This window comes from Brachyhypopomus gauderio, chromosome 1, assembly GCF_052324685.1.
Source record: "Brachyhypopomus gauderio isolate BG-103 chromosome 1, BGAUD_0.2, whole genome shotgun sequence".
In the NCBI taxonomy this organism is placed as follows: Eukaryota; Metazoa; Chordata; class Actinopteri; order Gymnotiformes; family Hypopomidae; genus Brachyhypopomus; species Brachyhypopomus gauderio.
In genome coordinates, this window is record NC_135211.1 from 7,907,852 (window position 1) to 8,052,030 (window position 144,179).

The 144,179-nt window shown below is 41.4% G+C and overlaps 8 protein-coding genes across 15 annotated transcripts in view; 1 reads left to right on the forward strand and 7 right to left on the reverse strand.

The window, feature by feature from the left end:
• The window catches only part of tp53rk (TP53 regulating kinase), a 7,848-nt gene extending 4,176 nt beyond the window's left edge, over positions 1-3,672 (reverse strand). Inside the window, exon 1 of the mRNA XM_076975876.1 lies at positions 3,392-3,672. Coding sequence (XP_076831991.1) covers positions 3,392-3,650 — 259 coding nt within the window. The 5' untranslated portion in view covers positions 3,651-3,672. The remainder of the gene's footprint in view (positions 1-3,391) is intronic.
• Positions 3,673-5,541: 1,869 nt separating this feature from the next.
• Positions 5,542-17,267, forward strand: slc2a10 (solute carrier family 2 member 10). 4 transcript variants are annotated; one of them, XR_013121557.1, is made up of 7 exons: positions 5,549-5,830; positions 6,437-6,514; positions 8,897-10,090; positions 10,182-10,304; positions 10,541-10,676; positions 11,646-13,121; positions 16,988-17,267. XR_013121557.1 is itself a non-coding variant. In XM_076975978.1 (6 exons), exons 2-6 carry the CDS (start codon positions 6,511-6,513, stop codon positions 11,737-11,739), a joined length of 1,551 nt encoding a protein of 516 aa, XP_076832093.1. In that variant the 5' UTR covers positions 5,549-5,830; positions 6,437-6,510; the 3' UTR covers positions 11,740-13,407. The 4 variants fall into 4 exon arrangements, 2 of the variants coding, with proteins under 2 accessions (XP_076832235.1, XP_076832093.1); XR_013121563.1 differs by lacking the exon at positions 16,988-17,267 and adding an exon at positions 15,895-16,075; XM_076975978.1 differs by lacking the exon at positions 16,988-17,267 and having other exon boundaries at positions 11,646-13,407.
• csnk2a4 (casein kinase 2, alpha 4 polypeptide) lies at positions 13,539-24,476 on the reverse strand. Of its 3 annotated transcripts, none has more exons than XM_076976384.1 (14): positions 24,320-24,471; positions 21,730-21,781; positions 20,543-20,745; positions 20,255-20,366; positions 20,070-20,171; positions 19,820-19,870; positions 17,454-17,513; positions 17,265-17,348; positions 17,050-17,160; positions 16,776-16,877; positions 16,548-16,648; positions 16,292-16,440; positions 15,481-15,570; positions 13,539-15,333 (listed from the first exon to the last, which is right to left on the reverse strand). In XM_076976384.1, the coding sequence occupies exons 3-14, from the start codon at positions 20,641-20,643 to the stop codon at positions 15,218-15,220; spliced, it is 1,179 nt and encodes a 392-aa protein (XP_076832499.1). In that variant the 5' UTR covers positions 20,644-20,745; positions 21,730-21,781; positions 24,320-24,471; the 3' UTR covers positions 13,539-15,217. The 3 variants fall into 3 exon arrangements, with proteins under 3 accessions (XP_076832499.1, XP_076832428.1, XP_076832350.1); XM_076976313.1 differs by lacking the exon at positions 24,320-24,471 and adding an exon at positions 21,865-24,295; XM_076976235.1 differs by lacking the exon at positions 21,730-21,781 and having other exon boundaries at positions 24,320-24,476.
• Positions 24,477-25,690: 1,214 nt separating this feature from the next.
• Positions 25,691-29,461, reverse strand: ube2v1 (ubiquitin-conjugating enzyme E2 variant 1). 2 transcript variants are annotated; one of them, XM_076976490.1, is made up of 4 exons: positions 29,305-29,461; positions 27,900-28,048; positions 27,017-27,142; positions 25,691-26,260 (listed from the first exon to the last, which is right to left on the reverse strand). In XM_076976490.1, the coding sequence occupies exons 1-4, from the start codon at positions 29,324-29,326 to the stop codon at positions 26,114-26,116; spliced, it is 444 nt and encodes a 147-aa protein (XP_076832605.1). In that variant the 5' UTR covers positions 29,327-29,461; the 3' UTR covers positions 25,691-26,113. The 2 variants fall into 2 exon arrangements, with proteins under 2 accessions (XP_076832605.1, XP_076832678.1); XM_076976563.1 differs by lacking the exon at positions 29,305-29,461 and adding an exon at positions 28,778-28,896.
• Positions 29,462-34,075: 4,614 nt separating this feature from the next.
• LOC143477811 (proto-oncogene tyrosine-protein kinase Src-like) lies at positions 34,076-50,976 on the reverse strand. Of its 2 annotated transcripts, XM_076976656.1 has the most exons (13): positions 50,471-50,976; positions 44,828-45,088; positions 44,221-44,320; positions 42,036-42,053; positions 40,101-40,199; positions 39,679-39,782; positions 39,138-39,287; positions 38,835-38,990; positions 38,427-38,606; positions 38,194-38,270; positions 37,595-37,748; positions 36,729-36,860; positions 34,076-34,543 (listed from the first exon to the last, which is right to left on the reverse strand). In XM_076976656.1, exons 2-13 carry the CDS (start codon positions 45,078-45,080, stop codon positions 34,335-34,337), a joined length of 1,632 nt encoding a protein of 543 aa, XP_076832771.1. In that variant the 5' UTR covers positions 45,081-45,088; positions 50,471-50,976; the 3' UTR covers positions 34,076-34,334. The 2 variants fall into 2 exon arrangements, with proteins under 2 accessions (XP_076832771.1, XP_076832844.1); XM_076976729.1 differs by lacking the exon at positions 42,036-42,053 and having other exon boundaries at positions 50,471-50,974.
• Positions 50,977-52,046: 1,070 nt separating this feature from the next.
• Positions 52,047-54,011, reverse strand: LOC143478005 (G-protein coupled receptor 182-like). Its single transcript, XM_076976956.1, has 2 exons — positions 53,956-54,011; positions 52,047-53,210 (listed from the first exon to the last, which is right to left on the reverse strand). The coding sequence occupies exon 2, from the start codon at positions 53,204-53,206 to the stop codon at positions 52,151-52,153; it is 1,056 nt and encodes a 351-aa protein (XP_076833071.1). The 5' UTR covers positions 53,207-53,210; positions 53,956-54,011; the 3' UTR covers positions 52,047-52,150.
• A 130-nt stretch (positions 54,012-54,141) lies between these two features.
• pip4k2cb (phosphatidylinositol-5-phosphate 4-kinase, type II, gamma b) lies at positions 54,142-69,815 on the reverse strand. The gene is made up of 10 exons (XM_076976847.1): positions 69,660-69,815; positions 69,327-69,424; positions 68,366-68,462; positions 59,461-59,610; positions 58,749-58,895; positions 58,039-58,084; positions 56,277-56,383; positions 55,269-55,539; positions 54,909-55,003; positions 54,142-54,721 (listed from the first exon to the last, which is right to left on the reverse strand). Exons 1-10 carry the CDS (start codon positions 69,813-69,815, stop codon positions 54,638-54,640), a joined length of 1,251 nt encoding a protein of 416 aa, XP_076832962.1. The 3' UTR covers positions 54,142-54,637.
• A 667-nt stretch (positions 69,816-70,482) lies between these two features.
• Positions 70,483-72,778, reverse strand: igfbp6a (insulin-like growth factor binding protein 6a). Its single transcript, XM_077021106.1, has 4 exons — positions 72,276-72,778; positions 71,694-71,728; positions 71,487-71,606; positions 70,483-71,237 (listed from the first exon to the last, which is right to left on the reverse strand). Exons 1-4 carry the CDS (start codon positions 72,613-72,615, stop codon positions 71,124-71,126), a joined length of 609 nt encoding a protein of 202 aa, XP_076877221.1. The 5' UTR covers positions 72,616-72,778; the 3' UTR covers positions 70,483-71,123.
• Between the last annotated feature and the right edge of the window lie 71,401 nt (positions 72,779-144,179).

Here is a 144,179-nt window from a genome sequence, read left to right on the forward strand (position 1 = left end):
CCAAACATTGTATGTGACAACAAATGTTTGCCTTAACATTAGGAAAATAAATCTTTTTTGAATTAATGAATGTTCAATTTATATAGCGCTTTTCAAGATAGCCAAGGTCGCTTTACAATTTTAACACAGGTACAAGTCTTACACAACCAATGACACACCAACTGGAAGCGGCAGCCAATTGCACACAGTGTACACTCTACCAGACGCCACAGCCCCCTTGAGGACTGAATGAGGTGCAGGAAGTGGAGAGAGGACAGACCCTAGTGGCAGAGCACCATCCACCACTGGGCATACAAGCACACAAACATTCATGCACAGACACCTGCTTTTCTATTGAACAGAGACACACAGTTACACACTTAGGGAGAATTAGTCAGGGAATGCCAATTTACCTAACTTCCATGTTTTTGGACTGTGGGAGGAAACCAGAGACACCTGAGGAAACCCACGCAGACACGGGGAGAAAATGGAAATTCCACTCAGATAGGGACATGAACCCAAGACCCCAGTGCTAACCACCAAGCCACAGTGTTGCCCAAACAAGTAGAATACACAAAAAATACAAAAATGAATAAAAATTCTCTTCACTAGATATCTTTTCTATTCTTTTCTTGAAGTTAAATTGTTCATAATATTTTTTCTAGTCCACCTCTCATATCTTTCAAACCTTATGTAATTTTGTTGCACTATGTGCACTTGCCTGTGGCTTTAATTCTATAAAATTCCCTGTTGTGGGATAATTAAAGCTTAATCTAATGTTATCTTAGATAACACTTTTACAAATGTACTAGGTTATTATCTCAATGTCTTAATTATATATATTATATAATATATATACAGCGATTCCTCGCCACTTCACGCTTCAGCTTGTGCGGCTTTACTCTTTCGCAGATTTTTATAAGATATTAATTTGAAAAATAATTTGTGGATCTTCGCTTTTTCGCCGTTTTTTTGCGTCATTCGATCGGTGGAAAAAAATATATTTTATGAATTTGTACGTGAAAAAAATCCCAAAATGTATACAAATATATTACAAATATTAATTCTAACAATAAAGGAATGTTATAAATAACTAGACTTGCATTTCCTGAAGGAAATACTACGAATTACAGTAAATATTGCATAAACGACGGATTTCTGTAGGCTACTTTTCTTCCTCTCGGACATTTCAAAACTTCTGTGGCGTCTCTCTCCTTAAGCCTGGTTTATACTTGACGCGCCGCGAGCGGCGCGAGGGTCCGCGCGGCGAAAATGACGTAATCGCTGTGTCTCCGCCCGTGCGCGAGGGCCTCGCGCGCTGTCACGGCGCGAGGTCGTGCACCTCTCGAATTTTGTAACTTCGCGCGCGCGCCGCGCTTCAGCGCGATGGACAAAGTCATGTTTGCCGGGTTCATACACCTTTACAAGGTGGAATTAAAGCACTTGTACGTCACTTAAAGGTCCATTTCAATATTTCCCAGCACGTTAAACTTAATTAAGTTAAATGTTTATACATATACTCCAAATTAATCGAAATAATTCGCTTTTTTATCACATTATTTAATGGTTGTTTATTTTCAAAATGCCCAATCTTAACTTCTTCACGTTCTCTCATGTTTCGTCCTGGAATTACAAGAGGCTCGTATTTGTTAACGTATCGTTTCGGACAACACTGCAAAGCCATATTTACGTTTGATGCCTGATGTGTATATATACGGTCTCTGGTCAGGTAAAAATGTTCTTTCACCGGTTTTACAGAGGTTTTTTATTCTCCACTGCTACCTATCGCCACCTATCGTTTCGGAGAAAACTGCAGCGACGCTCGCGACGTTCGCGAAAGTATAAACGCCTACACCGCTCGCGCACAGTCGCGCGAGGTGGGCGGAGCCGCGCGCTACGGTCGCTCGCGAAAGTATAAACCAGGCTTTACTGTGAGTGTTTACTCCAGGAGAGCGCCGATTGGGTGGGCCAAGCTGAGTGGGCGGGACCAGGCTGAGCCTACCTGCATGGCTGTTTGGCTGGCGCCGCTGAGCCACGTGACAGTGCAACAACAAAAGAGAAGACGGGGGCGGGTCGCTGCTCCGTGCTGTGTGACGCAGCGCTGCTCTTACAGACAGAGGAGACTTTGATGAATCCGCGTGCATAGCAGTCAGTGCGTGCGGGAGAGAAAAAAACTAGAGTATCGATCTTTTTACACGAGTATTGTTCAATATCAATACCAGCGTTGGTATCGATATTATCGATAGTTTGGATCGATCCGCCACTTCTCACTGAAAAGACTAATTATTTACAAAACGAAAGTAACGGTAGCGCGCGGCGCAAATCCGACTGTAACGGAGTAAAGGCCCATTCACACCCTACGGTAATTACGGATACGGAGCCTTTCGTCCGGTTCCGGAGGTCGTTTCATCCGTCAGTGGGTCCGTTGCCAGAGCGCTTACGAATCCGTAGCAACGGAGCAATATAAACGAGAAATCAGGGGGCAGTAGAGAGTCAGAAGCATCGGACGTACACCAATTCGGGAAAATCAATGAAGAAGAGTACTGGACTTTAAAAAATGACGCTCGAGTTAGAAGAGAAACTTTGCGAGTTGGTTAGAGGCTACATTCTGCTACGGTGCCAGGTCATCGCGATAAACAGCGATGCAAAAACAGCTGGGAGGAGATTGCTGGTGCGCCGGTGCCGGAAATTTGACTATACTGCCCTCTAGAGGATGTATTTAAAAAAATCATAACAACGTTGGAACCGGAAAGAGGTATAGTGGCCCGCTACGGAGGCTACGTTTGGTACGGACGGACGAAATTCGTCCGTGTCCGGAGGTATAAAGCCTGCTTAAAAGTCGTGTTTTTCTCAGCACATATTTACTCAAGTAAAAGTAGAAGTCATTCATATTAAAACTACTCTTACAAGTACATTTTTGTCCATGTAAATGTAACGCGTTCCTACCCACCTCTGCATTCATCCACTACTTTTTAATGTAATTGTAACGTATTTTGTCAATTGTGATTTTTACACCGCAATCGAAATTTGTCCTCCGCTTTTAACCCATCTGTGCAGTTAGAACACACACACACACACACACACACACGTGATTACTAGGGGGCTGTGGATCACACGTGCCCAGAGCGGTGGGCAGCCCGGGGAGCAGTTGTGGTTAGGCAGGGTTGCCAACTCTCACGCATTGAGCGCGAGACACACGCATTTGACTGTTTTCACACGCTCTCACGCCACACTTCCGATATCTCACGCCGAAAAAAAAAATCCAGTTTATTTACCTCTAGGACATGTCCGGGGAAAAGAGGACGTCTGGTCACCCTAATATGTGTAATGACGCTGTCATGGTTTCGAGCAAAGCACGTTGATGCCATTTTAGCAAAAGTAGCTTGTTAAGACATTAAGACACTCCACTGACCTGCTTTTCTGCAGCGTAGTATTGAACGAACCTCCTGCGTCGTTCGGCGGCGCGTTAGTTTCTCATCTACCAAAGGGTGCCTGTACAACTTAGGAAACCTTTCCTTGATAATAACAGACTTGCCTAAAAACGTACCGCGATATACACGCGCTTCCGCACCCTGCTTAATCATCAAAGCTTTATGTAAATATGGGGGAATATATCTGTTATTGAAAGAGTCCATTTGTGCCATGGCTTTTCCTTTTTGTAGTTGAAACATGGTGAAGGCAACCGCAGTAACTGCAGTGAATATTTTCAATATAAAAGTCTTACTTTAAAGAAGGAATGTGTGAACATCCCCGTAAGAAATGCGATTGCGCTTTGGTTATATTCAGAGCCGGCCCTGACCAATGTGGTGCCCTAGACGAGATTTTGGTTGGCGCCCCCTGTATCATCAATCATCGGGTTGATTGTGTCACTATTAAAGAAACAAATAAAAAGCAAATGACTTAAATATTACCATATAACAAGCAATAAATATAAAGGTGTTGCACAAAAAATATTTTAAAACTATTTTACATAACGTAGTGCAGAGAACAACTTTTAAATATTAAAAATAAATTAAAGAATAAAAACAACTACCACCAGTGCAAATCAGGGCAATTTGCCTACTGCAACATTATTATTTCAAAAGTGCATCCACAATATTAGTATATATTTATTTTAAGCTAAGCTAATCATAGCACCTACTATGATTGGGCAGTATGATGACAGTGGCGGTTTTCACTAAGATCATACAGAGGGGAAAAAGCCACAATGACGATTGAGTGTTAGTTGTGAGTCAAGCGAGCTGGTTTCAAAGAAAAACACAACAGCTACAGATTGGCAACATTTTGGATTTGTTTCAAATAAAAATGAGAGACCATTGGAGCACGCCCCCACGATTCTAATTCGATAATATGATTGGTTGATAAAACTGCCAATCTATAATAAAAGCTCTCAATGTAAAAGGGCCTTTCTCTCTTTTACCTAGAAACAACGGTGTGAAATATTCTGATTGGTTGATTTTTTATTTCACCGCTGAGGTTTTTTTCAAGCACAAGTACGAAAAGTGGATTTGAAAGCCGATTTATAGGAAAAATACAAATTATTGGTGAAGCGTTATTAACATATATTACATATAATAGATAAAGCATCCTTTTTAAGATCAATTAACCTTCAGAGAAGGCGTTGAAGTCTCTGACGGTTCGCCAATGGTTTAGTGTTAATTCACCACATATTACCATTATATTACCTGTTTTTTGCCGCCTTTCTTCCTCCACTTTTCTCATTTTTCTACCCTGGGCACCAGAGGACTTCTGCCTTTTTGACGTCTTTACAGGGAGATGTCACTCACTCTGTGGTGTACAGAGAAACAGTAACGAGGTGCGCAGAGCGCGCGGGTGATAGGTGTCGTTTGTTGTTATTATAAGAATTATTAATTTGTCTAATATTATTAAACAATGAAATTATGAGTATGTGGACTTTGCTTGTTTTCACATTTATTAATTGTTCATTTGTTAAAAAAAAAAAAAAAAAAAAAAAACCGCATGCACGCGAGCGCCCCCCTGGACAGCCGGCGCCCCTAGCATTTGCCTATATCGCCGTAATGGAAGGGCCGGCCCTGGTTATATTCATAGCATTATGATATATAGCAGATAAATAAAAAATAATAATAAAAACCTTTTTATTCATTTATTATTTTTATTCCATAACTGTTAGTATAAATGTGAAGGCTCTGCTGTACGAGTTTTTTTTCTCAGTTAAAACTGAAAATTACCTAATAAAATACTTACTAATACTTTTCACGGGCTACTTTATAGATAGATATCTATAGAAAGATATGTGTAGTGAATCATTTTCCAAAACGTGGTTATCAAGGTGCATGCTTAAACTCGGTAATCCAATTAATTTTGACGATTCTTGAACCAAAGCTAACTGAATACAGTTTTAAAACTAATATTTACCTACCCAATGTAGAGACCAAAGCCTATTTTTAATCAAAATTTTATACATAAACAAATTGAAAAGATGAGTGCATTGTAGATTTTGTATTTTAGCGCGTTAACATGACGCATGCAAAGCTGAGACAGCATTACTGTCCAAAAAATCCTGTTGACAGAAAATGATATTTAATTTGTTGCATTGTCATTCATGCGCTTATGTCGGCTCCTTTGTGATAGTAAAGTAGTCTCTTAATTTTCTTGTAATCCAAGTAGGGCTATTGCTTATTCATGAGGAACTCTGTATTTTTAGAATATTCTGCCACGTCGATTGTAACTTCCTTGTCCTGAATTAAGATCCCGGTGTGAAAGTTCCGATTCGCACAATGAGGGACGTCTAAAATTACGAAAAGAAAATACCGATGGAGGAGGACATTTTTATAAAGAACTCGGCTGTTGTGTTGAGATTATTCAAATGGTAAGAGTATAGCTTTAGGAGTTTTCTTGGCTGGAGTCAATATTTTGCTTCGTCATACGTTTTTTTTCCTACAGTTAATCAAGAATCAAAACATCCTTTCCTATTCCTGTCGCGACAATTTGGGTTTTACTTTATGGTGATCTAAAAGAATATGCTAACATGATCCGTGTACGTCTTACGGTCGACAAAGATGTTAAAACTCTCGAACGAAACTGCCCGATTTTCAATTAGCTATAGGCTACTTGACAGACCTAACAGCTAATATGGCAATTATTTCGCACCACACTTTTGAAATAAGATTACTGTGACAAACCTGCAAAGTTTAATGTGCATATACAATTGGCGGTGTTGCTACGATAGATTTGGAGGCGCATTACAACCTAGAAGCTGAATCTGATTGTTTATTTATACTTAAGTAGGCAACCTCAAGTGGAATTATCTAAAACCATGAGTATCAACAAGGTAGTTGTCATAGTGACATGGTTGCATCAATGATCCTCTGGGCGGACGGTCAGACAAGGCTTTAAAAACAGTTTTAGGATCCGTGCAAACATTATCAGTAAAGAGGGGAAAGCCTGATGCAACTTCGTTTGTTGCTTTTTGCAGGACTCCTTTTCTCAGGCGAGAAAACCCTGTTGCCTGTATGATCCAGCTTTGAAGTTACATAAAATTAAAAAAAAATGGGTAAGTCTTTTCAGCTTGATCTTCAGTTGCATTATGATTGTTACTGTCATAGTCAAATTCCTTTTGCATTTCTCCTATATAAAATAAAATTTACTTTAATTGTAATTCCAACCAGTTTAATTAAAAGGCTAACTGCACGGTTATACATTTCCAGAAACAGTGCTGGATGGCCCTGCTTTTTCAGTTGTGCTCAAAATAATAGCAGTGTCTTTAAAACAATGAGTAAATGTCAAAAGTCTTCTAACAAATTGTAATTTAATAAACACAAATGCATTGGGGACACAGCACATTTATTCCAAAGCAGGACAATTGGGAAAAGTAATTAAAACTCAAATAATAATAATGATATTTCACAGAAAGTCAGAAACGTAATGTTTAAAAAAATAGCAGCATTGACATCTTTTCTTGGAAACTCAAAAATGTACTGCACAAAGAGATTCTTGATAAGCCAACTTGGCGGAGTATCCTAAACTAATATTTTGTTGTAAAACCACGGTTTCTGATAACTGCTTCACATCTGTGGTGCATGGAGTCATCCAATTTCTGGCAACGGTCAACAGGTATTGCAGCCCAGGTCAATTGTACTATATTCCACAATTACCCTGCATTTCTTGGTTTTGCCTCATGCACTGCATTATGTCAGCCCATAAGTCCGGGGATTGTGCTGGCCACTCCATCAGTTGAATCATGTTCGTCTGGAACCATGCTTTTGCTCGCTTGCTGGTATGTTTTGGGTCATTATGAATGAATGAATGTTCAACTTATATAGCGCCTTTCTATATACCCAAGGTCGCTTTACAATTTTAACACAGGTACAACCAATCACACTCCGGTGAGAAGCGGCAGCCAATTACACACAGCGTACTCTCCACAGCCCCCTGGGGGACTGAATAGGGTGCAGGAAGGGGAGAGAGGACAGACCCTAGTGGCAGAGCACCATCCACCATATACAAGCACACACTCAGACAACTGCTTTTTATTGGACATCAAATCAAATATATTTGTATAGGACATGAAGGGACAAAGACATACACTCAGGGAGAATTTGTCAGGGAATCAGGGACTGCCAATTTACTTAATCTCCATGTCTTTGGACTGTGGGAGCAAACCAGAGACCCCAGATACTCAGATAGAGACTTGAACCCAAGACCCCAGTGCTGAGAGGCAAACATGCTATCCACCAAGCCACCATGTTGCCCATGTGATTATCTTGTTGAAAGGCCCACCTCAAAGGCATTTCCTCTTCAGCATATGGCAGCATGATTTCTTCCAATATCCTGATGTACTCAAATTGATCCATGATCCCTGGTATGCGATAAATAGGACCAACACCATAGTAGGAGAAACATCCCCATATCATGATGCTTCCACCACCATGCTTAACCATCTTCACTCACTGGGTACTGTGGCTTGTATTCTATGTTTGCAGGACATCTGATGTACAGTCTGTGACCCTTGGACCCAAAAAGAAGAACCTTGCTTTCATCAGTCCACAAAATGTTACGCCATTTCTTCTCAGGCAAATTCTAACTGCTTCTGCACATGTCTTTTATTTAACAGTGGGACTTTGCGGGGGCTTCTTGCTGGTAGGTTGATTTCAACAAGACGTCTTCTGATTGTACCAGTACTCACAATCAACTGAAGATCTTCCTTGATCCTCTTGGAGCCTATCATTGGCTGAGCCTTTACCAGTTTGGCTATTCTCCTATCCATTCAAGGAGTTATTTTTCTTCTTCCCATTTCAAACGCTCATATTTAGAAGTGTCTTGAACGACCCATTTTTCTTGTTTATTCAGGACAAATGCACAGCCAGCATGTCAGTTGCCTTGCTTCTTAAATAAGGATCATGTTAACACCCTTTTTCCCCCAGAATGCCCTCCCTAAGTGACAGGCTCCCTAATTGAACTCACCACTGCTATTTATTTGAACACACACTTTTCAGTTAATCATTAAATTTCACAGAATCTGCAATATGCATGGGTGGCCTGTTGGGTTTGTTGGTTTTCTATACCCTTATTATACCCTCCAAAAACTTACTTGTGGTGTAGAGGTTGAAATTTTAACAAAAACATTGATTTATCTTGCTGCTGTTGGGGCACTGCTATTATTTTGAGCACTACTGTATATAAGCTAAATTCTAGAGAGGTTTCATTTTCAGTATTTACTGTTTGAGAAGACTGATGACTAGAGTGAACTAATTGGCTAGTGTTCTTCTTGTTGCAGTAACATGCAATGCTATTCCGTGTAGACTAAATGTGTGCACTTTATGTTGTGAAGTTATATTAACGGTCAGTAACAACAAAGTTATAACATCTGAGTGGATCTGCAAAGAAGTACATGCAAGGCAATACCAAACAACTGATGAATTCCTTTTTCCTGTAGGCCCTGTTCTGGTGCTTGCTACAGCTGTGTCCACACTTGGTGGTCTAGTCTTTGGCTACGAACTTGGAATTATCTCTGGTGCCCTGTTACTGCTCCAAGCCCAGTTCCACTTGAACTGTGTCCAGCAGGAGACTGTGGTCAGTGCTCTTCTCATTGGGGCCATTTGTTCCTCTGTGATTGGTGGCTGGCTGATTGACCACCATGGTAGGAAGGCATCCATCTTGCTTAGCAACCTTCTCATCCTTGGAGGCAGCCTGGTTCTTAGCGTGGGCAACTCCTTTGCAATGTTGGCTACTGGCCGGATTGTGGTGGGATTTGCCATATGTTTGTCTTCAATGTCCTGCTGCATCTTTGTCTCAGAGATGGTGGAGCCGAGACGCAGAGGTCTGATGGTTACACTGTATGAAGCTGGTGTTACTGCTGGGATTCTGCTGGCTTATGCAGTCAACTATGTCTTTTCAGCTACTCAAGAAGGATGGAGATACATGTTTGGGTTAGCCAGTATCCCTTCTCTCGCTCAGCTGTTTTCTGTTTGGGTCTTGCCATCTCACCACGGGACTGTAGTTAGACTTATAACAGAAACTCAAAGCCCAAGTGATCAAAGTGACAGTGTTGAAGAAGGGACTTTGAACCAAGCTCAAGTAGGCAAAAAGCAGTATTCTGTCTTACAGCTATTTCACCACAAAGACAACATGTGCACTAGGACCATAATTGGCATTGGATTAGTGCTCTTCCAACAGTTCACAGGTCAGCCAAATGTCCTCTTCTACGCCTCAACCATCTTTCAGTCAGTGGGCTTTAAAAGCAATGCATCAGCTGTATTGGCCTCAGTCGGTCTTGGGATAGTTAAAGTCATTGCGACCATGGTGGCGATGATCTGTGCAGATAAGGTTGGCCGCAGGCCACTTCTCATTAGTGGTTGCCTAGTGATGTCTATCGGTTTAATACTTATTGGATTCCTAAACAGACACACTGTGTTTGATGCAGCAAGACAGTGTAGCTCTTCTGAGCTTCACCCAAATGGCACCATACTACCTGCAAAATCCATGGATCTACAGAAGATTATTAACAGTACCACAGATGCTGGGTATTTAGATACTTCTACAGCTTTTCATGCTGTGGAGACATTTAATTGGCTTGTTTTGATCAGCATGATGTCAGTTGTCAGTGCTTTCTCTGTGGGGTTTGGACCAAGTAAGTAGAATTTTGCTTGTACCAAACCCTTAAATATTCACAAGGTTGTTATTTCTCTAACACTGAGCAAAACTCGCATGGTGACTTACAGTGACCTGGCTTGTGCTTAGTGAAATCTTCCCAGCAGAGGTGCGAGGACGAGCATTTGCATTCACCAGCTGCTTCAACTGGATGGCCAACCTGATAGTAACCTTCTCTTTCCTGAATGTAATAGGTATGTATGAAAAGTTATATTGCATCCAGACTTCAAAAGTCAAAGTCATTGTTTTTTTATTGTTAATACTGCAGCATGTACAGAACATACAGAGGTTTGAAATTGTATTTCCCTCCTACACAGGTGCATCAGTAAACAAGTAGTTGTAATACACCAGGCATGAATATGTATTTATTTAGTTGTTTTTTTTTTTGTAGTTTATGAGACTAATGCTTGATTAATTTGTCCTCACTCAGATGTGATAGGCCTTTCTGGAACATTCTTTGTCAATGGCGTGATTGCACTGGCAGCTGTTGTTTTCATATACCTCCTGCTACCAGAGACCAAGGGCAAATCTCTTCAGGATATTGACAATGAGCTCTGTGAAAGACGGTTAGTTGAGATTAGCATTTTTGAACATGCGATGTATAAAAAAAATAATAGTACAGCATTTCCTTTCAAAATATCTAATATACAGTACTGCACAAAAGTCTAGGCCACCATTACATTTGTCGCGAGCAATTGTATACTAACCATATAGTTATTTCTCTCTATTAGAATACAACCAGAAAATACAGGAAACCTGTCTCATTATATATATATATATATATATATGCATACATACACACACACACAAAATTGTATACTAACCATATAGTTATTTCTCTCTATTAGAATACAACCGAAACCTGTCTCATTATATATATATACATTACATATATACATACATACATTCATACACACACACACACACACACACACACAACCAGTCAAACGTTTGGACTCATCTGACCAAATGCATTTTCTTAATATAAAAAAAGCATTTTAAACTAAGGGGTTATGCAAAATCTTTTTTAGAAGACAAAAATAATTTGGGAAAGGTGTTCTTATATTTTAATTAATTGTCAACACAGATACCCTATTTTAAATGCACACCTGAGGGACTTTAGTTCCTCTCTGCACTGTCCAAGTGCTCTGCATAAGTGAGTGTCATAATAATGGACGGGATATATATATATATATATATATGTATTTTGTATGCATCTGAATAGTCTGAAAAATAATGATGTATGGTTATTATACCACATTATAACATCTAATTGTGGCCCAACACTTTCGCACATTACTGCATATATAAAACCCACCGCTGTTGATATATAAAAAACACCTCTACTATTGTCACATCAATAAGAGAAAACCCATGTTGGATCAGTGAATACATGTAAGACAACAAAGTTACCACTAGAGGGAGAAATTGTCATGTTTGGATAAAATATGTTGTCTCCTGTATTGCAGATTGCATATTAAATATCAGAGGTACAAAAATACATTACATTTATTACATTACATTTTTTTTTCTAGATTTCCTTATAGAGAAGAATTGTGCAGCATGTTCCAGAGAAGACATTTCTCAGCAGGATATCAAAGAGTCTCTTTGAGAAATTCATCAATGTGACATTTAAAAACATCACTGTGGCAAACTAGTCATTAGAAAATACCTGATTGTTTTTACAGCAATAGCAATCATTTTACTATGATGTATATTCGATGTATAAATAGTATTAGACTTCTGAATTTGAGTTCTAGATGCCATGCACTCATTGTTTAAATGTATGGAAGGTCCTTCCAACCTAAAGCTAAATGTTACCAAACTAAATAGTTAGTATGAGGAATCCAGTGCAATAATTTAAGGACGGACTACTTTAGACATGTTGAACCCTTTTCTGGATTTACAACCTATACAAAATATTTAGTTGTTTTGTATACAACCTATACAAAATATTTAAATGAACTTCATTAGCCAGGTAGTACCAGATGATGATCTGCATCTAAGCATCAAATTATAGCACAAATGCTCAATTTACATCTGAACCCTAAATATTCAAAATATCCATCCTATCCATGATTTTTGCATTCAAACCTTATTAGCATTCAATAACCTTGGTAGGATATGTGCGTGCTGATCACATCTGACATGATGTGTTGTTTATATGCATCAGGGAGATTCAGGCAGTGTTACGAATGGAAAAACAAATTCCTCTTCAAAATAATTAAATATTCAGAAGGACACATTGAGAAATTTACACATGCGATAAATAAAACACGTTTATTTACACAAATATCCTGAAATACTACTAATCTATTTTAGAACATACACATATGTACAATGACGTTTGAGAGTGAAATTCTAATTTTCAGGTCTTGTGTATTTCTATTAGGCTATTCATAATAGAGATGTACATTGGTATTGGAATAAACAAATATCCATTATCCATATTCTCTATTCCAATTCCAAAAATATTCAGCTTTCATAAATCTGCATATGATGCTGCACCATTAAGTATGGAGGGTTAAAATAAGTCACATGGAGCGTACTTCTAATGTCAACAAAAAAAGTCACAATATGACAAGGCAAGATAAAGACACCCCCCACCCCCTAGATTGCATCAGATACTGCTCGATATTCACCAGAGGCATGCGTGGTCTCTTAAGATGAACACAATGCAACAGAGGCAGCTCCCAGGCCGCAGTCTTACCCCTCTTTTCTGGTTCAGCCTTCCAGCCTTCCAAACTTCACTAAGGTTTTCAGAATACTGACTGCTGTGGGAAATCCAGTGGTGATGGGTTAGAGGCACGTCACCCCCACCCCCAACTATGAAGCCTACATATGCAGCCTTGAGCAGCAGTCATGCAGGAGTTCCTCAATGCAAGGCACCGTGCAGAAGCCTGAATGGCTGCTTCGTGGCTTAGCAGTGGGACAGAGACCCTTCTTGCCCAATGAGAATGCAGCCAGTTCCCTAGGCCTCCCAACTATGGATACGAAGAATCACTTCACTGGTAAGCAGCACTTGTACTGTGTGGCGATCCATAGGTGCATCTGTAAGCACAATACTCAAACTGACAATTGTGGAAAGAGTACCGACAAAACTACCCAGTATATAATGCGGTGGCTTCAAAGCATAACTGAAGAGAACTACACTCATCCAAGGGTCGTCTTATCTTGATGACCAACATCAAGATAAGATGCACTAACCTATGCAAAAGTGAAATTAAATACACAGTGAAAGAAAACAGCATATATCTATAATTGTACTAAAAGTGGTGGAGTAAAAAAATTATAGGGGGGGGGCAAAAACTGTTCAACTGAAATAATCAGTTACTTTCCACCACTTGTCAGTAGAGATAAGAAAATACTTTTGTGCTCACTGAATATTTTCTCCCATTTTGCTCTAAAATCACCTGAAATACATAAAATATTATGAATGAGAATGTTTATTTACAGTTAACCATTTTTATTCTTGGAGTCAGATTGAGACACTAAAGCAGCCATATGCAAAAAATATATATATATTTGTATATAGCTGGGTTGTTCTTGGTATGTATGTATGTATGTATGTATGTATGTATGTATGTATCTGAATACTGTTCACAAAAATGTGGAAGCTTGAAATGCAAAATAATTTTACATACACATCCTTAATTTATGCATAAACATTTTGATATGACACTACAGATCATGGCATAACTGGCATTCCTGAATACTCAGATAAAAAAGTGAACATCTTAGGGATTCAGTGTGGATCAACTATGCTGAAGTATAATTAGTAGTACTTTCTTTCTTTTGAAGTTTAACATTAGACACAAATAGTGCAGTGCATGTAAAGGTGAATCTTGTGTGCCAGACAGTTTACACCCTACGACAATACACTACCAATGAATTCTTATACTTGCGATATCTTTAATACTACATGAGCCATAACGTTCTAGAACAATGTTTCTCGACCCAGTTCTGTTGGCCCATAAGCAGGGCAACAATTTTGCTCTTTTTTGCTCTAAACCAAGCCCTTAAGAACACTGAATACCTGCTATACCCAACACCACCTATAGGTGTACTAGGAGCAATGTTAAAGCAAAAACATAGACTACGGTGAGAAACCCTTCTAGAATAATAATAATAATTCTTCAGTGGTTTTCAATTTACGGAGACCTTCACCAGTACAGAAGCTCAGAATCTACCACAAAAAAATCTGAACCACAACCAAGCAAAATTTCAAAACTATAAATATAATTGTTTAAAGAAAAGCAAAAAAAAAAAAAAAAAAAAAAAAAAAAAAACCACTCACAGATTCACCTTTCCAGCACTCCAAATGAGAAGGATGTTCTGATGGCAGCATCAAAATGTATTTGTTTTACACTTAAAATACTGCTCCATAAGGTCATGAGTACAAATTGAGTGTTGTAACAACAAAAACTGCAGCGATACAGCACCAGTACTTTTAAAACTCTATGGCCACAGTTGTTAAAAGGTGGTTTGAATTTCACACTAAAGTGGAGCGTGAATGCTGACCTAGGATCAGTGTCTGTCCTTGTCTTGCCTAATGAATATAATTATAACTATTGAAGGGAGCCAATCCTAAATCAGCACTTGTACTCAAGAGACAGTTTATTCTTGTGGGCCCAGGTCACATTATTAGTGTGCTCCTCTGTTTGGTCCACAGCGTTCCATCCCTTTTAAAAGTAAAATCTAAGCTTGTTCATGTTTTGTGGTCTGTAGATCAGGGTGGGAAAATGTGCTTAACATCATTGTCACTCATGCGTATCTAACGCTTTTTGAACAACGAGCAAACTCACACTTGCACTCCAGAACTCACCTGCCACAAGAACTGAATACCTGTCGGCAACACACGCACGCTCACAGACACTATCACACAAAGTAGTCCATACAGTCCATGTTTTCAGGTAAACTGATCAACAAGTAAAGAGTTTAAGTTGAGGTGAAGATCAGGGGAGCCAGGGTGGTGTGGGGGTTGTTGTCACGGAGGCTTCCCACAGGCTGAACCGAGAAGTGGCAGGTGTGCCCTGGCAAACTGGCAAGTACCTCATCACCTGAAGGCAGGGGCCATGGTGAGTAGAGGAAGCAGGCACGAGCGGTGTTACTGGGGGGCGCCTGCTGCCGCCGGCACAGGGGTGCTTAGGTTGTTGGCAGCTGTGAGGATAGGCGAGCCAGCCAGTGGGCCGAGGGCCGTGGAGGCCGGCAGGGCAGCTATTCCTGTGTGGACGAGAGGTGTGAGGGTTACAGAAAGAGCACTCGACCAGCCCACTCACCAGCTGTTCATGGGAGGAGGGGGGCATTTGGGAATGGGGTGCCTGGAGGGAGACGTGGAGAAAGGACAGCGTCCGGGCCATGGCACCTCACCTGTGATCATGTTTGCTGTGCTCACTGCACTGTTCGCTGCTGGCACGTTAGTGGAGCCCACCATCCGAGACTGGTCCTTCACAACATTGTCTGCAAAGATAGCAGGAGTAGGATGAGCTGCTGTTCTGAAATATGCTTTCTAGTGCAGAGGTGGTTTGTATGTTGGTAGATATAAAACAAAAAGGCCTGATATCATAGCACATCAAATGCAAGTCCAAAATTTTATGAGCTAGATGAAAAAAGGGACTTCAGAATAAATTCTGAGAATTTAGATGATCCAGAAAGTAATACTGTCAATAATAAATGTGCTTTTACCTGAGGCATCATCATTTATGACACTACACAACTGTCAAAATATCAGCCTTGCTGTACTCCTCACTCACATCGCTTGTGACCCGTTTTGTTGACATATAGGTGTTCACACTACAGGAACCTCATGCACTTCTAGATCCCTCAGGAGATCCCCCATGAAAAGTGCCTGATCTCCTGAATGAAAATACAACTGAGAACTGTAGCTCATGTCAAATGAAGATGGAGCCTAAACCACAGGCCATAGAGCCCCCATACTCAAATAGCGGCCCGCTATTTCTGGCCCGCGAGCTGTTTTGAAAAGTGTTTTTTTTTTTTTTCTTACAATCACGCTATCCGCTCTTATTTTGAAATTGTGCACCGCAATCTCAAGATGAGGCTGGGGATTGCCTCCATGGCAACAATAAACAGATAGCAGCAGCAACACGTTTACCGACCGGAGCAATAATGACATGCCCGAAATTTGAGACTACACAGCTACCATAGAATGAACTGTACTCACAGAAGTAGGGGTGTTCCATGGCTTCTCGTGCAGTCAGCCTGGCCTGATGGTCGTACCGCAGCAGCTTGTCCAGGAAGTCCAGGGCCTCGGAACTCACCAGGTGCTGGTTCTCGCTGTGGACAAAGCGCTCCCATCGCTTGCGAGAATGCCTAGAGCGAAAGACCGGGACAAGGAATGCTGAAAGGTTCTTCAAACATGTCAAAACTCAAAAAAACGGTTCTCTTCCTTCCTTGTGAAATTTCAGAGGAGCACCAACCTTCCTAGGATGTCGTTGAAGCGGGGTTCAAGTTCTATGTTGTATTTGTCAATGTAATCATAGAGGTCTTCTGTTCCGAGGACTTTGGCTATTCTCACCAGCTATAAGAGATAAGAACCAGGTGGCATTATATCAGCCATTTACTGAGCACATATTCATGGCTTGACACCAATAGCTGTACCATGCTCCATGTGGTACTATGACTTTTAAGATCTACCAAATTCTTACCTGATCATAGTTATCATGTCCATGAAAGAAGGGTTCCTTCCTAAAGATCATGCTGGCCAGCATGCAACCAAGACTCCACATGTCCAGACTGTAGTCATACATCTGAAGTACATAAACAATGCATTTCAAAGGGAGTCAACAAATATCATGACGACAATCTTCATATATTCTGTATATTTATATATATAACATATATAACGTTTATGTCCCAGATTCAATTTCTTTGTTGGTGGTGTGGATGGCAATGTACACGGGAACCATTCAGAAGGCTGACCTGATAGTCCACAAGAAGCTCTGGTCCCTTGAAGTAGCGAGAAGCGACTCTAACGTTGTATTCCTGCCCTGGGTGGTAGAACTCAGCTAGACCCCAGTCAATGAGACGCAACTGGGAATGAAGAACATATGAGAAACATGTACCGTGAAAGACGCATGTTGCAAATTTACAAATGTATGTAACGAGAAACATGTTTTATTAAAATCCATGATTACCTTCCTGTGTTCATGATCAATCATGACATTGTGTGGTTTCACGTCCCTGTGCATAATGCCCATACTATGGCAGTAATCGAGAGCCTAGAGACAGATATGAAAAAGCAATGATGTCTACGTGACTAAATTATGTGGAACTAGGGTGTACTCTGTAAAACGATCATCAAAATGAGAATCATTCATTTTCACCTTTAGGATCTCATACATGTAGAACCGGATATCGTAGTCTGTCAACGTCTGATACAATTGCTGAGGAAAGGAGACAAATAATTGTGCCATTCAATACCATGGGAGGGTAAGGACTGTTACATAACAGTGGCACAGCAATAGGATTTCTCTAAAGCAATTTATTATTTACTTTCCTTATTTTGGTCCAATTAGAGCACTTAACATTCTCATATGCTGCACTGCAGGACCACAGGATAACAATATGGTCAGAGAGCAATGACCAGCACACGTGCGTCTACAGTCCCTTACACAAGTTCTGTCGCTTATCCATGTTGTGAAAACAAAAGCTTATAACCTGACTAAATTCATCGATTGGTTTTAGAAATGACTCATATGAAAGCTGAAACCCTCCCAAATGAGATTTAATTTACGAAAATAAATTTGCTTTACTGCAGAAATATTGATCATTTAATGAACATAGAAAGGTCAGATTTTGGCAAGACAAAAGTTGTCACCCACAGAAAGTAAGGTGAAAATCAAACAAATAATTCACTTCATATACAAATATATGTTTCATAACACTGGTGAATGACGTTGTGGTGCTATTAGAGCCATATTTAATATTTTGTGTGACTTCCACGAGTTTGAAGGACCGCATCCATGCGGTTCGACAATGATTCATATAATTTATTGATGAAGTCATAAGGAATAGCAAAGAATGCAATCAAAATTCTTAGGTTTTGTCTTCCAAGCTTCCTCTTTCATCCTACCCCAAACATGCTCAATGATGTTCATGTCTGGTGAGTGGGCTGGCCAGTCCTGGAGCACCTTGATCTTCTTCGCCTTCAGGAACTTTGATGTAGAGATGGAGCACCATCCTGCTGCAAAATTTGACCCCTTTTATGATTGAGAATGTAGGATGTAGCTAATACTTGTTGATATTTTAGGCTATTGATAATGCCTTCCACCTTGCAAATGTTTCGTACAACCATATACTGAATGTAACCCCAGACCATGATCTTTCCACCACCAAACTTGACTGTTTTCTGGGTGAATCTTTGATCCATACAGGCTCCAGTAGGTCTCCTGCAGTATTTGCGGCGGCTGTGGTGTAATTCAAATGAAGATTCATCTGAGAAATCCACCTTCTGCCACTTTTCCAGCGTCCTTCCGTTTAGCAGGCTGTGGGCCTTTTGTTTAGTGCTGGCTTCTGGGCACTGATTAGACCATGGGGGCCATTTCGAGACAGAATCCTACAAACTGTTCTAGTTGACACAGGGACTTAAGGTGATCAGGCCTGGTGGAGCTCTGCTGCAGTGGAAGAGGGACTGGCTTTGGACTTTCTAACCAACAAACATTCCTCCCGAGCAGGTGTCTTGTGGGGTCTGCTGGACCTGGGCTTGTCAAAAAATCTCCAGTCTCTTCAAATCTTTTTTAAATTCTTTGTACTGGACGCTGAGACACATTAAAGGTGCCAGCCACCTCTGCAGTGGATTAATTGGTCTTCAGTGTCTTGATAATCAAGGCTTTGGTCGCAGGATGGATGTTTGGCATGTTGTCAGAGGTCAAGTTGCAGTGCAAGTGAAGGTCTGGGGTGCAGGAGTTCTTTTTATACACACCCACTAATTAACCAATCAGTTAGTGAGCACAGGTGAGGCTGTAAACTAGGATTGGGTGCATTATATGACAAGGCGACAAAACTTTTGTCTTGCCAAAATCTGACCTTTCTGTGTTCATTAAATGATCAATATTTCTGCAGTAAAGCAAATTTATTTTCGTAAATTAAATCTCATTTGGGAGGGTTTCAGCTTTCATATGAGTTATGAAATGAAAAATGAAATGAAAATGTGCCATATTTTGTCAATTGGGATTTTTACACCCCAATCGAAATTTGTCCTCCGCTTTTAACCCATCTGTGCAGTCAGAACACACACACACACACACACACACACTAGTGATTACTAGGGGGCTGTGGATCACACGTGCCCAGAGCGGTGGGCAGCCCTAGCCCGGCGCCCGGGGAGCAGTTGGGGTGCCTTGCTCAAGGTCACCTCAGTCATGGCCTGTCTGGGAATCGAACCCACGACCCTCCGGTCACAAGACCAGTTCCCTAACCGCCAGGCCATGACTGCCCCAATTTCTAAAACCAATCGATGAATTTAAAGTCAGGTTATAAGCTTTTGTTTCCACAACATGGATAAGCGACAGAACTTATGTCAGGGACTGTATGCAAGCACATCTAATCAGAATTACTGGCTATCCAGCATTGTGAAGAACCCAATTACACAAGAAAAATGGCACAACAAAAACCTGAAACCCATCTTCTGTACTGTTCAACACCATCTAAGAGATGTCAGTAGAAATTAAAACATGCTTTGTGAGCTTACCTTAAAGTCTGTGTTGTTTACATGTTCAAAAACCAAGGCAGGTGTTCGGGACTGCAGAACATGACAGAACTTGTTATTTGTAATCAATAAGAGTTAGTTGTTTCATTCATATGATGAGTTTTTTTTTTGACTGGCTGTCTATGGTAATTTCTAATCCACACTTAATAGCGCTAAACATCTACTGATGTGTAACTAATATGCTTCCATTTACCAGAGGCTTTCTTGCTGCATAAATAATAGCCATACTCACCACTGGATCTTTGACAATATCTATAAGGGAGATGATGTTAGGGCCCCCACGCAGGTTCTCAAGGATCTTTATCTCACGCTTTATTTTCTTCTTCTTCACAGGCTGATTTAGAGAATTCACAACATTCACAAACTCCCACTTCAGTTTTTTTCATATTATTACAAACTGTATCATACTGGGCATACCTTGAGTATTTTTACCACCACTTTCTCATTGTTTGTGATGTTGATAGCCTCAAACACCTCACTGTACTTTCCCCGCCCCAGTTTCCGGACCAGTTGGAAATCGTCTTGGTTTCTATAAAACAAAGTTTACTGCTGGCCTCAAATAACTAAATTTTATTTTATTTTTACAAAATCCCAAACTGTAAGCATTTTCTGAAAAGCTTAAGAGTGAAACTTGAGACAAACACATCCCCAACAGCCATCTTGTAAATGGAACTACTGTGGCCTTAACATATTTAGGTGACGTACCCCCACTCAACAACATGGGACTCGTAATCCCAGTACTCCCGGGGCCGATGCGTGTTCACTTCTGTATAAACGCGAGCTCGACTCGGCACAGGTCCTGACATGTCCGACAGCTTGGCCGAGGTGTGGATGGTTAATCACCACGAAGAGGAAACAATGCAGAATGCCGGCAGTGGGCCACAGATGGTGGTGGTGCCTCTAAACAGCTGTAGGAATGGAAATAGCAGTTCTACTCAGTTTACTGTTAACAGTGCTCTGAAGAAACAAAGGGAAACCACATAAATCTCAAGCCTTTATGGGACACTGGATGTAGAAGGATTTTTTTAACACTGCTGCAGATAGAAAGCTATAAGATTACATATTTAAGACTTGCTTTATTTAATCAATTACATATAAGCTTTAGAAATCATATACGTAATAATGAGCATCAAATGTGGTAAAACTAGTAATTCCTAAACTGCCTTTTCAAACGTCTTAATGCTAACCATACACTAAAAGACTCTTAAAAGTCTAAGGTCTGACAATCTCTCACATCTAAAGTATCATTAATTACTGTGATTTTGCAAAGATTGGGAATCTTGTAGTATCATAATTTGCAAGACTGGTACTAGATTCATTTTAGGGATTATTTCCCTAATTTCCATGCTACGGTTGGAATTTTACGACAAAAGAAACTGTTGAACAATAGAGCAAAAACAGGAACAGCTTTTGGCCACAACTGCCCTTGTGTGTGTGCCACGATTTGTTCAGACCTCCCTAGAGTCTACTTCATGTCTTATATCTCATCTCTGCATCAGAGATGTTCCTGCACCCGATTTAATGCTTCTTATTTGGTACTGGAGAGCTCACCGATTGGTACTTCACTATGTCAATGTCACAATGTGCATAAGCCAAGACTAGAAACTCTTTACAATATTAAACATTGTTTTTTTTTTTTTGGAACATCAAAACAAGAAGGCAGGTATCCTAACCACCTTACACCAAACAATCCAGATGATGGGAGCATCCATAACTCCAGTATATGATACGTATTATCCTCATAAAATAATTTTTAAACTTAAGAGCGAGCCTTTCTTGTTGGCCAAGAAAGCACAAACACGCCTATACTTCCTACGCAAACTGAGGAGTGCACAAGTCCCGCCCCCCATCATGTCCTCATTCTACAGGGGTACAATTGAGAGCGTACTTACTGGCTGCATCTCTGCTTGGTTGGGAGGCTGCAGTGCGTCCTGCCGGAAAACACTACAAAGCATTGTAAATACTGCCAGTAAGATCATCGGTACCCCTCAGCCCTCCATCAGAGACATCTACCACTCCCGCCTCACCTGTAGAGCCATCAGCATCGCTGGAGACCCCTCCCACCCCTTGCACTCATCCTTCAGTCTTTTGCCCTCAGGGAAACGGTACCGAAGCCTTCGGGCCCGCAACACAAGACTGCTGAACAGCTTCGTCCATCAGGCTGTCAGGAAGCTGAACTCTATCCACCATCTACCTCATACTCTGAACTTTAATGCAATAAACAGACTGGCTCTACACATATCCACATAAGAACCTTTTTGCACACCAGAACTCTACCTCAATCATGCTGCTACTGACTAAATTGCACTACCACTATTCCCATCCCTTATAATAATACTTGCACTACTGCTATTTTGCACAGTGAACACTGTAGTACCTCAGCACTACTATTACTGTTACTATTATCATCTTTATTTATGAATACTATTTACTTTACTTTTTATTCTTTAAATTAAATGTTGTGTGTTACGTGTTAAGTGTTAGGTGAGAGAGAAACAGTATCTCGATTATATTGTGTGTCATGGACATGCAGTGTAATTGACAAATAAACCTCCTTGAATCCTTGAATTTTGTCTTCATTTCTAATTTCCGTCTGGATTATATGCCCATTATCCAGTGTGTTTGGTAATATTCATTTAACATAACAGGATCATCTATAAAAATGCATCAAAAAGCCTACAGATATCTGATCTTAAGGCTGTTAAGTCAATCCAAACCTTAAAAACCTCAAATCTCTACACCACACACAATGTATGCACACCCACCCTTGACTGATCCAGCTAAGGAAAACCTAGAAGAAATGACTTGCTATATTATGTCTCAAACTGCAAAACCAAAATCTTGTATGCAGTCATCCTTTAAGTAACCCAACACCCCATGGTCCATTTGCTATGTAGTATCTTATAAAACGAAGTTCTTCCTGAATTTAACTGAACAACATTTAAACTGGTTCCACAACAGCAAATAATAAGTTTAGCATTACGAACTGGTAAGTATTCTACCCATTGTGGTATATACAAGAACTTTACTATGATGTTGCAGTACCAGCATTTGAATGACACGCTTCCAACCAGTAAGATAGGCTTATAGAATCTGTTATTTAACCTTTAAAATCGACAGTATTTGATAGGAATGATTAGAGGATTCTGGTCATGGATGGTTAAAGTTACCACGTGACAAATCTTAAGTAAAATAAATTAATTTCTTGTAGCCAAATTATTTTATCCATCACGCTCATGCTATGACTTGAGGACAATATCGGTCATTGTAACATTTCACATGTGCCCTGCGTGCCAATGTGAAGTCAAAGGGTCAGAATCCGATTTAAATAATTTCGGCTGTATCGACGTTGTCTACCTTATACACAGGTATATATGTGTATATGAACAATTTAACGTGTGTTACATGTGGATGGCTCAGAATTAGCTGTAGTCTACATTTTGGTCAAATCAGAACAAACTAGTGCATTACACCATGCCTCTACAAATATGTTCAAGACATTCAGTAAATAGCTAACTAGCCATTTTTAAAAGAAAATCGTGTTCCTGTATATTCCAAACTATCAGAGCAGCTAGCTATATGTTGGCCAAGTACGGTACACGAAAAATAAAATGAAATAAAAACATAAGCATAGGAAATATTGGTAGGTTAGGCCATGCAAAACGGCAACTTAGTCCGCTAACCCAGCTAACGCTAGCTGACTATCTAAACGTCGCAATCCGAGTAGCATGTTATGCCAAAATATACCAAGCTAACTTATTATGTTTGAAGCTACATGTCTTACAACCCCGTTTCAGATTTCTGTAATAATTTGTACGAAAGTCACGGGCAGCCTCAAGAGTGCTGTGGGCTCTGCCAACACCAGCATGCTAAGTGCTAAGCTAGCTAGCAGTTTTGTGGAGAAGTTAGCCGGCGTCTTGTTGCTAGATATGGGAGACCGATTAAAATCCTGGCCGACATTGTTTAACTGTTTTAACCGTTTTAAACCAGAGTGCAGCGTATGTTGTCTAAATGTCTGGCTGGTTTATTAGCTAGCGAGCTATTACATAAATGGATTGTACAGCAGCTATATAGTTCGCTAGTCAAAGCTAGACTATTGGCTGTGGGTACTCGCGTTAGTTAATTAACATCACCTAAGTTACCTAGCGAATACTGAAAGAAAATCACTTGTTGACTGTTTAAAACGGCAATTACATGGTAACACCGTTTCCCATCCATGCTATGCAGACGCCGATGAATTGCCAAGTAACGTGTTCTGCATTCACAGATATCTAGATGTTAGATTGCAAGCCAACAACCTCTGGCTTGGCTTAGTTTAGCTAGCCGCGCTACTTCACCGACGCTGTCCAACTCTGCCTCTTATAGCTCGGGAGCTAGTTAGTTAGCCAGATAGCTTAGCAGTAGTGCTGTCTCCTCTTTAAGTTTCTTCGAAGACGCCGAATTAACTATCGATAGCCTTGTTGTGTTTAGAAATGCTTTTACCTTTTTGGTTAAACTGGCTGTTGGGAAATATTCTTCGCAGGCGTAGCGTCAGTTTCGTTCTTTTCTAATGTATGATAACGAGTATTTTGCTGTCTCAGAGACAATATGGCACACTGAGCAGTCTGTGCTCAGCTGATGAGATTCTGTACGTAGAGTGCAAAATTGTACAAGGTAAAGTCTGCGCATGTGCGGGAAATAAAAACGTCGAACTGCACGTCTTCACGTTTGATTCAAACACAATTCTTCACTTTAGTCTTTTTAAAATGCAATTCCCATAAAATGTTTCGACTTGAAGCATGTTTTATTATCACTATCACTGTACAGTTAGACATGTACACAAGCATTAAAATCCCTACATTTAATTGGTATCTGCATTGAATATGGAGCATATAGCCAAAGTACTGCTGTATTAACGCGTGATAGAACCTGCTGCGCTCCACCGTAAGCCTGTTCGCTTCTTAAAGACGTGAGACCTTCAGCATTTAGTCACTCATTAAGCAATAATTGGGAAACACCATAATTCAAATGTTAATGAACTAGAATCTTTGTTCTTTTGCTGTTCACGTGTGGGGCATGCTGTTACTGTTTTCAAAAACTACATCTTATATGAATCAAACAAGACTTGTGATGAAATTTGAATATCAATGAGACGCACTTTTTGAAAGTCTTATCTATAGGCCTGGCAACTGCAAACTGATGTAATGGGAAGGGCTGAGTACTAGTATATATATATATATATATCAGATTTTACAATAACTTGCTAAAACAAAGTAAAATACCCAAAATGTGCAGTATAAGGAACACTGCAAGTTTTAGTCATAACAAGAGCAGTTACCACTGAAAGAAGTCATAAAACGTTGCACAAATATCACACAAAAAGCTTTTTCTTATGCAATTCTAATGCTGGAATCCCTTCCTACGACTGTCAAAGAAAAGTAAACGAGAGAAGACAACTAATAAACCTGCTTGAACAGTCCAGTTAATCTCAAAAGTACAATATACTGATTTTGATAGTCAGCAAAAATAGCAAATGATACAGATGATGTATTTCATAAAGAAGCTTCTGTGTTCCTGTTTAACAACTGTAACTAAATATAACTAGCAAACTAATCTCAATCAAAAATGAGAATACTGCAAAGAGTTACTAAATGTCTGGCCCCCATCCTTTCAAACATGACCATTACTATATGAGCATAAACGCAAACATTTCAAAATTGAATGGCTTTGAATACAACAAATAAAGGTCTGTGACCAACTCCAATTAGACACAGAGAGCCTTTCTGGACATGTCAATACTTTTGACTTTGATGATGGTTCTGAAGGAAAACATTAAATCAGAATAAGCAGCGGCAACATACAGTACACCCAACGTATTCCCTAATTTTTTAATTGGAAGTGAGAGTTGGTGGCACTGATCATTTGAATAACAGCACACAGAGACTTACACTTAAGATCATTTATGTTATTTTTACAATCTGCATGTATAACAAATAAAGACTTAAAAAAGAAGCTTAGTAAGATGTACAGTATTTTGTATCGTAATGTCTGGTCTGCATGGTGGCCTGGGCACACCGGTGCATCCACACTTTCTGTGCAATGGGAGCTTCCGGCCTTGGAGTGCTCATTGGCTGCTGCAGTGAAGGGGGAGGGACATGGCGTTTAAGAGAAAGGGCTGATAAGGACTTGAAAAGTCTTGAAAAAGAACAGGAATATTCTGCAAATGTATGTGTGCGGATGTATATTTTGGATGGAGAATTTAGAGGTGAGAGGGAGATGAAGGAGTGGCCTCTGCACTCAGTTGCTGTAGATCTGTCCCTCGGGAGGCTGGGGCAGCTTCATGTTCTCCTTGCACATCATGAGTCGCCGGAGCTCCTGCAGGACCACGCGGATGCTGTAGGAATTCTGCCACTTGGCCAGGGAGGACACCGCCCGCATGTCAACCTGAGAGAATCCAAGAGTAACCAGGAGTGAGTGTTGTTCTGAGTGATAACAATGAAGACACCTCAAACTATATTAAGTGATTACTGTGAAACAAGTCATAATGTTTTAAATATATTGCGTCTACAGTGAAGGGAATGTTCTGCAGGACCACACCCTCCATTAACATGTCACCACTGGACATTGAATGATTTGCTCAGTATGAAAGCAATGTCATGCATCATTATCCTCTCCAATACATTTGAGGCCAACCAAAAGCAAAATGGGAGATTCATGGGGTAATTCAAACTGGTCTATGAGATGGTACCTTCTATATTCATTAACAAAACATGGAATAGCATAAACAAATTTCCAAATCTCTACCAGACATGACTGAACAAAAACATTTTTCCACAAGACATCCTATCTCTTTTCAGTGAAGTCCCAACTTGAGCAGATATCTATGCATTGTGATAAGAGATAAAAATTGACTATTGCATGTCTCATTACATACAAAGTCTCATGTTTCAAATGTGAAAGTGAATGCCATAGTTGGGCTTCTGATATTAAAAGGTGCATATCACTGTAGAGCCTGCCATGTCTGTAGGGTTGAAACTTAAAAGAAAATTACAATGTTTTGCAGAACACATTTACTTCAGTTTTAACACAATGTATCTTGTATAGATGTCCACAGAGAAGTAGATGGCAAAAAAGTACAGCAAGAACAAAAAAGGGGGTTTTATAAACTGCTTGATGTTTTAATATTGATGCAATACTTACCACACCATTTGAGTTATGCACACCATTCAAGTTGATCTTGGTCACAAATCGGACAAAAGGAGGAGTCTCTGGGTACCTGGGACCACATTCCACCCTCAGGCTGTACATCCTGTTCTCATAGATTGTCTGGATATGTATGCAAAATAAGGTTAATGAAATTTAAGTGAAAAGAAAACTCAAATGTCCTTTGAAAATAAAACACGGCAGACAGAATAATAGTGGACATCTTCACCCACACTTAAAATTAGACATTATAAAGCTCTTAAATATGGTTAAAAAGTTCAAGTCATAAATCCATAGGTATTGGCTTAATTCTATTATATTTAGATGTGAACATTTGTTAGCTGAAATGAAATATTTCAGCAGTTACAATTTCATGAAAGAGTGTCATCTTGCAGCCTTATGGACAATCAGCTTAGTGTTTTATGATTCTCGAGACAATCCTCAAAACTCTTATTTAAAAAAAAAAAAAAAAAAACCGAGGGTCAAAGTGCTGATTCAGGGTACTGCCAACAGTCACAACTGGCATGTGGACTGTTACATGATACAGTGGAATGCTTTGCATTCTCCTTCCAGGGTGCCAGTGTGCGTGCGTGTGTGTGTGTGTGTGTGGGGGGGGGGGGGGGCTTCAGAAAAAGGCCTTACTTGTCTATCCAGACTGGTAGCACTGTAAATTATACAGATAACCAATGAAATTGACATGTTGTAGTCAGACAGATGGAGGGAAATGAATAAAATGATCCTCAAGAAAAAATATATATATTTGAGACAATTTTACAAATGAAAGTAAATGTCCTAATATCACAGCAATCTGCAATGTTATCTCAAGGTCTAAAAGGAAGCAAGAAAGGAAGATTATTGGCAGGGAACCAGTAAAACTCACCCTTGGAGGTCCAATTATCATGCCTCTCCAACGTGTGAGCGTCATGTCCTCATCGTCTTCTAGACCCCAACTCACTGTTCCATCACCAACACCTTTCTGGCCCTCCTCCAGCTCTTCCAACAGCCGGAAGTTGCGAGGGACTTTGACGCCTAAAACAAATGCATTACAACCGATTGTGAAATGCACAAATGACAATTCAAATGATCCGCATACCTTTCTAATGACAAAGACAACTGACTGTGAAACTGCAAATCTTTGGAGCTTCTGACGGTAGATGTAAAGGAAATACGACATTTATTATGTGGTCACAGTTCCTCTGATTGGTACAATTTGTATCCATTACTAATTTTCCAATCTACTATGATACTTAAGTATTATGTGGTAAGTCAAGTGGCAACAGGTCACTAAGATTTCCCCGCATTCGCTTAAGAGATTTTCCAGATAACTGCTGCAATCCTGGCCAGTTGAATTAATAGGATATAACAATACGTAGATGAACTACGGGTGAAAATGAGCTGCACGACTCTGCACCATGGATTGCATATTGAGAGATTTATTTTTTTATTTTACCATATTAGGCCAAAAACTGCCACGTTACTGTGATGCATTTCCGTCAGAAGTTGCAATTCTCAACTGCAGATTAGATTACACAGGTAGCCAGTAGCGCACACCCTGTCTACCGTTAGTAAGTAGCGTCAATCTAAACATACAAAACGGATAGCTACATAGCTAGCATATGAATCTAGCTAGCTAGCGCTGCTTACTAGACAACCCGCTAAAGTTCAAAGTAACATTATCCTTTCGATTCAAAATGCATTTTATTACAACAAGTTGGTTTCGATTAGTCACATAATAGGAACAAAGTACGAGCAATTTACCCTGAATAATTAGTAGGAGCCCCCAAAGCTAACGGAAAGCATACATGCAGCTAGCTAGCTAGCGATATTGTTGTTTCCAAGAATGTCCCAGCTCGTCTTGCAGGTTGAGTCGGTGTCTCCGTATCATGACGCTGCAATTGAATAAGTTAGCTAGCGAGCTAGCACGTTAGCCAGTTGACCAGGGAGGCGCCAAGAAGGGAAATATAATGCTTACTTCACCTACAATCAATGGGCGTAGGTTTCAATCAAAGCGGTCGCAAAAGTTAGCTAACAAGAATAGTTTAGACTTGTTAACTAACTAGCTGCCTAGCTATTGCTAATAAACATACCCGGCAGAATAAGCTCAAGCTCAAAATGCTAGTTAGCTAACTAATATGAAACACCCACGATTCTGTGGAACTTGAAAGGGCATCTAGTCGCATCTTATAAAACGAGTTCATTAAATATGTGCATTGGATGTCAGCGTTGTATTCAAAGATAAGGTTAAGCGAACATTACACGAGGGACAGATTTGGAAATTAATTTACCTGATCCGGCGGCCGCCGCCATCTTGTCGTTAAGCAGCGGGAACGCGCACGTTCTCTACAATTCGTATACTGACGCCAGCGGTCGTACCACAGGAGATGCAGCTGAATCCTTTCCGTGCTTGCTTTTAGTATTTGTGGACATCCTTCTATCGTCTGAAGAGGATGGCATGGAACAGTCACCGGAGATTATTCACATAGTTCTTAACCACTACCGTTAGAACAACAGCCCACATAACTTTGCTTAACCTGGCCTTATAACCTAGTCTTATAAGTGCATGATGTGCTATGCGTACATGCAAATTGTAGAACATGCATTTATATTAATCCTGCTTTATTTCTCTACTACTCTTACCAAACACGTTCTTTAGTATTTCAACGTTTCAAAATTTCAAACTTTTATAATTTTTGTTGTGTTGCCTAGACAGGTTTCCCGTGTTGTCTCCAGTCAGTTTCTTCGTAAGACCAGCCATGGCTTTATTATTTGGTGTCTGGATTTTGATTCCTGTAAATGTACAATGTCTGTAACATGTGCAATGTTGAATTAAATCTAAATCTAAAAAACTAAAAGTATCAAATTAAATTTAGAATAAGTGAACAAATGTAGCATGATTTATGGCTTTGCTTTTGAAGAAACTCATTTTAAATGGGAGGTGGAGATAGTAATTACATAAATATATCAATACAGCATGATAACTGATATAGGAGAATCCAAGACCAAGGGACTGGAAATTATTTTCTTTTGCTTCCATTGGGGTGGTTTCTCCTTGTGTTAAAAATGTACTGAATAGAGTTGAATCCTCTTTCAAATACTGTATGTTAATATGTGCATAAATAGAATGTTTTTGCAGTTAAAAAATTTTCATTAAATAAATTGTCCATGCTGTTTTGATGAAGTTATTAAAGGATGTTGTACAAATGGCTCACGTAAGTCTATTCACATGAGTCTGTCCAACATGTTCACAGTCCCAGTAATGCTTAATTGGACAACCATTGTGAGCCAAGCAAGATTCTGTATTGGATTGGGGAAGTGTGTCACTGTTGCACTCACATAGGCATGGGCAAGGTTTCCATGGTAAAGTAGCTGCAGTTTGAATAAGTCATTATGACTGTCACTTAAACATATTTTAATCTTTTAATTACAGTGTCCACATAATCTCATCTATAACTGCCATTGTTTAAAAATCCTTTCAAATACATAATATCCATTAAAAACATAAAAACTGTTGAGACACATGAGACCACACAAATATCTATATTACAAAACAGCCTCAAATTATGATTTATTGCACATCCACTGATAATTATGACATACAATTGAACAGACCCATTTTGAACAAACAGAGTTGGAAAAAATTACAAAACTTGTTTTGCTTCTTATTTTCTTCTTTGTTTTACCACTGACAGGTTAATAATAAAAAGTCAGGCATAGCAGGCCAGTATGCATAGGCTTTGAGAAACATTCTCATATTTACCATCTTGCCAAACATGAATTCAGCATCTCAAAAATAACTTGTGAAGTAGTTTTTAAGTAACTGCACAGATACAATGACACAGCTAAATGCTTCTTACAGATCTGGAGCAGAAAACACCTCAGATAGCTGATAAAAAGGTATAAAACAAACAATTTCAGCCAAAAACATTTGATGCAAACATTAATTTGCAGTCCCTCACTGATCACAGATTTTACAGAAAGTGGAAATTGACAATTAAAGATCTTTACACATACAACATTTTCCATCACCAAATATGGAAAAGAAGAGGTACTATGTTATTCATGTTGGCATCCTGTAATAAACAAGAAAAACAACAACATACTGCATGGTGAATAACAAAAAATGATTTCCCTTCAAAACAAGGTGAATAATAAAATGATTTAATTTAGATGATGATACCTGAGAACCATAAACCAAGTAAATAAATTAATGCATGGCATGGATGAATAAAAAGTATTTTTGCACTTCTACAGAAAAGATTTGGAGTGGGGTTCAACATTGTGAATGTGTAGTTTTCATTTAGGGGTTCTAAACAAGACCTTGACAGCTTAAATTTATGGTCATATGTCTCTCTGGTTAAGTTGAAATACCTTGTGTCATTATTGCTATAGGTTCATTAATTGAAGCTGTTAGTTAATCAGACACAAAGCAAGCATGCTGACAGGATTGGAAAATGTGGATGAATTAAACATGTCTATGAAACTTCTGCTTACATATATATCAAGATAATTTAAACCAAGATATTTAGTTTAGTTAGCTAGGGTTAATTACAGCTAACCCAAATTAGCAATTATAAAAATGATCTCAGCTTTCACCAAAGAGTTAAGGACAGAAATAAACAAACGGTGTAGCCAACAAAAAATATGAATGCATTAATGCTCCTTCCTAAATTCCACATTGCATAACTAATCAATTATGATTTCAGGATGACATAATATTTACAAAGTAGTTGTATGTTAGTTATTAGATTAGTACAATGTCCATAACATGCACAATCCTAAATTTAGATAACTTAAATTGATGAATCAAAACCCTTACACCATTCCATGATTCAACATTTTTCATATGAAAAAACCGTCACTAAACAAATAGAAAACAAGAAACCTAAAGAAAAGCTGATGCAGTCAATTATGATTAAAACAATCAAATCTTTTTGAATGCTCACAAATTATTCACAGATAATAAACTGCTTTATTAATAATTTTCAAAATGATGAATAACAAATAACATTATAATACAAACTTAAAACAGCAGTTAAAGTGTGTACATGGCTTTCTTTAGCAATGTGATTTAGCATGATTAAGTTCAACATACACAAGGGTTATCAGTAGTTTAACTATCAGTTTATGTCAATGTGAAAAAAGTCAATCAGCAGTAATAAGACATTCTGAAACATACTGCATTTATTCTTGAAGTTTAAGGGTTAGGCTAGGGTTATAAAAAGCTCAAACATGAATCAGTTGATTAGTCAGAACACATTCTGAAAGGACCTCATAATACACTTGCTAGTTAAGTATCCAGAATGTATAGTTTATGCTAATTTAACATACAACATTGTGGTAAAAATGGGCACACAGAGGGAATAAAGGTTAGACAAAAATGGCTTTAATCAGCATTTCTTGTTCAGCACACAGATGGAATAAAGGTTAGACAAAAATGGCTTTAATCAGCATTTCTTGTTCAGCTGACAACAGTACCCTCACACAATGACCAAAATAATAGATTAAACAAATCTATCCAAATAAATAAATAAATAAATAAATGCATTGTTTTGCTGGGTATTTTCATCCAGTTGTCCCCTCATTGTATCATTACATTATTTGTAGAAAAAAATCTTCTGGACTTAGACTTCAAGTTATAAGGAAAAGAAACCCAATCAGGCTGCCTTGCATTTTCAAAACATGTGACATTTGCAGAGGTGAATCCATTTTAAGACTTCACAGTCTACAAATTCCAGGCAACATCTTTTAATGTTACATGTTTTACCGCACTGTTCAAGACTAACAAATAATCTGACAAAAAAAAGTCAGTTAGTTCAAAGGACTTCCATCAGTATCCCACAAAACATGTATGAAGCCACAGGTGGAAATAGGCTGCATTTATTGAATGAAAAAGCACTTCTGAAATTCATACTTGACATTCCAGTCTGCTTTATATTCCTACTTCAATATTAGTACTTCAATTCCTTTCCTATGACAAAAATACCAAAAAGTCATTTTCAAAAGGGACAATGTTTAGACTATTCTAGCTAGAGTAACTTGCTGTCCTATTTAAACACTTTAAAAAAGTATTTAGTACAATAAAGCTGATTGTCCGGTCTACTCTTTAATGTAACAAGTGTGGTAAGGCATGTTAAGCATAGTATTAAATAATAATAATATGCATTTTTTAACACTAATTAGCCACTGAACTGAGCAATTGCCTTATGTAAACATCAACAAAGTTGAGAGTTTGAGTTTCATTACAGAGCCTCCTGACTGGCATAACAACATTAGATCAGGTGATGCATAATATCCCAAATTTGGATTAGGAACTAAAATATCTGTTTTGGTTCAAAATGTACAAATCTTCAGAAAACTTGATTATCCCCCCCACCCCCCAATTCTAAGTAAACAATTGACAAAGCTGCAAAGATACACACCACCCCAAACTTTGCTGTAACAAAGAGAAAAGATTATAGGCTTATACGATTATTTGCAACAACAAGTTTATGTTATATTAAAATTAATTCTTTATTACATGGGACAAAACAGAACCACTTCTTTAAGACCTCTGATTTTTTTTAAAAGAGTGCAACCTAGTACATTTCATTTTGTTCATTCTACATGGCATCAATAAACCATAGCCTATTTTCTGTGGCTCAGGCACACATGCTAGTGTCATTGATGGTACTGCATCTTAAATTAAAAAAATAAAACAGAGAAGAAGAACAGAAAAGAAGAAAAAACTGTATCCTATTGAGTTTTGTGTTTCCTAAAAAGAAAACTGACCTGTTTTATAATAATGAGTACATCAGCCCTTTAATTTTAAAATACAATGAAAAGATTTAGGAAGAATGCAAAATGTGATCACTCCAAGTCAGAAGGCAAATATAGCTGTTGGCTGATGTTTGGTAGAAATTAGGACTGGGTGATGGAAAAAAATAAAGAAAGGAAAGAGACACAGACAAATGGGTCGATCCTTTGGTACCTTTGGGCACGTGGCAGTACTGTGCTGGGTAAAAAAAAAAACTCATACCGTTTGCCCCCCCCCCCCCCCCCCCCCCCCCCCCCCCCCAAAACCACACACACACACACACACACACACACACACACGCACACACTTTGTACATGAGGGAGAAAGTGTTGTCTCCCCCTTCTCCCAAATGCACACAAACGTCTGCACAGTGGCACGTACCCACACATCTGGAGTTCAGTCTCCCTCAAAACACACACACACTCCTCATACATGATGGGGAGAGATTTTCACCCAAAATATAAAAACTCGCAGACGCACGTACCCACAGCTTGGATCCCCATCTACCAACACCAAAAATCTTTAGAGGTTCTCCCCAGGCTGGTACTGGGGTTCAGTAGAGGTGAAGTAGTCCTCCAGGAAGCCCTGTAGGTACTCAAAAGTGGGGCGCTCCTCCGCATCCTTTCGCCAGCAGCTCAGCATGAGTTCATGCATGGAGCTTGGGCACTCTGCTGGGCACGGCATGCGGTACCCTCGCTCCACCTGGTCAAGGACTTCCCTATTCACCATTCCTGGAGGGATTCAAAACATGCATGTGATTACACCTGCAAATTCATTTTCAAACAGTGCATTATTACAGCAGGTTTTTATGGAGTATTTTACTCCAAAATACAATGTGGAAATATTCCACTTAAAAAAACAAGAATGAGGCATTGACGTAATGGATAGAACATTTTTCTGAAATGTTAGAAAATATATGAAGAATACATAAAAATAAAACCAGTTTTTAACCGATTTTTTATAATATACTTTTTGCAAGAAATAGCAATTTATAGCAATATACAGTTGTGATCAAATTTATTCAACCCCCAATGCTGCGAAGGGTTTTATGGAATTCAGTGCACATTTGTAATTGTGTTCATAATGAAATCTTACAAGGACTTGTTAAAGAACTAAATGCAACTAAGATAGCATCAATTTTTTTTGTCATAAAGTATTAAATGGCCTTTTTGTGATTTCTTCATTGACACAATTATTCAACCCCTTTACGACTACCACTCCTAAGAACAGAGGTTCATTCCAGTGTTTTCCATCTGTGGATGTCAACGAGCAGCAATCAAGCATGATAAGCACCAATTAGGCAGATTTAAAAGGACTGTGATACTCAGCTCCTTCTAGACATCTACTGGTGTGTTTCCAAGCATGGTGAAGGCAAGAGAATGGTCCCAGAAGACAAGAGAAGAGGTTATTGCTCTTCACAAGAATGGCAATGGATATAAAAAGATTGCGAAGTTGTTAAATATTCCAAGAGACACTATCGGAAGTATCATTCGCAAGTTCAAGTTAAAGGGCACAGTGGAAACGTTACCTGGTCGTGGCAGAAAGAAGATCCTGACCGCGACTGCTGTGCGCTACCTGAAGCGTAATGTGGAGAAAAATCCCCGCGTGACTGCTAAGGAACTGAAAAAAGACCTGTCAGATGTGGGCACTGAAGTTTCAGCTCAGACAATAAGGCGCGCACTGCATAACGAAGACCTCCATGCCAGAACGCCCAGACGCACCCCCTTGCTGACTCCAAAGAACAAGAAAAGTCGACTGCAGTATGCCAAAAGTCATGTGGACAAGCCACAAAGGTTTTGGAACAGTGTACTGTGGTCAGATGAAACTAAATTAGAACTGTTTGGGACAATGGACCAGCGCTATGTTTGGAGAAGGAAGAACCAGGCTTATGAACAAAAGAACACCTTGCCTACTGTGAAGCATGGCGGGGGGTCAATTATGCTTTGGGGCTGTTTTGCTTCTAATGGTACAGGAAAGCTTCAACGTGTGCAGGGTACCATGAATTCCCTTCAGTACCAGGAGATCTTGGAGGAAAATGTGATGGAGTCAGTCACAAACCTGCGGCTTGGGAGATGTTGGACCTTCCAACAGGACAATGATCCGAAGCACACATCCAAGTCCACTAGAGCATGGTTGAACATGAAAGGCTGGAACATTCTAGAGTGGCCATCGCAATCACCAGACTTAAATCCAATTGAGAACCTCTGGTGGGACCTAAAGAAGGCAGTTGCAGTGCGCAAGCCTAAGAATGTGACTGAACTGGAGGCTTTGCCCATGAAGAATGGGCTAAGATACCCATAGGTCGCTGCAAGACACTTGTGTCAAGCTATGCTTCACGCTTGAAAGCTGTCATAACTGGAAAAGGATGTTGTACTAAGTACTAAAAAATAATGTCACTAGGGGGTTGAATAAAACTGATAATGATGTGAGCACAGTAAAGACATTTGTGGTTATTCCATCATAAATATTATGTTATGTTTGTCTAATTTATAAGTGCCTCTTTGATATAATTGTAAATAAGATGACTGAAATGATCAAAATCAATGTCAAACTGGCCAAAACACTTTATTTCAGTGGGGGTTGAATAAATTTGATCACAACTGTAGCAATTTATAGTCACATTCTGAAGACTATCCATACTTACAAAAAATAAGCAAAAAACAGTGACTATAACTATTATTTTTACACAATCCATTTAAATTGTCACACAATATTCCATTATTATGCAAGAAATATCTTGAACATGCCATGATAGACGTCACCTGGTGCAAGTATTCAGTGTCACCCTCAGCCATGCTTCAATCTTTTATATAAAGTAATTTCATATAATAATCTAATTCATATAATAACTTAATTCAAACTTTTTCTGTGCTTCTTTATCTACACATTGTTAGGTAAAACCAGACTTTATTTGACCTGGGTATGGAACTCGCCCCTTGGTAGCCAGTTCAGTGAGTAAGACGCCGAAAGACCAGACGTCCGATTTGATGGTGAAGCGGCCATAAAGGGCTGCCTCAGGGGCTGTCCATTTTATGGGAAACTTGGCACCTTGGAGAACAAAAACAGAAACACAGCAAAACTAGTCATGTTAAACTTGAATACATACAAGCTGGTATAAAACACTATGTTGAAGGGGCCGGAATCCAGCATACAATGGCGATCCCCCTGCTCCCACATACTTAATTCAGATGATAATCAGTTTTAGCAGGTGTGAAAGAACAAGGAAATTACCAAAGTGTTCTGGACTCTAGACTCTAAAGCAGGGGTGCCCAATACGTCGATCGCGATCTACCGGTCAATCGTGATCTACCGGTCGATCGCAATTTACCGGTCGATCGCAAAGGAAGTGTGGGTAGATCGCATGACATTAAAAAGTAGTGGATTGCACTGACGGTTGTATTTTGATTGACATAAATGGTAACCAATCTGACATCTAGGGTTTGACACACGCCACCCACCCACCCCACGCCGCTAAAAAATTAATTTGTTTTGCATTATTATAGTAGGATAGTAGGTAGATCATTTTGACTTGGTCATTTTATTATAAGTAGCTCGCAAGCTGAAACGTTGTGGGCACCCCTGCTCTAGAGCATGGCTCAGGTTTCAATGTTTAACATCTAACTTTGGTAAAATTATTTCTCTCTATACAACTAATTGTTGACAGTGACACAGCAAACTGGGAATTTTAGGTTTTTCAACATGTAATAATAAAATAACTTAAACAGCTATTATCAGAAAGAGATAACTAGAACCAAGAAATGACAGAGTTTTGACACCCTCACCCTGCCTGGCAGTGTACTCATTGTCTTCAATTAGTCGCGCCAGTCCAAAGTCAGCCACTTTGCACACCAGGTTGTCACCCACAAGAATGTTAGCTGCTCTTAGGTCTCTGTGCACATAGTTCATCCTCTCCACATATGCCATACCAGCAGCGATCTGAGAGAAAGTGAGTATGAGAGTGAGTGAGAGAGATAGACCCCATGACAAAATCCAGAAGCACATCCTTAACCTTGCTGATCTAAGGCCAAATGTTTTTTGTTCCTTCAAATAGGATAGTAATTATATGTATGGTACTTTTTTGTGGTGGGAGTAGGGTCTCACTGTTTTTTCAATTCTGCCATATTAAGAACTGCTCTGCCAGTGAAAGTGATGGTTCTATGATGGACTTTAATCCGATGCAGACAAATTGTGAAGCTCTCTTAACTGACCAGCTGTATTGCTTCACCGACACTGCATGACATCAATCATAATGACTTATGATAAAATACGGCTTACAGAATAAACCCACAAGTGATCTTTTAAAAACAGAATTGCAAAATACTGGAAATCAATTAAACAGCAAAAAAAAAAAACACACACTTTCAGTGTGATTGTACTGTACCTGAGAAGCCATATCAACCAACTGTGGAAGTCGCAAATACTTTCCTTTCACCCCTTTAAGGTAGTCCAGCAGGCTACCTGTAGTGGAATATTGGGTATAGATTGGGTACAGAGTGTAGAGTCCTTACTGGATCAAATACATACAGTAATACATACAAATAAACAATTTGATAAACACTTGAATAAGTCATGACAGGCATCAGGAGCACATATAGAATATGCTAATCATCAGACCTTGACTCATGTATTCTGTAACAATATAGATGGGCTCCTGTGAGACAACGGCATAGAGCTGGACCAGCTTCTCATGCCGGAGCTTCTTCATGACCTGGGCCTCCTGAAGGAAGGCTTCGGGGGACATGGTCCCTGGCTTTAGTGTCTTGATGGCCACTCGCGTGGTCCCATTCCAGGTGCCTGAGGAAGCGGAGGAAGAGATTTTCAGAGAAGATTTTTCTCACTGGTGCTTTTAAGGATATGGTTGAAATTAATTTCTTTGCTGACACTATATACCCTGCTTGTGTTTGCATGTTAGTATTTATAGTATTTATATAGTATTATATATATATATATATATATATATATATATATATATATATATATATATATATATATATATATATATATATATAGTAAGCAACATACCCATCCACACTTCGCCAAAGCAGCCCTGACCCAGCTTGACGTCCAGTCGGAGCGACTCACGGGGGATCTCCCAGGCGTCACGTGCCAGGCCCTGTGTCTGAGGCTTCAGCACGGGACAGATGTCAGTCAGAGCTTGACACAATCCATCTGCATGCGCTGAGAAAAAATGTTTTATTGAATATAGCGGTCCAAACTGACACTTCTGAATGGAAACTGTAAAACTGTAAAAAACTGTAAACTGTAAATTGCGAGTATTTGCCGTCACGTTACACAGTGCTGGAGCCGATTTGGCTCAGGACTCACTGCGATAGTGAAGCACAAGCTGCTGTAAGCTGGTGAACTGGGTGCGTGATGTGATGTAAAAACCGCCACTGTCCAGCTTCCTGATTTTATAGTGCTTAACATTCAGCCCCTTCATGTTGTCGTAGTCCAACACAGACAGACAATACGCTCCTAAGTGACAACAAAATACAAAATTATCCAGAAGTGCATGCATATGTGAATATTATACATTTATTTGGTCAAAGCAAACCCAACTCACACACAGGCAAAAAAGTCCTTCATAAAAATTACAACACTGATGATATTATTAATGCGGATGACCCTGACAATCTATATATCACTGATTAAAAATAAACAGAAAAATATATATTTTTTAAATAAACATTTTTTAAAAAGCTAAAGCTTACTAACAAATGGGCAGCAGTAGGCGAGGATTATGGGCCATGTTTATCATCACCATAGTATTTTTTTTCCCCCCGAGCATACTGCAAGTATTGCTTTACTTCAAGATCAAACTTGCAGTATAATGAATTTGATCAAGGACATATAAATACGCACTGACCTTTTGTTGTCTCACTTTCTCTTACAAGAAAAGTGCCTCTTCGGTTTTCAATGTTCAAAAGAAGTCGCTCAGAGTCACGACGTGTTATCTTACCGAAAAACCAACTGCATGATAAAAAAAAAAGGATATATGGAAGATAATGAAAATATTCTCTATACTCTTAAAGCAACTTCTAGCTAGGATTTAATACATCTAAGTATTATTCAGAATAATTTTCTTCAATCCTAATCTAAACAAGATACCTGACTAGACACTCCTACTGAGTGTGGGCACGTACAGCAAATGATCCAAATTATGAGACTTGGACTCAATCTGGAGTTCCACCTTGCAGTTGCTAAGCAGTATCTTAACAAGGTGGAACCTCATGGGTCACTGAGACAACACAATTTTACAAGAATCAGCAAAAAAGGGATAAAGCTCACTCTTCAGCTTGGATGGAGTTAGAGGGCGCTACATAATTGCTAGGGATATATCCACTCTCTCCTGTGGTCAGAGAACGAGCCAACCACCAGTCTCCTTCCCTGAAACATGCAAAACAATTATCACAATAACGTTTTATTATATGCACTTAAAAGATTATGGCTTTATCCCACTGTGTGAAGTAACTTGCATGACGTTTGTGCACCAGTTGCACTGTGTGTGGGGCATAAGGAAGAGCTTTCGAGCACTCAGTTTACAGAATTACAAGTTAGAAATATGGACATTTCAAGTTTATGGATTTCACACCTGGACTGAATATTATAACCAAACATGTCAAAATGTTAAAAACATCAAAACACTTTATATCTCTAAATACCTCTGAGCGTTGCAGGGTTTTACATGCTGACACGGTTGGTGGTCTTTTAATGAGACACTTAACCGAGTTTTACTGCTGACAACAGATGGAGTCCAAGGTGTGAGTGTTTGTGAGCATGCCTGCTCTCACACTCAAACACTGCATGGAAGCTGGCAGCTTTATGCAGCATATCTGAACTGTGCCACATTAATAGTCCATCATGTCTTCAGAATACCACAACTGTACCGAGACTGTGGTGCACTTATCCTCATTCACTGGCAATTTGCTACTAGAGTGCTCTGGACAGCTTGCAATGTTACAACTCACATTCTTACATGGCTGACAATATAGACTGAATACTCTTGGAGACATGTAGACTATTATTCACATTATGGATGCACAGATTCCGATATTAATATCTGTATCGGTCCCGATATTGGAAAAAATTCTAGATCGGGTATCGGTGACTGTGACCGATCCATAAAAACAGATCTATTCAGTCTAATTCTATGCTTGTAACGCTTTTCGGAGTTAGTTCAACTTTAAATATCCACTCTGTCCCGGATAGAAGTGAACTTGGACAGTTAACAGGCAAGTGAAACACGAAGCACACAGAGAAGACGTGAATCACTGACTCGTACTCGCACTGGTGCTATTCCACTTAGTCCGTTTATTTGCTGGTTGACCAAAATAAACCTGGGCTCCAGCACTACTTTACTGTTCATACTTGAACTGGTGAGTTGTCCAAAGCTCATTGAATGCGTTACTTACAGAAATAAAATAAAGATAAAATAAAGAGCAGTGGTCTGAGTCGGTCTACGGCAGAAAGCTAAAAAAACAACAATATTCCATACGCGCACTCAACTCGCTCCCTTAAAGAGACAGTACACATATTTCTGGCCGTTACATGCTTTGTGCTCTGCGTGATGTGTGCGCTAGCAAACTAGCCGCATAGGTATTGCTGTTTCTCTTATTTCATCTCCTTATTTATTTTAAATTATATTTAGAATTCTTGAACCATTTCAAAGGTTTCTTGGTCATGTTTGACCAAAGTTGTGAACCTATTGTTTTTGTCAGTTTCAGGTTTTTTGTCAGTTTTCAGTTCTTTGGTATTATTTATTTTACATTCAATGTTATATTCATAATTGCACTGACTGAACAAATGCAAGTTGTGTTGTTTTTACATGTTTTATGTGTGTTTAAGTGTGCTATACTGGTGCAGAGTTTTCAATGAACTTGTAATTCAGTATGTCTGTGTTAAAATGTGTGTGTGTCGATTCAGCACTGTTTTACTCTATCAGATCAGTATCGGATCGGTATCGGCCGATACTAAGCCTCAGATATCTGAATCGGTATCGGAAGTGAAAAACGTGAATCGGTGCATACCTAATTCACATATAACAATATGGTGTGCAGAGCTTCAAGTCGTTTCAAGATGTGAAGTCCTTGAAAATGATGTAAGACACCCACATACTGTACATGTTTGACCCTAGTTTTCTGACAAATTTCCCTGAGGACTTACCCATGTTGAGAAAATAACTAAAAGAAGATAATCTTTGTATAAAAGAATAGTGTTACTGACCTGTAGTTGTACTTTCTTCTAATTTAAACCATGAGGCATAGGAAAAAGAAATCACAAACAGCAGAGATAAAATGGACCATCCACCATTTGAAGAAGACAACATTCCCAAGTCCCTCATGACTACAAGCTTAACTTAAAAAGTAAAGTCCTCTAAAATTTGCCAAATAGCAGTTTAGATGTCAAAGCATTAAAATGTTTTTGCAAGAGAAATGCATAATTTAGTTTTAAAAGGGGGGGCATGTTTTCTAGAAAGCATTCAAGATGAACAAGGTGACAAGTATTATAAATGACCAAGAAATTGTGTACAGTGAAAACAGTGAAATATCCAATAGCGATTGGAAACAGTAGGCTTCCCTAACAGAGGTATACGATGGAAAAAATCTGGCTTTACTTTTCTGATAACTGCTGCAGCAAAAAGTACAAGCAATACTTATTTGAAAAGTTTCAAATAAGTAATACTTGACTAGCAGGATAGCTTCAGATATTTTTTCACAAAATTTAAATGAAATGTGCTTTCAAAGCCATTTAAATCTTTGCTACAAAGACCATTTTCCTGATCTTGTTATGCAACATCTTGATTTGGCAAGTACTGAGTGGGTGCGACACGAAATATTCTCAAGATCACTGGGAGAAGCAGCATGGAGACATCATGGTGTCCGTTACCAAATCAAGTGCAGCCTGATGAATGATGGACATGGGTAATCAGTGAAGATAGCTGCTCAAAGGTGAGACAGGGCAAAGCTCTTGTGAACCAAGATGAATTACTCTGAATAAGTTTTATATTTTTAATCAGGAGGTGATGATTCATAGAAATGTGCAATTGCTTAGACTATCTGTGGCTAACTCAGCGTTTCTCAAAGTGTGGGCATGGGTATTGCAGGTGGGGCGCAAGCAATTGGAAAAAATGAACCTTTCTAAAGCCTGGTTTATACTTTCGCGAGTGACCGTAGCGCGTGACTCCGCCCACCTCACGCGACCCTGCGCATTTTGAAATTAAACAACCATTAAATAATGTGATAAAAAAGCGAATTATTTAGAATCATTTCGAGTATATGTATAAATATTTAACTTATTTAAGTTTAACGTGCTGGGAAATATTGAAATGGACCTTGAAAATGACGTACACGTGCTTTAATTCCACATTATAAAGGTGTATGAACCCTGCAAACACGACTTTGTTCATTGCGCTGAGGCGCGACGCGCGCGAAGTTACAAAATTCGAGAGGTGAATGACCTCGCGAATCGACAGCGCGCGAGGCCCTCGCCATTTTCGCTCGCGACGCGTCAAGTATAAACCAGGCTTAAACCAGTCGTTTTAATGCCTGTTCGGTTTTCATAAGCCCCGGAAGTTTAAAACGTTCGCCCCCCCCTCCCTACAAATTACGTTCGCCATCCGTTCGTGGGGCGTGGAATTTCACCTTCTTCTGAGGTGGGGAATGATAGAAAATGTTTGAGAACCACTGGGCTAACTGAATAAAAACAACCATACCAACCTTAGATTTGTTACACAAATATTAAAATAACAGTCCTAATGATATTTTAGTGACCTGTTATGCCATGAAATGTAAGTAGACATTAATGAAGCTTGGGGTTGTTTACTGGAACCTAATAACATTCATATTTTAAAAATGTACATTTGTATGCATACTCCGGAAAGTGTATTTGTCACATTGGGTAACTGGGCCTAGTTAACAGCAGTACTTATGTATACAAATAAAAATGTGTATGATGAGCTGTATAATTACTATTTACATTAATTATTTATTAATACATATGAATCATTTACTTTTTAGCTAGTATAGTACTGGCTAGATACCTATAATAAAATAAAAATAAGAAGGAATGAGTTCTCTAGTACAGTAACATCGCCCTTCAGAATTGTTGTTCATGAACTTGATGACTCAGTCTGACTTGGTCCCAGACTGTCTCGACATACTGTCATATTCTCTTCCTCATAATGTGTCAACAAGGTTTTAAGGAGAAATGGGAAATTAAGACCCATAATTATTAACTCTAAACATTTCTACCCTGATGGGGTCTGTGATTTCACCATGTTTTTGATAAACACTCTTGTTTTTTAAACACACAATACAGCTAGTGACTAATGGAGTGTAAATTGTCTTTAAGACACTTCAATATCTATCAGTTAAAATGTTTCAACTGTAATGGAAAATATTTCACTTACGTGTTATTGAGAATCTGTAGTCGTTCACCTTTCTTAAATGTAAGATCTGCAGTTGTCCGAGATTCATAATCATACAATGCCACAAATGTTGTGACACCCCCTGTGAAGAAAAAAAGTCTCTGGTTAAGGCTGCCAAAAGAAGGCTCCCCAGTGGGAGTTAATAGTAGCCTAAGGACATTAGATTCAGAACCTTTTTCAAAAGGTCAGTTAAAGAGGTGATAAAATATATTTTGTCATATATTTAAATATTTATTTAAAATGGCTGCTATTTTTATTAGCTGTTCTTTTTGTGTAGTGTAACAACAGCATTAATGTAGGAGGTGCTTCTACAGTGTAAACAGGAGGTGCTTCTACAGTGTAGACAGTGTGTTTTTCCACAGTGTAGATAGGAGGTGTTTCTACAGTGTAGATAGGAGGTGCTTCTACAGTGTACATAGAAACACCAAATTTTTTACAAACAACAAATTTTTTTTAGGAAAAAGCAAATAATTTGTCACTACACTCCAAAAAATTGCTTGTTTGCTCCTGTCAAAAATCAGTGACATTTCCAGATCAAATAAAAATAAACTGGTGTGTTTGTAGAGGAACAAAAATCAGTAAAACTAACCTGCAAGTGGTCCCCTTTGGGGGGACATGACACTTCCTGCATGGGCCACACCTCCAAAAAGAGCCAGCTCTGCATTATTGGCATGATAGGTGTTGCCCCGTTTGCTGGTCCCAACTGCAGGGCTTCGATTTGGGGTCTGAGTCTGGGGGCCAGCACAGAAATGGTGTCCACCAAAAGAACCCATACCAATCGTGCCATCCAGACTCAGAGATCTCTGGCCTGGGTCTTTTGGCTTACTCTTTGCTCCACCCATTGGAAGGCCTGAGGAAAAGGAAGGAAGACAACCAGTTGTTAGATAAATGAAAACTCAGTGTTAAAATTGTTACCAAGAGGACACGATAGATTTTCCTAAAGTACAAGCTGGAGGTGCAGGATCAAAGCCAGTGGACACTGCATTTTAATAAGCCCACAGCATCTACCATCTGGTGCCATTGCCATTTCAGTTGAAATTGATTGAATTACCAAAGCTTGTTTGTGTGCACAACCCAAAAGTGATTTTTTGTTCTCTGAAGACACTGATCAGATGGAACTCCCCCCCCCTCAAAGGCACAGAACAGGTGCTTCATTCAGTCATACCATCCATGCAATTACCATCTAGTTAAAACATTAAACTGATCTCTCTATTAGAAATACAGTTTTGGGTAGTGTGACAGCACAGAGACAAGCTTAAATGTAAGGTAGTAAAAGTGGTAAATCTGTTTAAAAAGTGTTACCAAACTGCAATTAATCAATACACTCCAATACAACTAAAAGCCCCCATGAATTAGCATGCAGATAAACATCAAGTCACAAAAGTGCTGACTTGTGGCCTGTTAATAGTACAAATAATATTTCTGTGATGCCATGTTTCTGCTGGCACTGTTGATGTTAACTCAGTGTGGCGGGTGCCATTATTATTATGCTTTTTTGTATAGCCTTATGGGGGCTGTCATGGTCCTGTGGTAGGGACCTGGTCTTGTGACCGGAGGGTCATGGGTTCGATTCCCAGGTCTGAAGCCATGACTGAGGTGCCCTTGAGCAAGCCACCTAACCCCAACTGCTCCCCGGGTGCCAGGCTAGGGCTGCCCACCGCTCTGGGCATGTGTGCACCACAGCCCCCTAGTAATCACTAGTGTGTGTTTGTGTGTGTTTTAATTGCACAGATGGGTAAATGCGAAGGACAAATTTCGATTGCGGTGAAAAATCACAATTGACAAATATGGCACATTTCACATTGTCTTTCCTGCTGTTTGTCAAAGTAAAGATGTTGTACTTGTACATATTCATTTCTCAGTAAATGTTTAAGGAGGATAGGTGGAAAAGATAAATGAGTATGAGCCTTTCTGGTTTCAGAAAAACTTGAAAAACTTCAGGAAAAAAAATTTGGCTTGTTAAAAGTCGTTCCATGTTATCTGCTTCTAACACAACATATCAACTATTGAATTTTCATTTGCTGCATAATAATATCCCTGCCCATGACACTGCAGCAGAGATGAAAGAGATATGTTATTCACATCACATTTACATTCACATCACATTTACATTGTAAATGTAAATGTAAACGTTATTCACATCACCTTCACATTGGGTCACATTTCTTAAGGATAATATATTTTTTAACTAGAATCAAATTAATCAAAAGCATAATCTAATTAAAGCACATAGTCAGTAAATAAAAATGAAGTTACAATATATAAACCAGACAGTGTGAGATTCATGAGGCAACAGGCTGCAGTGGCTGAACTCGCGCCATCACCTTTAGTGACTAATTTGAAGATTCTTTCCAAGCTCCCAAAATGATTCCAAGTTGTTTGTTATGCTATACCAGTACCATGAGGTTAGACTGATTTGGCAACACAAAGAACAGTAAAATAAAACAACACTGTGAAAACAAATGATCAAATACAATGATGGAAAATTTGTGTTCTGCTACAGTGGTCGCAGTGCACCTTTGTAATCATTATGGGAAATAATTATTATTTTGTGATTGGAGAAGTGGGAGGTGACCGACAGGAATAGCCTGTCTGACTGATTTCTTTGGTAGTGGAAATACAACACTTCTGGCAAATTTGTTGTACTTTCAAAGCAAGCAAGCAATCTTTCAAACAGATGTGATAAACCCAATGCCTTTTCTTTGTATTTTTAGGCACTAATAAATGTAAATCTCCCAACATGCTCTGCACTCACACTTTTGTACTATTAAAAGAAAGCTATGAAATTGGAATCTTGAGAAAGTGACAAATTATGTAAAGCTAGTATCAAATCAAATCAAATATATTTGTATAGCGCTTTTCACAACATATGTTGTCACAAAGCGCTTTACAGGATTTACAAGGTTAACAATACTATGGGTCCAAATCCCTAATGAGCAAGCCAAAGGCGACAGTGGCAAAGAAAAACTCCCTAGATGGTGGGGAATAGGAAGAAACCTTGGGAGGACCAAGACTCAAAAGGGAACCCATCCTCCATTGGACGGCCCGTTAACACACAAATTACACAAAAACAAATTATACAGATGAATACACAAGTTACAAACAAATCACATAATCAGGCTAAGTATAAGATAACTAGAATGAAAGTTCTGTGTGTTGATATTGTCAATGTAAATGTCTTATGATGAACGCCAGGTTTTCATTCCGTGTCGGAGTGATGATACTGGTATTGTAGGCTCCAACTGCAGTGTTACTCCCCAAGTGAACCTCGGAGAAGAAAGATATGTGATGTGGTAAATATGTAAAAGATTATTCAAAGGCCAAACTAAACAGATAAGTCTTTAGTTGAGTTTTAAACATTAAGACTGTGTCTGAGTCCCGAATAAAGGCAGGAAGATTATTCCACAGTTGTGGAGCTTTAAAAGAAAAGGCTCTTCCACCTGCTGTGATCTTTTGATCCTAGGAACAGTTAATAAGCCTGCATACTGTGAACGAAGTGAACGTGCTGGGTTGTAATGATCAATAAGTTCACTAAGATACTCTGGAGCTAAGCCATGCAGTGTTTTATATGTTAATAAAAGTATTTTATAGTCAATACGGAATCTAACTGGCAGCCAATGTAATGATGATAGTACAGGACTAATGTGATCAAATTTTTTAGTTTTCGTTAAAACTCGCGCTGCTGCGTTCTGAACCAGCTGGAGTTTGTTTTGTTTGATTATGTTAGCTTGTTCGTATATCCAGACTGTAAATTTGTATGTGGAATAGTATATGTAGTTTGCTACAATATCCATTATGAACTCAATTCATTAGCCACATCAAAAAAAGTAATTTGTGTAAGGAACAATTAACTAAGCAAGATGCACTATATCACTGTAAAGTGTCAAAGAATTTTGGAAGCGAATGCCAAAAACTGCTCTGTAAAAAAACAATTATAAAAGCAGGTCTAGACTGCTTCACTGTTCTCATTTTAATAGCCAATGTGGTTGTCTGAATTCAATTTGAGGTAAAAACGACAATTTACTGAACACCTAGTGGGAGAGTAAACTGTCATTGTCTATTTTACTTACATAATCTCAAGTTAGAGAAAAAAGTACAAGAGAAAGACAGAAAACAGCTACATCTGAGTCTAAAAGTGAAATTCACTTTCATAAGAAATGTGGACAGACTGGAATTAACCACACCTATTTAACTAACCGTCAGAAAGAAGAGAAATATACAACACCCCCACAAACCTTTGAAGGAGAAACAAGCATTTGTACACCTAGTGCATTCAAAGTTTTGACTCTGGGTAATTATAAGATGAAAAAAAAACTGTGTATCTAATTTTTTACTGAGAGCATGTCATACTAGTTTTTCTTTAGAAAACAAAATAAAATAATTTTCAACTGAGCCTATTTTCGTTGGGTTATTAATTATAAATATATAAGAACATAAGATAGTATAATCTTCTGTTTATGCCATAAACACATTCGCTGTGTGGAAAACTGTATCTGCAAAATAAAAGAAACACTTCCTCCACACATTACTTTTATATGTAGCTGGTTTTTCTTTTGGCTAGAAAACTGTAAAACAGACAAACCTATGCAAAACAAGCTCCTGGAATGCATATTACACACTCTCAACAAGTCTTGACGATTTCACCACACACCCTACATGCAATGAATGGAGGCTTGTTGGTGGGTGTTGCCAGTGACATTTGTTGTAATATGACTAAAGCAGCAATGTCCAAAGGATCCAGGCCTACTCTACTTCCACAGACACAGACTGCCTATACCCCCCCTCCAACCTCCCACCCCCCTCACCAAAAGCTACCAGATTCAAGATTCTTTTGTTTACAATTACAGTTATTTAGATTTACATATTGTTTATAACATTAAATGGAACAACAAAATCACCAGAATGCAGAATTTAATCCTAATAAAAGACCAGAAAAGTAAAGGGCATGTATCTATTTATTGAATAAAGGCAGTGCTACCTTGACACCATAAAAGGGTGTCTATGTCAGGAGAAGCTTCAGGTGGTGTTCTTAAAGCACCTCTGCACATATTTACTGGCCACAGCCTGCATTCTAGCAATTAAGCACTGCAAAACAGTAGTGCTACACTCAAAGACATGACATAAACTGTCCCATATTTCTGTTGAGATGCTTTTGCAAAAGAGAGGCCAGTGTAGTCTTACATAATGTCTATATAATGACCCCTCCACATGAAAGGACCAATGCTTAATAAAATATGAATTCAGATGATTGTTAATGTAAGTGTTAAGAGTGGGTATAGAAGGTCCCATATGTGCTTTGTACATATAATACGTAAAGATAACTCTTGGTGACTGACAATCCCTATAACATGAGAAATAGCCGTTCTAAATAAACCAACTAACAAACTATCAGTTCTTAATTCTGTGGTACTTTGTGGCTTTCTCTGATTTACAATCACTTAATTTGCAAAATGATTTACAAGGTTTACAAGGTTAACATTCATTTATTCTTTACTCATGATTACTGCATGCATCATACTGCTCTTTGCTTGTGAGGGGCTCATACATGGGATGATACATAGAAAATATGGATGCACACATTTATGGATGCACACTCCATGGAGCACAAACTTATTTTGAAATACACAATTGCACACCCACAACTGTGTGCATTCAATTAAATTGCAGGTCTAAAGTAAATAAAATGCTTGGGATGGAAGGAATGACGACAAAGTCACCAACACAAAATGATCAGAGTGAATGAATTTTCAAAGACCGTAGATGGTTTTGAGAGAACAATGTCGCATGCTGATCCTTACAGGGAGGTCTGCTATAAACACTCAGTGGGAGGCTAAACCAAGGAGAGGTAAACAAACGATTCTTTAGGCTCCAGAAGTCGGCTACTGTATCCATTTGCACAGAGTTGGTAACAGAGCCAGGCGCTAGCCTGGCGCAAATGCAATTCACCATGTGTTGCCACTTGTCTGTAACATGACAATGTCTGGTGGACAGTTCCAATCAGTTGTAAGTGAATTCACTGGCACGGGCCACGTTTGATTAAACAGGGTTAGGGTTAGATACACGATTTATCCGCGTGAATTTGTAGAGGAGCAAGTACAGAAAAAAAACTCATTGTATCTGAATAAGCGTGAGCGTTTTCATTTATAATCACTGTTGCAAAGACGAAAACAAACCAGTTTGTTGTATGCCGTATTACTGAAGTAGTAAAGACTAGTGATGATTTTTTACTCACCGTATCAGTGTCAGTGACTTGATTATTAACCTAATCAAAGGTAACGATGTGCCAGTCAAATCCCCTCCCTGGGCGTCATTAAGGATTTTGAGATGTGCAATGCGTTAGTGGACAAATAAAACAAAAAATTGTTTCATTTGTCGATAAATCCCATTCGTTGAATCCAAGCGGTGCTAGGTCATGACGGGAAATGCCGAGGGGAACAGAGGGCACAACTCAGACTGCGACGATCCGGCTGGAAAATACACACGGAACTCAAGGGAGAGGCGTACATGCGTTTTTTGGATTCGGTTTTATGGAATCTTACACGATAGATTCAGAAAGTCAGTGACTGAATTGTTGTGGGAGAAAGACCAATGTACCACAACAAGGCTGATATGGTGAAAACCAGCTTTCTCAAAGCACGAATGCTCTGCATAGCTGACGAAACGAGAAAGCACAACTGTGATAGGAAGGAATTTTTACGTAACTAGATCGTGTTGTGAATTGGCTTTAACGTAGACTTTGCCCAAGGCATTTGTGAACTTACGCGTAGAAGTATGGGCTCTGACGCACGCCCAAATTTGTGCAGATGTGCGCGATTCTAGTGCCGCGCACACGTAGTCTACGTTCCTCGCGACCAGACAAGCATTATTATTGTCGTTTTATTCTACGTAATTAGGCCTACTCTCTGATTAATTGACGAACAGACCATCCGTAGTTTTTTGTGATCTGCAGCGATTTTCTTCATTTCGTAAGGATTAACTTCAGTCCAATTAAGTAGGCCTACTTTTATAAACAACCGTCTTGACTATTTAAAAAATGATCCATTTGCACCCAATTTTATGTTCAGTGGCAGGCATTGTTTCTAATGTATATAAACATATTATCAAGGCCTTGGTTATTTTGTACCAGTGCCTCGAATGTGTCTCTAAAATCAGAGTTCAATATATTTCCTGATTGATGATAAAATACCTCACTGGACATCTGTTCATGTATAAAGTTGATTTTTAATTTATCATAACTGATCATTAAAAATGTGTTTACATACACAGCTTAATTAAAATATCATATATATCTTTAATATACAAAGCCTGGATATAGTTTTAGTGAGGTACTGATCTTACCCAGGTCATTTAAACACAATACAGAGAAAAATGGCTTGCACTGAAGGACTATGGCTTACAAAGTGCAGACCCAGGCACCTACATACAAGCTGTGACACTTTAGCGTGATAATCAAATGCTATGAATAATTTATTTCCACCCTAAACTATGTATATTCTTTTGTTCATTAAATATCATGCCACATGTAAATGTAAATAAATACAAAGTATATTTGAGTGAAACACTGCAATGTTTTCTTAATTAAACCTAGTTATTATTTTGCATAATGTTTATGTATTTTTTCCAGTGTTTTTGTTTTTCCATATCATAATGTTTCCTTTATTGTCATTAGTGGCAAAAAGTTTATTAGAGGAAATTATAATGTGTGTATAAAAGATGAGTCTGACAATATTGCAGTGATTACATTAAATGAGTATGCAACCAGGCACTATGTATTTACATCTTTATATATATATATATATATATATATATATATATATATATATATATATATATATATACACATTTGAGGACAGCACAAATGTGTGGGAAATGCCTAAAACATGGATCTGCAACTGGATGTCTGATTTTATCCTTATGATTGGCTAGTGCTGTTTTCCACCCCATTGCTTGCTTTTGTTCCAGTTGCTGTAGCGACACCTTGGGGGTTCCCATGCTGATCCATTCCTTGCTTAGATACTGCATCTTGTGGCAAGTGATGCAATATAATATTGACAAGTTTACCACGGAAACTCCTGCTCAGAAAACTGTAGAAGATGGGATTAGCCAAGCAGTGAAGAAAAGTGCTGGCCCTTATCACCTTGTAGGAGAGGGAAAGATGATTAAGTGCAATGCAGTCAAACAGGTTGGTGTTCAGAGTGTCTGCCAGTATGATCAGCATCGTTATCTGGAATGGCAGCCAGCACACCACGAACACCAGGGAATACAGGTGCAGGAACCACACATTGGCTGTTTTACGGGCTTGCACCTCAGAGGATGCTCGCACGGCTCGGGCTGCCAGCACATTTGAGATGATTATGGTGCAGGCCGGCACGACGAACTGCACAAGGAAATGGACGATGATAATCGTGTGGTACCATTCCTCGTGGGAATGTTCCGGCAGGAAGAAGCAACCCGGCTCATCCCATTCTACGACATGCAGGTGGACCGTCTCCAGTGAACTCAAACACAGCGACAGTGTCCAGATGAGGGCACAGATTACTGCCCTCTTGCATTTCTCTGGTATACCACCGACCTGAGGCATCGAGCCATGACGCAGCGCCAGATAACGCTCAGCTGACATGTAAGCGAGGAACAGCGAGCTGGCGTACACATTGGTTATGATGGCTAGGTTGGAAAAGCGGCAGAGGAAGTGTCCCCACAGCCAGACGTGGTCCAGAATCTCCTCAAGCATGTTCACAGGCAACATAACCATAATCATGGTGTCTGCCAGGCTCATGTTGAGTAGGCAGAAGAGCACGGTGTTGCGTGAATGCCGACGCAGCCAGTTAACCCACACCACCAGCATGTTCATCGTCAGGCCCAAAATGAAGATAAACAGGTACATGAGGAACAGGCCAGTCACTTCGGCAACGAAGTGAACATTAATGTTGCAAATAGGCCAAATTGTCTCATTGTAGTGGTAGTCCATCTGTCTGGAGAGAAACCAAAAACCTGTGAGGCTAACAAACGTCTTGGAAATTGTATAGCTAAATATATATCAACATGTTTTTCTGCAATAAAAAATCCATAATCTTTTGACAAGGTATGTTTTATTTTTAAGGCTAAATAAGACTGCAAATAAGACTTTGTTAGATTTGTTGTGAAAGTTATGTCTAGCACATATTGAGAAGGTGTGAGTCCTAGAAACACGTTCATATATCTGCTGATAAATCAATACCAAAGTACAGCCGATAGAAAAAATTGAGTTGCTGATTTGATAAAGTATACATGAGTATACAGCTGAGTATACATGATAAATTACTCCTAGGTTAGTAGAGTTCATCTTTAAGATGTTTGTCTGGAGTTATAAGTAAACTGCTTATAATAATGAATCTTCCATTTTAATAACATTTTCATAAAATTAAAAGTATTTTATAAAGTATTTATTATAATTTGGATTAGTGGATTATCTCATCTTTTTTTATAAACAAACATAAACAAAAACAGTGTTACACTAAAGGCACCCAAAGGTTATTCTGCGTTACAAAGGCTGACCTAGATTGAGAGTTACAAAATATAATTCGCAACCATTCGTAAACATAAATATATCATTATGTGCTACATGTTCATAATTACACCATTAATAATTCTTAAAATATCTGGCTAGAGTTTTGGACTCACCTGAAGGCTAAAATATTAACAGATTCGAAGAGAAAAACTGGACAGCTCTCAAGTTACCTGCTGCTGAGAATGGAATGGAATGCAGACACAAAGAAAGACTTGGATTAAACAAGCTTGGTTTTGCCTAAATGTAGGCACTTTCTGACAGCAGGGAAGTACTTGTTTTTGTAACCCTCAGCAGGATTAAATGTGATTTATTAGAAATGGTAAGGACAGGTTTTAACCTTTGAGCTTTTGACCTCTTCAAGAGGAAACTGTGACCATTAAAATAGCAACCAAAAAGACAATGCTTGCGTTAATACATTTATGCGAGAGACCCGGTAGACATCCAAGGACAGTGACAATCACAAACACACACAACATAAAATGTTCTGAAACACAAGCTGTTATGTTACTCATTTTATAATCCCAAAGCAGCCTTCTCACTTCTCACAATTTACAAACTAAATGTAACACAGTTCCTGACAGTAAACAGAAAAACAAAGAAAAGAGAATGACAGTGATACTTTTAGAACATTTGAAATGTTAAAATTGCTCAATTTTAGCAATATAAGCTTAAAAATGTTTTGTGGTGTAGGAGCATTAGATTTAGTATAACAGCAATTTCATTTCACATTCTTCTTCGATAGGCTAAGCTACAACAAATGTTAACTCCCATATTAACCATCAGATGAAATGATACATTGACTATAATTTTACACTGTCGTTTAAACTGCTAAGAATGTACTATGAAAAAGATTCAGTAGTCAATTATGTTTTTAATAAATTCCAGGAGCCTCTTTCCATACAGCTCCGGTTGTAGTGCAGAGATTTCTGCAACAGTCTATGAGAAAACACACCACCGAGACACAAAAATATTTGGCACAACTACAACAATGGGTAATACTCCATGGTACCACTGAGGAACCTTGAATATTTAAGGGAATAATCACACAGTACTTTATGTGTCTAAGAAACCACTACAAAATGCATAAACAGTTAATTTAATGTCACTGACAACTTTTACTTACCCCATATTTAACTGTTTTTGCTGCATGGGCAGCTTTCTTCTTGGTGTCATAATGTGTCAGAAGACCTATAAAATACACCTCTCTCTGTGGGGCACCTAGTGAGAGATAAAACAGATATGTTTTGGATAATTCTTTCTTAACAATCAAAGAAATATGCAAGCATACATTTAATGCTGTACTGTCCTGTCCATTTAATTTCAGAGGTTAATTTCTGTAATTTCTACAGCATTTGGCAGATGCTCTTTTCCAGATTGGCTTTTTCAAAGTTTCATGTATGACTGTATGTGTGCTCCCTGGAGGTCAAATCCATGACCTTAGTGGCCATGACCAGGTGAGCAATAAGGGTTTCAGCAGACTCACCAGATGCACTCTGAATGGTGTACGCATCAAAACATGGGTGGAACGTGCCTGGAGTCAAAGGCTTACAGGCACCCATGTGGTCCGATATGCCCTCGGGTGAAGCACTGAGAGAAGCTACAGCAGGGGGGGCAGGAGATATGCCACTCTCTGGCTCCTCTTCATCATCGCATGGAGAATTTCCATATTCTTCCTCTTCCTCTCGCTCTGCCCTCTCCACATCATGGATCCCTAACAGCAGGCTGTAGTCTATGATCTTCACACGCACAAAGAACTGTGGGCGTATACATAGATATGCCACATGAAAGGAAGAAGTAGCTTTGAAAACATTATTAGTAGAAGTATTAGTATTAGCAAAACAGGGCAATAATATTAGTAAGTGACAAGTGTTCATTGCTTAAATATGCAGAACATGGGAGAATTGCCTAATGAGAAAAGCAACAGTACATTACAGTATGATTTCTATATATTATCAGCCAATGATTTCCCAGCCAATGATCTAATATTATTATATTAATAATAATAAACTATTATAGTTTATATTAGTATTTTTATAATTCATGTTATTAAAAGAAACTGGGCACAACCTTAAGAGTACTTTTAAAAGGACAACTGTTAGACTAATACTTTTGTCATGCTAAAAAAAAACCTTGTCATCAAGATTCAAGGTTTGAATCGGTTTTAAGGTTTCCTTCATTTGTACACATTTCCTGCTGTTGTCTTAACAAGATCTATAGGTGTCAAAAGTTGTCGGCGAGAAGTGCTGAGGTGTGTGTTATCTTTTCTGTCACACACACACACACAGTTACATAACTTATGCTAACCTCTCTATTAACAGGAAAGGTCCTTCTGAATGCATTCAACAACAACAATAACAACAATAAGAAAAAAAATCTGTCCAGAAGATCCTAAACAGCACTTTGCAACAACATGAAACATAGTGGAAATGACAAATAAATACAAGAAATAGAAGACATTAGCATATGCATATCAGCATTCTGAATCACTCACCTCTATATCTCTGTTCAGCTTTGCTAAAAGCTTCTCTTTCTCTTCATCACTAATGTAAATATGTTGCATATTGTTCCTGAAGTCTATATCCTTCAGCATGGGGAGATCTATTACCTGTGTTATATCACAAATAGAGCATTTATTATTTTCTTTCTAATTAGATTAGAATGTCCTGGGTGGTATAAGAATGGAACAGTTAATTAGCTAATCACTGTGTCTCTTCAGTCAATTGTCTTCTACTGTCTCCACAAGTGTTAATATCTCATATTACCACTAGAGTGCAGTAAGATAGAAATCAAGTGGGGGATTTCCACTCAACCAAATATTAAACCAGAATATTACTGTAAAGTGCTTAAGGTAAAGATAAGGATATATGTTTGAGTATGTGAGACTTTAAACCATAATACTGGTACATGAAGAAAATAAAAAACGTTTTAGAATGATTTTTAGAATGTCATGTCTTAGAGTAGGGGTGCCCATTATGTTGAAGGAAGTGTCGGTCGATCGCGAAGGAATGTAAGTAGATCGCATGACATTAAAAAGTGGTGGATGAATGGCAGGCTATCGTCCATCTGCACTGACGGTTGTATATATACACCGCCCCGGTAGCAATTTACGTTCGCCCAAAGGTAGATCTTTCTGACTTGGTCATCTTATAAGTAGCTCACAAGCTGAAAACTTGTGGGCACCCCTGTCTTAGAGCAATGTATGGGTGGGCCAGACATTTTAACTCTACCAAAGCTTGAAAAATGTTTCCATTCTACTACATCAACCCAGGCACTGTTTGAAGCCAGCAACCCCCACTATGTCACAGAGATTAAACCAGTGATGTTAAGACCATCTAGTTTTCCCAGATTAGACTGAGACTGGTGGTGGTTGAGTCAGAATACCAAAAAAAGAGAGCTGGTGAGATCAAGTCCAAGACCCTTACATACAGAGGTGTCAATTCCAGGTTCAGAAAGTAAAAGTCCTCACCAGGATTTTGCTCAAGCTTGCTAGATTTTCAAATTAGTGAAATCCAGGTAAAATTTGTGGAATCAACACAATCCAGGAAGCCTGAGCAAAATCCTGGTGAGGACTTTTACTTTCTGAACCTGGAATTGACACCTCTGCTTACATATGTACTTACATAATAAACAACAGGAATTGCCCACAAAAACACTATTACTCACAACACCAAATAGATATTTTTAGTTGCTATTTCCGGTGCTGTTTAAGTGATAAAACGAGGCAGGATCAACAGGCAAGGGAAAACACAGGCACGTGGAACAGGGGACCAGAGTGACAGCTAGAAGAAGGGGGCGGAGCCCTACGTGATACACTAATGTTTCATTCACTGTTTTTTAATTAAGATATTGTATGTGTGTGCAGTATATTTGTATAGTGCAGAACCACGTTAAGTATATTAGTCTGGCCCTCTAAGACCATTCCAGTTTCTTATGTGGCCCCTTGGGAAAATTTATTGCCCATCCTGTTCTAGACTGTTTTGTGAAATGAGCATAAGCCAATGAGTAATTTTGGCGAGCTCAGGCAGTGCACTTGCTGACATATAATGCAGGTGGACAGATGCTCAATGCTTAAGGGCAAAGGCTTGCTTCATCTTGATTTTCAACATGAATGCAGTGGTGCATCATGATTCTTCTGTCTCTCAGTATTAAGTGGGAGGTGTCAGACATATGCATTCAAATGTAAAGCCCAGCAATACCCCCAAGTTGCCTAAATGCAAAGCACTTGCACTTGCAATTGCTTTTACATAATACACAGTCCCCTTTATCTTTGTCACTTGTTTCACCATATACCAAAGTACCCTTAAAAAAATATAGCATTAGTCTTGCATTTAATTTTTTAAATAGTTTCCTTTTCCCTGTAATTAAGTAGTGCAATGGATAACTTTGGGATTTTGCTAATCATATGTTTCTAGTTGATAAAATGTATTCCAGGAAATTACTTAAAACAAACTCAGCTAATACCTAACGAGACTAATACCATGCATGCTGTTTACGTGTGAGCATGTCCTGCCTGCTACAACATATTTGTGTGGCAGGGCATTTTCAAAATAAAAATAAAAATCAGACCAATACTTGAACAACTTCCATTAAGCACACTGAGACGGTGTATTTTTCTGCAGAACAGTATGTTTAAACAACAAAAAAAGTACATACTAACTGCAGAGTCATTGTCAGACATGGTTATATCATCAGGGCAACTGTTTTCAGTTATGTAATAACCAGGACAACTGTTGTCCTTTGAATGCTACTTTTAAATGTCCTTCCAGACTTAATGAGAGCGTTGTCTACTCAGTTTTTAATTTGTTAACACAAACTGTTTTAAAGTTGGAGTCATGCGTGTTGAGCTTTGACTCCCCTCGACTCAAGGTACATCCGATATTATCTTATTCTTCACCCAAATAGGACATGTTTGGAACACTGCTGAAAAAGTGAGATGTTGGTGAGCATTTCTTTCAAACATTACCTTAAAGTCATACTTCCTGTGGATAGTCAGTCTGTGACTGAACATGTTCCTCATGACAATAAGGTATGTGTCTTCGCTGTTGACGGTAATGCGATACATTCCGAGGAACTGGGGTAGGAGGGTGATGCTGTGGCATGTCACAATATGCTGAAAAGCACACAAGCACATCATTCATATGCAACCCCACCCCCCCTCCCCCCCCCCCAAAAAAGACTCCCGAAACATAACATTAAAACATTATAGTCTGTTATGATGAATGTGTGGATTCTTGCCATGATGTTGCAAAGTCACGATATTTATGTTATAATGCTAGCTCCTGTAAAATGTCTCCACAATATCAAATGCAAGGCTGTGAGTGGCACTGTAATCAAAGCTGACCTAACCTGACATGAGCACTCAGTCTCATGTCTTCTCATTTGAATGTACTATATAAAAACTGATGTTATTAACCTTTATGATTATATAAATACATTTAAAATCAGAATTTAAAATGAACATTTTTTTTAACTTTTACAGATGTATTTTATATTTTTGTATGTATTTTTCTCTATTTTTATATTTTTCACTATTTTTTAGCACTCAATTAAACCATGTATGTTTGCTATGTGTAAAGTGTGCATTTGAATGTGAATTTGAATATGATTCTATGTAAATTCAACCAGGTACATCAATATTTCCAGTTCCTCTGGCATTTACTTAGGTTACACCACACCTGGTGGTACTCTGACAGGATATTGTGCATATCCTGCACATCTTCACTGAAGAGCTGTTTGACAGTTAATGAGCAATCATATGAAGTGAGCAACAGCTTCTCCTCCTGACTGTCACCATCCTTAATTGGGCTTGTGTGGGTTAAAGAGGCCTAGGGAGACAAAGTAAAAATACTTTTCAGTTGCTGTGCAAACCATGATCAGTATGGTGCTGGAAGAAAAACCACTCCTAGTTGGGTTTTACAGAGAATTCACATTCAAAATCTTTACTTTTTAGCCATATGCAAGGTGGTCAGAGTACTAAATCACACTCAGATAAAAGTATTGTTGATGAACTAATAACTCAAGTATAAGTAAAATAACCCAAAGAACAAACAAAAAAACTTAATTACATTGAAGTAAAGTGGTAGCAGTGCTACTGAGGTAGTGAGTTCAATAATTACAACAAGAATTGAAATATAGCTCTATGCCTGCTCATCAACAAGGATCAAGTGGCTCAACCCTGCACCTGTCTTGTGTATTCCCAGGGCCGTTATTAACCTTATACTGCAGATTCGCACACCCGGTGGCCATTTTTAACATTTTTGACATAGTTCACATTAAAACTAGATATCTCAAGTTGTACATATAGGAAAATTATCATTCATGGCTCAAACTGAAGTAGGCAGTTGGGGGAACATATTAATACACTTCAGTATCATATTCACATAATTTGGTTTATTTTAGAGCCTCTATTGCAGATGCTAATATGCCAGGAATGTCACAAATGCTGACTTGAACTTGAACATGACTGGAATGTATATTCACATAGTTATTCAAATTAGGTATCAGAAATTACAATAAATTTCGCTAGGGTCTTTTCTAACAACACAGAAAAAATGGAGCAAATCCATGCAAGCATTGAAAAGTTATTCAGCTTTATCCAAGGTATGTCAAGTGCACCACACCCATGTCTAAATATGCCACACCCAACACACACCATTAGCCAACTAAGCTAACATGCCAACAAATTCCTTACACGAAACCGAGGAGCTACGACAAACAACAATGCTGCACATATTACAGCAAGACCAGAAAATTCCAATGACTAAATTTCATGTCCAAATATGAACGTTATGATATCATATTTATGTCCAATATAGTCCGACAGCATAAGCTAGGTTACCGTAGCCAACTCCGGTAGCATCCGACACGATACAGAGTGCTGCAGCACTCAAACGCTCTAAAACTGTTTATAATCTAACGCTTAGTTAATGTTTAGTATTAGAATATATATTTTGTACAATATCGCTTATGAAAAATTATCCATTGTTACTCACAGTACGTAGAATCGCGTCGTAGCCGGTGTACCGTCTTACTTCCGGGTTGGCGAAAATTCCGAAAATTGCTCATATATTCCACACAAAGTAATCCGTTTATGTTCAAAAGTATCCACAATCCGCATAAAAACGAACAAAATAATCCATGGCTGCTTCAGTTTCGCCGAACAGTGTGTTCTGGGGAGCTTAGCTTAGGTTAGCAAAGGGTTAGCTTATGTTGCTATGCTAGCGGCCGAAATTGGAAATGAAGCGCCAGTTTCCGAGGGCTCAATTTAAAAATATACTTGACCAATCATGTCATATGAGGGCTGGCTAGCTTCGGAAGGATGTACACTATTGGTTAGAACAGCTTTCAATCACTTCTGAGGCGCCAGCTTGTCTCTGTGGGCTTATTGGTTCACCCTCCCCCCCTCCCCTTCGCACCTCGCCGTGGGAGAGGTTGTAAAACCTGTCACTCAAAGTCACTACCCCACTTTAGACCAATAAAAACCACTCAAATCAAAGCAGAACCGCTGCAGCTTTGTAATGAGGGGTCAAATCAGCGTTAAGAATGCTTCTGTGACGCTTAGGGGGCAGATTTGTCGGAGTGTCTCATTCAGGAAGCGGATTTTGGAAAATTTTGCAGTGAGGTGAGCAAGCTTTTTAAGGTACTTAACCACAACGGATCTACGCTGTTAAGGTCTTAAATTAAAGCCTTATTAGTAAACGATTTTTAGGTGACAAAACATTAAGACATTTCACAACATAAATATGTTTTGTAAACGGATATGTCGGGAGACCCCCTCGCGGGGTGCACTTTTGTGGTCAACTTCAAAGCCGGATATCTCGCGATCGGCTGCACGTAGACGGCTGAAACTCGGTAGGCATGTAGATGGGATAGGAAATTTTGATTTAAGCGCTTTTGTTCGGAGATTCATTAATGTTTAATATGTTTTATATCGCCGTAAAGGAGCTGGGCCCGCCGGCGGGCCCACTAGGGGGCGCTTCTGCATAATATTATTTGCTTTTTCGTCAGCTTGTTTGTTTGTGCTTGTAACCTATTATGCAGAAGCGCCCCCTAGTGGGCCCGCCGGCGGGCCCAGCTCCTTTACGGCGATATAAAACATATTAAACATTAATGAATCTCCGAACAAAAGCGCTTAAATCAAAATTTCCTATCCCATCTACATGCCTACCGAGTTTCAGCCGTCTACGTGCAGCCGATCGCGAGATATCCGGCTTTGAAGTTGACCACAAAAGTGCACCCCGCGAGGGGGTCTCCCGACATATCCGTTTACAAAACATATTTATGTTGTGAAATGTCTTAATGTTTTGTCACCTAAAAATCGTTTACTAATAAGGCTTTAATTTAAGACCTTAACAGCGTAGATCCGTTGTGGTTAAGTACCTTAAAAAGCTTGCTCACCTCACTGCAAAATTTTCCAAAATCCGCTTCCTGAATGAGACACTCCGACAAATCTGCCCCCTAAGGCTGGAAACATACTTGCTGTTTGCCCATGCGTTCGCGTAGACAACGTTCGCGTACGCGTCGCGTTAACTATTGGAGGACGTGCAAGACCTACGCGCCAAACCGACGCAGGATACGCGAAGCAGCCATGATGCGTACGCGAACGCGTAGTTAACAGCAAGTATATCTTAGCCTTAAGCGTCACAGAAGCGTTTTTAACGCTGATTTGATCCCTCATTACAAAGCTGCAGCGGTTCTGCTTTGATTTGAGTGGTTTTTATTGGTCTAAAGTGGGGTAGTGACTTTGAATGACAGGTTTTACAACCTCTCCCCCGGCGAGGTGCGAAGGGGAGGGGGAGAGGGTGAACCAATAACCCCACAGAGACAAGCTGGAGCCTCAGAAGTGATTGAAAGCTGTTCTAACCAATAGTGTACATCCTTCCGAAGCTAACCAGCCCTCATATGACATGATTGGTCAAGTATATTTTTAAATTGAGCCCTCGGAAACTGGCGCTTCATTTCCAATTTCGGCCGCTAGCATAGCAACATAAGCTAACCCTTTGCTAACCTAAGCTAAGCTCCCCAGAACACACTGTTCGGCGAAACTGAAGCAGCCATGGATTATTTTGTTCGTTTTTATGCGGATTGTGGATACTTTTGAACATAAACGGATTACTTTGTGTGGAATATATGAGCAATTTTCGGAATTTTCGCCAACCCGGAAGTGAGATGGTACACCGGCTACGACGCGATTCTACGTACTGTGAGTAACAATGGATAATTTTTCATAAGCGATATTGTACAAAATATATATTCTAATACTAAACATTAACTAAGCGTTAGATTATAAACAGTTTTAGAGCGTTTGAGTGCTGCAGCACTCTGTATCGTGTCGGATGCTACCGGAGTTGGCTACGGTAACCTAGCTTATGCTGTCGGACTATATTGGACATAAATATGATATCATAACGTTCATATTTGGACATGAAATTTAGTCATTGGAATTTTCTGGTCTTGCTGTAATATGTGCAACATTGTTGTTTGTCGTAGCTCCTCGGTTTCGTGTAAGGAATTTGTTGGCATGTTAGCTTAGTTGGCTAATGGTGTGTGTCGGGTGTGGCATATTTAGACATGGGTGTGGTGCACTTGACATACCTTGGATAAAGCTGAATAACTTTTCAATGCTTGCATGGATTTGCTCCATTTTTTCTGTGTTGTTAGAAAAGACCCTAGCGAAATTTATTGTAATTTCTGATACCATGATACATTTACTATGTGAATATACATTCCAGTCATGTTCAAGTTCAAGTCAGCATTTTTGACATTGCTGGCATATTAGCATCTGCAATAGAGGCTCTAAAATAAACCAAATTATGTGAATATGATACTGAAGTGTATTAATATGTTCCCCCAACTGCCTACTTCAGTTTGAGCCATGAATGATAATTTTCCTATATGTACAACTTGAGATATCTAGTTTTAATGTGAACTATGTCAAAAATGTTAAAAATGGCCACCGGGCGTGCGAATCTGCAGCATAAGGTTAAGATGGAAGATAAAACACATCATGGTTAACCCTAGCCTCTTCAGCCATCGTTACAATTACATTAGATGAAACTTTATTTTCTCTGCGCTAAGTAGAATGCCAGCCATCAAAGCCATGTGGGACTGCTACCAACATAATATTGTTGGACAAACAAAAATGTGACTACTAGCTAAATGTGAATGACCTAAGTATAATCACCATCACAAAAATGCAATACATACATTTAACAATACACAGAAAAGTAAAAAAGCCATCACATCTTTACATATGTAAATGTAACCACTTGTCTCCGATTAGACAGAATACTGAAATACTGAAATCATATTGTGTTTTTTTTTCATTCAGGGATTGATATTTTAATTGTAATGCAAAGCTTATGGCAATTGACATGTAATACCCTTAAATATCACCACCAGACCCAGTCTGGGGTGCTTGTGTATCATCACATTCAAGTTCAGGCTGCTTGACATTAGGCAGCAATCTGTGAAATGTACTGAGGGCACTGGGTGTGGCTTTATGCAAACACCCATGCAGATGTCAGCCAAAATTGTTTCACCCGGTCTAAAATTCATATGACGCAAGATAGTGAACTGGATGCCTCCACAAATGTTACATTATCAACCAGTAGCTCACATTATGCTACACAAAAAACATGGGATTAGTATCATGATTAATTTATTTTGTATTTGAATTGTATTACATTATTTATTGGAGTATACTTGCCAACATCTAAGTATCTGTGCATCTCAGTTTGTAAACATCTCAGTGTGTAAACCTGCCCTAGCTTTTCCCCAAAAGCTATTTCCCAGTAAAAGCACTGGTCAGAAGCGTCTGCTTTACTGGTGGGTACGAGTAGACACTGAGTGTCACGTATGGCCTCGCCCCCTCCCTTGGCTGTCACTCCGGGTTCCCTTGTGTCTGTGTTGCCGTGCCTGTTTATCCCGCCCCGCTCGTTTGTCTTCGTGATTCCTTGTTTATTACCACGCCCCTTGTTATTACCGTCACCTGCCCCTCGTTTAATGTCATTGTATTTAAGTCCCGTCATTCCCCAGTCTGGTATCCGTGGTTTTGTCTATTCAGTTGTTCATGCTGTTTGTCTATGCCTTGTGCTATACGCTTTGTCTCTGTGTCCTGCCCGTTATCCTGTCTCGTGAGTACTCCCCGTTTGCTGCCCAGTTGCCCTGTTGTCTGTTTGTTTCAGTTACTCTACGTTTTACTTACGTTTAAGTCTCTAGTCATGTCGCTCAGTGTCTCGTGTTCGGACTCCCTTTCGGCTTTGACCAGTGCATTCCTGTTTGACCCTGATTTTGGTATTCCCTTCATTAAACCTTGCTCATCTCAGCATTTGTGTCCGTCTCCTCGCTCCGTGGCGCGAGCCACGTTACATAATCACGGATCTAACCAGGACACAGCGAGAGAGCGAGACTCCGGTGAGTTTAGTCGCTATAACGAGTTGTTGGCTGCTTCCGTGCAGTTTAACTCTCATGTGTTACAGCGCGAACGAGCCGGAGACAGGAATACCCCTGGCGCTGTGGGAACAAGGAAGTCTCGTCGCAGACCGAAGAAAGCGCAGTCTCTCACAACTGGCTTTCGCGACGAGACTCCTATTGAGCGCTGTGAGTCTGCCCCGCTTGGCGAACACCACAGGGGTGAACAACCTGTGGTGCAAGCAGCGGGCAGACGGAACGAGCGCACAGACGAGCTTTGGCTCAACCCTCGGTTGGCTCTCGATAACCACTGCGAGCTCCCGACGCCTCAGAGGAGGCGGAGCCATCGTAGAGAGAGCCACAGAGGGGCGTGTGTGTCTGTGTGTTCTTCCAGGCTCAACCCGGACCTCGTGGAAGAGGACCTCCCTCTGCTGATCCCAGAAGCCGCTCCCCGAAGGCCCCCCAAGAATTTTTTGGGGGGACGCAGTAGCCACGCACCCCAGGAGTGGCTGGCTCGGAACCCGGAGGACGTCAGTATGGCGGACACGCCCCCCGATGACGTCAGTATGGCGGACACGCCCCCCGATGACGTCAGTATGGCGGACACGCCCCCCGAGGACGTCGGTACGGCGGACACGCCCCCCGAGGACGTCGGTACGGCGGACACGCCCCCCGAGGACGTCGGTGCGGCAACTCCGCCCCCCGAGGACGTCGGTGCGGCAACTCCGCCCCCCGAGGACGTCGGTGCGGCGACTCCACCTCCCCGTGGACGTCATGTCACATCTGCGCCCCGTCCCCGCTGCCCGTCGGCAGTCCACGGCAGTTCCCGTCCCCGCTGCCCGTCGGCAGTCCACGGCAGTTCCCGTCCCCGCTGCCCGTCGGCAGTCCACGGCAGTTCCCGTTCCCGCTGCCCGTCGGCAGTCCACGCCAGTTCCCGTTCCCGCTGCCCGTCGGCAGTCCACGCCAGTTCCCGTTCCCGCTGCCCGTCGGCAGTCCACGCCAGTTCCCGTTCCCGCTGCCCGTCGGCAGTCTATGCCAGTTCCCGTCCCTGCGACCCAGGAGGGGTCGTCCACGCCGGTTCTTGTACCCGCGACCCAGGAGAGGTCGTCCACGCCGGTTTCTGTCCCCGCGACCCAGGAGGGGTCGTCCACGCCGGTTCCTGTCCCCGCGACCCAGGAGGGGTCGTCCACGCCGGTTCCTGTCCCCGCGACCCAGGAGGGGTCGTCCACGCCGGTTCCTGTTCCCGCCGCCCGGCCGCGCCTGTTCCCGCTGCCCGCCAGCGGACCCCGCCTGTTCCCGCTGCCCACCAGCGGACCTCGCCTGTCACCCCAGAGACTGTGCTGCCCTCGTGTGGGCTCGGACTCAATGTGTGTGTTCCTGCCTCTATGCCCGTGTTCCCCTTGCTCCCGTGTGCTGTCCCCGTGGTGGTGTCTGTTCGTGTCCTTGTGCCCATTCCTGTGCCTGTGTCTGGTGGTGTCGTCTCTGTCCCGGTCCCCGTGTCTGTTCCCCGAGTTGTCACTTACCTTGTTCCTGTCCCTGTCACAGTCGTCCAAGCCGTGTTTGCCTCTGTGTTTGCCCCGGCCCTGTCCCCTGGCCCCGCTCCCGTGTCTGTTCCCGGTCCTGTCTCGTCCGGCCCTGCTCCCGTGTCTTCCCCTGGCCCTGCCCGTACTGCCGTGCCCCGACCCAGCTCCTGGCCAGTCTCTGCTTCCCTGTCTCCAGTCCCTGCCGTGCCCCAGGTCCCTCGCCCTGTCTTGTCTGGTCCTGTCCCTCTGGTCCGTCCTGTGTCTGCTGTCCCTGTCCCTCGCCACGTCCCGTGATTCCCTGTCCAGTCTGCCCTTGCGTGCCCCGGAGTGGCACGCCTTGAGGGGGAGTAATGTCACGTATGGCCTCGCCCCCTCGTCATTGTATTTAAGTCCCGTCATTCCCCAGTCTGGTATCCGTGGTTTTGTCTATTCAGTTGTTCATGCTGTTTGTCTATGCCTTGTGCTATACGCTTTGTCTCTGTGTCCTGCCCGTTATCCTGTCTCGTGAGTACTCCCCGTTTGCTGCCCAGTTGCCCTGTTGTCTGTTTGTTTCAGTTACTCTACGTTTTACTTACGTTTAAGTCTCTAGTCATGTCGCTCAGTGTTTCGTGTTCGGACTCCCTTTCGGCTTTGACCAGTGCATTCCTGTTTGACCCTGATTTTGGTATTCCCTTCATTAAATCTCGCTCATCTCAGCATTTGTGTCCGTCTCCTCGCTCCGTGGCGCGAGCCACGTTACACTGAGACACAATTATTTGCACATTTATGTGCACTGTTATAGGCAGAGTGGCAAGACAGTATCCACGTTTCTCCCTTTCTTATCACTGAAAAACACCTGTATGGTCATGACTGGATCAGGTATTCTTCAACTGACCTATGGTCAGCTAAAGGACTTAAAGATGTGACAAGACGTGTGTAAAAGACTTCATACAAAAGGCAGCAGGTTTGTGACGGAAAAAATCTAAAAGCTTCTATCATTTGATCAGAAAGCCTTATTGTAGTCTTTATATTACTATTGCAGCATTTAATAAAACTTATTAAATCAATTACATGATGTCACCGTGAGGGGGCTGGGTCGCCACCAGAGGGCGCGCAACCCGGCCAGCAGCCGATCCCAGCACACACCCCCGCGCACGCAGCCACTCCCACAGTCGCAATCACCATCATACTGAGCACCTGTTTCTTGTTTACTTTGCACTTCTTAAGCCCGCAGGTCGTCTGGTCCAGTGCTGCACATTGCCGCTACACGAGCGTCTCTGGTTGATAGCAAGTCCCTACCGTGTGTGTACGCTACGAGCTTCACCTTGCATCCACAGTATATGCGCTACGAGCTTTACCTTGCATCTACAGTGTATGCGCTTCGAGCTTTACCTTGCATCTACAATGTGTGCGCTACGAGCTTTACCGTGCATTACTTGCTGTGTATGCGCTACGAGTATTACTGGTTGCCATGGATAATAAACCACCTTCTGTCCAACCCACGTCTCCGGCTGCCTCTGTCCCGACGCCCCCGGCGTCACACATGATGATTACCAATCGTTCACAAACAATTACATACTAATTAGGTTTCCATTTATTATGGTCTGATAATATGAATATTCCACAGCTTTAAGTTAGGATATGCAGAGAACATTAAAATCCACACCTGATAGTCAGGATCTTCCATTCCAAATCGTTCTCTGAGGTTTCGGAACACCTGTGGGCAGTACTCTTTGAACTTAAATTGCCTGGGAAGGTTTTCTCTGTGTCATAAATAGAAAATAACCAACCAGTGAAGTCATTGTCTGTTCTTCAAATAGTCAACAATTTACAATCCAGTGCTAAACAACATACACGACGCTACAGACTTAAAAAAAAAACACAAGAAAGTACATTTAATATACAAAGCCATGCATTCGGCTAGATATTCAGTGACCTTCTGTTGCCTGCCTGTCTGGTGACTACTGCAGGAACAGGATATCACACTAGTATTTCTAGCCGACTTGCATCAATTTTCATAAAAGATCAAGGTAATTATCAAGGAATTATGATAATTAGATCATATGATAATTAGGATGGAACTATTGGGACAGATCGTGCTCAGGGCACAGTACTTTACACAGTGAGCAACTGTTGAAACCTGAAGTATATTTATCATATTAATGATTGTGCTACTGTGCCATGATCTTAAAATCCTTAACAAAAACCAGAGGCTCTGTGCAGTGCTTTGCTCAATCATGTAAACAAGCTCCACTCATTGCGTGTGGGCATTTTTCCACAAATATTTAAACAAAACAAAAACAAATCCCTACATAAATAACTTCAACATAAAATGGCAAAAAAATAAATTTTGGTCACACAACTCCTCTAATCCTCTAATGTATAATACTCAACAACCTAATATTGAATTACTGCAATTTACTTCCACAAAATACTTTTAAATACTGCATATTCTGTTTCACTCAATGAAGTAGAATTTACTTGGTTCTGACCAGCAATCATGTGCATTATTAATGAAAACTGTTTGGCAGACATGAGTCCACTGTACTTTAGACAAGTTTAGCAAATGCCCTGTCTCATGAATATTTGAGGGGGATCTTATATTGCTTAAGTTCAGTGGGTCGTACTTGTTGATAAGATGGTTGCTCACTTTGATTTTTCTGTTAGCTTTGAAGTCGTCTGGAAGAAGTATTACAGGCATGGGCACATGGCATAGGTCATTTACCTGAAAATGGTGAACACAGTTAAATATAATGTCAGCACACAGCATTAGTGGAGCAAGTAAACATTATAAGCAGGTATCAACACCTGGAAACATAAAGCCAGGGTTTTTTATTTTAAACAAGCACAGAGGTATACTAACACACAAACATTGGAATTGATGTGAACTCTTGAAGTGACTGATTTTAATAACTTCTATTTTCAAGGAAAGTAACAAGAACAGTTTGTCCACAACCTACCGTGTGATTGATACCCCACATAAAAACACTCAAAACCGGGTCACTTGTTCTAAAAACTTCCACTTTCTGCTGCACAAAGTTCTTTTTTTTGCTCTTCATCCGCGACACCTTAAAAACAGAGGTTGAGATTGCACTGGGCTTACTAGGTGAAGCCATAACGTTTGACAACCCAGAGGTTATTACAGCATTAGCATCGACGAGTCAGGATTGCTCCTTTTGACGAAGAGGAATTACTGAACGCATTTACAATTTAGATTGTAAAAGCCTTTGATAGTCAGTGTCCCTCTTTTTCCTTATGTAAATTCTCTGCCTAGAGATCTGCTGTGGAGAAATACTACACATTTTGCATGTCACCTGCTAAAGCAACAGGGGAATGCTGACTGCTGATGCATGGGCGTCTTTGCAATGCATCCTCCTTAATTAAAGCCACAATGAGGAGTAATTTTGGATATTATTATTAAAGATGACTCTTTAAGAACAGCACAGAAGGCACCTCTCTCTCCATATTTTTCTTGATATTAAAAGCTTGCGATGTATTATGATTATTATGAAAGTAATTTGAAAGTAATTAGAACTACAGCCTCACACTTAAGGTTATAAGATACATAATTTTGTATTATTTCCCTTTTGTAAAGCTATTGTGTCAGTTAACATTTAATAAACATCAAATGATTACTCTTCTGCTGGTAATCTGTGACATGCATTCTGAGATGTACAGTACATCAAAGAACAAACAACGTTCACTGTAGTTTTCATTTCAGGACTTTATTGACATTCATTTCATATAGGCCTACTTAAATATTGATAGAAAGCAGTGGTCACAATGAATATTTTTACTGAGAGATGTACAGTCAAATAGTTATTAGATCTCCAAAAGCTGTAACATTAGAAAAGATAAATAATATGGAAAAACTGTAAAGCTCAATAAATAATTTTTGTTTTTAATTTATGAATATTTTAAGAAAATAGGCTATACAGACTTTGTATATACATTTGCATAGCCCTAATATGCTTGTGTGATAAGAGGTTTTCAGTTGTATTAAACAAGCGCAAATTTATCTTGATACACGACCACAGCTGTTAAACACACAGACATGTATTGAGCAGCAGAGTAAAAACACATTTGCCCATAATGCTGATATCATTTTAAAGTGAAACCACTATCAGATCAATATTTTTTTGGGAAAGTGTCCATTGCATATCAATGTGATGAGTATGACACAAACAATGATTTAAATTAGATGCATAATCTCCTGAATTACTGAATAACAACACTTCTGACATCTGTTCTGAGTAAACAGAAATCGTAACAAAAATAAGAAATGTGAAAATGTGGCGCAAAAGTCCAATAAGCCCAGTAGAGGGCGGCATAGCATCTAAAAATGAACACATGCTTACAATTGGGTTCATTGCGTGACAAAGCACTTGCTTCTTTATCTTCCGTTAAGTGCCTTATTGTGCTTTTTAAGCACTGTTGCAGGCAACAGAACCATCCACTCTGGTTTGCGATGAAGCTCTGGTTCCCTTCTCATCTACACACCAACACAGACCACGCTGCATACCCCGAGATGACCGACACTGTGATGTGGAAAAAAATAGTAAATGGTTTAATTTAATTTTAACAGATTAACATTAAGTGTTGTTGATAAATACATGACATATATTTCATGTTGAATATATTTCCAATGTATTTAATGTACTTGAATATTTAATTTAATAAACTTTAAAAATACATACATTTAAATTTAAATGTGAACATTTAAAAATATTAAGCAGTTTATTTTTTATTGTATCTTGTTTCTATTCAAACACTTTCAGTATGCTGACCTGTTTCCTCTTAAAGTAGCCTTGTCTGTCACAGTTGGGGATGTAGATGTCTTGGTTGGTGTGGATGACTGTAAACTTAAAACCCTGGAGAATGATGTTTAGGAGTTCACGGCAAGGGCCCTACAGAGAAAAGCACGAAACATTGATTGCTGTGTTTTGCAGTGTGTTATGTATATACACTTAAACATCTGGAAAGGAAAACATTACCTTTTCACTGTTCTCACTAATAAATGGCTGAGACTCTAAAAATAAAACAGAAAAAAATATTTTTTCAATGTTTTGTATAAACCCAGATGTATGTTGAATGAAGAAATGCACTTACTTTAGATAAAGTTGTGATGATAACAGTTGATATGATTGTGCTTTTTAGAAATATTGTCACAAATGAATATGCTTACAAAATACCTATTTTTCAAACTGGAAACTAATAATTTTGGAATACATACCACAAATTCATTCAACTGTTGGTATTACTGAAAATCATATGACATTTTTTCCATTGCTGAATCAGAACTATCTAATATCTTATGAAATACACATAAGATTCCAACATCCAAATTACAGAAAATAGGTTGAAAAATTGCCATGTACACATGTGTGTTTAGGTGGCATTGTTTGTATAAGGTATATTGTCACTTACAACAAATAAATGGCACATAACCACAGAAAACTAATGAATGAGTTTGTATCATTAAAAAAACTCAGGATTGCAATAATCCCCAACACTAGGTGGTGACTGAGAGAGTATTACTTTGCAAACATTAAAAAACTGTAAGGAAGCAGACCTACCTGTTGGTGGAGGGCTCTTTGTACTGGCTTTGATGGGGCTACAGATCCCCCTGCCTTGAAGTAGTGCCTGGAGGGGGTTCGGATCATTATCTGGAGGCAAGCAGCGAAGACCCTTACTGCATGCCAGAAAGTAGACCCCGCAGGTTTCTCCCAAAGCCAGAATGGACGTGCTCGCCTTTCCTGCCTGAGGTGCAGCTACGTGACCCTTCATGGCCCCTGAAAGCCCACTGCAAGATGAGCAGTTCTTCCTGAGTCCAGCTCGAGGCATGAGAGAGTAGCTGCCATACAGGTTGAGTTGTATGGTGATTAGAAGGGTCAGCGTGTCATGAAGAGCAAACATGGCTGTTCTGTTAAAGCACCTGAAACATAAGAGCCTCTGACGGAATGTCCTCCTCTTCACTTTTCCCCAGCTTGTCCTAAAAGTAAAGTTCACAGATGGGAGTGGAGAGGATTATACAAAGGTGACGTGAAGATAATGACTAACTAAGTGCTGTCTACGGCTGCAGCTTCAACAGCTTTTAAAGGCCGGAGATGGTAGGGTAGGAGGGAATCAGAGGAGAGGTGGCATAGTAGCATGCAGAGGTGGAGTTACACAATTGAATGCAATCAGATATAAAATTCCCTCCCATTTTTGCATCACTCACATTTCTTGTCAAACATGCTTCTCCCTGAGCAGAATTTATGGAGCATAATAAGGAGCTATTGTTTTGTCCTTGTTATTATCTGTAGTATTTCCCAGGGGAAGAATTTAACTTATCTGCCATTTGTGTGTGTTAGATCTTTGGTTTTTAAGAATGTTTGAAGATATGTAGTTTGGTTGCAGTGTTACCCAATAGATTTGTTATATATAATTAATAATAATTACACATAGGTATCATTTTAAACAAAAGTTAAACTGACTGACTTGAGACATAGTAGGAATAAACCTACTATGGTAAAATCTAATCAGTGTTACCATGTATCAAGTAACCTTATCAATATTGCACAGCCATAGGTGACATTAATAAGGTTTTCTAGAACCACATTATGAAAGTAATTCACGCTCTTTAGTACCCTAGCTAATTTCTATGTCTCCCCCATGACTGAAGTCAGATTGTGAAACAATTGGGCACAACCACATAACACGACCCTGTGACGCAGTCTTGTCATGTGTATATAATGAATAAATATAACGTCATCCATATGAGTTCCTATGCACTTATCAATGGATGTTTGTTTTTGATGTTGTCATGGAAAGGGTCTGTTTATCAGATTCAGAAGTAGTCAGCATGTGTCATTTTCTAGAAAAAAACTGATTTGGCATGACACAACATGCTTATGCCCTGTGGGATAGTGAACCGGAAGTAGCAACCATTTACTGCAAACTATCTTGTCGTGATACGCCAGTGTATGTCATTGGAAAATGTTTTGTGAAATCTAAAGAAATTATTGGATGCATTTCTTTTTTACATGATTTTTTAAATCACCACGGAAGCAGTATTAATTTGGGATTGATACCTTCAGCAGTGGGTATTAAGAGGTTTAAATCCATAGCATCCATGCAATACTATAAACTGGTTAAGTGCATTTCAAGGACACTGCTAAAATGGGTACCTCAGCTCTAACCTGAGAGCAATGCTATTTACTTGCTTTTCACTGAAATTGATTAAATGTTCAAAATGCTTGCAAAATATATATTTTACTGATACAACACAAGCACATTAATAAACATTTCTTTGAGTATTGCTCATATGTAATATATTTAAGTTTGGTGAATTTGTAAGACTTTTCAGAATGTCAATATCTTTCGCTTTTTAGTGGATTTTCAAATACTGGCTCAAAAAACTAGCTTGTTTTTTTTTTTGTCTGTATGGATTCTTGGCTTTACTAAAAGCTGTAGAAGCCAAAGTATGTAGAGTAACTGTTGCTCTCACACATTCATAAGCATGTTGCATTGGAAAAGCTTCCAGCTCATCCACCCCTGCTATGACTATCTGTCTTGAGAGGCGGTATATTAATCTTATTCCACCCATCCTGACTACATCCCATTTCCAAATGATTATCTTTATATTGGCACAGCATCTCTCCATTTCTACACGTGAGCTATAAAACACAACTCTTTCTGACAACATTTGGAACTATTTACAATTATTAGCCTTGGGAAAAATTATCCCAACTCTCTAAGGATGTTATCCTAATTGTAGAGCTGGGCGATTAATCGATATTATCTATTAATTCGAATTTACAGTTAAGGACGATGTGTTTTTAAGAAAATCGATTTTCTGAGATTTAATTTTCACCACCGACGCTGCACTGTGGGCTCCCGTAGTTCAGTGAGTTTAGCACCTCCCACCCATCCACCCTCAAAACACACACACACAAACATGACGGCGGAACTTGTGTCCAAGAAAAGAGCAACTAGCTCCGTGATCTGGAGTTGGTTCGGTTTTGCGGCGTCAGATGTAGACCAAACAAGTCCTCGCTGTAAGGTGTTTGAAACCGATAGAGGGAGAGAGCGAAGAGTGCTATTCAGTTGCGCTGTCAATAAAGTTTCCCTCCGCGGGATATTTTGGATTAAGCAGTTTCTGCCTCGGTCACCGAACCCGCTTCAATGGATTATACTTTCGCGAGTGACCGTAGCGCGCGGCTCCGGGCACCTCGCGAGTGTGTAAAATGGAGACAAATTAAGTATTATATCGCGATCCATTATTAGTGTTGACTTGTAACTCCTGCGGTAGCCCAACTCAAAAGTAGACCGAAAAACCGCACCCCGCGACCCCATAATTTTTACCCGCGGCTGGATTTTCCAAACAAGCCCAATTTGGCGTGAAAAAGCGAACCTGGCAACTATTGTAGTATAAAGTATAAACTGTGGTAGTATAAAGAAACAGTGGAAGGAACATTTACCTGACGAATTTTAATGTTACATTGTGTTTCAGGTTTGAAAAGTGCTGGAATTTAGGCTAAAGTGAGGGGAGCCCTGTTCTTAATCAGAATGTAGACAGCGTGACTGTCAGTACAACATGCAAGAATTGTTCAATTGTATTTGTTTTCCATTTTATTAAAGGGCACCAAATTATTTATATCTATTTATTTTTTGAGGGTGTGTTTTATTTATTTATTTTAAGTTTGAGGTTGCATTGTGTCAATGCTTAAAGTATGTTGGAGAAAACCTTCTAAAAGTTACTGAATGTTCTCACTTGTTTACAATTTGTTTCTGCTTGCACTTTAACCTCAAAGGGGAAATTTAAGTGAAAAATAAATTAAAACTTTTTTTTACCATTCCTTTATCATCTGTAGTTTTTTAGTAGAGGAAAATAAATCTATTAAAATCGAAAATCGGATTTAAAAAAAATTAATCGAAGATTTTTTTGGAGGGCCATATCGCCCAGCTCTACCTAATTGCTGCTAATTTTTCCCTTCTCTTGATATTTCTTCTTCTGATATTTCCAGTGAGAGCCTTTCTAAATGACGCAATATGGATTCTTAATGTGGACAATGCAGAAATGAAATAAATATCTTTAAACCCCTTCCAGATTTGAGAAGTCTATGTACTTCATGCTTCTGCCTTCTTCTATTGGCAACTGAAGTCATGTTGCTGAAACAGAGAAATTTTCTTCCAGATGTTGAACAGTCCCATGCTGAAATGTACATTGTAATTGAATTTGTTCAAAGACAGTCACACCCAAATGATGATTAACACCATGCTGTAGCTTAGGACATGCACAGGACAGGCTGAATTTAGAACACTTGAATATAAATAGCCCAGTGAAAGAATATTATTTTTGGACTGCTCTCTACTAATAAATGATGACCAACACGGTGGCTTGGTGGTTAGCATGTTTGCCTCTCAGCACTGGGGTCTTGAGTTCAAGTCCCTATCTGAGTGGAGTTTCCATGTTCTCCCTGTGTTTGCGTGGGTTTCCTCCGCGATCTCCGGTTTCCTCCCACAGTCCAAAAACATGGAGGTTAGGTAAATTGGCTGACAAATTCTCTCTGAGTGTGTGTCTGTGTCTCTATGTTCAATAAAAAGTAGTGCGTGCGTGCGTGTATGCCCAGTGGTGGATGGTGCTCTGCCACTAGGGTCTGTCCTCTCTCCCCTTCCTGCACCCCATTCAGTCCCCCAGGGGGCTGTGGCTTCCGGTAGAGAGTATGCTGTGCGCAATTGGCTGCCACTTCTTGCCGGTGTGTGTGTGATTGGTTGTCTGTGACTTGTACCTGTGTTAAATTGTAAAGCGCCTTGGGAATTTGGAAAGGTGCTATATAAATCGAACATTCATTCAAGGCCTGCAACTTTAAAAAGAATGTGGTGGGTAAGATGAGTTAAACTGAGTATTTTCTTAATGCAAAGGCTATTTGTCAGCACAAGATAGCAAGCATGTCTACACGTCTACAAAATAAGCCATGTCTACATGACTACAATTTTGAGGAACTACACATATAGAGTATTTGAGTTGCAGCAGTTGGTAGTCCACATTTCTCTCTCCTTTGTATCAGTGTATGGATGCCTATTTATAAGAGGCTGCAGTGGCATCCATGGCTTTGAATTTTCTCACAGAAAAAGAATGTAAGGACTCATATACATGAATGCCTACACACACACACACACACACACACACACACACACATATATATATACTTTTTTAGTGAAGTCATATGTTGAGGATTAATGGCCACTTGTTTTTTTTAAAGACATTTTTAAAAATCTTGATCTGTCACTAAACTAATTTTCCCTCCACAAACACATCATAATTAATTCCCCTCAGTAGGAAAAGAACACAGGTGTCTGTGTCAAAGCAAAATAAAAATCACAAGGCCCTTTCCCATCTCTCAAGTGAATGTTTAAACTTTTTTCCCCTGATATCCAAAGAAACAGGCCATAGAGGTGGCATCTCCACAAAACTTCAACTGTTCAGTCTTTGTTTATGTATGTTTGCTTGACAGTGTGCATCCTTCTTACAGTCGTTTGTGTAAATGTTGTTGGCAACCAGCTACCCACCTGCACCTCTATGTGTGTAGGCCCCCTATGCAAACTAAAGAGACAGACCCCGCACCTGTACTTTCCACCTGGATTATCACACTCTTGAGAGACGGGTGGTAGTTAAGGGAAGAATATATTTTTGGAGGAACTTTATCATCACTGCAAAAAAGCATGCAAAACTATGTAATGAGTTACTTTCAACTGAGGGCTTTGTTATCTCCATCAGGAGTCACACTGAGGTATTCTGCGGTCTTTGCACATATCATAGGTGCTGCAACAAAAGCTTGGTGTCAGCTTGCAGTCGTGTTTGACAATGGTGCCCACCTACAATCAGCAGGACCAATCCCTGGAGAGATTGTAAACGTTATTGTCAGTGTTAATAACGTCCCTCAGAATGGCTGAGATCAGGACTTGGAATATGCAAAATGTTAGTACATGGATGTGAGGTGAATCTTTAGATATAGTATAGATAATTTAGATATAATTTCAAAATGTATTTTCTGTTAAATTAAATGTTAAGCTATTTATATACATCAATTTTTCTATAGTCATTTCTATTCATGGCAGTCTTATAGTTTTGAACATATATGAAATATATAATAAACTATATATATATATATATATATATATATATATATATATATATTAGGGATGCACCGAAAATTCGGCCACCGAAAATTTTCGGCCGAAATGGCTTAAATTTGCATTTTCGGTTTTCGGCCGAAATACTTTCATCACCGAAACAACACGGCCGAAACAATGTGCTGTGATGACGCAAGCAAAAATCGCCACCTGCACGCGCTTATTTGGATAAAGCTAGCAAAAAAGTTTTCCAGTGATGGCGCCAAGGCAAATGACATTACACCAAAAATTATGGAACTCGTTGCCTTAGACGATCAGCCGTTCTCTGTCGTAGGGATTTCGTAGGCTAATAGAGCACATTGAGCCCCGTTATGTTTTGCCGAGCAGACGACATTTCTCAGAAGTGTGGTTACCTGAGCTGTTTAATGTTGTTGCAACTCACGTCACGTTTTTATGAGAGAATTTATATTTATCTTTCAGGCCAGTCAGTTATAATTAAATTTAACTCGTATAAAATACATATATTTATCCTCTCAGATAAAAACGGTCTGCAAGCGAGTTAAATTTAATTAGTGGTCGGCCATTGTCAGCGTTATCGCCGTTAACGGCCCACCACTAATTTTATTTTATAATATGCATTACTGTAATGTCAGTGCTAAATAAATATTTTCAAATCAAATTTTATAGTTGATTTATTCTTTGAATAGCAATGCCTTGATTTTAGTGAGGTTAGCCATAAATCCAGTGTTACTAATAATTGGCATAACGTATTTCGGTGTTTCGGTTTTCGGCTTTCGGCCTTGGTTTCCTCATTTTCGGTTTTCGGTTTCGGCTAAGAATTTTCATTTCGGTGCATCCCTAATATATATATATATATATATATATATATATATATATATATATATATATATATATACACATTTTATTATATATTTCATATATGTTCAAAACTAGAAAAAAGGTAGCTTTTGCAAATGGGAATAACATTAGGACAACAGCAGCACAAACGGCACAAACAGTCCCACCTGATTGAAAGTCCTATCAGATAAGATGAGAGGGAACAGAATATAGGGGAGAAACTTTTGGACTATGATGACAGTCTAACATTGTTCATTGTAATGTCATCAGCATAAGTTTTTATGAGGCTGCTATTCTTTTCCTCTGAGAAACACCGATAATCCATGAACCTTCATGTTACTATAACTGCAGATGAGGTTCACCATCCAAGGTGACTTTAAGGCAGCTTAAAATAAATAAGCAGTCTGGTATACATCAACACACTCTTTATTGTCTTCCACTTGTCCTTAAGGAAAAGTCATGTCTGAAAACATAATGAGTAGAGACCTGTAGATCAGACTTTGTAGAATGTTTTGATGATTTTAGCTATGCAGGGATGTCTATACATGGATATTCAAGTCCATGATGCACAGTTCATGATATATTACCCAGTGTCTGTAGTTATTTAGAGGGAGGATGTACTTCTGTATTTTTGTTGAGAGGAATCACTACAGATTTGCTTTTGCTTGGGTTATTGGTTAGCTCCATATGTCAGTATTACCCAGATGGATGAGATTTCTGATTTCATTCTGACTATATGGGGTCCACAATTTGTTGACAGCACATTAGTCATCATTCTGTGATTGTGTATGATCAAATGAAATCTGTTAATTAGCCAGCAAAATATGCCAGCATGTTTGTTATGTTTCAAATGATGGAGTAGAAAAATCCAATAGTGCAGTGCTGTCTTCGTTCCCTTTTTTGAGGTGCTGAAATTTATTTTGAAAGTCAAAGCACAGACTAGAATCTGTCACGTAGGGCAACGCCCCCTCTCGTAGCTGTCACTCTGGGTTCCCTCATGTCCGTGTTCCCTGCCTGTTTGTCCCGCCCTGCTCGTTGGTTTTGATTTCTCGTTTGTTACCACACCCCTGTGTCATTGTCATCACCTGCCCCTCGTTAGATTCCTTGTATTTAAGCCCCTGAGTCTCCCTTGTCCTTTGTCTGGTATTTTGTTTGATTGTTGTGACGAAGTTCTTGTTCAGCGTTTTACCCGACCGTTTTGTGTCCCTGTCTTTTGATTCCTCGCCTGTCACTCGTGTTCCCCTGTTTTGTAATGCCCGTGTTTGCATGTTTTTCGGACTGCCCTCCTGTGATCGACCCTGCCTGGCTTTCTGACGATGAGTATGGTATCCCCTTTAATAAATCTCGCTCTTCTCAGCGATTGTGTCCGTCTCCTCGCTCCGTGGCGCAAGCCACGTTACATAATACCAGACCTTACAAGGACACAGCGAGAGAGCGAGACTCTGGTAAGTTCAATCGCTGTAATGAGATGTTGGCTGGTTTAATTCGGTTCGACTCTCCGGTATTACAGCGTGAACGAACCAGAGACAGGAATTCCCCTTGCGCTGTGGGTACAGGGGAGTCTCGTCGCTGTAAAAACAAGGCGAAATCACTTTCGGTTTCTAGCTTTAGCGACGAGCTCCCTGATAAGCGCTACGTGTCTGCCCGACTCGACACAAGCTACAGGGAGGAGCAACCTGTAGCGCGAGATTCGGGTAGACGGAATGAATGTGCAGATGAGCGTTGGCTTGGCTCTCGGTTGGCTTTCAAAAGCCATTGTGAGCTCCCGATACCTCCGACGAGGTGGAGTCACAATGAAAGCCACCGAGAAGCAGTTGTGTCTGTATGTTCTTCCAGGCGCAGACCAGACCGGGGAAGGAAGACCACGCCCCCGGTTCAGAGCCCCGCCGCCACAGCGCATGACATCGTCGTCCTCCCGGAAGCCGCTCCCCGAAGGCCCCCCAAGAATTTTTTGGGGGGGAGTACTAGCCACTCAACCCAGGAGTGGCCGGCTCGGACCCCCGGTGACGTCAGTATGGCGGACACGCCCCCCGATGACGTCAGTATGGCGGACACGCCCCCCGATGACGTCAGTGCGGCGACTCCGCCCCCCGATGACGTCAGTGCGGCGACTCCGCCCCCCGAGGACGTCAGTGCGGCGACTCCGCCCCCCGAGGACGTCAGGTCCGGGCCTGTTCCTGTTCCCGCTGCCCGTCGGCAGTCCACGCCGGTTCCTGTCCCCGCGACCCAGGAGAGGTCGTCCACGCCGGTTCCTGTTCCCGCTGCCCGCCAGCGGACCCTGCCTGTTCCCGCTGCCCGCCAGCGGACCCTGCCTGTTCCCACTGCCCGCCGCCCGGCCGCGCCTGTTCCCGCTGCCCGCCGCCCGGCCGCGCCTGTTCCCGCTGCCCGCCGCCCGGCCGCGCCTGTTCCCGCTGCCCGCCGCCCGGCCGCACCTGTTGCCCCAGAGACTGTGCTGCCCACGTGTGGGCTTGGACTCCGTGTGTTGTCTGCTCCGCCCCGTGTTCCTGCCTCTATGCCTGTGTCCCCCTTGCTCCCGTGTTCCATCCCTGGTTTTGTTTTGGTCCCTGTCCCCGTGGTTATGTCTGTCAAGGTCTGTGTTCCTGTTCCCGTGTCTGTTTCCGGTAGTGTCGTCTCTATCCCAGTCCCCATGTCTGTTCCCCAAGTAATCACCCACTTTGTTCCTGTCCCAGTCTCGGTTGTCCAAGCTGTGTTTGCCGCCGTGTATGCCTCTGCCCTGTCCCCTGGCCCGTCTCCTGTGTCTGTTCCCGGTCCTGCTCCCATGCCTCGCCCTGTCCCTGCCTGTATCGCCATGCCCCAGCCCGGCTCCTGGCCCGTCTCTGGTTCCCCTGTCCCTGCTGTGCCTCGGTCTCCGTGCCCTGCTTTCCCTTTGTCTGTTCCTCCAGTCTGTCCTGTGTCCGCTGTCCCTGTCCTGTCTGCCCTTGCGTGCCCCGGAGTGGCACGCTTTGAGGGGGGGTTCTGTCACGTAGGGCAACGCCCCCTCTCGTAGCTGTCACTCTGGGTTCCCTCATGTCCGTGTTCCCTGCCTGTTTGTCCCGCCCTGCTCGTTGGTTTTGATTTCTCGTTTGTTACCACACCCCTGTGTCATTGTCATCACCTGCCCCTCGTTAGATTCCTTGTATTTAAGCCCCTGAGTCTCCCTTGTCCTTTGTCTGGTATTTTGTTTGATTGTTGTGACGAAGTTCTTGTTCAGCGTTTTACCCGACCGTTTTGTGTCCCTGTCTTTTGATTCCTCGCCTGTCACTCGTGTTCCCCTGTTTTGTAATGCCCGTGTTTGCATGTTTTTCGGACTGCCCTCCTGTGATCGACCCTGCCTGGCTTTCTGACGATGAGTATGGTATCCCCTTTAATAAATCTCGCTCTTCTCAGCGATTGTGTCTGTCTCCTCGCTCCGTGGCGCAAGCCACGTTACAGAATCGTTTTGAGAAGCACATACTAATGTATTCTGTTTCCCATCCATGCGGGTCTGTTCAGAAGCAGAACCTGTTCAGACTAGTGATGGATATAGGCTACATTAAAAAGATAAGACAAAAAGGCACAACAAAGAAGAGAAAAATAAATAGATCAGCAAACCAAAAACTCAGTTCATAGTGTAAATTTAACTTTTATCATTATTAAACAGACATGTGGTGTGTGTCATTATGTTGTATCTGTAAAAATAAAAAATAAATTAAAATATATTAATCCATAACAAACATCTTATTTACTAGCAGACCTAATTGCTAGACTTGGTGCTATATGTATGTATAAATGTGTGTTATAAGCAAAGCTAATGCCATAATCAGTGGGAATACTACCTAAGTGTAGTGAAAATAACTGTAACATTCTGCGTAGCGCAGAGCAGGGAGGCGGACACAAATGCTGAGGAGAGCGAGATTTATTAATAGGAAATCCAAACTCAGGGTCATACAGGCAGGCATGGGTCAAACCAGATGGGCAGTCAGAACATGGAACAAAACCGAGACGAAGTGACATGACTAAACCAGAACACAAAACCAACCGTAATGCAGACACTCGAACAAACACAGGGCACCGTGGCAGTCTCCTAGTGTTCCACATGTTCAGCTGTATTCAAAAACAACAGCATCATCTAACTGCAGAAACAAGGACTATCAATATTCTTCCCAAACATTTCTCACATCTACAAATTATTTCCCTCTAGGGTGTTTCTACACAATCTTCTATGTAATCAGCAAGCCATTAAGAAGTAATTAATAATATCTTGACTTCTACATATCACGTTCTGTTTTGACTTCAACCCCTTCACTCAACTGAAGACTTGACCGGTCTTCCTACTGCTGGAGGATAAGGAAAAAAAATTATGATGACATCTTGTAGGTGTCACCAGGGCCGGAGTGGGCCACTTTTTCAGCCCGGTAGTTTCATGCCCAAATCCGGCCCAAAATTATTTTTCCATCCCAATTGGTCCAAACTAGAGATTGACATGAGCCGGCCCATCGGGAATCCTCCCGAATTTCCCGATTAGCCACTCCCACTCTGGGTGTCACAGTACAGCCCTGGACCCCTCCCTTTGTGGGTGTGTCTATGTGGTTACGTATGTCTAGGTCCATACATGTACTTCCGTGTGTGCTCCAGTGTTGTCTGTGTTTGTAACAGGTGTCAATTCCAGGTTCAGAAATTAATAGTCCTCACCAGGATTTTGCTCAGGCTTCCTGGATTGTGTTGATTCCACTAATTTTACCTGGATTGCACTAATTAGAAAATCTAGCAAGCTTGAGCAAAATCCTGGTGAGGACTTTTACTTTCTGAACCTGGAATTGACACTTCTGGTTTGTAAGAGTTGTGTGTCTCTCCTCTTTTTGGTTATGTGCTGCAGGTGTTACTCTTTGTCTTTTATGTACTTATGTGTGTGTTGTGCTGTTGTTGTTGTCAGTTGTTGTTTGTGAGACGTGACGTTGCTCCTCTGCTAAATGTCTCACTCACATGCGGAACCTGCACCCAACTGCCAGCAGTAACGTCAGTAATGTCAGTCAAAGGAGCCCACCATCTCCTGTCAGAGAATCTGTCCACAGTCTCAGAGGTAAACTCCAGGAGATTGAAGAGGTTCTGCAACACTACAGTCTGCAGTCTTGTAGGAACTCACCTACTTCTCCTGCACACTCGGTGATTTCTCAGGTCTGACACACTGGAACCCATGCTCCTAGTCAGTGTTACATTCCAGTTATTTTAAATAGCCGGTGGCATGGCTCTCAGAATCGAAAAAAAAATGTAATCAGAAGAAAACATAAGGGTACAAAACATTGTAACAAACAAAATTTGATCCCAGTGAAATGCACAAGTGATGTAGGCGATGCTGATCAAACACATCAAGTCTTCAAAGTCTCCTTACTAAACGTCCGCTCACTCACAAACAAGTCTTTTGTAATAGCTAAATTAATTGAAGATTATTGTCTGGACTTTCTTTTTCTAACAGAGACTTGGCTTGATAGCAATGGAGCAATAGTGCTAAATGAAGCTTCGCCTCCCGACTTTAACTATTTTAATGTCTCCAGAGTAAATAAGAGAGGTGGTGGTGTTGCATGTTTTTACCATAAAGCATTCCAATGTAAGCAGATCTCATTAGGGGATCATCCTACGTTTGAATATCTTGCAGTACAACTCAACAGTACTTATTCAGTTCTTTTGATTGTTATCTATCATCCTCACAGTCTACATGCAGATTTTCTTGAAAATTTTGAAGAAATGCTTTCAAGGATTTTAATTGATTTTGATTATGTTTTAATTGCTGGGGATTTTAATATTCACATGGATATATCCACAAATCCAATCACTTCAGAATTCATGAGGATGCTTAACTCTTTCGATCTCATACAGCATGTATCAGGCCCAACTCATAAGCATGGCCACATTTTGGATTTGATCATTTCTAAACGTATAGAGGTTAATAATACTGAAATTACTGATGTGGCAATCTCTGACCATTTTGGTGTATTTTTCAATATGTCATTATCTACTAGAACACTCAGTGAAAAGCGCACAATAACCAAGCGTTATCTCAGTGCAGGCAGTGCCGTGGCCTTCACAGACATGATACAGTCCCTTCCTCCCCTCTCAGAAAATGGGAATGAGCTAGTTGAAACATTCACACACAGAGTTAGGAACTGTATTGATGCTGTGGCACCAAAGGTAAATAAAATAATCTCTGGTAAAATTAAGATGCTCTGGAGAAACACTCCATCTATTGTAAAATTTAGGCAAGATTTTAGGCAGGCTGAAAGACGTTGGCGAAAGTCAAAATTGCAAGTACATTTTGATATTTATAAAACAACATTGCAGAATTACAACAGTGAAGTGAAATCAGCAAGGAAAACTATTTCTCTACCTTAATCAATTCATCCAATAATAACTCAGCTGTCTTGTTCAGAAGCATAGATCAGCTAGTAAACCCCACCTCCTGTGGCTTCCCTGAGACTGTTTCAGTTGAAAAATGTGAGGAGTTTGCTGTATTTTTTAGGGACAAGATTACAAGTATAAGGCAGAACATAGCAACAAGCACTAATAGACCATCAACCCTTACATCAGTTACTCAGCCTAACTTTAATATGTCTTATTTCCAAGAAGTTGACATGGTAACACTACTTGATGTGATCTCATCACTAAAATCCTCTACTTGTGAACTGGATCCTTTACCAACATGCTTTTTCAAGCAGGTTCTGAGCTCATTAGCAAATGAAGTTCTAACGATTGTTAATCAGTCTCTGCAATTGGGTGAATTCCCTAAAATTTTAAAAACTGCAATGGTTAAACCACTGTAACCGAGCTTCTCGGGGGTTCGAGTCACAGTGTAAAACAAATTAACTTGGAAGACACAAGTATGAACATTGCACCATTCTCTGTTTTATTCTCTCCACCACACAAAAAAACTTTTTCTTCCTTTCTTTTCAAGAACCGGCCGAACACGCTACAGCGCCCCAAGAGGCATTTCGTATCACCCAGGAACGTTCTCTATAACTCAGTTACACCACTATTAAAGAACAGAAATCTTGATCCCATAATTCTTAATAATTATCGACCTATATCAGGCGTACTCAACTAAATTTGTCCGCGGTCCAATTTTGGCAGATACCTGTGACCCGAGGTCCGGTGCGGGCGGGGGTGGCGAACGTAAGTTGTTGAGGGGGGGTGGCGAAAGTAAGTTGTTGAGCGGGGGTGGCGAACGTACAACGTGTTTTTTCAATAGCCCTGAAATAAATGCTACGGTTTTGTTTTGGTCCGTATCCAGTTAATCAGGAATGAGATTGGGTCCGGACAGGACTGCGTTCGGGTCCGGATCCGGACCGCGGTCCGCCAGTTGAGTACCCCTGACCTATATCTAACCTTTCCTTTCTTAGCAAAATAATTGAAAAAGTATTGTCAATCCAGTTGAATGACTATGTCAAAGTAAATCATATAAAATGACTTTTCAATCTGGTTTCAGAGCTCTCCACAGCCCTAGTTAAGGTAGTAAATGACTTGAGATTGAATAAGGATGCAGGCAAACTCTCAGTCCTTTTTCTGCTAGATTTAAGCACCGCTTTTGACACCATTGATCATGAAATACTTCTTGATCGACTACAGAGCTGGGCGTCCCCCAAGGATCAATTCTTGGGCCGTTACTATTCAACCTATACAGTGGTACCTCGAGATACGAGTTTAATCCGTTCCAGACCCGTGCTCGTATCTCGAACTGCTCGGTTCTCGAAACAATTTAACAATGTAAAGTATTGTAATTGGTTCCGGTCTTTAAAAAAGTCACAAAACTAGCGTAAATGTGGAAAAAAGACATGTTCTTTATTAATAAAGGCACACGCAACATGTATAATTAAACAATACAGTAAATTGGGACAATATCGTCAAGCCTTTCGCCGTGTTTGCACTTTTAAAGTTGTCCTTCTGCTTCAGGATTGTGCTAATGGTGGATGTACTCCTACTCGAGTTCGGCTACACGAGTGCCTTTCTCATGCAGGTGAATAATCTCCTGCTTAGTTTCAACAGTTATCATTCTCCTCTCACTGGACTTTCCACTACTAGAGCCTTTCTTTGGAGCCATAATGCAAAAAAAAAACGTTTGTAGTACAGTATTGAAATACTGTACAGTACTGTATACACCGTACGTACTGTTACTCGTTGCAAAGCACACGAGCAAAGCACACGAGCTAAGCACACGAGCAAAGCACACGAGCTGATTAATGATTTCTTTTTTCCATATAGTACTGTACTGCCACCTAGTGGTTGATGCTCGTATCTCGAGCGTGCACTCGTATGTCGAACAGAAATTTTGCTCGTCTCTGTGCTCGTATCTTGGATCGCTCGTATGTAGAGCAGCTCGTATCTCGAGGTACTACTGTACCATGTTTATTAATGATGTGTGGTAACGGAAGCATATACAGTAGTACCTCGAGATACGAGCTGCTCTACATAGAGCGATCCAAGATATGAGCACAGAGACGAGCAAAATTTCTATTCGACATACGAGTGCACGCTCGAGATACGAGTATCAACCACTAGGTGGCAGTACAGTACTATATGGAAAAAAGAAATCATTAATCAGCTCGTGTGCTTTGCTCGTGTGCTTAGCTCGTGTGCTTTGCTCGTGTGCTTTGCAACGAGTAACAGTACGTACGGTGTATACAGTACTGTACAGTATTTCAATACTGTACTACAAACGTTTTTTTTTTGCATTATGGCTCCAAAGAAAGGCTCTAGTAGTGGAAAGTCCAGTGAGAGGAGAATGATAACTGTTGAAACTAAGCAGGAGATTATTCACCTGCATGAGAAAGGCACTCGTGTAGCCGAACTCGCTCGTCTGTTCGGCCAGAGTACATCCACCATTAGCACAATCCTGAAGCAGAAGGACAACTTTAAAAGTGCAAACACGGCGAAAGGCTTGACGATATTGTCCCAATTTACTGTATTGTTTAATTATACATGTTGCGTGTAAAGTACAGATACAGCATTTTAGAACTTAAGTACAGTAGTGAAATATTTCTACTATACATCTCTGCATATGGAGGCATATTCAGGTGCTGAGGTCCTTTGATAATAAACACATAAAGGGGTTAACTCTTCTCCCATTAGTATCAGCAGTAGAACACTTAGATTTGAGGGTCAGTGTAGTGGAGTGTGAGTACAAATTGCAGAAATTGCTAAAGAGTATAGGGAGAAAACTACACATCCTGGATTGCATTGACTAAACTAGATATGGTGCTGACTAAAAAAAAAACCCTGATAGTTCACTTTATGCAATTGTCACAGAACTAACAATTCCATTTAATGATGAAACTGTTGAAAGGAAGAACTTGAATTATTCAGATCTGGTTGCCCATAGATATAGGCGCTATGGGATTTGTGGTCAAGTCTGCCATACCTTTGCTTGTGGAATTTGGTTTTAGAAGTTTTAGTCACTGGGGAGACCTGAATGGATCTCACAGTTTAGGGGGTGGTTAGCTGCATGGGTGTAAGGTGGTAGTTTAAAAGTGAGCTTGAAGTGGTGGGTCTGTGAGGGCTTAATTTAATAAAATACCAACAAAGGGAGGTGTCTACCTGATGACCCTTGTGAAGAGTTTGCGGGGTAGTTGGTTAATGGTGTTAATTATGAGTGAAGTGTGTTGCCAGGGCAGAAAAGACACAGACAGGCCTGGAATATGTCCTGCTAAGTCAGTGAACTCTTTCTACCTTCTCTTAACATGGAACCCTGGAATGATCTTAAGTTTGTGGACATGGCTGTCCTCATGGCTAAGGACAATTTGGTCACTGGTCCACTTACCTTGCTGAGACAAGCATCGACTTTAAACAAACCATTTTTGTGAGGTGGAAAAGGGGGAGTGCATAAATCACAGGAAGCCAAACCAAATATTGTTCATGTATCCCTCTTGCTTTCAAACGGTTTGTCTCTGGTATGTCCATATGTGGAATGAAGGGATACAAGCAAGTGGAAAAAAGGGGGATTAAGTGATTAACCTGGTTATAAAGAACACTGTCATTAAGTGCAATTGTTATCCACATATGAAATATCAGTTCATAACAGAAATTTTTAAGTACCTATGAAACACAATTACTTATGTATGTTCCAGCAGAGATGTGCATCAATAGACAATATGTTGGATTTTAGTAAAATATTGAAATGAAAAAAATTAAACAGTTACAAATGTTTAAACAGTATTACACCATACACCACATAAACACATACACCACAGAATCATGTGAATCCAGCCAACAAACTTTTGCAAGCTACCACGTGCTCTATGTTATGGGACAGCTGCACATGCTTAGAAAATAGTGCTAACTGCCCAGTATGCAATAAAGTTTGACCTGATTCTGGTTTATATGACAGCTTGTGTATGTAGGCCAGGGTTATGCCTGTAGCAGAACATGTGATCATTGTTTGCATTATATTTCATCTGATTTTATTTTGGATTTTGAATAGTTATATATAGTTTGGATAGATATAACTGACAGGAAAACTGACACAATTTTGGTGCTTCTTTGACGTGTTTGGTGTGATGGGTATCAAATATGCAACCTTCAGGTGTGAGAAGGTGTGGCAGCATACAGGTTGTTCAGTCAGGCACACCATGACCCCAGGAAAACAGCTGTGGATGCCTGTTAATGTGTACAACTTTAAAAGGCATTACTAAGGCTATAGGCTTCTACTGAACTACAATCAAAACCATACTGTCCAAATAGAAACTGTTGAAACAGTTGTCAGTCTTTTGAGAAATTGACACTTTCTTAAGATGTCTTAAAGAGGTAGGCATGAAATCATCCAGGAAGTGACAAATAATCAAAAAAAGATCTAAGTAACTGCAGGGCTCTTTTGCCTCAGATAAGGTCAGTGACTCAGCTAAGGTCATGACTTAACCAGAAAAATACTGGCAAAGTAAGGGAACCAGTACAAAGAGCTGTACAAAGGAAATTGCTAACCAATAGGAAAATAAATGCTCATGTCATGTTTGACAGTGACAAATGCTTACATGATCAGTATTCTGAAATGATGTGTTATGGACAGACAAAAGTAGTGTTAACTAAAAAGATAAGTGAATTACATTTTGGAATTTGCTCATCAGAGCTAGTCTTTTTAAAAGGTTATGGCTGGACCTGCTATAATTTTGTGGGCCAAATTCCTCCTTGCTCATGAGACACCAACAACTACAGAGAGCCTGTGGTTGCAACTATTAAAGGAGGTGTAACCAGCTATTGGAAGGAAGGGGCAATCATTTTTTCACATGGGGGGTAGGTTGATGAATATCTTATATTTGATAAATACATCAAATATACATCATTTGATGTATATCAAATGATGACGACGTTTCCTGTGACGACACTCCTGTTTCCTGTTTCACCGGCGCACGGCAGCACGCTTGCACGCAAACGCGGATTCACGTATCACATTAGCATAGCTTAGCTATAGCCTAATACACTTACATTAAACACTACAATTCTAAATCAGTATAATACACTTACCGACATCCAATTATTTTATCTCATTTCTGTTTTCTCCCCGTCTCTTTCTTTCTCCCTCTGTTTTCTTCCCGTTTCTTTCTTTCTCCCTCTGTTTTGTCTCCCCTGTTTTTCATGGCTACCGCGGAGGAACGGGCTCTCGTCAAGCTCAGCTCGGAGCTGGACAAGTTGGGTCAGCAGATCCAGCGTCTTCTGGAGAAGCAAGAGGAGCTCACCCAGGAGAAGACCAGGCTCGAGGCCGCCCGCGATGCTGCCTACTCGGCCGTCTCCACTCCCTCATCACGGCGGCTCAGCGCGACCGCCATCTTGACCCAGGCACCAGGCTGGGAGCGCCAGTGAGGACGCGGAAGGCAGCCGGCGTCGTCACCCCTACCTCAGCCGGACTTCTCCTCTGCGAATCCGTTCGAGGTGCTCAGCTCCAGGTCCTCCGCCTAGCCCTCACCCCTGCGTCCGACACCACCCTCACCAGCACCAGCACCGAAGAAGAATAAGGGCGGTATCCTTGTTATCGGCGACTCGATAACACGACACGTAAAGATTAGCCTGCCAGGCACTAAAAGAACCCCCACTGTGTCCTGTTTTCCAGGCGCTCGTGTCCTGGACGTGGCCAGGCGGCTTCCCTCGGCGCTGAAGCAGCGAGACGACTTCGGCACCGTCGTCCTTCACATGGGGGCTGTCGACACCTTTGCCCGGCGCAGCGAGATCCTGAAGGAGCACTACCGCTCGCTTCTGGACACCGCGAGGAAGAAGACGTTGGCCAGGCTTGTTGTCTCCGGTCGGCTTCTAACGTTCCGGCGAGGGTGCGAGTTATTTAGCCGTCTTTTCTGTCTCCACAGCTGGCTTCGGGACACCTGTAGCAGCGCCGGCGTGGACTACGTCGACAACTGGGAGAGTTTCCGAGAGCGTCCGCCGAGATGGACTTCACCCCAGTCGCCTAGGCTCGGCAGTCCTCTCCAGGAACATCGAGGACATGCTACGCCGGGCCTGACCAGCCACAACAAACCACGCAAATCAGCTAAGTAGAACTTACTTCCCTAACTACCAAACCATTGAGACTGTGTCTGTTAGCCGTGGCATGTATAAGAATAACAGGGCAATATTTTTAAAAAATCTAATTAAAATTAAATTAAATAATCAACATGAAGTGAGCAGCAATATTAAGCTAAGGCTAGGACTTTTAAACATTAGATCGCTTGCATCAAAAGCTGTGATAGTAAACAAAATACTCTCAGATAACAGACTAAATGCATTCTGTTTAACAGAAACATGGGCTAGAGTAGACGAATATGTAAGTTTTAATCCTCCTGGATACAGTTATGTTCATCAGCCCCGTATCACAGGGCGTGGAGGTGGAGTAGCCACAATATATGACACAGATATAGGTTTTACTGTAAAACCAACCACCTCTATTAACTTATTCGAGGCTTTGATAGGTGAAATAGGCAATAATCTTATAGGCAATAAAACAAAGCTTAAATTAGTGACCATCTATCGACCGTTGGGTCCCTACTCAGAATTTCTTCAGGAATTTGCTGAGTTTCTTTCGGAACTAGTCTTAACCATCGAGAGATTTGTAATTGTGGGTGATTTCAACATTCATTATGAAAATGAATCAGACCCACTGAAAATTGCGTTCGACTCCATACTAGATTCAGTAGGTATAGCCCAAAATGTGACAGGGCCTACCCACCGCTGAAAACACACCTTAGACTTAATACTTACTTACGGATTAAACATAGAACATTTGGCAGTCATCCCCCAAAATGACGCCATTTCAGATCATTCCTTACTAATATATGAAATGACTTTATACAATGTACATCAGATGCGCCATACAAAAACCACGCGCAATATCACATCCGACACTGCAGCAACATTTATAAACTTACTGCCAGAGCTACCGAACACTATGCCACTGCAGCCCAATGAATTGGAACAGGCAACACAACAGTTTTATTTCACACTCAGCAATACCTTAGACAGTGTAGCGCCAATTAAAACAAAATTAATTAGGGAGAAAAAGCTTGCACCATGGTATGACGAACACACTCGTCTTCTAAAACGGGCAGCTCGAGCAGCGGAGCGAAAATGGAAATCCACCTCACTAGAAGTGTTTAGAATCACATGGAAAGATGCCATAGTCAAATATAAACATGCCCTAATAAAAGCTAGAGCCGCATACTATTCGACACTAATAGAAAACAACAAGAATAACCCTAGATTTCTCTTCGCGACGGTATCTAAACTAACAAGAAATATCAACGACACTTGTTCTAACACAGCACTTACACACACTAGCGATGAATTTTTAAACTTTTTAAATAATAGATAATATCTGACTACAGAGTCATAATACATCGCAGCCTAACCTCCAATCCAACCCCAGTAGTTTAGTTATTAGTAACTATGCATCCAAAAATATTACTGAGCTAAATATCTTCGATCCTATATCGCAAAAAGAGCTCACAACACTGATTAATTCGTCTAAGCCTACATCATGTATATTTGACCCAGTTCCAACCCGCCTATTTAAAGACCTACTCCCAGCCATTGCAGGGCCCTTACTTAATATGATTAACTCCTCCCTTAACCTAGGTTACATGCCCAAACAATTAAAATGCGCCGTAATTAGATCCTTGATTAAAAAACAGAATCTCGATCCGCAGATTCTAGCCAACTATAGACCCATTTCTAATCTCCCATTTATCTCTAAAATTTTAGAAAAAGCAGTTTCCAATCAGTTAAACCACTATCTCCAATCAAATAGTATCCATGAAAAGTTCCAATCACGATTTAGACCAAACCACAGCACTGAAACAGCTTTACTCAGGATAGTGAATGATCTACTAATATCGGCCGATAATGGGCTTGTCTCGTTCCTTATACTGTTAGATCTTAGTGCAGCTTTTGATACTGTAGACCACAACATTTTGCTGGATAGACTAGAAAACACGGTAGGTATTATAGGAGTCGCACTCTCCTGGTTTAGATCATATTTAACTGACCGCTTCCAATGTGTAAGTGTTAATAATAAAACCTCTAAATCTGTGCAGGTTAAATATGGTGTCCCACAAGGGACAGTCCTAGGACCACTTCTATTCACACTGTACATGTTACCTTTAGGCGAGATTATGCATAAGCATGACGTCAGTTTCCATTCCTACGCAGACGACACTCAGCTATATTTATCGGCAAAAACCGATGATTTAGGCGCAAACAGTAAGATTGAGAAATGTGTAGAAGAGATAAAACATTGGATGGCGTGTAACTTTCTAGCACTAAATCCCGATAAAACAGAATTAATAATAGTTGGGTCTAGGGCTGCGAGAGACAAGATACATAATGTAGCATTGAATCTACATTCTTTTACTATAACCCCCAGCGTAGAGGTAAAGAACTTGGGCGTCACAATAGACCCAGATCTCTCGTTCGATACACATATTAATAATATAACTAGGGTAGCATTCTTTCACTTGCGCAACATTGCCAAAATTAGAAACATATTAAATATTAGTGATGCAGAAAAACTAATCCATGCATTCATATCCTCTCGTTTAGATTATTGCAACAGTCTCCTAGCTGGATGTTCTGGTAAATCGATAAACAAACTCCAGCTGGTTCAGAACGCAGCAGCACGAGTTTTAACAAAAACTAAAAAGTTTGATCACATTAGTCCCATACTATCGTCATTACACTGCACTGATAAAAATACTGTGCTTGATCTACTTAAAAAAATCAAGGCAACTTTTTGCATCAGATTATTATGTAGATCAAATACAACTAGTCTTTGTATGAACTACTTAATTTTCTTTGTGCAAAAAATAACTTTGCAAGTCCAGTCAACTTGATTTTGCAAGTCCAGTCAACTTGATTTTGCAAGTCCAGTCAACTTAACTTAGTGTTCCTTGGCATTGTTTTGTGTGTGATGTACTTAACTTTAAGAATTTCAGATGTTTGTTTTTGGGTGCATGGATGCACTTGGATGGATGAATATCTAATCCAGTTATGAATTGTTTTGATATCTTGTGTACATTCTAATGCTAAGAATGTGAACTGACAGGGTCCAAAGCACAGAAATGTTTTACGTATTCATTACATTCCATGGTATCTGCCCTACAAATGTTGAGAGAAAGCGTACACCAAAACTGTCCTCATTACATGTGAAAATGGCTTCCATGGAACCAAGTGTTGACCATACAAATAAATGCACACAGCCATTCCTGACAAATGGCAATAACTGTGTATATACTGTGAACACCTGCAAGACAACATCAGGTATTAATATAATCACTTTATTTTATCAACTTATATTTTGGAAGATTTTGAAATGCAAGTTCACTCGAAACAACTTGATGTAAGGACTTACTTTTATTATGTATACTCACTGATGAACAGTCATGTTTTTATTTTTGTTATTGTTTTATTCTATCTTCAACAATAAAAGGACAAGGGCACAAACCCTCTACCTTCAATATAACAAACTATCATAATACAAAAATAAAACAACTGAGTAATGGAACCTGAGAAAGCATACTGGGAGAATCTGAGAGAGTTGGGACATAGTTGGGAGATTCATCATTCAGACGTGACACCAGGTCAGGAGCTCATCTTCCATTTAGCATGGTTTACCTCTCTGTCTGCTTCTACATCCGTTTCTAAAAGAAAATAAAAACATATACAAAACATGTTAATTTAGCTGTTCATACTCCTTTTCCAAGGTCAAATTCAAGCAGTTTTAAAGCACTTTCAAGGTCTATTTTCTATATTTCCCAGCATCTTACAGCTGTAGTAAATTGCACATTTATACAAATACACATACTCAAAATGATTTGTTCACTTTTCCTCATTTTAAAAGAGATGATACCGTGTTTGGTAATAGCAGAAAAATAAGTGTAGTACATAAACTTGTTGGTGTATTCAGCTAACTAGCTATCTTAATATATGCTTAAAAAATATATGCTAGTTTGGTTGGGTTTGCTCTGGTAGCTAACCAAGCTAGCATATAGTTTAACTAGATTTGCATTTCCTGAGGGAAATACATAGTGCTTGAAAAGAGATGCAAGTCTGTGTGTTTGTGGAGTAAGTATAGGAGAGAGATGTTGTTACGGGCGGGGGTGAGCAACGAAAAGGAAGCGATCACGCCAAGTCTCAGGGAAAAAGGATGGTTTAATAGAAAGTGTGCAAACCTAAAACCCGTGCACTATCTCCAAATTAAGGATATAATGACCAGCGGTCAACTGGTACAAAGACAAGACATATATAGGCAAACAAACGACCCTCAGGTGAGACGGATCACGGGCTCCGCCCACCTGAGGGACGCACATGACGTCACCAAACAACAACAGCCGCTGTGGACAGAGGCGGCCGGTAGGGGGCCGCCTCACCGTGACAGATGTACTGTACTGCGTGCATGTGTGGGGGAGGGGAGAGACATTCAAATATAACTGTCACTCTCACTGCTTCTCTGAGTGGGAAAACCATGTTTTTAGCCAAAATTCCATTACATTTTCAAACATGGAAAATGCAACATTAAAATTAAAGCATGTTCAATGATTTCAGGCACTCATATGACTGTGTTCGCGCTAAAATTACAAAATGCTAGCTTTGCGCCACTATGAGCCTCAACTTACACAATGAAACAAATGACAAAAGAATTTTACCTCCGTTTGTTCATCGAGCACTCGACAAACACTACAGTACATTGTACCATTGGATACTTAGATCTATTCATGTGACTCACCAGAATCCACTAGAAAGAACTTCACACTGTATTTTTATAGTCGCTTAGCAGTGGCTAGTAGCCTAGCTGTCACAAGTTTAGTTAGCTATCTGAGGTAACTATGTTAGCTATGCAGGTTGCCTCTGGGTAGCTTTCTAACGTTTATACACACACACAAAATGCTTCTGCTTTATATAATTTTTATTTATGCTACGATGCAAAATTTACCTTCCGTCAGATGTTGTTTGTCCTTGCAGGAGATCCTCCGTTTCCACGAGTGTCTGTGACCAGTACTATGGTTGTTAAAATTTGAAATATGGAAAAACGAGGAAAAGAACCAGTGGCTCCTCCCACTTTGCGGTCATTGGAAAATAGTAAATACAACACAAAAACAGTTTGTTGTATGGGTGTACGTAGAAAGATTAGTTGAATTTACATAAACACATCTTGTTAAGGACAAAATATCTTGTATTTTGAACAAATGCAAATTAATTTCAAAACAAGATATATTCATGTAAAGTTACAAACATAATTAAATATGTGATATTAACAATAAAAAATTATGTTACATTTACATCTGCTCAGATTTATTTTTTTCAGTGTGGCTGCCAATTAGATTCCGTATTGACTATAAAATACTTTTATTAACATATAAAACGCTGCATGGCTTAGCTCCAGACTATCTTAGTGAACTTATTGAACAATATAACCCAGCGCGTTCACTTCGCTCGCAGGACGCAGGGTTATTAACTGTTCCTAGGATCAAAAAGATCACAGCAGGTGGAAGAGCCTTTTCTTTTAAAGCTCCACCATTGTGGAATAATCTTCCTGCCTCTATTCAGGACTCAGACACAGTCTCAATGTTTAAAACTCGATTAAAGACTCATCTGTTTAGTTTGGCCTTTGATTAATCTGTTACATATTTACTACATCTCGTATCTTTTCTCCGAGGTTCACCTGGAGAGTAACATTGCAATCGGAGCCTACAATACCAGCATCGCTGCTCCGACACGGAATGAAAGCCTGGCGTTCATCAACAGACATTTACAGTGACAATATCATAACCCAGAACTTTCATTTTTACCTTTACTTAGTCTGATTGTGTGATTTGTGTGTGACTTGTGTATTTGTCTGTATTTTGTGTAATTTGTGTGTTAATGGGCCGCCCAATGGAGGATGGGTTCCCTTTTGAGTCTTGGTTCTCCCGAGGTTTCTTCCTATTCCCCACCATCATGGGAGTTTTTCCTCGCCACTGTCGCCTTTGGCTTGCTCATTAGGGTTCTGGACCCATAGTATTGTTAACCTTTTAAATCCTGTAAAGCGCTTTGAGACAACGTGTTGTGAAAAGCGCTATACAAATCAACTTTGATTGATTGATTGATTGACATCATATTCTTGTGTCTTTTGTTCCCCCAGCAACCATTTTGCATGTTAGTATGTTTCGGTTTCAGATTTGTCATGCAGTGTATGAAATTTGCAAAACTTCAGGAATTCAGATTGGGGCAAACACTGATTGTCACATTTAGGACCCCGGTCCCTCCCTTTTGGGCGTGTGTTTACGTTGTCCACGTGCATCGTCTGCGTCTGTGGAACTCCGTGGTTGTGTCTTGTGATAATCCGTCTCACCTGTGGCCCATCTCGTAATCACATGGGGATTATGTGGTTCGTCTATTTAATGTGGGTTCGCGCAGTGTCCTGTGCTCGTCGTTGTCTAAAGTCTACACGTGTTATTTGTTCTACGTGCGCTATTGCGCAATATCTATAAAAATAAACGTGACGTCTGTTAAAAAGGAGGTTTCTCTGTCTCGTCCTTCGTCCCTCGTCGAACGTCACAGAACGACGAGCCGTCCGAGACACCAACAATGCCAGGCTACAAGACCCGGCCAAAGCAAGGCAAGAAGCCCAGCAAGCGGCATCACCGTGCCTCTTCCTCTCCCCCGAGCCGCGGCTCCACGCCGACTCTGGCACAGTTGAAGCAGGACCCAGATTGCGCCTACCTGCTGTGTGCGGCTCGGGAGACCGCTATTCCCGAGCTGGCGGAAGAGTACCGCCAGACAGCGGTACGGGTGTGGTGGGAGAGACACCCCTCACCGTCCCGGGAACTATCGCCCCTGCGGGTGGGCGTCCACGAGCTGGAGGAGGAGCCCCCCTATTGTGAGGAGAGAGGAGAAGAGGAGGACTCCTCCCCACACCACGAGACCGGGCCCACGCTGGAACAGGTCCCAGTGTGCGCTGCTCAGCTGTCCGCGGCTTGTGGGTGTCCGGACCATGAGACGGCGGAATTGTTCCGTGAGGGTGCGGTAAGGATATGGAGACATCTCCACCGCCCGTCTCCTTCCCGCGCTCCCTCGCCTCTGAGTGTGGGTGCCTGTATTATCGGTGCCACCAAGTCCACCTCAGAGAGCGAGTTCGGGGAGGACTCTGAGGAGGGGGAAGAAGAGGAGGAGGTCTACCCTCCGTTGGTGTGTGACGCCTCCACCGTGGACTACGGTGGGGAGGAGAAGTAGGGCTAACCTCCATCGGTGTGTGACGCCTCCACCGTGGACTACGGTGAGGAGGAGGAGGAAGAATAGGAGGAAGAGGACTACCTCCCTCCGCCCGTGTGCCCCTCTCACACCGCAGAGGACGGTGGGGAGGAGGAAAACGAGGATTACCCTCTGTCAGAGGGCTCCTACACCGCGGAGGAAGAGGAGAGTCCTCCCCCCTCTGAGTTGTCTGCGGAGACCGTGAAAGGGAGGTGGACTCCATCGTCCGATCGCTCCGGCGAGAGCGCAATGGACTACTCTCGGGGTGGCAGTCCGGAGCAGTCCATGGAGTGGAGCCGGAGAGAAGAGGAGGAGATGGACACTGAGGAAGACCTCCCATGCAGCCCGCTTGGGGCGTCTGCCAGCCGCGCTGCACCTGGCGCGTCCGCCAGCCGTGCTGCACCCAGTGGAGGCTTCGCAGCAAAGGCTGGAGGAGGACCATTCACCGCGACACTTGCAGCTCCCGACCTCTCTCCCCTCATCGCTCTCCTCCTGGCGCCCAGCCTGGCGCCTGTTTCATGTCTCTGTCCCAGTGTTTGTGAGTCTTCCCGTATGTGTGCCAAACCCTTTTTTCCCTTTTGTTCCTCTTTGTGTGAATGTACCTTTTTGTGTGTTCGTAAACGTTCCGTTGTGTGTGTCTAACGTCTTTTCTCCTGTATTCCCAGGGAGGGTGTTCTAGGCGGTTCGTGGCGGATGCTTCGCAGAGGGCGGTCACCTCCCAGACGCAGGACTGAGCGTGTGGGATCCGCCCATCGTCGTGGGTTCAGGGCACTCGGTCCTGTTGGCACCCCGGGACGGGTAGTGCCCTTGGAGGGGGCGTCTGTCACGTTGAGGACCCCGGCCCCTCCCTTTTGGGCGTGTGTTTATGTTGTCCATGTGCATCGTCTGCGTCTGTGGAACTCCGTGGTTGTGGTTCTGTCTTGTGATAATCCGTCTCACCTGTGGCCCGTCTCGTAATCACGTGGGGATTATGTGGTTTGTCTATTTAATGTGCGCTCGCGCAGTGTCCTGTGCTCGTCGTTGTCTAAAGTCTACACGTTGTGTTATTTGTTCTACGTGCGCTATTGCGCAATATCTATAAAAATAAATGTGACGTCTGTTAAAAAGGAGGATTCTGTGTCTCGTCCTTCATCCCTTGCCGAACGTCACACTGATGGCACTATATCATATATATATATATATATATATATATATATATATATATATATATATACACACTGCTCAAAAAAATAAAGGGAACACTCAAATAACACGTCCTACATCTGAATGATCAAAATATTCTCATTGAATACTTTGTTCTGTACAAAGTTGAATGTGCTGACAACAAAATCACACAAAAATAATCAATGAGAATCAAATTTATTAACCAATGGAGGCCTGGATTTGGAGCCACACACAAAATTAAAGTGGAAAAACACATTACAGGCTGATCCAACTTTGATGTAATGTCCTTAAAACAAGTCAAAATGAGGCTCAGTATTGTGTGTGGCCTCCACGTGCCTGTATGACCTCCCTACAATGCCTGGGCATGCTCCTGATGAGGTGGCGGATGGTCTCCTGAGGGATCTCCTCCTAGACCTGGACTAAAGCATCTGCCAACTCCTGGACAGTCTGTGGTGCAACGTGACGTTGGTGGATGGAGCGAGACATGATGTCCCAGATGTGCTCAATCGGATTCAGGTCTGGAGAACGGGCGGGCCAGTCCATAGCTTCAATGCCTTCATCTTGCAGGAACTGCTGACACACTCCAGCCACATGAGGTCTAGCATTGTCCTGCATTAGGAGGAACCCAAGGCAAACCGCACCAGCATATAGTCTCACAAGGGGTCTGAGGATCTCATCTCGGTACCTAATGGCAGTCAGGCTACCTCTGGTGAGCACATGGAGGGCTGTGCAGCCCTCCAAAGAAATGCCACCCCACACCATTACTGAGAGCAGATCGCTCTCCACGGCGTCTCCAGACTCACGTCTGTCACATATGCTCAGTGTGAACCTGCTTTCATCTGTGAAGAGCACAAGGCGCCAGTGGCAAATTTGCCAATCCTGGTGTTCTCTGGCAAATGTCAAGCACAACCCCATCTGTGGACGTCGGGCCCTCATACCATCCTCATGGAGTCGTTTTCTAACCGTTTGTGCAGACACATGCACATTTGTGGCCTGCTGGAGGTCATTTTGCAGGGCTCTGGCAGTGCTCCTCCTGTTCCTTCTTGCACAAAGGCGGAGGTAGCGGTCCTGCTGCTGGGTTGTTTCCCTCCTACGGCCTCCTCCACGTCTCCTGGTGTACTGGCCTGTCTCCTGGTAGCGCCTCCAGCCTCTGGACACTACACTGACAGACACAGCAAACCTTCTTGCCACAGCTCGCATTGATGTGCCATCCTGGATGAGCTGCACTACCTGAGCCACTTGTGTGGGTTGTAGAGTCCGTCTCATGCTACCACGAGTGTGAAAGGACCACCAACATTCAAAAGTGACCAAAACATCAGCCAGAAAGCATAGGTACTGAGAAGTGGTCTGTGGTTCCCACCTGCAGAACCACTCCTTAATGGGGGGGGGGGGGGGGGGGGGGGGGGGGGGGGGTCTTGCTAATTGCCTCTCATTTCTACCTGTTGTCTATTCCATTTGCACAACAGCAGGTGAAATTGATTCACAGTGTTGCTTCCTAACTGAACAGGTTGGTTTCACAGAAGTGTGGTTGACTTGGAGTTATATTGTGTTGTTTAAGTGTTCCCTTTATTTTTTTTAGCAATATATATATATATCTACTCCTCCCTTCCCAACTCATTTCATCTTCTCAAGTTTGCCTGTAGGTAAAACAGAAATACCAATCACACCATCTCCCACCTGTTGCATTTCACCTGATCCCACTTTGACAAGATGTAACCCAGGTTATAAAAGCTTAGTATTTTTAAAATTAAATAAGCTAAGAACATATAAATAATAAAGACACTTTATAAAAAACTTTATTCAGTTGATAAATAATAATTATTTAATAATTATTATTAATTTAATTCCCGGCATATTTCACATCCCTCCATAGTGCGTCACACGCTACAGCCAATAAGGTGGTTAATTAAATCGATAGGCGCGGGAAATACTGCCGACCTGGACCCAGTTCTTCCTTTTGGTTCGAGCAGCCATCGTGAGCAGAAGGCATTTCTGTAAGAAAGTTAACAGAAACGGGATTTGTGATAAAAACTGCCGTGCTGGCAAGTAAAGCCCTCTTTAATTTAAAACGCGGAGCGGGTGGACCCAAGAAGCGCTTTATATTGAACGGGGAGTGTTTACTGCTGGGATACACGGAGTTTTGCATTGGTCAAAAATGAGGTTTCTCTTACAGATAGTAACCGTTTACGTTGAATTTGCTAGTGACTTTGGCCTGGCCCAGCATCATTTTATGCCTCAAATCTAACAGGAAACATGGCATATTGAGTAAAGCGCACAGGTGAAATGGTTCAGAGGGGCAAGCTCAGAGGCCTGCTGTATGCCTGTAAGGTCCTGGGCCAGGCAAACCTCAAAACTCAACTTGCCTAATAAAACCTATACAACAGATAATGTTCAGCTTAACACATAGATTTGCAAACTCTACCTTAATTATTTGTATGTGGTTGTCCTCACGTTATCTGATTTGGGCTAGAGCGACTAGTTTATCAGTTGACCAGTCGGCTAAAAATGCTTAGTAGTTTGGTGCTGTATGAGACATTTTACAGCACAAGAAAATGATTTCACGTTGGTCTTAGAGGGCAAACGGTACGATTTGACTTGATGTGTATGTGACCTGGCTGGTGGGGATGGGAGAAGAAGTCTATCTGTGACCGTGCGTGCTGTGCTGAAGACGCTTCCTTCACCTCGCTGAACTGAACTGCTGCTGCAGCGCATCTGGTGTTAAAGGAAGAGAGAGGTCGGGTGTGTGCGAGGTGGTAGCGCATTTCAGGGCATTGTTTTTAATTGCTCAGGTTTTCAAAAGATCATTTCAAACCAACCTCAGTAAAATGATCTGGAATATATGGTTAGCAATCGCACGTAGCATGTAGTCGTCTGTAACTGCACCAGCCTCAATTTGTCCAATTATACTGTTTATTTCCTCTTTTATTCTGTCGTGAAAAGACAATTTCTGCTGCTTTCAAGTCTAACTACGAGTGATTGCTTCTGACTGGAGTCTAAGCCCCGCCCCAAATTCAGGCGAGCGTTCCTATTGGACAGTGATTAGATTTCATTCTGGCACGAATACAGCTTCGCAGAGACACAGTGGAATACAATGACGTTCAGTCGATTGCATTTCAAGGTGGCTTCTGGCACGAATTCAGCGTTTCTTTCTTTAAATACAAATCCACACACACTGGAGCTTTTACTTTTCATTGTGGCATGTTTTCATCACATCAGTGTTTAAATCAATCTCGTGATCATTACATTTAAAGGAGACATTTATGTCTGAAATACCGTACGGTGAAAAGCAATACCTCTGTGCCGTGATTACATTTCGAGCTGTATTTTATGCAATTCTGGCACAAATTCAGCGTTTTGGTTTTGAATGCAAATTTGTGTGTATTGTTTTTCAATAAAGAGATAAAGTGCATTGAAATGTAATGTAATAGTGCTTTTGCATTTCATTTTGGCACGTTTTCTGTTTGTATGGAAAAGCAATGCATTTTGTGGATTGCATTTCCATTTTTGCCTAGTAGCGATTACATTTCCAATTGGCACTGTTTCCTCACCATAATTCTTCACCTCATTCACCACGTAGCCTGTTACTCGATTCGTCCAGAGTGCATCCCTGTGAAAGCTAAACAGCTAGCTTAAACATTTAGCTAACTCTCCACAGTATGTGCGTCTATGTGAAAGCTTAACATCTAGCTAACTTGCTCATCATGTCTCACGCTTCCATAGGAAAGAGTGGGAATCAAGTCCTGAATTTAAAGGCTGGCTGAAGCCGTGTATTGGAGATGATGCACAGGCATACTGCCTGTATTGTAAGGTTGATTTCTATGCCAACTAGTTCCTGCTAACTGCTACTCATATACAAACATTTAACAACACAGCAAAAAAACGATTTATGTAATTTACGTAAAAATTATTTATACAAAGCATTAAAGTCATGTAGTTCTTTTGAGAAGTGACTGCCTATTTCAAAGGCAACAAATGTTGTTCATTTGTAGTTCTAACATATTTAGGGCGTTTTTACTCATTTTTTCTCTCACAACGTTATTCCTTTACACAGCTTCAAAAACACGTATTATGCAAATTAGGTGATGACATCATTTTGCGACTTCTAGCGACTTTTAGGGCAAACAATAGCGACTTTCCTTACTGAGGAGTTGGCAACAGTGTGTGCCATCAGCTGCTGCATTTTTACCATTCAACTTAATATTTTGTGTTCAGTGAATGAGCATTATGGTTCTCATTCAACATGTCAAGTCCAAAGAAAAAAAAACTGTTGGGCGAGCAATAGTGGTAGTGGTGAAACTGATGCGCATGTTCAAGAGAGAAGATTTTCTTGGCGCCTTCTGCACCACAACTAAAATGAAGACCCAGCATTTCACCATTTATCTAGCAGTGGTTCTCAAACTGTGGTACGCGTACCACTGGTGGTACGCAGAGCACCCCGCGGTGGTACGCCAGATGAACTCGGAAAATAAAAGATGCTTTGAGGTTTTTTTTTTTTTACACAACACATTTTTTTTATTAAAACAGAATTATGACAAGTCCTGAAATTCAGAAACTAAAAGGGATTACTCGTATTATGTGCGGAGAAAATGTCGCTAAACAGTTCGACCTGGTTCATCTTTCAAACGACGCGGTCACTCGCAGAATTGATGAAATGATTTGATTTTGATTTGATTTGATTTAATTTATTCCAAGCCAAGCCAACAATTACAATCCAATATACAATTATATATAAATATTCATATTTTTACAGTTACACATATGCATACATTACGCATACATCAACATACATACAACAACTTGGAAAGGAGTGGGATGAAGCCATGCTTATTAATTCCCACCCCCCGTCCATCCCAAATCAGAATCCATCTTTTTGCTGCCATCCACAACCCACAACACTATCACCCACACAACATTATAGATACATAGTATCCCAGATTTATTCCATATTACATATGTCCATTTCACATTACTATGTAGTTAGTTATATCAATATGAATTACTCTACTAACAATAACAACATTAACCATGATAACAACAACAATGGTTATCATCACTATTACTATTAACCATCACCATCATCACTACTATCGTCATCATCAATATTTATTATTATTATTATTTTTACTGTTATTTATATTATTATTATTATTATTATTTTTAATCCAACAATGACTGCCTAACTGGCTGCCATGTATTGCAACCAAACTGTTTCTTTATATTTTGATTTAAAGTAATGAATATTTGGACATTGCTTTAGTTGTTGCCCCAGTTGGTTCCAAAGCTTAACCCCACACACAGACACACACAAACTTTTCCTCTTTGTTCTTATTGGCTGAATCTTAAAGTTGCCACTACCCCTCAAGTTATATGCCCTTTCTCTCTTTGTGAAAAGCTTTTGAATATTAGTAGGCAAACTATTTTTATTTGCTTTATATAGAAGCTGTGCTGTATAGAAATCCACCAGATCAGGTAGTTTTAGTAATTTAGACTGTAGGAACAACTTATGAGTGTGATCATAAAATCCTACTTTATGGATAACTCTTACAGCACGTTTCTGGATTAAGAAGAGGGGATACAGAGAACTTTTATAGTTATTGCCCCAAATTTCTATACAGTAAATTAAGTATGGCAATACTAATGAACAATACAATAAATACAATGCATTGTAATTCAAGAAGTATTTGACCTTATTGATAACTGAAACACTTTTAGAAACTTTACTTTGTATGTGTTTGATGTGTGGTTTCCAGCTTAGTTTACTGTCTATGGTTATTCCTAAAAATTTTACTTCTGACACAGTAGCAATACTAACACCATCTATATTTATAACCTGATCTAAATTTTCCTTATTGTACCCGAAGAATACAGCTTTAGTTTTATTTAAATTTAAAGAAAGTTTATTAATATCCATCCATACCTTTAATTTATTTAATTCACTGTTAACACTTTGTATTAGGTCAACATAATTATCACTAGAATAAAATACATTGGTATCATCTGCAAATAAAATTAGTTTTAATGACTTTGAAACTTCAAATATATCATTTATATACAAAATAAACAGCTTAGGACCCAATACCGACCCCTGTGGAACCCCACAAGCAACGTCCAAATATCCTGACTCAATTTCATCCATCTTCACAAACTGTTGTCTCTTCATCAAATAGCTTTGAATCCAATTTAAGGCCACTCCCCTGATGCCATACCTTGTCAGTTTATTTAGTAAAATTTCATGATCCAGTGTATCAAAGGCTTTTTTCAAATCAATAAATATTCCAGCTGCATATTTTTTCTTGTCTAGTTTATTTGTGATCTCTTCTACTGCATCAATTATAGCCATAGATGTTGATCTCTTTGACCTAAAGCCATACTGACTTTCATTAATTATATTATGTTTATCTAAAAACTTCTCTAATCTATTGTTGAACAGTTTCTCCAATATTTTTGAAAACTGAGGAAGTAGAGAGACCGGTCTGTAGTTAGTGAAGATGTGCTTGTCGCCGTTTTTATAAAGTGGTATTACTTTTGCAATTTTCATTTTATTTGGAAATGTTCCTGTTTTGAAAGATAGGTTACATATATATGTTAATGGTTTAGAAATACTATTTACAACTTTTTTAATTACAGTCATATCTATGTCATAGCAATCGGTAGATGATTTATTTTTACACTTATTAACTGTATCGACTAGTTCAGACTCGGTTACTCCAGTCAGAAACATTGTACTTAGTTTGCTTCCTATTGATAAATTATCTCTTTGGTTTACTTTGCATTTCGGAATTTTAGCAGCCAAGTTTGGTCCAACATTTACAAAAAATTTATTGGTGTTTATTAAATTTATTAAATGGTGGACAACGTCAGACAAACATTGACCGAGAGAATTAAAATGAGTAAATGCTTCTCACTGCAGTTAGATGAATCCATAGATGTCGCAGATTTAGCCAACTTGCTCGTTTACGTGCGATATGAGTATGAGGGCATGTCGCACGAAGACTTTTTGTGCTGTAAACCAACCACTACCAACACGAACTACAGGAGAACTACGATACAGGGTTGCCAACTTTAGACGTTCGCTTGGAGTGAGATTTTAACCTGGAGCCGGTGGCGAGTGTATTTTGTTGAGGGGGGGGGGGGGGGGGGGGGGTGCCGAACGTAAAATGGACACAGATTCAGTGTTATATTGCCGGTGGATGACGTGTGTCTCACGCTCAATGCGTGAGAGTTGGCAACCCTGACATTATAACATATGTGTGTAATGAGCAGGGTTGCCAAATGCGTGAGACACACGCATTTGACCGTCTTCACACGCCACACATCCGATTTCTCACGTCGACAAAAAAAAATCTAGTTTATTTACCTCTGATCCACATCTATGGCGCCAACCATCGTGATATAATACTTAATTCGTGTCCATTTTACATCCTCCCGGTAACAATTTACATTCGCCGCCCCCCCCGTCAACAACTTAAACTTGCCAAACAGCTTTTTCTTTTTTTTTTTTGGGGGGGGGGGGGGGGGGGGGTAGTAGGTGGTACGTGGAGGTTTTTCGTTTGACAGTTGGTGGTACTTTGTCTAAAAAGTTTGAGAACCACTGATCTAGAACTTCAAATGTTCACTGAGTGAAGTTAATGTGGATCTTTACTAGCTAATACAACTAACTTGGTGGTGTTTGTTGAGTTTGAATTTTGAAATAGATCGTATTTCAAAACATATTTTCCAAACGTATAGTTATCAAAACTAGCGCTAAGCCAACAAGTTGTTTTTCAGTGTTAAACTTTGCTATGAGTTTAGTAATGTTAGTGTTAATACTGTCGTGGTTGGCAAGGACAAGCTACCGATTAACCCGATACGTGTTAACTGTCCGTTTCGAATTTAACTTTACCTCACTAACTGTTAGCATGCGGACAAACGTTAGCTACCTAGCTAGCTAGATCTGCGTAGTAATTAAGCATTTGCTGAAGCCCAATCGATTTCTAATTAAATACTTATAGCTGTGGGCAATTTTTAGATACTTTTTCCAACCACATACAGCTCCGTGGTGAGTTCCCCCGTTTCCCTGGATGTGTGTTCTATGCGTGTTAGTGTCCCCCCCCCCCCCCTTAGAACCAGTGTTTTTTATGCCATTTGTCTATGCTGTTAGTATATTGCTAATAAATAGCACTGAGCTAACGTTGATATCATGGCTAGTGTTGCCACCTGTCCCGGGACTGTCCCGGTTTTCACGTGCCTGTCCCGGTTTGTCCCGGTTTTTCTTCTTTTTAATATTCGGTCCTGGACTTCCGGTTCGGGTCATGAAGGAATAGGCAGCGTATGTGAAGAGCTCCGACCTAACTTGTAATTTTAAGTGACCAAACTTAATTTCCTTACCATAGGATTGGTGTAATATACGCACTTTACAGTGTTATGCGACATTGAACAGCTAATGGCCTCCAAACAAAAACAAACTTCTTTAATGACCACGCGAAACACCATCGCTAGTAAGCTAGCCACCATGGCCTCTGACGCTAGCCCTCCCAAAAGCGACGGAATAACCATGACTCAGCTGGTGCAAGAACTAGCTAAGCAACGAGAAAGTTTGAAAGAAGATATCTTTGCCCTTTGTTGGAAAAAAGAAAATTAAAGGCTAATAACTTGATGTGTCAATTTAGTGTTTTTCAGGGAGACTGTGGGAAAGCAGGAGTAAGGAGGCCTCAGTGGCCTTGAGGAGAACAGAAGGGGCCTATTCAGTGCATGATGTGTAGCAAGCAGTTTTTAGATAACCAGGCACGCAGGCTGGGAGAAGAGGAGCAGGTGAATTTCCATGGAGAGCAGCCAGGATTGGGGAGTTATCGAAACTTAACAAATCGAAACTTATGGACAGAGAGTATGAAAGAAAGGACATCGCCCAGGACGGGAGGCTTTTTCGCTTGGACACTGCTAAGATCCACTTGGGTTAGGTAGATTCCTAGGCAAACTAGCACCAGTGCACTGAAGAGTTTGTACCACGTATACTTCTATTATATTGCATTCATTTATATTCTATATAAATCATTTTAAAAGAACTTTTGTTGTCAAGACTTTGCTTGGACCACTCAGTCAAAAACCAGTCGGTTCATCGGGGCGGTGTTGGGGCCCATCTGGGTCGGAGAAGAAAATTCCCAACAAATTGGTAGCAGAGGATGGTTTTTGGCTGGAGTCGAATTCTGCAATTAGGACAAGAGAGGAGGTCAATCCGTCCGTGAGGTGACTGAACTAAACCGCGCGGTCTGAAAAAAGGTAAGGAGCCATTCTCTCCTACTGGCTGATGTTACTACGTCATAGGCTAAATTAAAGTTCAGTCACTAAATGGTCGAGGCGAAATACTCTCTGTAAATTTAGTATTGAAATTGTATACGTGTTACAAATTCGATATATAGACAGGAGGATTGCCCTACGACTCATAAAGTCGTAGGAGGACGCCCTGTAAACTGCAGTAAATTTGGCAGGTAGCCCGATTATTCTTGGAACAATCGGAGGTTGCGCCGTTTGTTATTTTAATTAAGGCAGGTAGCCTGGAATTCTGTGAATTCCGGAGGACGCGCCAGTTTATTATTTTAATTAAGGCAGGTAGCCTGGAATTCTGCGAATTCCGGAGGTCGCGCCAGTTTATTATTTTAATTAAGGCAGGTAACCTGGAATCCTGTGGATTCCGGAGGACGCGCCATTTTGATTATTGGGGGCCCCGTGTGTTTTGGTAAAATTCCGTGTGTGGTTGGTGAGATTACGGCCGTGTGTGTGTGTGTTTGCAAATTTGCAGTGTTGGGTTGATTTTCATGTGTCGTGTGGTTTTATGTTGAATAAAGACCTGTATAAGTTGTTTGAGCATACGTGCTATAATAAAACTTGAGAGCCTTTCATTGGGGGACTTATAAACCCACGCCCATAAATCCATGAGCCTCTTATGCGAGGACGTTTGAACCCCTGAGTAAATTGCATGAGCCCCCAAGAAAGACGTTCATCATTGTGTACACAAGCACAAGAGAAACATTTCATAAGAGGTTAAAGTGTAAAACAAAAATTATTATATATTTTCATGCATGAAATTATGATTTGGTTTATGACGCTCCGCAAACATACGATTTAAGTGCTGGAAGTGAAACTCGCGTGAGCTGTGTTGAGCTGGAGTTGTTTGGAGTGTGGAGATATGAACTTGTGTCTGTCCGCCCTTGGGGTGCGCGCTGGCGAATTAAAGCCCTTGCGAACACGACGATAAAGTGATAAAGTTTTCTGAATTGATTCTGGGGTATTAAAGCGCTAGTGAGTACAACGAAAAAGGTGTTTTTACGGAATCGATTTGCAGAAAAAGTAATTTGGAAGTAGTTTAAAAATCAGAGTTATATCATGGATTATATTAAGGGTTTGGAGGATTATTTGGTTGATACTATGGAGAAACGTGCTGTGCCGAGAATGAGGTCTGACACGGTGGTGTATGTGAAAAAATGTTTTGAGAAGATGCGATCCGAAGGGTTGTGGCCAGACCCGGACGATCGCGGTGTGTCTCAGGTCGATTGGGAGCAGATCGAGAAGCATTGGGTCACACAGGTTAATAAAGAGAAAAAAAGATTAGAGGCTAGCGGAGCCCTAACTAAGCAAAAGCGTAAAATCCAGCTGGAAGAAGCTGAAACTTATTTGTCGTATGTGAGAACATTTCGAAAAATTTGTCAGAAGATTAATGATAAAGAACGAGTTGAAACCAAAAAGACAGAACCCCCTGTGCCCCCTCCATATGTAGAAAAGCGTGTGAACCCAGTGCTCCTCAATGTCCGTGCGCAGCGCTGATAGCGCCTGTGTCTGTGGGATAAATGAGTGATGTTGACGTGGACGGGGCTTCTGCACGTCCAAAATCAGTGAGAGAGCGTGAATGTAATGAGGGGAGACAAGTGGTAATGGAAGTTGTCAGTGATGTGGCTATGGATAAAATAGAGAGTAGACTAGCGAGGCTCGAAGACCGTGATCGCGAGAAAGCTGGAGAAACAGAGATAAATAATGCATTGCAAAGAATTGAACAGCGAATGCATGAGAGTTTGAGTCTGAGTGCCCCCACCCGGTTTGAACAGACGTTGAACAGAGCAGAGAAAGTGGTCTGTGACGTGGAGAAAGCCATCAGGCAGGAAGAGGCTAAGTTGGAAAAAGAGCGTGCGAGACAGCAAAAGAAATGCGCTGCGGATGATAAAAGGAGAAATAGAGGCGCACCTGACTGTAGAGATACATTGATTGTGACTGGTGAAAATTTAGAATGGGAAGCGGAGAATGACGAGGGTGGGACGAACAGACGAGTGAAAACTCCCTCTTCAGAGGAGAGTGAGGTGGGAGATGAATGTATTAACCTGACTGAATCCGAGGAATGGGTGAGAGTGCCCGCCTACTATGACAGGCACGGTGTAGTCACGAGATCAAAAGCTAAGAACATATCGACCCCTGGTGGTCATTATCCGATAATGGCAGTACCAGGGAGCAGTTACGCACACACATATGCACCGTGGACACACAGAGATTTGCACACCATGATAGATAAATTACCCAATCCTAAAAAGGGCGTTCAGTATTTCTTGTCTAACAGTGCCCAATTAATTTGTTAGGTAGAGATTTGTTGTGTCAATTTTCAGCTATTATTGAATGCACACCGAGTGAAGGTAAATTAGCTGTCTCTGTCACCAACCACGATGAGCGCCTCAGAATACTTAATCAACAAGCAGCAGACGGCCCAGCTCACATTTACTGGGCCACACTACAACATCCTGAGGAACAAGCAACTGCTAAAAATTTGCTTTACACGTTTAATTTATGAAAACCATGGTTCCTGTCACTTCAGAGTATGACCCCACCAATAGACAGCACACACTGCACTTTTAATTACATCAGAGGGGAGGATGGGGTTTACGGACAGCTGTGGAATAACATTGAAGGTCAATTACAAAATATAATTTGTGAATCAATGATTGTTGGACCTGAAGGTGTGGCTGCACTAGTTGTGTTAACAGGAGAACAGATGACGTACTGGAGAAACCCGGACCAGCAGGATTCACTATCACATGTCTCGCTGTTGGTGTCGGCTGGACACGAACCTCGTGAGCTGGGCCCCATGCTGGCCACTGCCATGAAGGAACAGTTTCGCCCAACCTGTCTGCCAGGGGTAGAGGGTACGTCGGATGGTAAGTACTGGAGAGTCGCATGTGACACCAGTGACTTGGCGTACTTCTGTAACCAGCCCCTGACAGCCACACACGGCAGAGCACTGTTGGATCACCCCCAGGCCAAAGAACAACTAGAGACGGTCCCAGCCAAATTGTGGACCATGACAAAGGTAGATGTAGGATGTGCATCACACCACATGGCTCCTATTAGGTTAAAGCCAGGAGAAACAGTTGTTCATCAGCCACAGTACCGAATCAAGCCAGAAGCCATGGCAGGTATTACAGACACCATTGCAGATTTAATCAAAGTTGGAGTTCTGAAACCCACGACGTCACCGTGGAACACGCCCATATTACCTGTTAAAAAACCTGGAAAAGATGAGTATCGTATGGTGCATGATTTGAGGCGCATTAATGGTCACCGTAACTGAGAACATACCAGTACCTGACCCCTATCGATCTTTGCAGAACCTGTCGACTGAACACTGCAGCTTTTCATGCATAGATTTAGCTAATGCTTTCTTTTCTATACCAATTGATGAGAATGTGAGACATTTTTGCGTTTACCTCTAAAGGTCAACAGTACACATACAACAGGCTACCTCAAGGCTACAAAGACTCACCAGGCATCTTCAATCAATGTCTGTTGAAAGATCTGTCTAGATTAACTGACAATGATTTGATTGACCCTAACACCGTACTAATTCAGTTCGTGGACGATTTGTTAATAGCTAGTACTTCACCTGATAAGTGCCTTAGAGACACCATAACAATTCTAACATTGTTAGCTGAACTAGGTTACAAAGTGAACAAGTCAAAACTGCAGGTGGCCAGGCCAATGGTCACTTTTCTGGGGAGAAACATCTCACACAAAGGTCACACCCTGACTCCAAATCAGAGACAGTCAATACTGTCATTTCCAAAGCCCACTACAGTGTCCCAAATGATGTCATTTTTAGGCCTGACAGGCTACTGCCGCAACTACATACCTAACTACAGTGATTTAGCTCACAGCCTCAGAAAACTCGCAGTGTCAAAAGCTCTGAGTAACGGGAAGGTGGAGCTTGACTGGACGGTTGAGGCAGAGAGGGATTTTATAACTCTGAAACAAGCACTTGCTAGCGCTACAGAATTAGCAGCACCAGACTACACACAACCTTTTTATCTAAATGTTTCTGTAAGAGACAATCATGTTCATGCTTGTCTCTTTCAGAAGGGGGAGAGTGAAGGAAGGAACATTTTATTTTTTCACAGTTCCAAATTAGATCAACCAGTGATAGGAACAGGACCATGCACAACATACATGGCAGGACTCACCACAGCGATAGAGAAGACAGCACACTTGGTAATGTGCCACCCACTAATAGTCAGCACCAATCACGGAGTAATGGCGTTCATAAACTCACAAGCCTTTTCTTTATCAAGAGCACGACAGAACAAGATAAAAGCCATACTTACACAGCCACACATCACGTACAACACTGCATCAAAACTTGTGAATCTGACTGATAACATTGAAGTTGCAGAAGATGCGACACCACATGACTGCGCTGACGCCACAGAGAGATACATTCAGCTCAGACCAGAACTGCACAAGGTCAGAATTACTAAACCAGGAGCATGGGAACTCTGTTCAGATGGGAGTTGTTGGAGACAAGGTAACGAACTGAAGGCCTCATATGCTGTGGTACAAGCATGTGGGGAAGAGTGGGAGGAGGTGGAATCAGGAGTGGTTCCACAACCAGCTTCAGCTCAGCTGGCAGAAATGGTCACACACACTAGAGCACTGGAACACGCGTCAGGACAGATTGTGAACATTTACACAGATTCAGCATACGTGCACGGGGTCATCCACCATGAACTAGTCAGGTGGATGGATAATGGGTACACTAACGCCACAGGACAGCCAATCAAACATTTAAGAGCAGTACATGAGTTGAGTGAAGCTATCATGTTACCCAAGGAAGTGGCAGTGATAAAGGTAAGGGGACATCAGGGTAATGACAGTTTTGTTTCTAGAGGCAATGAAGCTGCTGACAGAGCAGCCAAAGCTGCTGGAGTGTACAACCCACAGAGCTTGTTGTTGCTGGAAACTCATAACATGCCTGAGTTGACAGAGAGCCACCTAGCACAGATCCAAGAACAAGCCACGGTCTATGAGAAGCAATTGTGGATAGACCGGGGAGCCACAGTCACTAAAGGACTCTGGAGGAGTCCAGAAGGAAGAGTAGTTTTACCCTTAGAGAAGATGAAGTTGATACTACGCGAAGCACATGGGCCAACTCACTCCGGAGTGTCGGCCATGGTGACCAAATTAGAATGTTTATGGTGGCATCCATACCTCAGAGATCATGTGAAGCAATACGTGAGCGAATGCGATATCTGTCAGTCATACAATGTGAAGAAACCATACTGGGTGAGATTTGGAGGATACCCAGTGCCCGCGGGGCCTTTTGAGGAGATTGTGATCGATTACACAGACATGGGGCCAGACAACAGGGTAAGGGGGTACAGGTACCTGTTGGTCATGGTAGACAGATTCACCAAGTGGGTAGAAGCTATACCCACCAAAAAGGAAGATTCAAAATCAGTCATAAAATGGTTGCAAAATGAGTTGATTCCCAGGTACGGCCTACCAAAAGTGATTAGGAGTGACAATGGGTCCCACTTTGATAACAAACACTTGGCAGAAGTAGAACAAAAGCTGGGCCTAACCCACAAGTTTGGCACTGTCTACCACCCACAGTCACAGGGGTTGGTGGAAAGAGCCAACCAGACCATTAAGACTAAACTGGCCAAAGCGTGCGCAGCAGGAGACATGGACTGGGTTCAGGCGCTGCCACTAGTGTTGATGTCTATGAGAGCAACCCCCACGGGAGAATACAATCTCTCACCACACCAGCTCATGACAGGAAGACCCATGCCAGGGTGCCCTCGACCGAGGATTGAGGGACCAGCTATAGAAATCCAGGAACAGGAGATGTCAGAGTACATGAGAGAATTAACCAAATTGCTTTGTGAAATCAATAAGTCTGTTCAACAGGAAAAAGGAGAAGAAGACCTGGAATCACCCAAGGTGAAGGTGAAGCCAGGGGATTGGGTAAGGATCAAGGTGCACAAGAGGAAGTGGAACGAGCCACGGTGGACAGGCCCGTGGGAGGTCGAAGGTGCCAACGAGCACTCAGTAAAAGTGAGGAAAGACAAAGGTAAGACTTGGTACCACATTTCACACTGTGTTGCAGCAAAAGAACCAACAAGATCCACAGGAGAGATCAAGACAAACCTGGAGGAGACAGGAGAAGCCCCAGGGAAGGAGTTGGTGGTAAGTACCGACCCCAGTGTAGCTTTTTACAGAAAATACATCCAGACCCTCCAGAAAGTTGCGATGTTGCGATTTGCAACTTCAACGCAACTTCAAGCAAACACCGCGAATTCAGGGCGGTGTTGCAACTTCAGCCAATCACCGCAACTTTCCCGCAAATTTGACCAATCACTGATGTCGTCTTGATGTGACGTCGACAAACTCCCGCCTTACTTCCGTATATACGTTCAAGAGGAGCAGACTGAAAGCAGCATGAGTGACGAAAATAACGGCAAAAAGATTGGGAAAAGCAGTATCCCGGTACACTACATGAAAGCGGGGATAAACTGTCCAGATCCGACCCGCGAATTGATTATCTATGGCCCCCTGGATGATATTTAATTACTATTAGAACCGGCCCGCAGGCCACAGCCGCCCGATGGTGTTTTGCACGCATAAACACTACATTCCCCACAATGCAACGGTAGCCCGCGAAGTCACTGCAACGCACGCAAGCGGCGAGGGTCTGAGATAAAGTTTATAAGTTTAAACTTTAAACTGAGATAAAGTTTAAAGTCAGAGATAAAGTTTATTCATCTCTGATCCATATCGTTCGCTCTGGCGCCAACCACTGGCGATCGATCTCGATATAATACTTAATTTGTGTCCATTTTACAGGCCGCCCGGTAACAACTTATGTTCGCTAACCCCGCCCCCCGTCAACAATTAATGTTCGCCACCCCCTCCAGGTTCAAATCTCACTCCAAGCGATCTTGAAAAGTTGCCAACCCTGAATAAATAGGTAAATAGATAATTAAAATGGACTACTAAATAGAGGAAACCATACAACATTTACTCCCTATTGTAATGTACTCACAAAAAAGCAAAAACACACCGCAACTTCCATCGCAATTTTTTTGAAAAACACCCGCAACATCAAACATTTTAGCCCACAACAATCACAAAAAAGGCCCGCGAAATCCTGGTGGGACTGTACATCACAGCCGAGGACTGGTGGGAGGAAGGTGAAGGAGACCTGTTGGAGACTGACTGTGAGGCTATAGCACACTGTGTGAGCGCAGACCTGAACCTGGGAGCTGGAGTGGCTCTGCAGATCAGACAAGCATTTGGCACTACAGGTATAGCCAAGGTGCCCATAGGCAAGTGTGCCACACAAACCACACAGACACACATCATATTCCATTTAGTGACCAAAAGATACTACAGGGAGAAGCCAGAATTAGGAGATCTGATTTCGAGCATACAACACTTGGCCACATTGTTAATATCATTGAACATTAACACTAGCCATACCGAAGCTGGGTTGTGGACTAGACGGATTAGACTGGAGGACTGTGAAACCAATCATTAAAACTTTACTTAAACCAACCGGTACCAAGGTGGTGGTGCACCATCTCCCATCCTAGGATGGAACTGTGGGAAATAAGAGACATGTTGTCGGGACGTGTCGGACGTCCAGATGAGGCTCAGTACCAACAATATGTTAGAGTAGGGGGATTAACTTTGAGAACATGGACTTGGCTATGGGGGGGAACATTTCTAGCCGCGGTGATAATAGGAGCGGTGGTAATATTTAGTGTAGGAAATCAGAAACAAGAAGAAGAGAAGAGGTGGAGGATTCAGCAGACAAGTTCACTCTAACCACAGATTTCACTAAATTATCGTCCCAGCAGTTAATAGAATTAGCAACCGGTTACAGCGGCTCGAATTTGTGGTTGTCATGGCTAGAACAAAACAGTAGAGAAAATGGGCTAGAAGGTTGTGTGGCCTGTGCAGCGGCCCGACCCGCGTTAATGACCTCACCAGCCCCACTGAATCCTGAAACAGATCCAGTAGGATATCAGTGTATGTTGAATTTAACTAAGGTGAGAAGTATTACGACCCCAAATTGTTCCAGCCTGGACAGTATTTTTCCGTATGTCAAAAATTTGGAAGGAGGTAATGCTCCTTTCGTGCCAGTAAAACTTACAGGGCAATACCAATGTTTTAACTTGACCGAGAAAGACACAATCATAAGTGTGGGTGAAATAGAGCCTGACTGGTGTAACACCACAACGAAGGTCCCGGGGATAGGGAGAGTAGCCCGGGCAGGGATCTGGTGGTACTGCGGAGGACACACTCTGTTGGCATTAATACCAGGAAAAGCTAAAGGAATCTGTGCTATGGTTAGACTAATCACACCAATAACAATGATAGGGCTGAGGGAAATCACACCGCAGCCTGCTACAGCCCAAGGGAGAAAGAAGCGTGATGCCTTTGATTTGTCCATAGGGTCACCAACATACATTGACTCCATAGGAGTGCCTCGGGGGGTTCCCAATGAATACAAGCTAATTGATCAAATAGCTACGGGCTTTGAGAACATGGAGAGCAGCCAGGATTGGGGAGTTATCGAAACTTAACAAATCGAAACTTATGGACAGAGAGTATGAAAGAAAGGACATCGCCCAGGACGGGAGGCTTTTTCGCTTGGACACTGCTGAGATCCACTTGGGTTAGGTAGATTCCTAGGCAAACTAGCACCAGTGCACTGAAGAGTTTGTACCACGTATGCTTCTATTATATTGCATTCATTTATATTCTATATAAATCATTTTAAAAGAACTTTTGTTGTCAAGACTTTGCTTGGACCACTCAGTCAAAAACCAGTCGGTTCATCGGGGCGGTGTTGGGGCCCGTCTGGGTCGGAGAAGAAAATTCCCAACACCTTATTCAAGAATCACTGGTGCCGTTGCAGACTTCGGTGAGTGTTCTGGCAGAAACGGTGAACTCTGTATAACAACGACTGACTGCGTCAGAATCACTTGCAGGTGATAATTTTGAGAAGATTTGTGCAACCGAATCTGCAGTGGACGCTCTGAAAACCCAAAACGCGGCACTTTTAGACCGCATTGAGGACTTAGAAAACAGGTCACGCCGCAATAACTTGAGGATTATAAATGTACCAGAAGGCAGCGAGGGTGTTGAGAATACTGTTAACTTCATAGCAAACATGCTAACGGAGCTCGCCGGCGACAATGCTCTGTCTGACTCCGCTCCAGTGCTGGAGCGAGCGCACAGAGTGGGCATGAAACCCGACGGTGCTAACCACCCCCCGTGTCCCTTTGTGGTGTGTTTCCAAAGGCACCAGGAGAAGGAACGATTACTGCAATGGGCAAGACAGCACACAATCGCCTACCATGGCGTTACACTGAGAATATATCCTGACTACAGTGCTGCCTTGTCGAGGAAACGCGCTGGGTTTAACGGCGTTAAACAAGCGTTGTATAAGAAGGGTATAAAATTCCGCTTGCGCTATCCAGCTGTTCTACGAGTCTTCCATAAGGGAAAGACCTTCGATTTCAATACACCGGAGGAGGCACAGGCTTACTATGATCAACAGGTGGTTGGCGATGATGACTGACATGACCTGATCAGGGCATGATGGAGGGAAGCCACCTTACTTCTTGGAGGACGTTTTGACATGTCTGGTAATCTGAACTTTCGCCAAAGTCTACTTAAGTCAGTTTGCTTGGTTATGAGGACTATGGTTGTTTAACGGACTTAAATTATACGGAAATGGTTTCAATTAATATAAGTTATCACTGCTAAATGGTCATAGGCTCTTCACAGTTTAGAAGGAAAGGATGTATCGGAAGGTTCAGGAGTTAGAAGGGAGCCTGCAGTCTGCCCATGTTCTGGGGGCAGGCATACGATACGTTTTGTTTGGGGTTAAAAGGGGACCTTTTCTTATGAATGTGTTTTTTGTTTTTGTTTTTTTGTTTTTTTTAATTGAACAGACACTGGGGTGCACAACAGGCTTTTCATTTCTAAACATGTCATATGTCATATAACATCAATAATGTCAGGGCAGATATAGGTGTAACACCAACACGTTTCATTACCTGGAATGTGAAGGGAATGAATGGGCCTAATAAGAGAGCAAAGATTTTTTCTCATTTAAAGAAGCTAAACGCAGAAATAATATTTTTACAAGAAACTCATTTGAAATTAGCAGATCACATCAGGCTTAGGAAGACCTGGATTGGACAGAGTTTCCATTCTAACTTCAATAATAAGGCACGGGGTGCAGCCATCCTGATCCATAAAAAAGTACTGTTTACACCATCTCAAACCATCTCAGACCCTCAAGGGCGATTTGTGATAGTATCTGGGTCACTATTTAGCACTCCAGTAATACTAGCATCTGTTTATGCCCCTAACTGGGATGATGTTAGCTTTATACATAAACTCACCTCTCTTTTCCCAAACCTGAACAGACATAGTCTTATTCTATCAGGTGACTTTAACACGGTTATGGACCCAGCTATTGACCGCTCCGGTCCTAGAATTTTGGCACGCTCTAAAATGTCTCTTGCTCTTGGTGAGTTTGCTGATAAAACAGGCTGCGTTGACCCTTGGAGGTTCTTTAACCCTCATAAAAAGGAATTTTCATTCTTCTCACATGTTCATCACACATATAGTCGGATTGATTTTTTCCTCATTGATAAGACACTTATCCCTTTTGCAAAGAAAACTGAATATACAACAATTGTTGAATCTGATCATGCTCCAGTTTCCCTAGATATTTCAATCTCGCAAAATGTCACACAGCCAAGAGTCTGGAGATTACACACGTCCCTATTATCAGACAGTCACTTCTGTGAATTCATTGGTAAAGCAATAGATGAGTTCATATATTTCAACAGGTCTGACTCTACATCTCCATCAACATTGTGGGAAACACTTAAAGTAGTTATAAGAGGGAAGATTATTTCTTATTCTATTTCACGCAACAAGGAGAGAAAACAAAAAGAAAAAGAACTCCTGGAATCAATAAGACACATTGACCAACATTATTCTACTACACCAACACCTGAGTTATATAAAAAAAGGGTTGCACTGATGACCCAGTATGACCTATTATCTACAGAAATAACAGAAAAACACCAGCTTTGGCTAAAAGGGCATTATTATGAACATGGAGATAAAGCAGGTCGTCTTTTGGCTTACCAGCTTAAATGTAGATCTGCATCTCGCTTAATACCTCAGATACGTAACACTTCACAATCCTTGACTGTAGACCCATTAGAGATAAACAACACTTTTAGAGATTTTTATTTCAAACTATATACATCATCTTCCCCACATGATAAATTAAATATGATGAATTTCTTAGACAACATTGATATTCCACAAGTAGATACAAAGGCCAAAGACAACCTTGAAGAAACCATAAAGTTACAGGAAATTGTAGACTCCATTCATAAAATGCAAAGTGGCAAATCACCTGGGCCGGACGGCTATACTGTTGAGTTTTATAAAAAGTTCTCTCCCCAACTCACTCCTCTGCTACTCGAGATGTTTAACCACTCTTTCAATCAGAATCATTTACCACAAACTTTAACAGAAGCTTCCATTTAACTTCTTTTAAAGCCAGGCAAGGACCCAAACGAATGTGGGTCATATCAACCTATATCCTTGCTTAACGTTGATGTAAAAATTTTAGCCAAACTGCTAGCCTCTAGACTAGAGAACGTTATAACCAATATCATCTCAACAGAACAAACTGGTTTCATAAAGGGTCGTCAGTCCTTTACAAATATTCGTAAACTTTTAAATGTCATTCATTCTCCTGCGTCCGGGGAGACTCCCGAAGTTGTTGTCTCTCTGGACGCGGAAAAAGCATTTGACACAGTGGAATTTAATTATTTATTTACAGTACTGGAAAAATTTGGCTTTGGCTCAAACTTTATATCCTGGATTCGCTTATTATATATCTCACCCAAAGCATCAGTAATTACAAACAAGATATCTTCTCAACTATTTTCTCTTTCAAGGGGTACTCGCCAGGGCTGTCCTCTCAGCCCACTCTTATTTGCTTTAGCTATAGAGCCTCTATCAATTAGATTTAGGACCACCCCCAATATCTTTGGTATTCGTAGGTTTGGAACCGAACATAAAATCTCTTTATATGCTGATGACTTGCTTTTGTATATTTCTGACCCAGTATCATGTATTCCTAATATTGTCAATATCCTTAACGACTTCGGGACTTTCTCTGGTTACAAATTAAACCTTTCTAAGAGTGAATGCTTTCCAATTAATAATTTGGCTCTTCAGTTACCAGACAATGTGTCCCCTTTCCATATGTCAAAGTCTGGATTTAAATATTTAGGCATACACATCACCCGTGCTTTCTCTGATCTCTATGAAAAGAACTTTAAACCTCTCTTGCTTAAATTGGAAGCTGATTTTAAGAGATGGTCTGGTCTTTATTTATCTCTTCCAGGTAGAGTTAGTTGTATAAAAATGAATGTATTACCCCGTTTTTTGTATTTGTTTCAATGTCTCCCAACTTTTTTGCCTAATTCCTTTTTCCAATTTTTAAATAAATTAATCTCCTCTTTTCTTTGGGCAAATAAAAATGCTAGAATCCGCAGAGAGTTTTTAGAAAGGCCTAGGGATAAGGGTGGCCTGGCACTACCCAATATGAGAAACTACTACTGGGCATCTAATATTCAAAAGGTCATATATTGGTATCAGAGTCCACAGCTGGATTGGTGTAAAATTGAGGTAAACTCCTGCACCTCTACCTCACTTTCTGCTTTGGTCACCACTGGATTACCACTTTCACCCTCTAAATTTACTTCTAGCCCTGTGGTATCTTCCACTCTTAGGATATGGACGCAATTTAGACAACATTTCAAACTAAAAGAATTCTCCATATACAGCCCTATTTGTAATAACCACCTTTTCCCTGCTGCCAGAACAGACCACACCTTCACTCTATGGAGGAGGAAAGGTTTGGATACATGTGAACATTTTTATATAGATGGTATTTTTGCTCATTTTATTGACATCTCAGCCAAATTCCACTTACAAAAATCTGACCTATTCAGATATTTTCAGGTCCGTCATTTCATACAAAGCCAGAGTCCAACATTTCCTACATCTCCAGCAGATTCAGGACTGGAGAAGATTTTGCATAACCCTATGCATGGGAGGAGACATATTGCAAACATCTCAAATATAATTAACTCTCTTCAGACAACGACAACGACAAAATGTCGGTCTGGCTCACTGAATTAATGTTTTTCTTGAAATTAGAGAAAGTTAAATATTTCACTAGAGGATCAACACGACAATTTCACAAGATGTGGGATCCTTTGATTGAGTACTTTAAAAATCTCAAGACCCTTCCATAAGGCTATGGAGCCCTGATATATATACTTTATATGTACTTCATTTTGCTTAATGAGGTAATTCCCCCACTGTCTGTCATCATTATTCATTTATTTACTTATTTCTTTTATTTATTATTATTAGGGGTGGGACGCGATAAAAAAAATTAATCGAATTAATCAGAAGCTTTGTAATTAATTAATCGAAATTAATCGCATTTTAATCGCATTTCAGTATTTAACATGAGAAATATTAATTTAAGTTTGAATGATGAATGAATCAATGAACATAATCAAACTTCAACATCTTGTTTATTTTTCCACCAGTCTACTACACAGACCAATATATGAGTGCAGAAAACAGTTCAGAACATTGGAAATTCTGACCAAAAATGTTGTTTAATTTTGGGAGTTTTGCTCAGGATATTGGAAGAATTGAAGTACATCAGAAGATGTTTTTTAATACCATTTTAGATGGTATACTTTTCTTAAATTTCCCAGGCCTCTGCCACAGGCATCTCCATAGTGCCTAGAAGTGGTCTTCTGCATGCTCAAAGCAAATGACTGGATCTTCATCATCTATAGATTCATCATCTATAATATGAGCTGTCACACCAAGATCATTCTTGTTGCTAACAGAGGTCCAGTGATCCCCAGTCAGAGCCACATTTGTGGCGCTCTTCACAATAACCTGTTTTACTTCCCTTTCACAATAACCTGTTTTTTTTCCCTCGTTCTTACGTACGAGGTTAAGAAGTACTTGGTGCTAAGAACGTTTTGGGAAACTCACCCCTGGACGGTAGTTCATAACTTGCATCAGTTGACGCAATGTGCAGCGCTTCTTGTAAGCCTTTATCTTCGACCACAGAGAGCGAACAACACAAATAATATGACGCGTCATGTATAAATGCGTGCGGAGTCGCGCGCTACGGTCACTCGCGAAAATTTAATCCAGTCTTAATGGTCCAATGAAGGTACTTTAAAAAACCAGGACATTTCCTCACTTTAAAAAAAACCCGGGACGACCGGGACAGGATGTGAAATGCGGACGTTTAGGTCACCCTATCGTACTAGGAATACATTTAGCAGCTAAGTTATCATTACTGACCTGCGCGTTAAGCTGGGCGTACACTGTGCGATTTTTGGCCCATTTTCAGCCGATTTTTCACTCGTTTCGGCTCAATCGCGTGTCGTGCATCGTATAGTTTACACAGGTAAACGAGGAGCGATTCACACCTCACGACCAACTCCCGATCAGAAATCGCAGCGTCGCAAGAATATCAAACATGTTTGAAATTCAAATCGCTCCTCGTGAGAGTATCGCACTGTTGAAGTAGCTCCACGAGCCGACTCTCCGCAACGAGTTAGTCGTACAGTTTGAGCTGGAGCTGAGTACACGATTTAAAATATCGTACAGTGTACGCCCAGCTTTAGCTGCAACATGTTTTGCGTTGAGGTGGTAACGAAGGGTGGAAGTGCTCCTGTGATAAGCGAACTCCTTCCTAAATAAAGTGTAAATAACACTATTTTTGTTTGAACTTCCATCTGGAAGTTTCTTATATTTAAATTTCCCATCCACCAGCGTAGCCTCTTCAGTCATCTGCATCATGCTCATCTTATCGTGCGTCCATATAATCTGTACGCCTGGAACTCGTGCACTGAGAAACATTCCATGATGCAAAAGTGTATCGTGCGTTAAAATGCGTTAATTTTTTTAGTGCGTTAATTTTCCTGTAATTAATTATTCGAAATTAACGCGTTAAAGTCCCACCACTAATTATTATATATATTATTTTTTTAAATTGTATTTTATATTTGTTTATTTACTTATTATTTTATTTATTTATTCCTTATAGCAGTATATGGGTGTTGTGGGTGGGTGGGGTTTGTCTGTTGAAAGAAAACAAATTCAATTCAAGATATTGTATTCTACTGCATATTACTTTGTGCCTTCTTGAATAAAATATATTTACAAAAAAAAAAAAAAAAATATTCGGTCCCGGCGAAAAACCTAGGTTACTTCAAACCACGATTCAGACTGTTTCTGCACACTTTAAATCTGTTTTTTTTCTCACTGTGTCCATTTTAAACCCCTCCGGTCACCCCCCCCCCCCCCCCCCCGCTCAACAACTTACGTTGGCATTGTGGTTCCCATGGCAACACTGCCATGTGGTCTTTGTTTTGTTTTTAATCTTGTCTCTACCCTGTGACCTGTTATGTATTCCTTATTGTGCTCATCTGTCTTGTTCACCTGTGTATTTAATAATTGTTTTTTTGTTCTTATTGTTGGGTGTGGTCTGTTCTTGTTCATTCCATTGTTCATTGATGTCGTTCATTGTTACCCTCGTCTGAGGTTTTGGGTCTCCTGTGAAAATATTTGTTTTTTCCTATAAATGCTCAATATTTCCTTAGTTCTTCTGCTTCACTATGTTCTACCACTATGTCATGGAGCTTCACCCAGATTTGATGAGGTTCAGAACAAAGCAAGCTCATACCTTTGTCCTGTGTCATCCTCTTTGATATTACAAATCAACACTCTAGATGCACACTTAGCTCTTTACAGGATATTTACATGAGGCGGGTTAGATTGCAAGCCTTGAAAATCAAGAAGGACACTTTCCACACCCACACAGACTGTTCAGAATGTTCTGGGGTTAGGCTAAAGTAATCATCACTGCTGCTACATAGTCTACACTGAAAGCTTAAAGAGGAGCTTTTATCTACAGACCATTCGGATCCAGAATTCTCACTAACACACTCCCTTTGCTTTCACATGTCACTAATGTGCTGCACTTTATGTTGATACCTATACATAAATATCCCTTAAACCTTACACTCTGCTTATTTCATATACCAATTTGCACACAGTAGGATATTTCCTCTCTCACGAGGTTGAGTGTGTGTGTGAGGACAGCTGGTTCTGGGTCTGGGGATTGTCCTGCCTAGTGCTCTCCTGTGGTTACTTACTACTGTGGAGGGGCGCCTTGGGGTTTTGGGGCCCGGCCTAGTGCTCCAGCATGGCGGTCGGCATGCTTCCCTGTGCTGTTGTGGTCCAGGATAGCTCGGGGCTCCTTGGCGGGAGGGGGGACCTGCCAGGTGATGAGAGGCTCTCGGGGGCATGGGACACTGGTTCCTTGCTGCTGGCCCGTGGTGGGGGGGGTTGGGGGCATCCTGGGGGATGGCTCTATTTCCTCTGGGCCTGCGCGCTGTGGTTGGGAGGGTACTGTCTGGGGTCTCCCTCTCCCAGCCGCTGGGGCTGGCATGCGGGGGTCACTGGGAAGTGCGGCCCTGGGACTCCACTGCTCCTGGAGGGGCCACGGGCGGGCGGGATTCCCTGGTCTTTCTCTGCCTGCCTCTGGCCTCTGGGGGAATGTTGTCACAGTTTTCTATCCTCGCTAGTAAGTGTATTCTGTGCATTTATCCTATGTTACACTTACATAAACACACACAATCACACATACACATACATCACAGTGATTTGTGCTGTATGTTTGTATGGTGAACCATTGCAGTGGTCATTTGAGCTGGTTTTTTTCTGCCCTTCTGTCTTTTCCCTTTCTCTCCCCTTCTTTCTCTCCTCTTTTCTATCCTCTCCTGTATGGTCCACCTTGTGCATAAGAGACTTTTTCTGTAAGCTTGTGGGCTACATTATTCAATTCAGAAAGAAAACATTATAACAGTAACAAAACATTATACCCAGTAGACAGTTTAGCTATGGCACCAATGAGTTCCAGCTTCTTTTTCAGCATTGTAAACAGATGCCTTATTTGGGGTCTTGGCTGCTACCTTGGGGGTACTAGGATGAATTCTGCCAGTGTAGCTGTGTTGAGGCAGAAGCACCCAATATGCCTCAATCCTGTCACGGTACGGCAGGCCCCCTACTGGTTGCCTCCGTCCACAGCGGCAGCTGGCCTGTTGTTGTTGTGTTGTGTTTGTCCCTCAGGTGGGTGGGGGCCTGCGATCCATTTTACCTGAGGGTCATTTGTCTATATATGTCTTGTCTTTGTACCAGTTGACCACTGGTCCTTATATCCTTCATTTGGATCATGTCACAGGTTTTTGGTTTGCGCACTTTTCTATTAAACCTTCAATTTTCCTTGAGACTTGGCGTGATCGCTTCCATTTTATTTCGCTCACCCTGCCCGTCACAGAATGACCAGCCACTTTCGGAAGCTGCCAGTCTCCTTTTTGTTTCTACTTCGTTCATGGTCATGTCTCGTGGTAAGTGTTTGTCTGCGCGTTGTATATATGTTGTATGTTTCGTGAGAGAGTGAGCTGGGTCGGTCACCACTCGTCCCGTTGTGTTTAAATGTTTGTCTGGTGTATGTTATGTAACACGGCAAGGACCAAAGTGTGACCTCCGTAAGGCTCCTCTTTTTGCGGACATGCGTTTTTGTTGTAATGTGTGTGGACACTGGGACCGAAGTGTGCTGCATGCACATGTTTGAATTGTGTGTGTGTGAGATGCGAGAGCCTCTCGTCATTGTCGCCTCACTCTCAGTGTAGTCTGAGTTGACTGTTGTGAGCGACTGCGAGCCGGAGAGACACGTCCCTGTAAACCGTGACGCCAGTGGCGGATCTAGGATTTTTCTGAGTAAGGGGCCATCAAGGGGCCACAATATTCATAGAGGGGCCAAGTATTTGTCCAACATCATTGCACACAATAGCACACAGTCAATTGTTAATATCCCTCAACTTTTAACTTTCATGGCATTCAGTAACAGTAAGTGAATGAGTGCATAATTCACTGAAATTTAAAGACAGAATTAACAGAATGAAAAGCATACCATCAGGTCCTACAGGAGCAGAACAATCATTTGACGTCTGCACAGGATTCTGTGCACCACACTGGAAGATGTCTGAAAGCAGCAAATGACAAATTATTTAACATAAGCCTAGTGTCACAATACACACGCAATCAGTTATTACTTTCCAAGTAGCCTCTTACCATCAGATCCTATAGGACAGGGATGGGCAACTGGCGGCCCTCACTCAGTGCGGCCCGCAAATAGATCAATAATAATTTAATAATTAAAAGAAAAAAACTGATAGAGCAGGACTGTTTTGTTCTTGTCACGTAGGGCTACGCCCCCCTCTCCCGTGTCCAGTGTTGTATAAAGTATTCGAGACCCATACTTGAGTAAAAGTACAAGTACTCTATCAAAACATTGACTTGAGTAGAAGTTGAAGTGTTCTTTAAAAACTTTACTTAAGTAGAAGTACAGAAGTATTCAGCATTTTTTGTACTTAAGTATTGCAAGTAGTTTAGTCTAAAATTTATTACTCAAGTACTGAAAGTAAAAAGTACAAGTATTGTGTTTTGAATTAATTAAAGAAAGCCATCAAAGTTTGATTATCATTAGTTTTTATATATCACTTACAAATCAAAGATGTCAAAGATCACAAGTACAAGTGTTCTGTATGTACTTAAAAAACTGGGGTTAACACTTCGTACACAAAAAAACAGATAACCTATGTCTTGCTATGTCGTAGGTTTGACGCAGAAGTACAAATTTGCCTTAATTTAGCTGAGAAAACGAGGTGTATTTTGGACGTAAAATCCGTCTGTCGGATTCTAAGGGTGAGCCTACTGCCCTGCATTTACCCTCATTAAATGCCCTTTCCCTATAAAAACACTACACTATAAGAATGGACACGATTAGTCAGCATGTCGCCTTTATTGCCAGCTAATGTTAAGTGAATTCTGCAGCACGCCATGAACATAATTAGGTTAGTTAGCTAAGATATCTAACCTAACTAGTGCTTACTGCGCTATTCTGCTGTTACCAAACACGGTACAATCTCTTTTAATGAGATAAAAAGCGAATTATTTGGAATATATGTGTATTTGTATAAATATGTAAATTAAGCTGAAGGTGCTGGAAAATACAGAAAATTGACCGTCAAAGTGCCGTACAAGTGCACGAATTCTACCTTGTAACTTCACACGCACAAAAATCGAGAGGTGCACGACCTCGCGACGCGACCGTGCGCGTGTGGTCAACGCGCATGGGCGGAGCCGCAGGCGATTGCGTCATTTTTGCCGCGCGGACCCTTGCGGCAGTCACGACGTGTCGAGTGAACCTAAATTACGAAGCTCAAGTGTTCAGTGAAGGCAGCAGCAGAGTCAACGAGATGCGACTGGAGAATGCGCAGTTTTCTCATAAGACAGCCTGATCGCTTGACACGGTGACAGCGCCAGCTAACACGTTTATAATTGTAACGAGTAACACGTAAAAAATGTATCAGAGTAAAAGTATTAAACTGATGGAAAATATGTAGTGAAGTAAAAATGGAAGTAGGAGAAAAAAACAATACTCCAGTAAAGTACAGATACAGCATTTTAGTACTTAAGTACAGTAGCGAAGTAGTTCTACTTCGTTACTATACAACTCTGCCCGTGTCGGTGTTGTTCCTTGCCCGGTTATCCCGCCCTGCGTGTCTGTTGTCCTGGTTTCCCTCTGTCTGCCACGCCTGTGTCGTCATTGTGTTTAGTTGTGTCTAGTTTAGTTCTGTGTACTTGTATCTCTGTGTTTCGCCCGTTGTCGGTTATTTGTGGTTTGTTCAGTTTTGTGCATTATCTGTCATCGCTGTTCTGGTATTTTCCATCTCCGTTGTGAATGGCTCTCCTGTTACGACTCCTGCCTGTCCTGTTGACCACTTGGACGGCTCTCCCGTTTTGACCCGTGCCTGTACAAACGACTTCGCCTATGGAATTCCCCTTATTAAATCTCGCTCTTCTCAGCGTTTGTGTCCGCCTCCTCGCTCCGCAGCGCGCTACGTGTTACAGTTCGTTGATATGAAGGAGTTCAAATTCCTTTTTGCACTTTTTTATTAAGCAAATGTTTTGTCTTTGTTGCTTATTAAGGACATGTTAATGCATTTATATGCAGAAAATAGATGTATGTTGGTGCAACAGTCACAATCTTTAAGTCTAGGTTGAAAACCCACTTATTTAGTTTAGCGTTTGATAATTAATATCCCCCCTTAGATAAAAGTACAGATCCAGGGGTTCATAGACGAAGGGTTTTATGGTAGACTGGGGCGCTGGTGCTGTCGTCCTGTCACTGCTCGTGGTCACTCAAGTTTGTTGACAGTGCAGTGGACGGATGCCATTGTCTCAGAATGCCCCCAAGCCTATGTTACCTTCTGGTTCTGCCTTTTTAGCTAGGCTGTAATAATTTAACTAAATGCCGGAGTTGCTGCCACACTCCGGAAATGTTTATAATTTTACCTGTCCTGTATATGTCCTCATACAGAGCTAATTTTCCCTGTTTCATTTCTCCACATGGCTGCCCGCCTGCTTGAGGAATAATGAGATGAGGAGACCAGCGATCCATCCTGAGCCAGCCACCTCCTGCCTAACCGGATGCATACATCATGATGGACATTATTACATATTTTTCCTTTTCTTTCTCTTCTTTCTGTCTAAATTGTTGTTGTTGTTGTCATGGTGACCGGTGTCGGCCAGAGGAGGATGGGTTCCCCCCCTGAGTCTTGGTTCCTCTCAAGGTTTCTTCCTAATGCAAAAAAACTAGGGAGTTTTTCCTTGCCACTGTCGCCTTTGGCTTGCTCACTGGGGGCTAGGACTCGGCACTTGTAAAGCTGCTTTGTGACAACAACTATTGTAAAAAGTGCTATATAAATAAAATTTGATTGATTGATTGAATAAACATACAGATCTGAATTCATTGAAAATGTGTTCTTATTGAGAATAATTTGTAGTGTCTTTCATATCCAATTATTTGAAGTGCGTGGTCATGTGGCCCTCCAATAATAGTGCTGAAAAATTTTTGGTCCTCTTTATCATGGAAGTTGCCCATCCCTGCTGTAGGATCAGCACTGATTGGTGGCTCAGTAGAATGGGGAGTTAAGTCATCAACTTCACTCTGTTTGTCCTTATCAGAGAGAATCCTGTCCCAGTTTGTGGCTAAAACACAAATATATGTCACAAACTCTTCACCAGAAACCATGTTGTCTACAAGACCACATTATTATTTATTTAAAACTGAAGGGAAGACTTGAAAGCTTAAAATATAAAGTGAGTTGTGGTAGATGTGGTAATATACGAACCAATAAAAATGTAAGCCAACCCTGTAAAGCTGCTTTGTGACAACTTGAGTTGTTAAAAGCGCTATACAAATAAACTTTGATTTGATTTGATTACATCAAAGTTATGGAAAATCATCACTATGAGGTGTACGAATTCAGTGAACTTATGCGCCATGCTCCTGACCAGCCTCTGGTCTACAGTCTTCTACTGCTCTCTCTCTCTCTCTATCTCTCTCTCTCTCTCCAGTCCCCTCAGGATTTCGCGGGCCTTTTTTGTGATTGTTGCAGGCTAAAATGTTTGATGTTGCGGGTGTTTTTCAAAAAAATTGCGATGGAAGTTGCGGTGTGTTTTTGCTTTTTTGTGAGTACATTGCAACAGGGAGTAAATGTATGGTTTCCTCTATTTAGTAGTCCATTTTAATTATCTATTTATCTATTTATTCAGGGTTGCCAACTTTTCAAGATCGCTTGGAGTGAGATTTGAACCTGGAGGGGGTGAACATTAATTGTTGGGGGGGGTTAGCGAACGTAAGTTGTTACCGGGTGGCCTGTAAAATGGACACAAATTAAGTATTATATCGAGATCGATCGCCAGTGGTTTGCGCCAGAGCGAACTAGTAAACATAGATATGGATCAGAGATAAATAAACTTTATCTCTGACTTTAAATTTTTTCTCAGTTCAAAGTTTAAACTTATAAACTTTATCTCAGACCCTCGCCGCTTGCGTGCGCTGCAGTGACTTTGCGGGCTACCATTGCATTGTGGGGAATGTAGTGTTTGTGCGTGCAAAACACCATCGGGCGTCTGTGGCCTGCGGGCCGGTTGTAATAGTAATTAAATATCATCCAGGGGGCCATAGACAATCAATTCTTAACTTAACTTTGACATATGTGCTCTATGTGGTATGAAATAGTTTGGGCAGGAATGATCCCTCTCAAGATTTTGTATGCACCGCCCCCTGAAACATAGGTGTTGGGACAGAGAATGCACAATGATCCCTCTCACTTTCTTGAAATGATCACTCGAAGTGCAACAGCTCGGTGGCAGAAATAGACTTTCCTATGAAAAATCTCTTGGAGTGGATGGGCTGGTGCTAGAAATATTAAACTTGTTGGAAATACATGTATGAACCCATCGTTGTGAAACAATAAAACACTGAAAACAAAAAAAACAGTTTATCCCCGCTTTCATGTAGTGTACTGGGATATTGCTTTTCCCGATCTTTTTGCCGTTATTTTCGTCGCTCATGCTGCTTTCAGTCTGCTCCTCTTGAACGTATATACGGAAGTAAGGCGAGAGTTTGTCGACGTCACATCAAGACGACATCAGTGATTGGTCAAATTTGCGAGAAAGTTGCGGTGATTGGCTGAAGTTGCAACACCGCCCTGAATTCGCGGGGTTTGCTTGAAGTTGCGTATCGCAACATCGTGACTTTCTGGAGGGTCTGTCTCTCTCTCTCTCTCATGAATTTGCATTACATTTATTAGCGAAATACTAACGTTCATGTCTAAACACAAGTAGGGCCTCAGTTAACACTACTGTTAACTAATGTTAGCTTTGCATCTTAATTTAATGTTTATCAGACTTAAGCTACGTGACAGCTGTGAGTAAACATGGATTCATGACTTACCAACCAATTTAAAAGTGTCATCGGTTGTGGATAGAAAAACTTTCTCCGCGGGATCGTGCAAATCTTCTTCTGTAAGCTTTATTCACGCTGGACATTCCGATTTGGCGCCACTAGTGTTTGGGTATGGAATTGCATCCACCTATAATCTGATGATCATCGCTCTCGGGCAAAGGACACGAGTGACAGGACAGGGGTACTTCAGGGGGCCAATCAGATTTCAGCTGGGGCCAATGCCCCTGTGGCCCCACCCCTAGAACCGCCACTGCGTGACGCGAGTATCACTCGTCTTTGTCGCCTCGCTCCCCGTGTGTTCCGTGTTGAAAGTAGGGAGCGACTGCGAGCCGGAGTGGGTGTGTCGCGGTTTGCATAGCGCGTGTGTGTGGGTCCTTTCCATTTGTCTTCTGTATTTTGTCATTTCGTGTTCGTTTTGTCCTAGCATGTTGCGTGCTTTGTTATGTATAATTCCCCAGAGGGACCGCCACATAAATTTTTTTTTTTTGGGGGGGGCTATGGGGTCCCGAGCCACGGGATGTGGCTCGGAGGGTGTAGTTCCGGGAGGCCCTGACCAGTTGGAGGGATTCCTGAGCCGGTAGGTGCCCCTGGTATGCCTGGGGGTTTGTGTAATAGGGTGTCACCTCTTGCTGAGAAGGAGTCCTCTCACCCTGTGTAGTGGGGTTTAAATGGTCAGGGTTATGCGTGTATGTGTTATATGTTGGCGCCTATGTGTTTTGTGTTGTGTGTGTGTGTAGTATGGCTGGACGTGTGTTGAGCCATTGTTACCTGTCCTCACACTTCGGCGCCTATATGTATACTCATGGTTGTGAAGTGCTTTGTGTGCTGGTTCCTGGTGGCGAGAGGCGGCTCTCCCAGACAGCGTGGGGTTCTCCTGAAGGAGACCCTCCCCTTCGAGCTCGGGGTGACCAGGGTGTTCCTGTGGTGGATTTCCCAGGGCCCTGGTCTCTGGTGCTCCTGGGTTGGGTGGAGGAGTCCACCTTGCGATGAGTGGCCCCGGGAGGGGTTGACTCCCCAGGAGCCTGGAGTGACCCCTAGCAAAGGGCAGGGGTCAGCTCCGAGAGGTAAGGTAGCCTGGAGCGGTTAGTGGGTGAAGTAGCCGTGCCCCAGGGAGGCACCCTGCGCACTCAGGCACCACGGACATGTGGGGAGCGTCCGCATACCATGGGGGGCTCAGCGGTCAGATGCCTGCTAGGGTGCGATGGCCCTGTGACCAACTGGGGCATGGTTGTCATCTCATTGATGGCCCAGTCGGTCCAGGACCACACACAATGAGGGAGAGCTAACCTATCTGTGTGTGTATGTTGGTTACAGCTCCAGGACTGCAGGGAGCAGGTCCCTGCCTTGTCCCTGCCCTGCCGCCCCTTTGTTTCGTGTGCTGCCGCTGTGTGCCACACCCAGTGGAGGGGAGTGTGGCTTGGTGGGGGAGTCCGTCACGGTTCGGCGGGCTCCATACTGGTTGCCTCCGTCCACAGTGGCAGCTGTCCTGTTGTTGTGTTTGTCCCTCAGGTGGGCGGGGCCCACAATCCGTCTCACCTGAGGGTCGTTTGTTTGTCTATATATGTCTTGTCTTTGTACCAGTTGACCGCTGGTCATTATATCCTTCATTTGGATCATGTCACGGGTATTTGGTTTGCGCACTTTTCTATTAAACCTTCCATTTTCCCTGAGACTTAGCGTGATCGCTTCCATTTTATTTCGCTCATCCTGCCCATCACAAATCTAGGTTACTGATTTCAACCTCCAAAAGTTTCACATACTCAAAACATCACACAGTATCTCAACAAAGTGTGCAAATAAGCACACTTCAGCCAGCATGAAATTGTGTTACACTAATACTAATACAATCATGTACAGCTGTGCAGCTCTGCTGGAAATGGGAAAAAAATATAGCTTCTAGCGCCTGTGTAAAAAGCAGAGCTAGTCAAATCAGTGGAGAAAGCCAGGCTTCTCTGAAGACACATGTTAATAAAATGCTGTTCGCTGACTCAGCATTCAACACTGTCATGCCACTGTCAGAAGCTAATCAGCAAGCTATACTCACTAAGACTAAGCTCTCCACCCTGCATCTAGGTTCTAGATATCTTGAGTAACAGACTGCAGACTTTCCCATTTCATCATCACAAACACCAAAGCCCCACAGGAACCCATGGCTATGTTGCCAAACATCTTAGTAAATTAGATATTCCAAATAAACTGTCCTGGTATGTGTGCAAATGATTGTGTGACTAATAAAACAGCTGAGTGGTGATCAGATCTTAGTTGTGAGACTGCAGATGGCTCTCTTGATGCAAGAAAGAGATCATGAGAATAGGCTTGCTGGTTTTGCTGAAGGATGGCTTAATGTGCCCAAAATGTCCCCTTGGGGCATGAATTTTAATGTGAATTTTATAATCCCAAATTCATCAGTATCCTACTCAAGAAAACTAAAATTGTCTGGTCTTTATGAGAGTCCCTTGGCCTCTTGGATTGAAGCACATCAGATAATATAAGTAATGTGATGTGACTGATTGCCTGTTGGATGGGGATCACTGCATCTATGCTATAACTCAGTGATCCTCTTCATAAAACACTTTAGCAGATCTCTGCTTATAATTATCATACAAAGGTTGCTCACCTTGGTTACTGTATAGACCCTCTCATGGTCTATATGTATAGGGAATGTGAAATGTGGGTTTGTGATATGACTGCAGGGTGTGAGAGAAGTCTACATGTGTTGCCTGCTGTGATAGGAAGCTAAGCTGGCAATGCTCTCAGCTGAATTTTTAACAGTGCTTCAACTGGGTTTTTTAACATGAACAAGAAAGCACATGCATAAATAACCAGTGAGTCATTCTGTGAAACTATAATGGCATAGTAAACGTAATAGAGCCTAGTGCCATTAGAGGCAGAATTCAGATCAGATGATGATGCTACAACAGAGGACCATTACAGTCTGCCCTGTGTTTTGTTCCTCTCTAATCCACAGGCACACTACATGACTTTCAAACAAGATAGATTGCTGTATAGATACAACTCGTTATCTTGTAATCAGGGATCTTAAAACCATCGACTTATCGACTGCAGGGGACAACATTCTACAAGATGTTTCACCATCTGATGAGTCTGTTTGGCCTGTTTTCACGTCATGAAAACATACGTGAGAAATGACATGGAGAAAGATGCAATCCCATGCTCAAGATGGATTTTTTTTCTACAATATCATTATATTTTTAGCACAGAAGAATCTATCTATATAGATAGATACTGTATATTATAGAGAAATACTAGCTCCACTAAGGAGATGAAATGGTAAAAACAGCTAGGGCAGAGATCTGAAACTCCACTAAAAGGAAACAATTCCAAGTCAGCAGTTGTTCATGGAACAAAATCATTTTCTGTGGGCCACAAAGTTTGGAACCCTTGGTCTAAGACCCTGGTTTCCAACGTATAGTCCACGGCCACCCAGTGGGCCGCAGCGGTACTGCTAGGGATATGTTGTGATGTGAAAAATACTAAATTATTTGCAAAAATAAAACATTTTTAGGTTGAGCTCATTTGATCTGGCAAACAGGCACATGACCAACAAAGCTGGCTGGTTAATTAGCAAATTATTGTTGCAGGTCAGAGTCAAAGTTTCCATCACCTGCAGGGATAAATGGTTAAAAAACAAAAAATTCTGAGGCTAGCTGCCAGCACCATGTCTCTGACTTCAGAGAAAATCCAGAAATCCAAGAAAAACCCAAAACAAAGGAAATACGGCTGAATTTATTTAGATTTTAAATATAACTTTAAATTATATTTTCTTGTGGGCTGCAGAATGTTTTATGGTGGGTTAAGTGGACCACAATTTGCAAAAGATTTGGAAGACCTGCTCTAAGACAAGTATTCCTACCTTTTCTAAGCATGCGGCTGCCAAGTCTACACTGACAGAGATCTACAGTAGAACCCTGAAACCAGACGCGAATTAGTTCCGGAAGGAGCGTCGAGAAGCGATGCAGTCGAGTTCTGAATTAATTTTCCTCAAGAAATAACTGAAAACGGATTAATCCATTCTCAACCATCAAGTTGAATTCCATATAAGTCCATCACACAAATGCCTTTTTCATACTTCTCTATGATCGCCTTCAACTCTATTGTTGTTCTTACTGTTTTCCTCTTCTGCTTTTCTGTTATGTCTTTCTTGGGACCCATGGTTTTTTTTTTGTCTAAACAGTACAAAAAACAACAAAATACAGCAAAAGCTTGGAGCACAGCCTCAAACTGTTTTAAAACCCATTGAAAAACAACACCAACTAACGACAACTAACGCCAACTAGCGGCATGTGACCGAAGAACAAACTGTATTTTGTTTACAAAAGTCACATGAGTCGGGTCAGATTCCCAAAAGTTTTGTTTGAGCTCCGAGAGAAAATTTGTTCGAAATTTTGCATTGAACTCCGAATAAGTCGAGTACTGAGTCGGTCAAATTCCAGGGTTCTACTGTATTCTATTATTTGTTTTTCTCACATTTTTCTCACTTGATGCTGAGCTACTACTATTATGAAGAATAAAGGAACTCTGTTACAACACTCACATCTTGTTCCTGTGACGTGCCAGAATCATGAGACTGAGTTGGATCCATTCACAGGATGGCAGAGCAAGATGGGCAGAGCAAAATGCTAAAATCCCAAACAGGCAAAAGGTAAAAAAATCCAGATATCCACAAAACACAGCAGAGGTATCCAAAGGGCAAGGCAAAGGCAAGGTCAGCAAAACATTGCAGAGATCATACACAAAAGACTAGCTCAGAAAATTCAATGCTCTGTATGCACACACTAAAGAATGGCAATTCCTCACAACGTGACTGTGAACCAGGAAGGGTATATGTATCCGTAGTAATTTGTTGAGTGGGACCAGCTGTGTGAGAAACCATGGCAACCCTAGAATTCTGGGGCGGTGGACCTCTGGTAGCAAGGGAGGGAACTGCAGATACTGACATCATCCCCCTCCGAATGGGCGGCTCACGACACCACAGAGTGTCGAAGACGAGGGCGACCCCTGGGCCCTGGCACTGGACGATCAGGTGGGAGACATGGAAGTCTTTAATGAGGGGCAGGTCCAGAATGCCCTCAGAGTTTACCCAGTTTTGCTCCTCTGGGCCGTACCCCTGCCAATCCACTAAGTTCTGCGTGACTCTGCCCTGGCGACGTGCATTTAGCCAGAGATGTATAGTAACAAAGTAGAACTAATTCACTACTGTACTTAAGTACTAAAATGCTGTATCTGTACTTTACTGAAGTACAATTTTGAGACCAGGGGGAGGTTCCCACACCACAAATACCCAAATAAATGAGTTAGGCAAGCTGTTCCACACGTCAATAATTTTATTTAGTAACAAGTATTAAAATACTATGATAAGACAAAGCATAAAACTAAAGATGTACATCAAACCAGTATTTATACACCGATGCATGAGCAATTACATAAATCCACCGATTGCTAGTCATGTCGATGGAATTGCTTTGCCTATGATGTAGCTATATGAGCTTACTGCACTAGCTGTGCACACACAAAAATGTCACAACACCAAAGCTTAGAGCCAAAATAAAAGATAACACGGTAAAACCAATGTGAAACACTCAAACCAAAGAAAAAACAAAGCTAGCATAAGTTGCAGGCTTCATATAACTTATAACACGCACAGCTGGGCAATAAAAACACCTATGACTGACAATAGGGTATTGTAATCTGATGCCGCACGCCCGTGGATAACAGCTGAGTATTAGTACACAGAAAACAATTAAGAAAAATATTTTTAAAAACTAATGCTACTCAAGCGGATACAAATAGTTCCTCCTACTCTAGGTGTTCGCGTTTAAAGACAATGGTGGGAAAAAAACAGTGGCCTGCACGAGCCCGGCCTTGGTCCTCAATTAAAACACCTGGGAAAGTTGCACGCTTGGCCTGTTGAGGTGGTCCAGGTACGTTACTATTCCACTGCGCTTCACATGCTCTAGACCGTGAGGTTGACTGGTCCCCACAACGATCGTCCGGACCGGAGTGGCCTTCTATTCGACAGAAATTATGCTCAAGGTGTCTACCGCAGCCACTCACGAATAATCTGGCTGGAGACCGGTTTCCGTAATACACTATATTCAAACACGACACTCCTGGAGACCAGAAACAGACGTCACACACGCTCGCACCTGGGCCATTTAACCTCTCCACCAGATCACGTGATGGCTATAATTAAAATTGTGGAATATATTAAATAGAATTAAATTGCCGTGGGACAACTCCCACTCTATATACACAAGGGTCCCAATGGTCCTGTATCTTGGCTCGCCCCTTTGCATGGTTCCGCAGATACACCAACTGACCTTCCTTGAGCCCTTGATCATTCACTTGCTCATTGTGCCTCAGATTACGCTTGGCTGCCTGTTGTTCTATTCTTTGCCTCACATGCTCGTATGCCACCCCTAAACTAGCCTGGTGATCTCGAACCCAATCTGTTACTGGTTCAGCCTCACACCCATCACTCCCCAGAAGAAAATCCACTGGTAGCCGAGGTTCACATCCAAACATCAAATAATAGGGGGCCATTCCGGTAGTCTGATAGGGCGTAGTATTATAAGCATAGGTTACCTGAGATAGGTGGTGTGGCCAGTGTCTCTTCTCGGCGGGCGGCAAAGTACGAAGAAGATTGTGCACCGTACGATTGAACCTCTCACACTGGCCGTTACCTTGAGGCCGGTAGGGGGTGGTCCTGCTCTTATGTACACCATAGATCTTACAAAGTTGCTGGATTAATGAACTTTCAAAATTCTTACCTTGATCGGAATGAATGCGACACGGAGGGCCAAAACAATGGAACCACTGCTGCACTAAGACCTGGGCCACTGTGCTAGCCTTCTGATTTCTGGTAGGTATGGCCTGGGAATACTTAGAAAAAACATCCGTAAGCACCAGCACATTCTCCCGCCCATCACTAGCTGGCTTCAACACAGTAAAATCAATAGCTAGAATTTCATGAGGCCGGGAGGCCTGTAACAGGCCCTGATAGGCTCGTACCTTTGGCTGTACAGCCTTCCCCAAAACACATCTCTCACACCGTTGGCACCACTGTTCAACTTCTCAGGCCATTCCTGGCCAAAAACAACGGCTTCTAAGTAACTGAAAGGTACGATCAATACCCTGATGCCCGTGGTTGTTATGAACATTGTGGAGAACTTCCTCTCGCAAACAAACTGGTACCACCAGCTGGTAAATTTCCCTACCGCCCCCTGCCGGATGCAACTTGCGCCATAACACACCTTCTCTCTCTACCAAGCGCTCCCGCTGCAGCAATAGCTCCCTACTCTCAGGTAGCAACTTTGCCCTCTCTTCGGCTCCAGGCCAATGGTAAGGCTGCAAAAATCTCATTATTGGACCAATACTAGAATCCCCATCCTGCAAACAAGCAAGGTCTCCCACTGAATGACCTGGAAGGGCTAAAACCTCCTTACACCAAACCTCACTACTTCTAGGCCCTTCTTCTAGATGTCTCCCCATCAAAGCTTCTGGCAGTGCCGTACTTAAACAGCACTGTTCCACATACTGTCTGGAAAGGGAGTTGGCATTCCCATTCTTACGGCCAGGGCGATACTTCACCTCGAAGTTAAAGGAGGCCAATTGCGACACCCATCGCTGCTCCACAGCCCCCAACTTGGCTGTCTGAATATAACATAATGGGTTATTGTCAGAGAGCAAAACGATTCCCAAGTAAATACTCCCTAAACTTCTCAGTGACCGCCCATTTAACTTCCAACAGTTTCATAGAGCTGTAATTGTCCATATTTCTCTCTGTGGGCTTCAAACTCCTACTCGCATAAGCGATAGGACGAACTCTGCCCCCTTGTTCTTGGTACAGTACAGTGCCCAACCCCCTATAGCTGGCATTTAACTTCCATTTAACTTCCAAATTTTCATAGAGCTGTAATTGTCCATATTTCTCTCTGTGGGCTTCAAACTCCTACTCGCATAAGCGATAGGACGAACTCTGCCCCCTTGTTCTTGGTACAGTACAGTGCCCAACCCCCTATAGCTGGCATCCACTTCAACAATAAAGGGCTTTCGGAAGTCTGCATACGCCAGAACTGGACTCTCAACGAGTTTACATTTCAGAGATTGGAAGGCTGACTCGCAAACTCCATCCCACAAAGAGGACAGTGGCAGAGTCTTGCCCTTTTTCTTGGGGGTACAGAGCTGACCAACGAGCCGATGTAGTGGAGCTGCCAATTTGGCAAAACCCTCAACAAATCACCGATAGTAACTAGAGAAACCCCAAAACGATCGCAGTTCAGAAAGATGCACCGGCTGCCTCCACTCCTGGACCACTTCTACCTTTCCTGAGTCAGCTGCCACGCCCTCAGCAGAGACTACGTGCCCCAAGTACTGCACTTGACTTTGGAAACAACTTAACCTTTAGCCCCTGCCTCTTTATCCGAGAAAACTTCTTCTAACCTTTCTAAGTGCTGTTAAATAGTGGAAGAAAAAATGATAACATCATCCAAATACAACAAAACGGACTGATGTCTCTGGTCACCAAACATATGCTCCATCAACCGCTGGAACGTTGCAGGAGTGTTACATAAACCAAACGGCATATGGTTAAATTCAAAAAGGCCAAATGGCGTACAAAACGCAGTTTTTACTTTGTCCTTCTCAGTCACTGGCACCTGATTATAACCACTCGCCAGGTCTAGCATGGAAAACCACCTGGCCCCACACAAGGAATCAAGAGACTCTTCAATAAGGGGATAAGCATCGTGGCGCGTCTTCGCATTCAATTGCCTATAATCCACACATAACCGTACACTACCATCTTTTTTGGCACCAACATGATCGAAGAAGAATAAGGGCTGCAACTTTCCCTCACAATCCCATCCTCAAGCAATTGCTTAATATGTGCTCTCACCACTTCATACTGAGATGGCGGAAGGCGATGGTATGGCTGTCATACAGGAACATCATCTACAAGAGGAATGTCATGTGTAATCAATTCAGTACACCCTAGATCACCTTCATGCTGGGAGAAGATAGAACTATATTTACTCAGGAAAGCTTTAGCCTGCAATACCTGCGAATCGGTGAGAGTTAAAAACTCCAAGGCTTCCAAGAAACCCTTTTCATTGCTGAGGTCGGAGGTCTCCTGGACTGACATTACTGTAACCTCACATGGAGCTGTCTCTGGGGACCTAACATATGACACACCAGGAGAACTGAACATCAATGCTTGCACTACCCCCACAACAGGTCTTGGGGGAAGCCACACATCCACATTACTAACATTACTGGGGCATACAAAATATCTGCCTCTACTCGAACCAGACTTGGAGATAACAACAATCCCTCAGGCAGACAACTGTCCCCAGGGCCCAAAGGCTCCAATAAAAACTCGGTCAGGTAAGTCTGGGGGCAAGTTACTGGGACCAAGGGCAGGGTACCTGCAGAAATGCGAATGGGCAAAGACCCCTGCATTCGAACACGGAAGGGTTGGGGGGAACTCAGTATCACCTCCGTCTTTTCACACTGGCGTAGAGCACGTTGAAACGCCAAGGGCACCAACTTCACTGGAGGGGCAGAGAAAAGATGGGCACCAAAACAATTAACCAAAGCATGATAACAGGCACTAAGAACATTCATGCCCAATATACCTGGAACCTCTGATTTACGGCCAACAATGGGGTCCTTCACGATCAGCACACCTCTTTTTGGAATAAGGGAATCCAAGACAACCACATCTAATTCCAGGTACCCTACATAAGGTATTCCTAACCCATTAGCAGCCTTCAATCCTAGCCACTCACATTGCCGGATTGGCACGGCCGAAAAATACTTAAACCCTCGGAAATGGTGGTAACCATAGAACCCGTATCTACCAAGCATGGAACCAACACTTAATTCATTTTTACATTTAACACAGGGTAATTCCCCACTAATTGATCATAACTCGAAGGACAGACTGCAGTAGAGCCTAATAAATCATTCCCCAGCGTGTGGCTCTGCATGCTGGGAAATACTAGTTTCCCGCCTGACTACCAGAAGGACAACTACCTGCAGAAGGTGGCTGATTCCCAGAGGAAACAGAAGACTGGCAATACCGAGCTATATGCCCAGGCAGATTACAACGAATACAAATAGGTTGGCCATCTGGGGTCCTCCTAAAATGCCGTGTACCCATAGAATTAGTGGCTCTCGAAGGCGGCCCAGGAGGACCCAGATGCTTGAGCAGTAAATCTAACTGGGCTTGTTGCTTTAAAACCATTTCTTTTAATTCTGTCAATTCAGATGTTGGTTTCACCATCCCTACTGCCCTCTGGCTAGTATACTGCTGTTCATAGACCACTCCCAGCTGCGACCATTGATCCCGCCCTGATTGTCTGTCTAGAACAGGCAGATTTGCATTATTCCTAATCAAACGTTTTAGTTCCCTACGCAACGCTGAGTCCCTCACGTTTTCACAAAATTGATCTCTAATTACCAGGTCAGAATCTGACACAGAATGGCCTTTACAGTTTTTAATTTTCTCCATTAACTCCATCAGAGCATGGGAAAACTCATAAAATGATTCCCCTTCCTTCTGTTTACGATCAAAACATTTTTGCTGCCAGTACACATAAGACTTTGTGCACCCAAATACTTCACGCAGCACTTGAATAATCTGTGTGGAACTTTCACGTACCTCCTGAGAACGATACTTAATCTCATTACCTGCCTGACCCTCCAAATGATCGTATAAAAACATTGCTTTGTCCCATTCAGATAAATACCGTGACCTGATACAACCTTGAGCCTCCTCTAGCCACTCTTCCACAGTCAAAGCCCCTGCTGAGGTGCCCAAGCCTGAAAACTTGGGGCATTTCCGCTCCCTTGGAAGGTAGACAAATCTTAATGCTGATCCCAGTCCATGACTACCCAAACTGTCCACAGTAGGTGCTGGCCTCAGTCCCTCTGCTTCCCCTTCCATCAAGGGTGCAGGTTCCGGTGAAGTAGGGCCCTCCATGTTCCAGTCGTCCTTAGTCCTACACCACCTTCTCTGGCACCTGCTGTTCTTATTTTACTTTACACAATTTATCCCCTCACCTGGGCTGCTCAACCCCTCTCAACAACAAACAACTAGTCTATACTAAATCAAGACAATATCAAAAACAAACAACAAAAAAATAATTACTTCTTTCCCACTACCAACATCAATAACTACCTTAGTCACTCCTGCTTGCAGCGCTAAAATGTGGCCCCTATGCTGGGGGACTATGAAAGAATAATACACTCACCCCAACCTACAGTTAAATTATAACATTTATTGATGAGACACTTTCCACCTTTGTCACTTAGTTGAAACATGGACACATCCAGTCTGTAATTTCCATAGGAAAGAAGTTATCCTTACTATACACCCACACACACCAAAAAACGCTAGCAAGAGCTAACAGTAGCAATGCTAACACTAGCGATGCTAACGCTATCGCTCATATAGCAGGGCCTACAAGCCTATTCTGCTCCACATAACCCAGAGTCTCTGCGCAACAATCAACGTACGAATCAGCCATTAGTTTACTTAAACCCCCCCATTCATCAACCACACAATAGAACCGAGGTAGGAGCACTACCGACGCTAGTAGTCGTCCACTTTTCTTAAAATGCACACAATACTTCTGCATAAACTCATTAGCATAATAGCAGCATATTCTTAAAAGTGACCACTTTTCCTACCTCACAACGCCGACAGCTCCATGTGCTCCTACCACCACATTCGGAAGGACTCCTACCTGCCCCATTACTGCCAGCCTAAATCACATATAGCCAATGAGCATGCGCACAACGTTACTCCTCCCGTTGCCCTGGCTACAGCTTGTTAATGTATTTACTTTTCTTTAGCAATGTTCCCCCATTTATGTTAGTGTTTGGTTCCTATGTTAGGTGTTGTTTGATTATTCTTGGTGTATGTTCTGTGTGCTCTGTTTATATTTATTAGTTTTGTTATTAAATCATTGTTCAGTTCGCACTTCCAACTTCCAGCGTTCAGCCCTCCAAGTTCGTTACACCTTGCTTTCTCAGCTAAATTAAGAATAACTTGTACTTCTGCATCTAACGACGTAGCGGGGCATAGGTTATCTGTTTTTGTGTACGAAGTGTTAAGCCCAGTTTTATAAGTTGCTACTTGTTTTTACATGCAGAACACTTGCATTTGTGGTCTTTGACACCTTTGATTTGTAAGTGATATATAAAATAAATTGATAATCAAACTGACTGCATACATGTCTGCATCTAGCAAGGTATTAAC

Excerpts from the sequence above, each read along its gene's own strand:
- igfbp6a (XM_077021106.1), bottom strand. The coding sequence starts at position 72,615 with ATGTTTGCTCTTCATGACACGCTGACCCTTCTAATCACCATACAACTC. Across the intron at positions 71,729-72,275 it reads AAAGAGCCCTCCACCAACAG|AGTCTCAGCCATTTATTAGT; the intron begins GTAGGTCTGCTT and ends TTTTATTTTTAG. Across the intron at positions 71,238-71,486 it reads GCTACTTTAAGAGGAAACAG|TGTCGGTCATCTCGGGGTAT; the intron begins GTCAGCATACTG and ends TCCACATCACAG.
- slc2a10 (XM_076975978.1), top strand. Across the intron at positions 10,305-10,540 it reads CTCTTTCCTGAATGTAATAG|ATGTGATAGGCCTTTCTGGA; the intron begins GTATGTATGAAA and ends GTCCTCACTCAG. Across the intron at positions 10,677-11,645 it reads AATGAGCTCTGTGAAAGACG|ATTTCCTTATAGAGAAGAAT; the intron begins GTTAGTTGAGAT and ends TTTTTTTTCTAG.
- pip4k2cb (XM_076976847.1), bottom strand. The coding sequence starts at position 69,815 with ATGGCTTCACCTAGTAAGCCCAGTGCAATCTCAACCTCTGTTTTTAAG. Across the intron at positions 68,463-69,326 it reads AGCAACCATCTTATCAACAA|AGAAAACCTTCCCAGGCAAT; the intron begins GTACGACCCACT and ends TTTATGACACAG. Across the intron at positions 58,085-58,748 it reads ACAGGAAGTATGACTTTAAG|GGTACTTTGGTATATGGTGA; the intron begins GTAATGTTTGAA and ends TATTTTTTTAAG.
- LOC143478005 (XM_076976956.1), bottom strand. The coding sequence starts at position 53,206 with ATGGACTACCACTACAATGAGACAATTTGGCCTATTTGCAACATTAAT.
- csnk2a4 (XM_076976235.1), bottom strand. The coding sequence starts at position 20,643 with ATGTCAGGACCTGTGCCGAGTCGAGCTCGCGTTTATACAGAAGTGAAC. Across the intron at positions 17,161-17,264 it reads TTGATCATGAACACAGGAAG|TTGCGTCTCATTGACTGGGG; the intron begins GTAATCATGGAT and ends CTTCATTCCCAG. Across the intron at positions 15,334-15,480 it reads CACAGCAAACATGATCACAG|GAATAGCTGCCCTGCCGGCC; the intron begins GTGAGGTGCCAT and ends TCGTCCACACAG.
- LOC143477811 (XM_076976656.1), bottom strand. The coding sequence starts at position 45,080 with ATGGGTGGAGCAAAGAGTAAGCCAAAAGACCCAGGCCAGAGATCTCTG. Across the intron at positions 38,607-38,834 it reads CTTTGGCGAAGTGTGGATGG|GCACCTGGAATGGGACCACG; the intron begins GTATGTTGCTTA and ends CCGCTTCCTCAG. Across the intron at positions 34,544-36,728 it reads GGGGCGAGTTCCATACCCAG|GAATGGTGAATAGGGAAGTC; the intron begins GTCAAATAAAGT and ends GAATCCCTCCAG.
- ube2v1 (XM_076976490.1), bottom strand. The coding sequence starts at position 29,326 with ATGGCGGCGGCCGCCGGATCAG. Across the intron at positions 28,049-29,304 it reads GGCGGCGGCCGCCGGATCAG|GCGTCAAAGTCCCTCGCAAC; the intron begins GTAAATTAATTT and ends CATTTGTTTTAG. Across the intron at positions 26,261-27,016 it reads TGCATAACTCAAATGGTGTG|GTTGACATGCGGGCGGTGTC; the intron begins GTAAGTATTGCA and ends GGATTCTCTCAG.